This window comes from Melozone crissalis, unplaced genomic scaffold, assembly GCF_028551555.1.
Source record: "Melozone crissalis strain CALT ecotype California unplaced genomic scaffold, PUWL_Pcris_2 ptg000019l_1, whole genome shotgun sequence".
Lineage (NCBI taxonomy): Eukaryota > Metazoa > Chordata > Aves > Passeriformes > Passerellidae > Melozone > Melozone crissalis.
Window position 1 is genome coordinate 10189491 of NW_026535797.1, and position 121896 is coordinate 10311386.

Here is a 121896-nt window from a genome sequence, read left to right on the forward strand (position 1 = left end):
TGCTGGAAGAGAGCAGGACAGGATGCAGCAAGTGAAAGAAACCTACAAAATAATGCTGGTCATAGGCCCTTTGAACAAAATGTTGTGAATTACCAGTGGGAACTCTTCAGGAGAGAAATAAGTCACAGAGGGAGAACCTCATATCAGGCTACAGACATTCCTGAACTGTCAGGCAGGAAACAAATGCCCTTCATTGTGCAGTGCCGTGCAACCAACACATCTCCATCTGGGGACAAGCATCATGTCAGGAAAAGATGTCCAGAAGGGATGACTGGTGACAAGCAAAAAAACCCCGAGGTGCCTTTCAAGAACCTTCTTTAGAGGTCCTCTCCCATTTTGCATGGTTTATAGGGCCAGGAATGGATCATGTTGCTTCACATAATGCTGTCTGATGACGGAGACCAGCTCAAGCACTCAGAACCTGCATAGGGCCTCACTGAGTGGCTGAAACCATCATAGATAATCTGTGTAGGAGCTCAAACCAGATGTACTGGTACTTTCATCCGACACTGGAAGGTCACAAAAAACATATACAATCTTCTGGAACCCTCAGAACAGAGGTGAAGTCTTTTGTCTTCACAGTTAGTGCAGCTTTGTATAACTTCAGTTGACGAGAAAACCTTAAAAGTGCTCTTCTCATAAAAGCAACCACAGAAGAGATATTTCCCATTTCAGTTCTCAGTTTGCAAAAGTACAGAACTCAGGCTTTGCGTATGAGACAGCCTGGATATCAGGAATGAGGTAAGTTTACTAATTCCCCTAAATCATGCCTCCCAGCTCTTCAAAGAAAACAGCAGTGTCACTAAAGACATTTTACTCACACTACCTTTCTCATGCAGAAGAAAAGCAGAGCCATTCCCCACCAGGTGACCCTCTAAGGGACATTCTGTGCAGACTTGCTGACAGACCCCCACCCCACCTCCTCAGACACCTTGAATGATCCTGCACTTCTTCAGTGCCTTGTCCCAAATCTTGGGCTTGGAGGATACAACAAATAGCAGAGGTTGCCTTTCAACCCTGGATGGGATACTCATGAAGTCATGTCTGCACTGAAAAACAGTGTCGACTGTGGTTTTTTCACCCTTAAACAACGATTTGACTTGATCCTAAGCCAGCCCCATTCCTGCCGGACACAAGCGTGTCCCAGCGCCATCTAGCCAAAGTGCTTCAGAAACACACAGCAGCACCTGGAGAGCAAACCCCAGTGCCGAAATTATCCCTAAAAAACCAAACCCCTCACCACCGAACCCAACACCCACAGCTGCTCTGGGCCCAACCCACACCTTTGCTTGCTAAATTTGCTAAAGGCCTCTTGAATTAAGTTGAACACAATGTTCAGCACCATTCAGAGTCTGTTTCCATGCCTTTGCTACCAAAGACAAAAAGATAGCAAGGGAACTGTTGTGGCTTCAACGATTTTTTGTTTCAGGTTTTGTATTTCCTTTGAATGAAAGCATGAAGTGAAACCTTTGGGTGAGAGTGCAGTGTAAATCCCCAGACAGATCAAATCAGATGAAAACTGGAGTCTTTGTTTGGCTCCATAACATGGCCTGACCTGCCTCAAAACTGGACCTTACTAAGAGGGAAGAATTTGCAATGAACTCCAAGCAGGAAATCCAGAAAGAACTCAAAGGTAGGATGGTTGCAATAGAGGTGGAAGGAGAACCAGCACTAACACAAGTTAGCAGCTTTCACTACAGATTTGTTTCCATCATCAGTTTAAGCCACTCTGCTTTCTCCCTGCCATAGACTAACATCAGGTCTCTTGTGTGGGTACTGCCATCACAGGGTTAATTGCAGTGTCAAACTGGCCTGCTGATCCAGCTGAAAATCAAAATCCTGAAAAGGAAAAGTCTTGGGACAGTCAGAAACTAATCTTTCTCCACATTCCAAATGTGAGCACGAGGTGGCAGGAAGATGTACCCAGATGTTCAGGAGAGGGCAGGACTGCTGCTTTTGGCTACAATGCAAACCTAAAGCATAAATCCACACTCCAAGCACTCTAGAGAATCCATTATCATTTGGAACAGCTTGCTAGAGTACATGTTCAGCATCCCCACTGAGCATGCTCACCTCCAGGCTGAACTTTGGTGTGAAACTGAAGATGACTTAGAGGAAACCAGAAACTGAACTGCAGTAGCAACATAATAGCACCACCTGCAAGGGGACATGCTTAAATGCTGACCCTTTTTACTGAAAGTTCATTCTGCATCTGTCAGACATAATAATGGAAATAGATATTTGCTTCATCAGCTGCAAACCAACCTGCTTTGCGTGTACTGAGGGTCCTTAACATTGATAATACAATACAAATAAAAATAAATTCCAAGGTAGAGTGGTTTACTTATATTAACTGATCCAATAATATTTCAGAATTAATTACATACATAATTATACATTAAAATATGAGAATCGATACACTGCACAATTCCTTCTGGCCTCATGTGGGTACAGGCCATTAAATTTTAGTGGGGGAAGCTCTGTGACAGCAGATTTTTTCCTTTTTAGCAAACATTATGCTGGATATCCATGCATGCAGTTCTGTAAATCTGGGCTGATGTGAAGCATTGAACATCCCAGCAACGAGCTTCTGAGATTTGTGAATGCCTCATTTTAGAGAATGTGGGATTGGCAGCCCTATTTCACTCACTTGAGCAATGTCAAATAATCTCAAGAGTGTTCTGCACTTCTGAAAGTTGTTCCGCCCTTGGTTCAGTGGCCATGGAAGACTGTGGCCTAAATCTGCACATTGGAATGAGACATCCCTCCCAAATGAGAACTTTCCTTCTTTAGCAGGGAAAGCTGCAAGAGAAACAACACAAACCTTAAAGAAATACTGTAAACATCAATTTAGAGACTTGAGCTTGATGCCCTCTACCTGTGGGGCTCCCTGTGCAGCAGCAGAAACACCAGTTGAACGTAGGATGTTCTTTTAGCAGATATCTCAACCCTGAGGGGATGGTGGCTCCCAGCAGACTTAGGAGCCATTCAGACATTTCCCCCCAGTGCCCCGACACAGATGCCAGGCAGTGCAAAGGGCACAGGCAGTTCCTGGCAGTGTGGAAACAGCTCTCAGCTGCCAAGTCAGAGGAGGGTGACTTGAAATGTCCAGATTTGCTTGTCCCTGGGGCCACAATTTCCTCACTGCAGCATGTGGACAAGACTGATTTTTCCAAACCTCTCTCCAGAGAGACAAGGTAACAGTTCATCTCGCACCCGTTTGTCTGACTCACCCCATCTAGAAGATTCATTGGGCTGGCAAAAAGCAAAAGTATATTATTTACACGGGTTCGAACCCATCACACATTTAAGAATTTGGCCTTTTGATTTGTAAATGTACCTTATTTTAATTTGAAAGGATTTTAGTCCAAATTGGAATCTGTGCTTTCACAAACACTGGAAAAGCAAAAGGTTAAAACCTTCAGTCCAGGCCCACCTCCAGGTCAGAACTTGGTGAAGAAACCCCTGACAGCATCCAGTGTTTCCATCTTTTTTCAGATCTTAATGCTGATAAAAACCTTCCACAATGTTACCTGAACTTTGATACAACTGCTCGGTGGGCACAAAGGTGACAGCAAATTTGCTGAGATCTTTGTTTCACTCTTGCATCACCTGTGCCTGCATTAACCATGGCAGAGTTGGACTCTTCTGTGGATTTTCAAACAGAAGACAAGAATATATAGCTGAGGAATGTGCTTTAAAAAATCCCCAAACAAACCCACCAAAAGAAACAAACCCAGAAGTTACTGAGCTCAGCACCAGGATGAACTTCTCTAGAAAAACATGTTTCAAGTCTGAAGAGCAGAGTTAATTTCTGTGTTGTAAACCAGGGGAAAGGGAACACAAACGGGGTTGATTCTGAGAGCAATCAAAGTTCATGCCACTGGAGGAGAAGGAGATGTGCTATATCCCTGATTCTGCCATGAATATTGAGTCAATCTGGTCTGCAGCACCTGGAAATCTCTCCTGGTCACCCATTCAGTAATCAGGCTGCCCAAATCAACACTTCAGGTAGCAAAATGGCAAATGAAGGAGTGATTTGGTGTCACACCATGAGCCAGGTAGGAATTTATATAGGAAGCAGTTATTTACATGTTGGCTATATCAGAGCAAGTCTGTTAGGGCCAGTTATTCACAAGTTGCTAAGATCACTGAGTTGATGCAGAAAGGGGCTGATATTTGGGTAGATTCTCTCTGTTTATCAGAGATGCACAGAAGAGCTGGCCTGGCAGCAGCCTTTTCTATATAATAACATCACAGTGACAGGAAATGCATGCTGTTTTCCGGCATTGAATTTCTAATTCTGGCATCTTGCTTCCCTCAAACAATTTTTGTCCTGTATGTAGCTGCAGTAAAGCATTATTACCTTTTGAAAGCCTGGTTTGCAGCTTTTGTGCTGTAGTCAGAAAGGTTTTTTGGCTTTGTAAAGAGTAGCACATTATTATTTCATCAATGGGAAATACAAAGAATTTTCTTTTGAGGCAGAGAGGAGTTCTGGAGGGAGAGAGGGAAGAAATATATCTGTAGCTTGTTATGGGCTTGATGGACATACTCTGCTGTTTTCATCAGTAGCTGTACAGTCCTTATATAATATTTTTGGGCATTGGCCAGCTCAGCCCCACAGAACTGTTTTGATCAATGTTTTTGGAAAGCAGGAAATGAATTGAATATATCTGATCTGTGAGTAATGGAACAAAACCCAAAGATTATGCAAAGCTGCAGGCCACATAAATGGCTTCTAAACACAATCCTTGAGAAAGGGATTTTATCAGCAACTCTTACCTGGTTATGTGAGGCAAAAGTACAACTGAGTGCTGTGAAGACTAAGAATCCCAGAACTACCCAGGACACTCCTATACAGGGAGATTATATTATGCATTAGCCAGTCCCCCAGTGCTGCTGGTGGAGTCCCATCTGTATCTAGCAGAGAGGTGCAGTTTGCAGAGCAGGAAGGAAATAAGTTGTGTTATATAAAGAAATTCTTCTTAGAACAGCAGCATAGCCACAAGCACCTTTGTAACTCTCATGTGGAAAACAAAAGAGAAGTAACCACACACCTAATCAGCACAGTTACACCAGTACCATGTTCCCCTGACACCTACAACAGGACAGCAGGCTGGGTAAGATGAGCACCAGTGATCTGGCATGACAAATAAAGCATTTGGAAATTACTGGAGAGCAGGAATCCTGAGCTGGCCACCAGGGACAAAAGTATCCCTGCATTACATAATGCCTGGTTATAACATTATTATGGTGTACATATTTACCTGAGGGTAAAAGGGAATTAATTCTATTGTGAAATATATTTCCTGTTTCCAAATGACCACTGTTCCAGTAAATGCTGAAAAGCCTCTGGAGATGTCCCTGTTGATGCCCTACTCTATTAAAGCTGCTCTGGTGCAGTAATTGACTGTCACTGTGATTACTCCTCTTGCTTGTCCATTCAGGCAAACTAAGCACATGGCACTGTAATTTTGGGCTTGCTGAGCAGATGACTGGTTTGAATAGCCTGAAGTCAGTCTCAGAATTACAGTATCAATATCAAATTATGTTATTCCAATTATTCCAGGATACACCTAAAGCAACCAGCTACTTTCTTGGATAGTACCCTTCAACTGCACCTTCAACTCCCTCCAGTGCACTTGTGATTGTTCCAGCTCTCATTCTGGGACATATGTGCGCAGGGTGCAGCATCATCAGACACTCCTGAGGCCCCAGAAGTACCAGCTGACATCAGGAAGGTGAAAGGAAGTGGTGAAAAGTCATTACTCCTGATGGCATTAAACCATGAGATTGCATCATGTGAACAAGAATAGCCTCATAAACCCTCTGTGCCTGCCTGGGGATTTTTGATTTCAATATTTAACTATGAGCTGTGGCCAGATTTAGTTTCAACCTATGACATTCCTTTGTCATATTTGTTCCCGTCTATATTCTTGGTTCATCCTAAATTAGCCCATGGCCCAATGTAGACTGTAACAGTCAAGGACTCAATTACAACTTGTGTTGCAATCAGGTCTGGGAACAAATGATTTCCGTTTTGTGGTGTTGATGGGAACTGTGCCCATGAAAACTTGAACCCAGAGAAAGCCAGATGGTCACATCAACTCCCTTAATGGGGGAGAGGAGCAGTGCTGGCAGAGCTGCTTTTGCACTGTTGTGGTGGCCTATTATGAGAGCAAATTTCTTTCTCTGTCCTTTAACCCAATCTCACATCCCCTTTTTTGGTGGGTGGCACATCTGGCTCTCAAACTTATTGTTTCTCTGACTGACAGTTGGCAGAGGTTGGTGGCTGATTTTCATGACAAAGGGGCTTTTGTTTGCCATTCCTTTCCAGTGAGTAGATGAGAAGCAAAGACACAGAAATATTCAATGAACACAGCACTGCTTTCCAGGGATATTTTCTTTTTGAGCCTTTCCTGTAATAAAAATAGCTCCTCCACTGAAGTCTACACATTTCTGGAGAATTTTTATGTCTATCTATATATATAGATACATATACACTATTGGTGTTACTCCTCCAGAATAAACATAGATATTTTAGCCAATCTGCTGGGAAGATTTTTCAGTTTGAGCAGCCTCCCCAAGAGAATCTCAGAAATGCACTGAACAGATTGAACTCAAGTTTCAACCTCAGATTCCCCTAACCAGTCTAAGCAAATTCAGATCAGGTCTGAATCCTATAAATGTGAACCAACTTCCTCATACTGCTCTGAAATAGGGAATGACTGCCTGCATTATATAAGATTATTTCAGTCTTGCTCAAAAATCTGCTTGCCCAAGGTCACAAGAATATTCTGGCAGAGGCAAGAATAAGAACCTTGATATCTCGTCTCCCAATCTGCCCCTTAGGCAACTAAAACCAAACAAGTACCCTTGGGAAGGAGATATGCAAGCACCATGCCAAATTGGGAAGAGGAGGGGAAAAGAATTTGACATTGTGACAGGACAAATATTCTCTTCCTCATGGGAACTTGTATCTCTAAAACCCCTTCCAGCGGATGCTGGAGCTCAAAGAAGAGGCTGATCTTTGGTCTTGTACCTCAGAAACACTGGGAACCCATAGACAAGCAATAAAAACAGAGCACCAACTTTTCCCATCCCTTTCCTGACATCCCAGGAGAGTTCACATCCAACACCAATCATTCTCCTCACTCCAGGTGGTTTTCAAATACGCGTCACTAAATTTTTAAGGTGTGTTTTCCTTTTTAGTAAATGCTTTTCTGTATAGCTTAAAGAAATGCCCATGAATGAAAGAATAAGTGAGAAAATGAAGAGTCAGAGAAGTGTGCGATTGTTCTCCTGTACCTCACTTCCCAAATAATTTAAAGTCTTGAACTGTGAAACCATTCTTCAGCACATTAAAACACATTAAATTAAAGCTCAGTTCCATGCTTTAGGTGCCCAGTGGTGTTCCCTTTGGATCTTTCAGCCCACCAATGCTGGCAGCTGGCACCCTTCACCCCAGGTTCTCCCACCATCTCTGGCTGGTGGCATTGCACTGTCCCCTGTGCCACCTTCCTTTCACTAATATGCCCTGGCTGGTGCTAAAGAGCAGGAAGCCTTCATGACAAAGGCCAGACAAACAGAAGAGGAGAAGAGGGGCTTCTCAGCTTTGCCACCCTGGGAGGCACACTGTCCCCACAGCACGCCCACCTCTGCACATCTGTGCCCACCCAGCCATCCACCAGCCCATGAATCCCACTATGGGCTCTTGGGAGGCAGCAGGCTGACTCCACTGCCATGGCAGTTTGCAGTGTATACATTTTTCTACCTCCCTCTGAGAAAACCTCCACAAAATGACCATGTATGACCTGGCTGCTAAGAGGAAGAACATGAGGTGGTAAACCTTCATTATGCCATGGTTACTCAGAACCCTTTGAGAGAGAACTGATGAGCTCTGTTTTTTAAGTGTGAATTTAAAGGGAAGGGACTAAGGGAAGGAAACAAATGTCTAAATGTGGAAAAGGCAAATGAACTCTAAAACACCATGCTGTCAGGAATGTAATCAGGACTGGCTTGCCTGGATTACCACTGTTGCAGCAATGTCTAGGGACTGGTCCTGGGCTGAGCCCAGGCTCCTCCACATGGTGCAAACACAGAATAAAGTCCATCTTTATGCAAAGAATTCAGCACAGGATACACCAGCAGCAGAGAGCCACCTAAGCCACTCACCTCCAGCCACTGTCAGTACAATGAGTCCTTCAGGTGAGGGGAAAAAACAAAACTGTAAAAGCCTGTTGGGATCACTGGAAAAGGCTTAAAGTCCCTCCTACATGACATCTGTAAGAAAAAATAGGTGATATTGCATTGGCCTCTGAGGATAAGTCCTCATAATAAAGCCTGGGCCTGCTTAACTTAGCAGGCATTAATACTGACAAGAGTTCAGGGTTCATCAGTCAAGCTAATTTGTTCAACATTACCCTGCTGTTGCTTATCTGGGATAATCTTTCCTGCTGGAGGAGGGTAGCTGCAGGCTAATGTATTTGGTCCCCCTTTGCATGAACTAGTTTTATATTTCAGCCAGTGTTCCTGCTCTGCTATAGCATTTCTGTTTAAAAGTGACCAGAAAGAGGAAAAGAATACATATGGGTGTCATTTTTCTCTCTATTTCACCATGTGCCAAACAGACAAAGAAGGATTTTTCATTACTATCTTTACCGTTTCAGTGGCAGCACTAGAGGGCTGATAACATGAGGAGGTGAAAGAAAGGATTTAGGAACAAATCCATTTTGAAAAGCCTCTGTGAAACTTGTTTATGATAACCCTGACTTTAATTTATTTTCCCAATACACACTTGGGAGGAAAAGTTGCATAGGAGATATGCCTGACTCTTATCAGGAGCTGAGAGAACCTTTACTCATTGATTCACTTGTGAAATTCCCCGGCAATAAACAACTGCCTGAAACCTTGCAAAAACACAGAATGTGCAATACTAGAAGGAATCTGAAAATAACTCTTCTCTTCACAAAGATTTCAATGAAGGCAGAATAAATTGTGAGACCAGAGCACTTTAGCAGGGAAGCATCAATGGAATGAGGCAGGGGAAGGGCTGGGAGAGCATGTGTTCTCTGGAGCATATGGTTACCAATTTGCTGGACATATGCTGTGTTTCCCACAGGGCACAGGAGGGCTTTTGGATTAAAGGGTGTAAATCATTGGTTATCACCATAGAATTAAGTTCTATTCTAAATGTACAGAGGCTAAATATATACCTTTTTCTCCTCAGAGATTTCTTTCCCTAGTCACAGCTCAAAAAATCTACCAATCACACTGTGCAGGGCTTTTAAGAAAGAAAATGAAAATAGCAGTTCACACAGAATTTCTTCCCTTTATTATAATACTTTTGGGGGGCCAGGAGGGGCAGAAAAGGGCAGAGAGAAAGTAGAAAGACAGAAAAATGTCTTGGGACATTTTATCCCATAATTTCCAGAGGAAGCCATTGATCACAGATGTGCTTTCACACCACAGTAGCACTTAATTATTTTTCAGTACTGTTGCAATACATGTTGAGGATTCTCTGAATAATAGAACCATATGGTAACATTGTCAGAAGGAGAAAAAAAGAACCCAGTAGGCGGGGGGGAGGGAGAGGGCATTAAAATGTGCTGGCTGTAAATAGAAAACAATTTGTCAAACAAAGAATGAGGAAAAAGCAGGCGTGTGAATTGTTGGAGATAAAAATTTTCTTCACATTCTCTGGAGAAGATTCCAAGAGCCTCATTCTTTGTTGTTCCCAGAACATCTGTCCTGTGAGACTGGGTACAGAGCTGTCACAAGACTTTTGGAGGACTGCAGAGGAGCTTGGACAGTAGCTGTACAGCAAGGCAGGAGATGTGGACATGACCTGTAGTTCTGGATGTGCCATAAGGTATGTGAGGACAGGTGTTCCTCTGAAAGCTTCTCCTGGTGTCCTGAAAGGTGTTGAAGGAGCTACAGAAGTACAAGAGGCTTTGCCATGGAACTTTGTGCTTGGGACCATCTCCAGCTTTGCAACCATATGAACACAATTGAGGCACCACACTCTTTCCCAAAGAAGATAAGTCAGGAACCACTAAGGGTTTGGCTCTCACAGGCACACAGAAAGAGCTCCTTATAGGCCCAAGAATATCCCCGTTTTCACAGGGCACTCAGAGGGAAGTAGATATCTGAGTAAGGGATCACATGAGGAGTGGGTAGTCTGGTATGTCCATGTTGGTGTGAACTCCATTTTACACACACTGTAGTTACAGTTCACCCAGTGCCCTGGATATTCTTATGCTCTGCACTTGCAGATGGACTGGGAGATATCCTAAAATCCCAAGCCAGTATGCAAAATCCTCAAAATCCTCCTGGTCAAAATGCTCTCTTAGAAAGAAGAGAGCTGCCTGAGGAGTACCCATGCCCAGTAACTGGTAGGAGCATGCAGGAACATTACAGCAACTGAGCTCCTTTCCCCTGACTTAATCTACAGCCTCCTGCAGTGTGGGCAGCTCAGAGCTCACCTTCAAACACAGCCTGGGCTCTAATCTGCCTCACCAGGTGGACAAGAACACCCAGGCCAACAGTGTGTGTGCACTGGCACAAGGACTCCTGCCAAAGCTGTCTAGCACCTGGAGCTGGGGTGAGTCTCCAGGATAAACCCACAAGGCAGCCCTGGACACAGAAGGGATGTGCTCACACACAGGATGAGGCTTTTCCCAGCACACAGGTGGAGAGACTCCACATGCTGCTCATGGGGGTGGCAGTGCAGGAATCCCTTCCATCTGAAGTAAAGGCAGCACAAGGTGCCTGGGGCTGTGCACAGTGGTGGAAGGAGCCTCTCCTGAACAAAAGGATGTCACTGCAGTGATCACAACATCCCCACCATGAGGCAAGGGGAGCAGTAATTATGCAAAGTGCTTTTCATTCATTAATCTTCACTGAAGATGTGTTCTTACGTGAACCTTTCAAAAACACTTCAGGGCCATTTCTTTCTTGTCCTCAGCAAGGTACAATTTCCTTTCTCCTCCTGGAGAGTACATTTAATCATCCTGCAAGGGATCAACAGCTTTAATTGGCCCAATGAACAAATTTTAGATCTTCATTCCTGACTTCAGATTCACTTCAAATACACTTTAATAATGAGAAACAGAAATACTATCAATTTTGGAACCACATTTTTTCTAGGGCCCCAGAAATCTTCACTGCAGCTATAGTCTTGTGCATGTATAAATAACTAAAGTCACAAATGATAATTGTAAATTATCTGTCTAATGTGCAGAAAGCATCAGGTAGCCAGATCTCCTGAGGGCTTTCACTGCAACCACAGCTGATTGCAGGAACAAAATTGGAAACTGCTTCCCACGCACCGGCCCATAACATCACTGAAGGATTGTAAAGGGGTGGGAGATATGAAGGCTTATGTTCCTCCCCTCAAAAAACCACAAGAACCTGAAGGAAAGCCAAGTGAATTAACTACCTAGCCTTTGACAAACCAAAAATGACTACCAGTGTATTCAAAATAACTATAGATGATATTAAGATATGTTGCCATCATGCTTGCTTAAATAAGAGCTTCAAAGTAATAAGAATAAACTCTCCGTGCTATTTTTTTAAAATTTTTTTTGGCTAACAATAAAGGAGCTTGTCTGGGCACATATAATCTCCCTGCACACCAGGAAACTCTCTACAGGCTGGTTTATTCTGCTAAGATGCCATTTACTGCTGAAAAATAAAGCAATGTAATGTTTTTATTGACCTGCCATTAGTTTTGGCCCACATAAACCCTTCTGGGCTGCCACAGGTGCTGGCTAAGGAAGGTAGTGGCCATGTGTTAGTCAGGTCTTGACTCAACTGTTTCCCCTGATCAAGACCCAGACCTAACACTCTTCCAAACACTTTCCAATTTGACATTCTTGCTGCTTTTGCTTTATCTCCCTGTCCCTTCTGGCTTTTTTAAACCCTTATAATTTTCTAGATTTCTCTTTTGCACAATATGGATTTTGAATTATTTTCTTCTCAGAGTCAAAAGCCTGATAAAGCCTAAAGTCATTATTAATTCTGCCTAAATTTTTAATCCTCTAAAATCAATTTGTACTGTATTTGTCAATGGTAGTTGTCACAAAATCTCTCATATCTTGCCATGACTGGCTTTTAAGCATTTTGTTAACCTTTTTTGCTCCTAGTAGAGGAGGAATATTTTAAAGTTTCAGCTTGGCACTAGAAGCCCCTGGCACACTGCTCAGGGATCAAGGCATCACACAGGAAATATGTTCCCTATAGACATTCCTAGATGACAGAGTGGAAGTTGCCTGTGACAGACAAAACTGTTTTCTTAGTGATTCATACAAGATTTGCATGCACAACAGACACCCAACAAAACAATAATTACATGTCTAAATCCTTAACAAACTATACTGCTGGGGAAAGGCTTCACAGATGCACTTATCAGAAAAAGCTTCAAGTGATAGTTTCTTCTGCTGCTGTGCTTGTACCTCTGAACACAAACACTGCTTTCAGGCTAAGGGCAGAGTCTCAGTTTCCAAGTCTTGTGTCACCACTACTTAACATTTATTCTTTTATTAGTGAATCACAGCAAGTGCCAACAAATAGGGTATTTCTGTAGATGTCCATGGGAACAAGACCCAGAGCATCTTATAAAAGAAATTAAATACATGAAAAAAGGCTTGTTGCTCCAGACACAATGGGGCAAAACCCCAACAGTGTAGGCTGCAGGTAAGAAAATTCCTTGTGCACTTTGTCTTACTGTTCTCTGAATAGCCAATACACACAAAATTGCTGTAAACAAACATAGCACCTTAGATAAATCCTTGTTGGACAGCAGTCAGTCAGGGGAAGCTTTCTTAATGATTACATTAATTTGAAAGCACATATTTCTTAAAATCATGAAGATGACAATTGAATTCAATAATTCACCCTGTGGTCTACTGTTAGCTGTCCTTGGCCTACACCTGCTATCAAAATCTGGGCAAGAATAGGCTCCATGGAGCAAAGGTTGGAGGCTTGTACACACTCTGAGGATGCCAGTCTTGGAGCATAAACACACCTGGGCCCAGTCTTGTCCTGCTCCAAATTTTCCCAGGAAGAAAATTTGAGGCTCAACTCTTAAAAATGGCCACATAGAGGATGGATGTACTTTCAGACTGTGCTGTAACACAAATGAGCAGTGGGTATGCAGAAACAGATTCACATTTCCAGCTCATCAACTGAGCATCCTTTTACAGTTTCTTTTTTGCACCCTGACAGAGACTAACACAGCATGAAGCAAGGTAACATGATTGAAGAGCTTGAGAGATATTAAACCAAAAAATTGCAATGAAATTTGCATCATTCTAACTGCTTTATTTTCTTTTTCTTGAGAAGAGCACAGGTGGGGAGAAATGTGGTACTTAAAACCAGAAAAGGCCTTAAAATCAATTCATGGGAATCCTTTAGTGCAGTAACTTGAAAGCTTGCCTTTACTTAAGAAAGTTCCCAGCCATGTCTGTCACAGACATTTTTTATAGAAATTCTTTCTTTGAGACTTGTTCATCTTCTGAGAAGCTGAAGCCCCAGAAAGAGAATGTAAACAATGATTATCAGCTGCTGTAGAATGCAATAAGATGCACCTGTGACTGGTTCATGCTCCATGTGTACAATTAAGGGCCAATCACAGGGCAAACTCTCTAGAACAGAGTGACAGAGAACTCTCTTGTTTTTAGATTCTTTTCTATTCTATTCTTAGCTTAGCAGCTCCCTGCAACTTCTCTCCTTATTCTTTTTAGTATGGTTATAATGTATTATATATCATATATCAATAAATCCAGCCTTCTGATCATAAAACAAGATTCTCACCCTTCTCTTACCCTAGAGACCTCATCAAGTCACTGTAATAATGCCAGTAAGCAGGGAGGAGAACAGAGAGGACCTTGATGCTAACCAGGACAGGTCCTGTGCTGAGTGTGGCTCTGCCATGGTTCAGTGGAGAAATCCCCAGATGACTCAAGGAGACAAATAACATGTATTCATTGCAACCTTAATTTTCTGCCCTTTATCCCAAATCTGAACCCACTCTCTGTTTATGATATATTTCTGGTTTAAGTTACTTCAGTTTTCTTACTGGACCTTTTGCTGAGAAACTCCTAATTCCTTCAACTTTAGTATCATAATGACACAGTCTTCCTGAAAGAAAGAAACCAATGAAAGACAGAAAGGACAGAAAGAAGAAATAGAATAAAAACAACTTGCTTAGAAGTACTGCCAAGATGTTCTTCAAAACTACACAACTGTTCTTAAACCCTTGCACCAAAATCGAGCTATGATTAGCCAAAACAAAGCTTGTGTAGCATTATTAATGACAACAACTGGTAAAACTACAATCAAGTTTCCATTGATTCCACAGTACTGCAGTTCCATTACAAGGGGGTCTTATTAAAGAAACTTTTGGCATCTATTTAAAATTATTTTTCCACAGAAATACTCTTATGGGATGTCCATAAAATTATCAATAATTAACACAATGTGATATTACTACTCCTTTGCTTTCACCAAAAAAGGGCCTACAATGCCTGTTGACACATGGAAAACAAGATTTTGAAAGAAGCACGTCTACTCAATTTTGTCTCTTTATGAAGTGATTTTCTAACTTAAGCTAACTTAAAACCTTTCTACTTCTTACTTTTTAATGGGTTAAAATTTTTAATTCTTGACCGGACACGCCTTTTTTAAAAGTTTTATTTCAACCTACTTTTACAGCCCTGATATTTCCAGCTCTTTCCACAGAGTAAAAAATATATCTTTTTTTTGGTCATTCAGAGCATCTTCTGGTGCTCATATTGTTCATCCAGCTCTTTCAGCATTGACTCATCTCTGTGATGTCCACTATTATCTGTTCTGTCATTTCTAATTCATGCCTTACGGTATTATGACGCATTTTCCCTTTTACTCTGATGGACAGATATGGCTCAAAAGAGAGAAGTTATGGGAAAAAAAAAGGACTTTCCTGCTGATCTCACGTCAGCTGCTTACTCCACAGTGACACATTTTTCATTAGAATCCCAACCAGCACAGGAGGAAACCTCTATTCCCCCAAAGAAAAGCCTTTCTTGAGCTGGATGTCATTAATCACCATTTGTTAATTCACTACATTCCCACTCAGTGCTGTTCTATGCACATTTTTGCACTTGTATAACTAGAGGTTAAAGATGAGCCATTTCTCTAGGAAATGTGTATCAAACACAAGCTTTAAAAAGGTGCTTATATGTCAGGAATACGTATAGGGACTGACATAGGGATCTCTATTCTCATTTAACTGCTCCAGTTAGCAGACAGCTCATGCCATGCAGACATGCCCTCATTTACAGTCCCATCGGCACAGACCAGGCACAAAGGTGTGCACACACCACTTCTGGCCCTGGAGCCCCCTGTGACAGTCACCAAGGGTGGCTTAACCCCCTCAGGGATGGGGGATTTAAGGGTAATTGACCTATTCAAAGCACAACAAATAGCTACACTGACATATTTAACAGAACCTATTACGCACATCACTGTCCTTGGTAGGACCATTTTCATGGGTTTTGGCAGAAATCACATTAGTGTCCATACTTGTGTGGGTTACCACAAGCCAGACTGACCCAATAAGCTCTGCTTTAAGGAACAGGAATGCATTACAGAAGGTTTCCTCACATGAAAAAGATGGGTAGATAACAGGTGGTACTTAACAGCCCAAATGAGTAGTGAGAGAGTAGGATGTGATAAAAAGGCGTTATTTAGGGAGACAGAAAAGAGACAAATCAAATCATTGGCAACAGCAATCTGAGGACAGATAGCCTCCCCAGGAAATAGCAACAGGAAAACAGCATTTTATGTTGTCACCTCCTGTTATCCTGCAATCACCTTATGGCCTCATCTCTCTGCCATCAGCAGTGGCCCATGCAGCTATTAGCACTGCTCCCAGCTCAGCAGTCAGCTCCCTGACTTCCCACTTCAGTGCAACAAGTACTTCATGCTCCGATCACAACTCCTGTGTTGTTCCCACCAGCACTTCTGATGGAGAGGTCTCCACAGTTCTCCTGGAAGACACATCTGTGAAAGATGTCCTGAGTATTATACCCACAGGTGTAACATTAGAACAATTCCTGATAAAAACCAAGCTAATCATGGTGACCTACAAAGAAGGCTGGAGGTCGTCACCCTCACTTCTTGCAACACTGAGAAGGTAAATTATAGCACATTAACATCATATGTGGCTCTTCCTGTGAACTACAGCAGTAACAGGCACCCAAATCTAGGAACAGTGGACAGAAAAATCAGCACTATCTAGTCCACTCTCATGCAGGCTGCAGAGCCCTGTGAGATCAGGTCTGTGATGGGGGAAGTTTCTGGCCTGTCTCACACAGCTTGTGGTCAGCGAGCATCACCCCACAGCTGCACTCTCCTCAGCCTCAGCTGAGGTTTCAGCCACATGTTTGTGTTTTGCTCCAAGACTTGGGAACTGCTTGCTGTTTTGGAAATTTGAGGACAAGGAAACCAGCAGACTCTGCAGACTGGTCAGCAATACTGATTCACACCCCCAGACAACTGGACCGATCCAAGACAGACCATGTTTGGGAAGGGGAGCGCTGCAGGGAATCAGCTTTGCTCAGCAGCAGGTGATGTAATGTCTCTGGAAAGCAAGATGGGCACAGAGCTCGGAGGCATCGTCTCTCTGTCACAAGAACTGGGGATGGAGGATAGTCACACAAACGTGAGAAAAAGCAGAACAGAGGGAGGAAGGAACAAGCAGACGGGGAGGAGGAGGTGCTGAAAAGCGGCAGGGGAACAGCTCTTCCTGGGAGAGAGTAGAAAGGATTTTGCAATGAGGAAAGCTGTCGCCAGTTATTTTTGTACAGATTTAAAAGTTCACCGAACCCAGCTCTGGAAGTTGCATGTTGTGTTTTTGGCTGGCAGTATCAACATAGCATATGGAGAAGCCTCAGTGTGAGCTTTACAATATTGTTTGGATTTGATATTGACGTATTTTCATTACTGAACCTGCCTTGAACTGTATGTTCTTTTCTTCTGAGGTACTACAGATGAAACAAATGCATAAAACAAAGAAGCAAAAACTAAAAACAACAAAAGAAATGCACAGGGAAATACTTGTATTTTGAATTAGACCCGAAATTCATTAACTCCAATATCCTGTCTTTAACAGCATCTACCAGACATGGTAGACTCTAGACAAGAGGAACAGGCAAGAAACACTACACTACGGTAGATACCATGGATGCTGCTTCTCCATCTGTCTGTCTCGTTATATTGGAGTGCTTCCCTATTTTAGGGATTTGCTGAACTAGTGGTGTAAAGGAAGGGAACACTCTAAAGATATTCCTTACATTTACTAGAGTAATAAGAAATGGGCAAATGAAGGCAAACTCTCACCTTTTATGCTCCAAGAAGATCCCTAGCAGAAAATAATTGTGAAGAAAAAGTTGCAATGGCTGAAAGCATAGAGGCTGAAGAGACTGTATCATACAGGGTTGCTGAAGAACCAGAAATTCCAGAAATATGGGAGCTGCATCCTCTTCCTAGTTTCCTTCCCTGTAAAGATATTCCACTGCTGAAATTGTGCTTTCTGTACTTTGAAAAATCCAGGGCTTTTGTCACTCCTGACTACTGATGACAGCTGCCAAAGGAAAGATGGCCAGTAAATTAAATGCCATGCAGCTGCCCTGGTCACAACACTTGGCATTGAAGCCTGGGGACCCCCTAAGGTGAGGAGAGCCACCATGGCCTGTAAGGACAGCCCAGATAATGCCTTAATGGAGGTGCTGAGAAAGAGCAGGAAAAGTCCAAGGGTAGGCTGCGGGTCTCCACCCATGAGAATCACTGTGGAGAGGGGAGGATGGCTTACTCTGCACACCTGGCATCCTGTAAAGATATCAATTAATTACATGGGCCTTGGCCATGTGGAATAGGAGAACCACAAGAAGTGTCCTCTGAGGTGCACAGAAGTGCTGTAAGAATACAAGGGAATTCTAAGGGAGGCTGTCTTCCTGAGGCCAAACCCAGCATGTGGGTGCCTAAAACCTGCTTGTGACTTTTTGTTTGTTTTGATTTTGGTTTATTGGTTTTTTTGTTGTTTTGTTTTTAAAGAAATATTAAGATTGTAAACTTTTAAGAACATGAGCACTGATGACTACAACGTTGTTGTGCTTAACACCTTGTGTCTGTGTGCTGGATAGAGCTGCTTATTGCTACTGTAATAAGAAATCCAAAGGTATCCAGCAAACACCCTGGGCTAGATCTGAACCCAAGGGCTGTGCAGTGCAAGATTTTGCATTTTCCAAGTCTCTCTTCTGTGAGTCACAGGCCCTGGCTGATAAGTTTTGCTGCAATACACACATGTTAATAAAACTGTGTCTTCCTTTGCTAATTACCATCACCACCATGAAAGGAAGCAGTAGTAAAAAGCTTTCCCACACATCTGTTCCTCCTCCTTACAGCCCATACTGCTCCAAACCATGCATTTGCATTTTCAGAGACTGCTTGCCTGAAATGTAAATGAAGACATAGAACTTATCTGTTGACAGTAACACATCACAGTAATTTCAAAGAGGCTTTAATGCAATTTCACTGCTAACATGGTTATTTTTGATATGAAGTTAAAATAGAAGAAAGATGATGGTGAGATAGCCTGAAAATCTGCATTGGGTAAAAAAGAAACACTGCAGTATTCTTTGCTACACAAAAGATACATAAATATAAGAAAAGCTATACTGTAGAGAATCTCTCTTTTCCCTTCCTGGAACTCCAGATGAGTTCCAGCTATGTGACTGCAGCACTGTGTGATACCAATCTGCAGCCAGTGTGGGTTGTGCTGGGCAAGAGCTCTGCTAGACATGATCCTGCTCCAAAACCTCTCTTGAGCATCTCTCTGACAGAGACTTCTCTACTCCCTTCCCTTGGCATCTCTGTCTGACTTGTAGCTGTTTTTTCAGGCTACAGAGTATATCCATCTTCCAGGTAGCTGCAGGAGCCAGGCAACACAACTTCAGATTGCAGCTTGATTCAGCTCATGGGAGTTTCTACTACTGGTCATGGCTCTGGTTTGTATTTATTAAAATCTGGTGATGTGTGTTGCTCAGTGCTCTGCTGCAGAACCAGAGAGACAAGAATCTTCTTCAGTGGTCTCCTGTCACCACAACTTGCAGAAAATATTGTGTTCAAAAAGATTTAGAGAGAAACACAGATAACAAAGAGAGTTTTCCCATTAGGGTTAGACCCAAAGGCTCCTTGTAGAAACAGTTTGCTCATTACACCAAGCATTGGCAGAGAAACTCAAGAGACCAGTGGCCAATGTAGAACCAGGTCTCTGATCCCCCTGTAAATATTCAGTGGCTGAAAAAGCTGCACTGGATTAGATAGTTTCCTACACAAGTGGGAAAAAACAAAGGGAAAAGGCACAGACTTATTTTTAATATGTACTGAAGGTCACAATTAAAAACTGAAGCTACACGTTGGTGGGGGGAACAAGAGAAAAACCTTGATAATACCACTGATATTATTAACCTAAATAAGTTGGTGGGTCTGATATCCCACTGGCCTACCTACCTGCTACTCAGTTCCTGACATTCCACTAGAGCTTTCAAGACATTTTTCCACCTCTGCTTGTGCTGAGGTGAAGCTGGAACAGTGGGAAAAGAGAAAAAAACACCTCAGCACTACCACTGCACCCTCATTTCTATCATTGGTGCAACAGTAACCCAGCTCTGTCACCTCATAATCTTTAAGGTATTTATTAGCACAAGCACTGCTGAGGTAGGAAGCAGTCATATCACCCCCACCATGGGGCAGACTGAACATTTGAGGGATCAGGTAATTTTCCCAAAGACTCAAAACAACTTAGGCTTGGCAAACCAAAGCACAGAGCTATGCCACCTTCCAACTGGTTCAGCTGAACTCTGTTTCTCTTTTCTCCTATGCTGTCAGAACAGCCATCAGTCAACTTCCAGTTTTAAAAGACATTAAAAGAAACAATTATTTGAACAAAGAACAATTTTTATCCATCTGAAATCACAGCTGAGCACATTAAAAGTCATTCTGTAACCCATTTTCTCATTGAATTTCACGAAATGATTTGTTAAAGTTCTTAAAAATGGGCCATAGTCCAAGTCCTATTAACAGATTACTGCTGTTAGCAAAATTCTTTCATGTCATCGCATGAGGGAGATTATAAAGCACTGATGAAATGCTGTGGATTAATAGGTTACAGCAAACATTACTTAACTACTCTGACCCCATTGCAGTGGCTCAGTTGTTTTTTACAAAGATCTTACTCAAACAAAGACAGCTGGACAACATTGTTGACACTGAGCACATGTGCATAATTGTCAATTAACTTCAGACACTAAATGTACATGTAAAGTAGTATTTTTGGGAAATGGCTATGATGAACCCCAAAGAGTTTCAGTATAAAATAAACAGCAATCTGACAGGACAGAAAAGCCTGACCCATATCAAATAGGTACTATGGCCCATTTATTTCCTTTTCAAGGAAGAAGGGGAAGATATGTAAAGCAAACAAATAGAAAAATTCTACCCACAGCCTGGAGTTGTCCCATTTATAAGGCAGATGACTATTAAGAGAGTAAAGCAGCCTTGCAAAATTGACTTCATAATTTTTAGGTTGGTGGATTTGGGTTATATTTTTGAATTCTTTTCCCCATCTCTGACCTTCTGGTGAGAAATGAAATACTAATCTTCCAGAGAAACAGCCAGGTCACCCCTCCTGCACTTTTCCAAACCCACTCAACACATGGAAGGATGGTTCCATGGTTAAGTCAACTCAGAGTCAGATTCTGTTCCCAGCTTTCCCTGTGGCTGTGGGTGGCTACAAGCTATAAATCATGCCTCTGATAAAAGAGAGGCTGGAGAGGAATTCCATTCATCAGTGCATGCAAATACACTGGAAATGAGAGTATTAGCATATGACAAAGTCTCCACGTGCAAACTGTCTGCATGTTTTGCAGGTGTAATTACCACTGCATTAATCAGGTATGCTATTGCAAAGGCAGTCAGTGTGTGAATAGGATACAACTGAATTATTTGCCACAAAGTTTTTTTAAAGAATTTTACTTTAAAAAAGTTACTCATGTGAAAAGAGCAGCAAATGGAGGAACCAGCATAGCAGACAAATTTTCACTGCCTACAGCCTGCAAGGTCCATTACAAACACAGGAGGCCCGAGGCTGTGAAGCATAGATTGCTTCAGCTCTATTTTTACCTGTATTGCCTACAGGCATTTCAGCTTCCCATCTCTCACCTATTTACCTATTTATATTGTGTCCCAAAAACAAAGCCCCAAAGGAATATTTGAGCTGGTGTCAAGCTCTGCCAACCTGAAGTTGAAAATAGATCAGAGATTCTCCCAAAACAAATAAATTGAGATGGACAAAGCCTTAAGCCTAGCCAGCAGCTGACAGAGACAGAAAACTCTCCTTTCACTGTCTCTATTTCTGCAGCATGTCACTGAAGACACAGCTCTGCTCCAGTCCACCCCAGAGTTCATTAGGCAGACAGTGCATGAGGCATCACATGTAGGTGTGTGTGGGAAGCCAGCTTCATCATTTCACAAAGCATTTTGCAAATGCTTTTCTAAGCACACGTGGTATAGTTTACTTCAGCTGTTTAAACCTTTGCACTCAGGGCTCTGCTCACCCGAATACTTCAACATCTACAAAAAAATATTAATTACAGCTTCATAAGTATCTCTGTAAAGAAAGTCATGTGAATTCTGGGCAAGCAAAGGAGCCAAAACTGACTGACATCTCTATGACCTCAATTCTTTGGTTTACTTACAAAACAGTCCAAGAGCAAGGCAAATTTTACTCCTACTCAATACACACCAACCTGAGGAACTTTCCAGGAAGGACAGGAAAGAATGCACCCATTCATTCAATTCTCTCCTACAACTATCAGCTAATGTAATATAGCTGGGAAGGGAGAAGAAAAATAAAAACTCTATATGAGGCAGCCCCCTGCTTGTAACTTGAGTGATAAAGACCACTGAATTATTTTAGATTATCTTTATAAGAATAAACACAAACAAAAAAAAAAACCCCCAAAAAACAAACAAATGAAAAAAACCACCCCAAAACCAGGAGTCATCCAAACCCAAGCTTTCTAACAGGGGCAGGATAAACTCCTACCTACCCTCCCCTTAGATGATTCTTTCAAGAACAGAGATGAAAAACAGCCCAAAAAACCCCTTACAGTTGTGCTAGGACCATATGACCATTTCCATTATAGGAGTGCTTCAGCTTCCAGATACATTAAAAGAGAAGTGACATTTATAACCCTTTTGAAAGGAGAAATAAAGAAAAGCAATGAAGAGACCAGTTGTTTCCCCTGCCTTCCTTCCTCTCTTGCTTCTCCATAACTCATATACCCTCCAGGAAAAAAGATTTGACTCTTCTTTTACTTTTCAGAACAGTTGGTCTGTCTCTAACAAATGAGGCACCCAGAAGAGGAAGTTTTGGAGTGATTGAGCTGCTGAAAGACATCACTGACCTCAGGGCATCACCACCCCTCTACTGGAGAAACCCAACCCTTCCTAAATGCCAAAGTTGAGACATTTCCTCACAGCAATTCAGGGAAATCTTTGTGAGATGTATATTGCTAATACTTGTCATTGCTCAAATCCCACTCTCTCTTTCATTCAAGGAATGCAGGGACAACCCAGCCACTGCTGTTTTGACCATTACTGAAAACTGCTGTGAGCCTTACCCCAGGGAGCTATGATTTTAGGTAGAAATTTTAGAGCTGCTTCTAAACAAGCAGTGTCTTCTGACTTCTTTATAAATGTGTCATTTGTTAGTTAAGCAGTGTTAGGTTTCCCTTAGACAAAGAGAATCAATAATTTCAGGTCAGAAAAAGTGCTGGCGCATTTCAAACCAGATTAATAAAAAAAGTTTTCATGTCAAGTGTTGCAACGAGTGGGGAGAGTCCCAAGAACTCTGCCAAGAAAGAGTTTAATAGTGAGAGAGTAATACTGTTAGCAGGCTATCTGCACCATTGCTGCACATCAGCAATAGTGCAAACTGAGAGCTACAGTCAGGGCAAGCAGAGGGACATTGTGTTCATTAAGGGTCACAGATGGTATTTAAAACATCAGCAAAATGCTGCAAACATTCTTTAGGCACCTCAGTTCAAATAGCAAACTCCAAACACAACAGGAGTTGTACATTCCTCGAGTCATTTCCAAAGCACTCAGCAAAGACCGGGGGACCAAAAGCTGTCAATGAATGAGCAGATGGGTCTTTGAATGATGCTCCACATTCAGTGTCAAAGGTGGCACAGAGTCCACAGCAATGCCTGTCAAACGTTGTCCAGCAGACTGAATGACAAAGGGGAATGTTTTAATTATTATTGACAGCAAGGTCAATAATAATAAAACATTCCCCTTTGTCATTCAGTTGAATTCAGTTTTTTAAAAGCTTCTAAATGTCTTGAAATTGTACCCAGATGCCTATTGATTGTCCAGTGTTGTATTTCATACTGTTGTAATCATATTTCTAGAGTCCCATACCTTCTCAGTGTTTTTCTCACACACAGCTCTTCACAGCAATGTTGTTCCTGCTCCTTCGTCAGGGCTCCTCCAAGGCTCTCCCTGACCAGCCAGCCCACCCCCTTTTATCCCATTATCTTCATTAGCCACAGCTGCTGCCCAATTAAGGACATCACAGCTGCAGCCCATTTAGAACAACTAGGATTGGGGCAAGGCCACTTATACAATACATATATTTTACTAGGACTCCTACTATAGTCCAGAGCAGTCACTCTTAAATGCTTCATCTTGAAGCTCCCAACCACAAACCTGCCTCCACTAAACCTCCATGCACATGGACAACTTGGATAGCATTGCATCAATTTATTGAACTCTATATCCAGCTCCTATTAGAGATGGTTTGAAGTGGCAAATTTCTGCAAGTAGATCTTCATTCTGCTACAAACTGGCAGCAATTGAGAAGCAGGATCTGATCCCTGTCTCCTATTTCCAGCAGATGTGTGAAAAAGCTAGCTTGAGAGAGTCAAGCAGTGGTAATCTTTGGTTCAAGCATGTACTGCCATAACATACCATGAAATTATCATCTAGCAATGACTTAATCTGTGACCTGAGAAGAAACCCCCTGCCCAGGAGGGCAGAGCAAACTGTCCAATCAAAGGCTGTCACTCACAAACCAAGTGTAATTAGCCAGAGACATATTGCTACTGTTAATAACTATAATGAATCCCAAGCAGAGACACTTTCCCTGGCAGGCTGCTGTTTGGGCTTGAAAAAATGTTTCAGAATAAATAAAACAAAACCAGAAGCCATCACATTAGTTGCTGATTTTTCACCTCCTACTCAAGCACTCCACAGAGATGCACTCCAGGCTCTCAAAAGCAAGCAGTTACTCTCAATCAGAGATATCTGGCATGGAGGGAGTGACTTAGTACATTCCTACGGGTGGGTGGGTATTTTTATACTAATTCAGATAATGGAACTGGCTTGCTGAGTGGGAGAGAACTACTCATTTCCAAGACTACCTCCCAGCCCCCCTTCCACTCCATTTTTTGATTTTTAACATACTCCCACTGCTTTATGACTGGTGCATTACACATAACCAGCTCCTGAGGTGACTGCTGCTGGGTAATAGGAGAGAATTGTTCGCATTCCAATGTTGGGAGAGCTAATTTCCTTTTTCTTTCTTCTCTTCTCTTCTCTTCTCTTCTCTTCTCTTCTCTTCTCTTCTCTTCTCTTCTCTCTTCTCTCCTTCCCTTTTTGTACTGCATATAGCAACCTATAAAATGTATATTACACTGCACTGCAGCAAACTCACATTTTTCACCCCACCTGCCCTCAAAGCACATGATTTAGAAAACTGAGAATGTCAGGAACAAAGAAATCACAGGATGCTGTGCTGCAGAAGGAGCTGGCCGCAGCTTGTGCCTAGTTGGGCACAGCTGGTCTCAGAAGGTACCAGACTGGGGACCAGTTATCTCAGCCAAAAGCAGGATGGCAAAAGAACTGATGTCTGATTTCAGGATGACATTTCTCACCTCTCTGGCCAGGGCTTTGAGCCAATATCCTGGGCTGATGTACAAACGTCTGGGCATATACAAAATGCTCCCCGTTTTGCCAAGCCAGCATTTGTATTTTTGGTCCCTTTCCCTTGTTTTCAGAGGACAATGTGAGTCAAGAAAAAGCCTGCACAGGCAAGCCAGGACAGTCCCAGGCACATTTCAGGCATACTGCTGGTACAGGCAGCTAATTCCAAATGACAGCCAAGACCTAGGCACTCATTTTCCACTTCCAGTTACCTGAGACTCATTTACTCCTATCTTGAGCCCATTAAACTGTGTGCAAAATGAGGTTGTATCTCTACAGCCCTGCAAGACTTTGATGGTGTTTGTACACTATTCTTCACTTCTTTATAGCTTTTTACAAAGCCTCTTATTTATTGATACAATCTTTTTGTAATCTTGTCAGTACATTTCAGGAAAAGAAACACAAGGGAAATGTTAATGTCATTCCCTAACAAGGAATTCCCCTACTAAGCACAGTAGACCAATTATGCCATGTTATCAGTTATGCCATGTTATTACTGCCAGCTTCTCAGCACAGAGGTGCTTTCCTAAAAGACAATTTACTAGACCTACTTTTATTTAACCCAAAGGTTTATCTTCCTTCCACTTTTAAGCACACATTCTCCAGAGCAGAACTAGAGAGGTATTTACCCCAGATTGTTGGTGACAGAATTGGCTAAATCTCTTTCTAGCTTTATCTGTGCTAGACAGCTGCCAACTGTGGCTGTCTGTGTAATCAAGGAGAGACATTTTCAGGAGCTCTACTGGCAGCACGCTGCAGCAGGAGAGCCTGCAATGTAACAGGGCTGGGGTTTTTAGTATAGAGTACTTTTCTTGCAAAAAAGCACTTCCCTTGCCTGCAAAATGCTGCCTGATGTACGCCAACTGCATTAGGAGCAAATAAATTAGAGTGGTACATCCAAATCTCAGCATTCACTACAGGGAAAGCTTGTGAGCAAATGTTTTACCATGGGATGCATAATAAAGTCTTCAAATACATTTTCACTAGTAGTAGACAGCTGGAAGTCAAACAGGAGCTCTAAACCCCTTTGAGATATGACAGTGGTACCTTACAAATGAGTATTGTTCAACATTTTCTATCATTTCTACCACTTTATTTTCTCCTCCATTATGAATCATGCTGGTTTCCCTGATATAACGCACAGCCCAAGCAGGTGAGGTAGCTGGCCAAAGAAAGCAAATTGCTCTGTATGGTTCCACAATTAGTCATATGACTGTTCTTATCATTTAAAACAATTCAGAAGAAGGGATGTACTTGCCATTGAAAGTTTATTTAGATTAAAATAGATAAGATTTAAAGACAATAGTAATCTTTGAGCAATTTGGTGTTATTAACTAGAATAAAGGCAGGACTGCTATGGCATATCTTCTTCAAAGATTTGCCTTGCAAATAAAAGAAGTTAAGCTGAAGGAGGTACCATGTCTCCAGAATAATATATTATTATTAAATATTAAACCACTAAATTGAGTATTATGCAGATATTCTCAGAGTTTTTGAAAAATCACAACTCTTTACTATGAAGAAAGACAGGTAGCATGTCAAAACAAATATGCAAGAGCAGAAGAGGAGGGAAATATAAGGGAGAAGGAAAAAAGCTTTTAAATTGGATGATGCATATGAAAACAAATATCACTTCTCTCAACATAGCTATGCTGAGTTTTTAAGTTATAGAAATTTAGGCTTCAAATGCACACTCAGACCTGCATTAGTATCATAACAGAGTCACTCAGCTGACTGACACAGACACAGAACTCTCCAAATGAAGAACTTACACCTTTGCCTATTCAAAACAGACACAGTCTTCCTTTATTTCTTTTAACGTTTTTCTCTTAGAAATATCAAGAGTTTTAAAATGGCACAGTATAAGTGTCATAACACAAAAAAGAAATTATCTTTTTGGATAAGAGCCAACCTGCAACTGAAAGCAAAAGTTACCTTCCGTGACAGCCTGGTTAATCTAAAGTTTAAAACCTATTTTACCACTTTGTGTAACTTCCCATGAGTAAAGTTGAAGCCCATCCCATGAATTGTTGTCATGGGAAAAGCCACTGTTAAAGTGCTATGATATTTGACAACTGAACACTGGTTTTAGTATGAAAGATTTAGAAATAATCCCCATTACACAAGTATTCCTGGAACTCTTGAAGGCTGAAAGTTAGTTAGCTAGTTAGTTAGTTAGCTAGTTAGTTAGTTAGTTAGCGAGCTAGTTAGTTAGTTAGTTAGTTAGTTAGTTTAGGTAGGTAGGTTAGTTAGTTAGTTAGTTAGTTAGTCAGTTAGTTAGTTAGTTGTGAAAGGCTAATGAATATTGAATGCATTAACAAACCTGGTATTTTGTCACTCACTTCAAGAAGTTCTGACCACAGTGGTTACTACAATGATCTCATATTATTATGTATTTAAAAGGAAGGGGATTAAAATGAAAATTGCAACCCAATTGTGTATCTCACCACCGATTAACCAGCACGTTGTCTCTTAAACCGCTATTAATAAGCAAAGAGTAGCTCTTTGTCATCCTAGCAGATGAGAGCACTGTTCCATTAGAGACTCACTTGCCCATAAATCAGTTTATCAGGAGCAGCACTGGATGTGCGTAAGCAGAGGGCAGGAGAGGCGCTGGTGGAGCGAGCAGCCGGCAGAGCCAGCACCCGCAAATGTGCGCAGCGCAGACGTGCAGCACAGCTAATGACATCTTCTCTTGCCAGCCTCCAAGATCCCATTAGCTGGTGAATCATTCTACCATCTGCAAAAAGCAGGTCCTTCCTCCCCCATCCCCTCACTCAGGACAAGCAAAGGGGAAGCTTGAAAACAACGTTCAGCTCTCTTTGTTTGTCCTTGTGAGCAGTTTCATAGTCTCCCTCGGTGGTGTAACAGAGGACAGCTCCACTTCTCTCCCAATGGACTTTATTACAATGTGACATGCAGAGACCAACAGGTTTCCAAGCTGTACATACAGCAGCATTCAAAATGTCAACCAAAACTGGCACCTTTGATGGCAGCTGCACAGATAAATAGATTGTTTTGTGTTTACTGCCATTAAGCAAAGCAACATTCATTACAGAGCCAGGATTGAAGGAACACAAAATATTACAAGTTGGGAGACTAAATGATAAAATAGAATCTAGCTACCAGCTAAGACCGCAGTCATCTTGCAGTTTCCAGAGACCCCAGGAATCTCCTGGCAGGTCAGACACAAAGGCTTTACTTGGCGGTTTGGTGCTCAGATGTCATACAAAACCCAGACAGAGCTCAAAGAAGGAACTCACATCACCTGCCTATCTTGAGCTGCTGGTTGATAACCACATGCCAGGAACTGCTTTGCTTCCTTGTTCCAAGGAGACCAATTAGTCACTCATTGCGATGGCCAGACCAAGGACTGTTACAGTAGAGAGTTCCTGGTTCAAAAGTTACTGTGCTTGTGGTCTCTCCAAAATTTCCCTTGCAGCAGTCCAGTTCCCACATAATTCCCACTAGAGCTGGCATGGCAATTTGGACACCCACACTGGCAACCAGACTGGATGTATTGGATGGTTTTTGCTTCCAGATGTAAAAAAAAAAAAAAAGGTTTTTTTTGCTGTGCTAGTATCATTGGGAACTTGGCATGAAAGCTGGTGAACATGACTTCAGCAACTTCGCTGTAAAAAGCAAAACCACAGAAAAATAATCTGTTGTGTCTGGGAAGTTGTTTGATGATTTTATTTTTTTAAGGTAATTTTCAAAATATTGAAAGCTGCAATTCAAACTGCATTACACAGTATCTTCTCCCTCACAATTTTTTCTTTTTAACACTCATCTGGCTTTCAGATATAAAAAGGAGTGCCAATAATGGTCTTGAAATCAGACTGGGGAAAAAACCCCACCAACAAACCACTTGTTAGCCGAACTGATTCCATAGTCATTCAGAGAGATTCTTTCAGACTTAAAAACAGCAGCCCACAACACTAAAACCTGCTCCCTGCCCACACCTGGTCCAGAGCAAGGGTGGAGAGAGCCACTCCAAACACCCTCCCACCCTGATCTGTTATTCACATGCAGGCTCCAATACCTGTCATGGTAAAGATGATATAGGGGGTGGAATGGATGACTTCCAAACGTGCCTTTCAACCTGAACTGTTCAATTCTAAGAGAAGAGCAACCTAGTTCTTGGCAGCCTTTTTTCCTAGCCATTTCTATGAAGTTCCATATTTAAATAAACAAGAATGAAACAGAAGAAGGAGGAGGTTTGGGTTATAGTTGTGCCAGTTTCAAGGTCTTTATGCTGAACTGAATACAACACCTAAAATCATTCTTGAAGGATCATACCTATCTCAAGAATGACTTTTGCAAACCTTGTGGTTTTGGGACTTTGTTTTTCTGTGTACAGACAACAACTAATTTAGAAGTTGCAGATATTGTTCAGCTAATGTGCAAACACCCATGCTTCCTTATGGCATGAAGCATCTAATTTTTTCACTCTATATTATAAATAATGCATCCCTGGGTTTTTTGTTTTGGCTTTAAAGGGAGCATCATTGAGTGTTGTGCCAAGAAACCTGATTAAGACACTATTCTAACTTGTAAGTTCTTCTGAAACAAGCATTCATTTGACAGCCTTAAGCAGATGACAAATAAGTTTTTTAAAAGAACATTTTAAAATCAAAGAGGTAAACCAATTCTATCCTGCAAGAAGAAAAAATTATCAATTTGTTAGACTAGTTTGACACATACTCCATCAACAAAAGAATGCAGATTGTCACAACTGTCTTAAGCAGTGATCAGGAATGAGTTATTCAGATGTACTATCCCTTCCTTGATAAGAATGATACAAATTATTTTACTACCACTGAGTATGATTGCACTACACTGACAGTCTCCTGATGGTTCCCAACATCTGCAGCAGCTGGAAGTGGCAATTTTGCATCTTCCAAAAGAAAGCTCCTAAGCATGGGCAGTACAGGGCTACTGTGGGCTATGCTCAGAGAAAAATGACACACCAAAACTTTACTGAACTCTCCAGGAACCTAGGGGTTCCTGTTTTTTTTTTTTTTTTTCCTTCTTCTTTTTGTTTCCTTATTCTAAGATTCCACAAATGATCCACTAATAACTTAGTGGTTTAAGTTCCCTTTCTTAGTAATGACTTCTGTGCTTCATGGAAAGTGCAGGCAGCAGCAGCTGCTCAGGCAGCTCAGGTGATGCTGTTTGTGCTCTCTGATGGGATGAGCACCTCAGCACACCATGGCAGTCACCACTGAGGAAGCCTCAGTGCCTCTGGTGGGCCATGGACACCACTACCCCATGGGATTTCTCTTTCCTTCCCCTGCCACCTCCTCTGGTACCTCCAGCTTGGATGCTGGCCCTTTTAGCTTCCAAACAGTCCTCACTGAGACCATAGTGGCAGATGGAGGAATCTGGGGAGGGGAAACAGACATCTCACTGCTCTCTCTGCATGTTGGTGAAAAAACAAAACGCTATTTTATTACCTGCACAGCAGCTCAGGTAATGCCTCAGTATTAGACTCACAGGATACCAGAATTACAGAGGTGGAAAAGGATATGAGTAGCTGGAGGAAGTGTTAATATGACATGTTTAAAGCAGGTCTTTCTGTCATCTTGCATCACACAGCTGCCAGTAATCCCACAAATTAAACTTATAATTTAAAAAGAAAAAAAAAGAATTCATGCTTTTTTTTGGTAAAAAAATCTGTTAGAGTCACCACATATAGCAAATAACTTTCTGTGCAAGTGTAGGTGGTGACTCTCCCTCTGGGAAAAGTTTTATTTTTCCCTTCGTGATTTATCCACCACTCAAACCTTTACATCCACCCCAGCCTTCAGCTGCTGCCAGGTCACAAAATGTTCTGTGACATAATTTTCACAAAGCATTTTGTGACATGACTGTCACCAATGCATGTCATGAGGCTTTATAATGCCACCTCAACTTTCCCCTCTGACCAACCCTCTCCCCCCCATACTTCACACAGGGAAAGAATTTTAAAGAAACAAAAGAGGAGTCAGTCACCTAACCTCACAATGTGTGGCTGCAGCCTGAGTTGACTCAGAACCATTTGAAATTGAGTCATTTTGTCTAGTTTGCTCTAAAGTGATAAGCTAGATGGGATCGAAATTTTACATATTATTACCCAGAATTATTTCAAACATGGAGCTAAGATAAAAGCAGAGTCCAGGGAGGGCTAATCTGTGCCTGTCAGCCCACACTTTAATCACATGCCGATTACTTTGTTAGTCATCTCTTCATCAGTGCTCTCAACCCACTCCTGCTCCTCCTGCAGTAAACTTTAATTAACCAAAGAAACACTGGAGTTACTCACTGAGAATAGAGAAACAGAAAAATGGAGGAGCTGAATGCTAAATGCCTCTCTTCATAAGTGAGAGTGAATCAGTTTGGAGGTAGTGGAAAAGACAACTCTTTAAACCCAAGCAGCAGGAATTCCTGTCTGTAAGCAGGAATTTTGAAACAATCCAAAAGGAAAACTTCTGTACCATTGCACTTTGATGTTTCTTTCCCTGGCATATGTTTTGGGTTAGCAGCTGGTCTTTTACAATAAATTTAACTGAGAAAAAAAGCAAATAGAACAACACATGAATCACCTGCGTGGAGAATTCACTAAAATCACTGCTCTTCATCTGCAATGCATTATCCTCACTCTGATGGGACAACTGTTAGCTGAAAGTCAAAAACAAGCAAGTCACAGAATAGCAATGTTTGTACTTTGAGCTGAGCCATCAGTTCTTTCTAATTTTAGTGAGCTAGCACCACCCTTACATGGTAGGTAATCGTGCAGATCACCACAACAGTAACAGCATCTGTCATGCCACCAGCAAGTAACCTCTGAGGTGTTATGGTTCTGTTGTGCTCTGAGGGATAATAGTGATGGAAAGGAAACCACCACAGTAAAGCATGATCCCACTGTACAACAAGTTGAACAAGTTGCCATGAGTTGCTGAAGAGAATCCAAGACAGAACTAAGGTGCTCTTTTCCTGGGTCAGCATCCTTGCACTGGCACTGCACTCTTCCCCACCACATCAAAGCAGGCAGCATGAGATCTGGAAGGTGATGAGTATTCACTTGTGCACATTTCCATACCAGTTCCAGAGTGCCAAGAACCTATTACATGACCTTAGCTATCAGGTGGCATATTGGAGAAACAAAACAGACTGCTGGATATTCCAAGAGCAGCCAGGACTGTGAGTCACACAGAAGAGCTGTGCTTTGGACAAAAGCTGCCTATTAGTGTTGCATGCTCATGAGGGCTTCTGAGCAGCATCCTGCACCCAGCATGCACCTGGCACATTTGCATAATTTGCAGTATTAGAGTAGAAAGAGCATTATGAAAACAATTACTGAGGCAATATTCAGCTCCAAATGGATGTGCTGCTATTACCTTACCACAACAGACTGTTGACAGAGTGAGCTTCAGATAGATTTGTCACATCCTTTGCCTTGGTGTCCCTTCATTCTTCTATTAACCTTGCCATTACTCTTATGTTGATGACTCTCCCAGCTCTTCTTTCCTCCCTCTTTTCACCATGATCTACTCAGCCACTGCACCACTCTCTCCCACTCATGATGATGCCTCTCTTTCTGCCAGTGTCTCTGCTTCAGCCACAACAAACCCTGATCAACTACACCAGGATCCTCCTTTTGGCAGCAAGTACTGGCTCATCTATGAAAAGACAGTAAGAATCAATCTCTGTTTCCTCCATTTATGGAGCCATCCAAATTCTTCTGCCCCTCACCTTGCTGTCAGGCAGCCATTGCTCTCACGTCTGATCATGTGAAGATACAAAAGATCCTAACAACTAGGTCTGAGAGGAAAAAGAGCAAAGCTTTACAAGAGCTCACCATCTGGGCAGTCATTAGTATAGAGCCATCACTCAGAGCTAAATTCACATGCCAAGACAGCTCTATCATTTCAGAGATGCCTATGCACAGGGACCATATTCTCAGCTGAAGCAGGACAAATCTCTAAGAATTAATCTCAGTTTTCACACCTTTTCATCTCAGACAATGTTGTAGAAGCAGTGTCCCCGATCTAGTATTTCAGGATGTTATTGCTGCATCCTAAAGAGCAACACAAGCTGTAATTTACTCTGGTAAACCAAGAGTAGTGAGGTACTGCTCCTCTCAAGCATGGTGCAAAGGGCAGAAGGAATCTTTCCCTGTTACCCTTAAACAATCTCAATTTTGCTGCAGCAAACTGCCCTCTCTCTTCCCTAATCAACCCCCCAGAGTGGCAAGTGCACTTGGCCACCCCTGTGTTTGACAGTGTAGGAAAAGAGAATGCCTGTGGTGTTGGCACAGGAAGGAGGCGCAGGCAGCCACGCACAAACTTGCTGACCCGGCACAGCTTTCAGCTCCAACACACAACTGCTTTCCCAAGCAACTCATTGTTAGTATTTCATTGAGAATGCTGTGGAAGAGGCCAAGGGATTTGGATGGAGGTTATGGGAAGCAAAGCATGATATAGAATGCTTTGCTGGGTAGAGACAGCAGAGGCTGCCTGGGTAAATGGGGAAGGCTGGAACTAGCACCATGCAACAGCCTGTCTCCAAGGGCAAGTAAGGCTGGATTGCCACAGAAATCAATTTTCATACCTACTCTCACAGCCACTACAAAAAGCATATAAAACACATCAGTAACAACTCATGTAAGGATTGCATGATTGGATTTAGGGGTGGAGGGGGCAAAGAGAAAATTGATCTTTCCCATCATAGTCCTCTTCCTTTCATCTCTGATGGACTCTTCTTAAGTCCCTTCTGACACCCACTTCCTACCAGGAGCTATAATTTACCATGTCACCCAGCTGAAACCCTGCTTAGGATATTAAAAAGCAAAAATATATGCTCCTCAAGAGAAGTCTCCAGATTATCTAGCTGATTTTTAGAAATTAACAATAATAATGCTAAAACATCCAGCAGCCTAATTATCAGCCACTTCTCATTTATATTCCCATTAAATTCACAGCTGCTTTGCAAAGAGACAGGCTGATGTATGAAGACTGCCTTGTATGCTCTCACCCAAGCCTCTTCCATTTATTCCACTGAGAATGATGACACAAATAACTCAAATGCCTGCTTGGTATTTGGCAGGTGCTATTGGTGTATGACACACTATTCAAAAAGCAAACAGCAAGAATTACATGATGTTCTAAAGTGAAAAACCAGGGCATTTTATTCCTCTCACGGTAACCAAACTCTTCATTCTCAAGTATCCGCTGACCTTTTCACATCCAAAGGAATTTTACTGTGAGCTAAATCTGCCAGCTTACCTGTCCTGTAATGAACCATAGCTGAAAAGTGGGGAGCTGTGAGCACTGCAACTGCTATTGAGGGGTGGGGGGAAGAACTGACAAGCAAGGTGTCTGTGTGACAGGCACACTGCAGAGAGACCCCAAGGTGTCACTGTGCCATCTTCCAGATCTCACCCAGCTGGGCTCCTTGGCAGGAACACCACAAAAAGAAGAAGGAACCTGCAATTGCATTTTCTTGGCTTTGAAATATGCTAAATTGATTGAATACATGTCAGCTTCATGCAGTGAGATATTTCAGCATCTCTAAAATGGATTTGCAGGTGCATTTCTAATTTGCAAGGACATTCTCATGCCAAGTGTCATGTGTTACCGGATGACACAAATCTACAGCAAGAACAAGTCTAAGAAATGAAGTAGTTTTGCCAGACAGAACTAGGCTGATTTCAGGCAAGATGTTACAAGGAAACACAGAGAGGTGTATTATACCTAAGGATTACATTAAACATTGGTATAACTCCATCTACCAGCTTTAGCCCTGGAACTATTTGTTGCCTCTAAGGTGGTCTGACAAAACTAATGCAGTTTTTACACACAAATTCCTGCCCACTGATATGCAGGCTAGGATTCTCCCATCTGTTTCACATTTAGCAAAAGGCTCCCACTGTAAAATTTTACCTACTGCATATTCCAGCTGGAATATTCCAGATGACCTAAGGACAAATAGTCTGAATAATGAAGAGACACCCTGAGATGTTTTGTTTTCCAGGATCAACTAATCACACCCTGCCCAATAGCTTGATTCAGTGTCTCCAACAAAAGTGAGAAGCACAACTGAGAAGCATGACTGAGATATTTTCAAGTAATTACATTTTCACAGCAAGCAATTTTATCACCATGTAAATTGAAGTTGTTTCTATCCACTCATACTACCCATAACTTAAAAAACAGGAAAAATGCAGAACATGTGAAATACTGTTTTTATAGCAGCCCTCAAAGCTCAAACACAACTTTTGTACTCAGCTGCTGTTTGCCTATTCCTGATTTCAAACAGCTAGAAAATGGGTTATTTGGGACATATTTGATTTAAAGGTTCTCTTAAACAGACTCTTCAAAGCCAGCCATATGATAGTGAACAAAACATTTATCTAAAACATTGAAAACGCTCAGTTTCTGAAGACATTGATTGTATTCAAAGAAGAAAAGTTTGTCATGAAAGAATGAGTAAGAATGAGAATGAGTAAAAAAGATGCTGGACTCCAGCAGAATACAAAGTAATACAATAAACAGGTTTAGCAGTATTAGTTGACATGAAAGGTGACAATGCCACACTTTAGGGTTTTAAGAGTTGTAAAAAAAACATTCTTATTACAATCAGGGCTGCTGCACTGACAGCAATACTCCCAGTAAATGTACTGGGAGCAGAGGTTGCTACATTTTATGCACAAAGATCTTGGGGCAGGTGCAGTTTATAAACAACAAAACAACTCCAAAGTTCAAGATGTAGGCTTAAATAACAATTTGCAGTAAATGCTGCAACTGAGCTAAAATGAGAAAGAAAATTTGCACTTATGATTTGAGGGGTTGACTTAGTCAAAAAGTCAACAAAACCACAATGAAATATGGGAAAGTATAATAAGCCTAACAGCTTTGCAGGAATTTGTGATAAATCAGATGTCAAGTTTGGATTCAGCCTAGAATTTAGCAGGGTTTTTTTTTTGGTGGGGTAACCAAACTATGAATAATATACTTATTTTAAGTTCTGTTTCCATGTCCCTCAAAAAAACCTAAGTTTCACAGTCTCTTCTAAGTAACCTCAGCCAACATACACAGGTTACCAATAATATAAACTTGATGAATTACATCTGGTTTCATCACCATGCAGCTCATAAACCACAAAGCAGACCAAAAGCACGTTTTCACAAAATAATTTGGAGTCAGTCAGGTTCCAGAGCTTTAAGATTTTGAACCTGGAAATCAGGAGCTAAACACATGTGAATTTAAGGCAGTGTGTTTACTATCAATGATGTTTCCTCTCTTGCATGGCTATAAACATTTACAGTGGCTTATTTTTGGTGGAGTAAGGAAGAGGCGATGAAATTAGGTTCAATGATTCTGTTTGCTACAAGAAAACAAGATATTTTTATTTACAGACATATAGCTGAGTGCTCTGGGAGCTCTCCTGATAAATGCTTCACCAGCTGAGTCACAGTGCGCACAGGATTAGTCACGGCTGAGGAAGAGTCCCAAGGTTTCATTTACAGCCGCAGCTTTACCTGATGTATATTAATTTCTCCTGTGAGCAGCAGCTCTCTGAAGATGTGTGCTTCAGGAGCCTTGCTCTGTCACTGCCTCCACGTCACCACAGCCTGGAAGAGGAGGGCCAGAGTGCCAGCAGGCACTGGGGAAGGTCGGGTGGGGAAGAGGAACAGAGGAATGGAGGGCTCCCAGCCCGTACACCAACATATGTTCTGTGGGCCTGGGCAGAGCGCAGCGTGCGTCACGCTCGCTTGACGCTATTTCAGGCGACAATGGGTAAAGAAATGACTTAGCTGAGCGACCCAGCACACTCCTTTCATTATGTGCTCCAGCAGAGAAGCCTGAGCAACTGGCAGTGCTTCTGTGCCTGAGAGCTTCTACCCACTGTGTTCCCACTCTGCCCCTGGGGGGCAGGAACAAGAGGTAAATAACTTAGCCCAGGGTTTAACTGCAAATCCCTGACAGAATAAAACCCCTACCGATATCTCAGGCATCCAGGTTCCAAGTCACCCTCTGCATGTAATCCCTGAAAATCCTCTGCCTGAAGGATCTAACCTAGCAAAGCCTGGCTCTTCCATGAGAGCTGAGAGCTGTAAATAACTGCCTTCATTGGATCACCAAACAAATGCAGGGCATGTCTGCTACCTTTCCTCACAAGCTTGAGCAGAGTCTGAACGTGGGTGCATGCACAAGTTGGCTGCATGTCTTGTGTTTTGAGAGGCTCAGATGAAGCAAAAGGAAGATCAAACCTGCTCACTGGAGCAGCTGTATAAAACCAGAAATGCAGGATTCCTAAGTGGCTAAAGAGTGTAAGCAGCCTTTGAACCCTAAGACAGTTGTGTTTCTGCACCTTACCTCCAGTTTTCACACAAATGTTGAATTTAGACAGGGAGGGCCCTTGCACTGGTGCCCACATCCTCCTGCTGCCAGTGTGAATGGTGCTGCTTTCCAAACAGGCTGCTCACATTCTGCCCAGGGGATGTCTACATCTGTCTACATCTCAGAGAGTTGTCCCCAGCCAAGTGAACTACAGACACACTAGAAGTTTCTTCAAGTGAAAGTCTATCTTAATGAAAAAAACATTGAAAAAAATAGAATTGTAAAGTAAAAATTATAAAAACTGCACTTAAGGGCTATGTTATTACAGAATTAGCACCTAAATAAACTTAGAATCACTGCTGAATATATTTTTACACAGAAGCAAACCACAGAGAAGCTGCTCCATGCTGGCTTGCATTGTTTATACCTTTGAATACAAATATAGAGGTCAATTTGTCTAATGAAAATAAACAGCTCCATGAAACAGTTCTGTTTCTTTTGAGGTGAATATACATTTTATCTAGTTTAGCATGTCCATTGGGTGTGTGCTAAACATTGGGTCAGTTTTGCATTTCTTCCTGCAGCAGAACACAAATTGTTAACTTTCACCTGTAGGTTAAACCATGCCTAGTTTCCTTCCTTCTATTATTCTGCATATTCTGTATTCTCCTTCCTCTCTTCCTGTTTCTGTGCTAAGGAGACTGACATCTACTTATGACAAAATTTTCCTCCTTGCTTCCTACAATTTCTCCAATAGACAAATTGGAACTTTTCAAAAATTTCTCACATCAACACATTTTTATAGAAGCTTATTTGGGCCTTGACAGAGAGTTCTTTAATGCCCTGTAAATGTAAATATATTGCCTGAAAGCTTGACAAGTTCTGAAAAAGAAGTAAATCAATATCTACCAAACACTCTGTACTAAAATGACTTGTATTATTAATATAACTGATTACAGGACTACTTCACAGTGATTTAAAGTTTCAAAGCCAATAATGTTTCCTTGCTCAGATCTATACAGATGCCCCAAAGAAAAGGAAGATCATTTCCCAGGTGGTTTCACTGAAAAAAAAAAAAGGATTAACATAGCTGGTCTAATACTTCAACCAATTTGCACCACAGTTCCTGACAAGATCTCCCCCAAGGCTAGCCTTAAAATTATATGACAGCCTAATTTTGCCTTGTTTTACATTAGTCTGAAAAACCAAACCTAGATTTTATTGAACTTAGATTCTGTTATTTTACATATTATCCAGATTAAACTTTTGATATGGTTTCATGGTTTGAAAAGCATCATCATCTACTGGTAGGGAGTTTTTAATGCAGTGGGAAATGGAATTAGGAGAGATCCACTGACTTAATTGAAGATGCCACTAAAAGCTTTGCCAGCTGCAAATATCCTGCTTTACCGACTTCAGCAGTGATCCTGGGAGAGAATGTGGAGCAAACTGTGGTCCATGTACACAACAACTCTAGGGGTGCATTTACTGCCTTCAGATCACTAACATTATCAGTATGATTTCAGGATATGCAATAATTTGACATGGTAATTGTGCTGTGCCTGCCAAAGGAAACACCTCTACCTTCTCCACTGTTGCAATGCATATTCAAATCACCAAAGAATCTAAAAAAGGAGAAATGTACTATGAAAACTCATCTGAATTTATGCCAGTAGTATTTCTTATGGTCACCATTCTGATTTAACCAGGCAGCTACCATCTTCATGCTATTACAATAAAAGGGAGGTGGAGACTCCAAATAAATGCCCTAAGTCTAGAAATACTGACACCAGGAGTGCTAGTGAAATAAATCTGCCAGGAAATATCTCAAAAAATTAAAAAGGCATAAGAAAAAAATGCCCTTGTTTGAGTTTTGCACCGTTTTCTCTCTGTGTCTTAAGATACCAGTGTCATGACTCACCCTGGAGATTTGAATTGCTCCCTGGGCAACATGACCTTCTCATACCAGCTTCGTTCCTCATGCTAGCAAAAATTGGTCATCCATGAATACTGAATGAAGAAACTTCCTTATTAGTCATCCCTGGATCTATGAACTAATACCGGAAAATGGTGTTTCAACAAGCCCACTGCTGCTTCAGGTATGTGGCCTTCCAACATTGCAAGTCTAAATAGTTTCATCAGGTGTGGGAGGAAGGATGGAAAAGGGAAAAGAAGTTAGATACGCAAGTCATCTGTCTCTAGATAAAATCTATGGATCAGCACTACTTTCAGCAGTTTGGATCTATATTTAGGTTTTCATGTTTATATGCCTGACTGGCAAATCCCTTGGCAATTTTGAAACCAATGCCTAAAAAAATCCCAAACTTGAAAACCCACCAAACTCTCAAACTGAGAAGATTTCTGTTTCACTTTAGCTGGTTAGCTGTCCATCCTCATGTATGCTGTAAACCACTGTGACTTCTCATACTCATGTAAAAACTACAGATCAAATTCTCCTTCCAAACACAGGAAGAACAGGTATTTGTCTGCCCATAGTCTTGCCTGCACCTCTCCTGAAATAGTTCAGTACATCCCTGCCTGTGCATCAAACTAAAAATTCAGAGGAAAGCATATGCATCTCAATAATTCATGTTACAGGCACGTTGCCTCCTTCAAAAGATAGTGCAATAATATCAAGTCATACCCATTATAATGGTCACTGACAAAAAATGTCACCTTGTTCCCCTGGACATTGGTTCTTTTTTTGTTTAAGCTCTCTGCTGGTAACAGTACAGGCTCAAATTCCATTAGACAGCATATTACACCCTCTCACCAAATTATGTGAATAGGATTGACCAAGATGAGGACAAACATCCCCATAATTGCAGGGGACCTAATCCATTGTCTGTCCCTGAGTGAACAAAGCACGAGCAAAGTGCTAAGTGTTCCTGCAGATCTAAAACTTTGCAAAGACTTCAGATTGATAACTACACCAAAGAACTGAAACTTTCTCACGTAGGAAGCATAGCACAAGCAATCAAAATCCTCATGGAAATCCTCATTTCAGTGCATGAAACAGCACAACATATTAACTGCAGCTTTTCCTCTTTGTAACTAAAAGATGTAGACAGCATTGCACTTAGGCAGTGCAAGATGAAACTTGAAAGAAAATTTTTTTAAAGAATCCAACCAAACCCCTCCCATAGATTTTTAGCCAATATATAATGAGTAAAAATTATCCCAGAGCCCAAAGTTAGTGTTGACATCTCTGTGTAAAAAAGAATCCTTGCTATATCTCTAAATTGGTTATCTTACTATACCCTTGGCAACTTGTTATCTTGGTTTCCCATTAAGATGGATGCCACAATATGTTTTTATTAAGTTTAGCATTTAAAGAAATATCCACCAGTAGCTCCACTATTTTTGCTTTCAAATGACATATAAATAGGAACATTGATAAAAATAGTTCTAAATGCCCATCTGATATACTCTTCTTTTATCAGCAGCCTCTGCAAAGTGCCATTTGCTGGCCAAAGGGATCCAATCTGACTTCATCTGTAAATGGCTGTAATGACATGCAAGACAATTTCTGTAGGAGACATTTCAGTTTCATTTTCAAAGGAAACATCTTTAGAGGCATTTCCAGTTTCTCTAAGTGTTGGATCAGCTGTAGGATGTAAGACAGCACTCTCTGATTACCAAAAACTCTGATTACCAGGAACAGGATGCTAAACCACATGAAAGCAGTCTTGCTGCTCAAGTAGTGGCTAACATGCTGTAGAAGGAATGTTTAACAAGTTCCTTCATGCAATAGGATGGGTGAAAGCCATCTCTCACCACTATGTGCACGCTCCAGAAATCCTCTCACTTCAGGAAAATGTGTCTGAAAGTCTGTCAGTAGAATGAAGGATGGAAAAGTTTGGAACAGTGATGCACATATTTTGCATTTTATGTAAATTGTACATGTTGTTTATATTACATCAATGCATGTGAATTCTCTCTACAGCTACTGTGGCATAGTTAACCTTTTTAAAAGTTCATGTACACTACAGTTAGCAAAAATAAACTTATCACAGTTCAGAAACAAAAACGTTAACTGCTGGCAACTTCTAGGTTCACAGGATGGAAGTACAATGTGGCATGACAAAGCCAGACTACAGTAGTCCTTGACACTGCTCTGATATCAGCTAATCATAACCTGTTTCTGCATCAGTAGATCTCACTATTTGCCATGGACTCCTTGAATTCTATTTAAAAAGAGAATTCTTCATTTTCTCACTGGATTTCATATGGTTTTCATCAGTACTACGTGGCAGCATTTTTAATTGTTCATTTCTACAACATAAGGTATCTGTATTACCCCTTGTTCTAAAGGAGGGGAAAGAAACAAGAGGTACAGAGGTACAAAGGTGTCCATGTGACTAATTAATATTTTGATGTTAACTTCAGAAGAGGCAGAAAATAATCAAAATCCTCTTTATAAATAAGTAACACTTTTCCAAATCTCTTCCTATTTTTGACTACCCTCAAAACTACTCATATTGCCTAAGTAACACTGATCAGGAGTGGCAGCTCTTCCAAGCCAAGAAGCTATGAACTTTCAAAACCTAGGAATGTATGACAGTTCCTAAAAGCAATCTAACCATGCTCCTGTGGCAGCAAAGTTACCTCCAGATGAATCAGAGCTTTTGTGGTCAGTTCTCAACTTCAAGTCCCATGGGACAATCAGCTCTAAGTTACACTCTAAGGTTTTGTTTCATACACAGACCTACCTCACTCACAATATGTAGATACTCCTACACAGGAGAATAAACCCAGTTCTTGCAAGGCTCTCTTCCTCTTCCTTCAGCTCACTTTCCTTTAAAATTCAGCAAACAGTAACAGAGGTCCCACAAACATCTGCCTATTTTTAACTGCACATTTTGGTTACTGTAAATCCCCTGTTCTGAACAGTGCTCAGACCAGGCCTGTGCAGCTCCCATGGGGGTGGACCACCAAGGACTGACTGCTGGCAGGGAGCTGCAGCTGTGGGCCACAGCAGAGCAGCTCAGCAGCGCCCAAGGCCACACAGCTCGTGGTGGGAGGCTGCTGCCCAGCTGCCACAATCCCCAGGCAGAGCGTGGCACACAGCTGGCAGCAGCCCTGCCCTGGGGAGAACACACACAGTCATCACTGCTGCCAGCTGCCCCTCGTATCCCTTCCCTCTCCTTTCATGTGCTCTCTTGTGCATACAGAACCCTCCTGTTTCCTGCCCTCACTGGGCAGGGACTGGGTCTCCTCTCCCCTCAGCAGCCCCACACTCCATCCCAGCAGTCCATCTTGTTCCTTCCTTCCCTCGTCCTGCCCCACGCACCAACCAAAACACCCCCACGCTGTTCCCATGTTAACCTCAAGTTCCTGCTTCCCAAACCTCCCACACTGCTGGCTTGCTGCTTCAGCTCTTCTCCTAACTCAGCTCAGCTCCCAGGCTCCTCTACCCTCTGCCATGGCCCTTGCTCCCTACTTTCCAAACTTCCCTTATCTTCTCAGCATTCCTGCCACTCAAACACCTTCTGGATGTGAGGAGTCTCAGGAACACAATTCCTACACCCCAAGAAGAAGAACCAGCACATCCAGCTGCCTTCTCCTGCAGTGCCCAGGCCTCCAGGGCTGACCCTCCCTGACACAGATGGCAGAGCTGCCTCAGAGAAAGACTTGGAATATTGCTCCCTACCAAAGGCTCACACAAAGCTGCAGTTCCCATCTGGCAGTCTGTGTTGTGTAGGCCAGATCAGGACCCAGCAAAGGGGCCTGCTGCTTGTGCCAGTAAACGACCACACTGGCGGGCTGTCATTTCCCACCTAAGCTGGCATTCCCACAAGCTGTCAGTTGCAAGGGAATGGAAATCCAAGAGCCTCAAATCCCTCTGAAATGGACGACATCATGAAGGATGCAAGTTTTCAGTCCATTCTTTCTAATTCTGATATTTTCTTCTTATCCCCATGTTGTCCCACCCTGGATCTTATTCTTCATTGAGTTCTGATTCACCTCAGTTTAGTCACTGTGCCCTTTTCAGCAATGGGAATCATTTCTGCAGTAATTCAGAGGACAGAACATGTTTGAACTCTCGGTTTCTTTGCTTAGCACTACAGTTTGTACTGATTACCTGGGCTGCAAAGAGTCAAATTATCTCCAGGAATGCATACACTACCCGACTTCCCTTCCACACAAACTTCTGTGTAAGCAGGCACTGAAAAATCTGACCATTAGGCCAAATTTCAGGAGAGTAAAACGGCAAAAAATGGAGACTCAAAACACACAGAACTTCCCTGAGAAATGTTCAGCCCACGCTTTACAGCAAAGAGGCACTTGAACCTCTCACCAGTGTAAGTGTGTATTTTAATCAAGTGCCTGGGAAAGCAGAATTTCTTTCTATAACTTGGTTTTATAAGAGCCAAGCTTTGAACTGCTAAGTTCAGATAGACTCAAACAGCTGGTGCAGAAAAAAAACACAATCAAGTGGTAGAAATAAATTTTGCACAAGCAACCACAACAAAATGCCTCATAAAGGGAAATATTGCATAATTGCATCTATGGACAAAGTTGACAGTTCTGCTTATAATGACAAATAGTAATCCCTTCCCCCTAAAATTAAGCAATTTTTCCTTAGAGGCCCAGGACAACTGAAGAAAAAAACCTTCAGGAAAGCAGTCCTAAAAATTGAAATATTAATACAATATTTTCTTAATCCAAATTAATATACCAATAACTTTCAAGATTGGCATACTGCCCCACTGACAGAACAATGCCTGCCATGCAGGCAGCCTACCAGAAAAGCCTAAAAACTTTCAGTGTCTCCATTCTGGCCCAGACTTGGGATGCAATTTCTGTCATGAGGACAGACTGGTTTATTTGCAGATGCCAGTTTTTGGCTAGTGGCTAGGTCTCTGTGCTGAGCACAACAACACATCCATACAAAGCTGAAAAACAGGACATTAAATCATTTTGACATAATAACATCTTCAAAGCATTGGTTGCTGCTCAGCACTCAGATTTCTGATCCTTAAGTGCTTCAAGATTTAATGCAGAGTGTTGAGGATTTAAGTGTACGTATTTACCAAAGCACGTCCATGTTCCAAAAGACTGCATAGCCCAAGTTGCCTCCAAAATCAACTTCCCATATATGTTCCCATTATCTAGGCATAAAAATCACGTAGCAGTCTGTAAAAAGGAGGCGGAATTGTGGAGCAGAGCTGTTTCCCGAGCAGCCGGTTAAACACCACCACCTCCTGGCCGAGCCGAGCGGGGCTGTGCCAGCGCCTCTCCCAGCCGCGCACAGTTTGCCTTGATTCGCAGGTACCCCCTCCTTCCAAGGCACGCCCAGCCACCCCCGGCACCGCAAACCTCGCCTTCCCACCCGGCCGGGCCATTCTCTTTTGGTAAAAGGCAATTAAGTTGCCTTTTTTTTTTTTTTTTTGCTAAGTTGTATTTATTGGTATAAGTAATGGTAATGTGCTACTATGTATGTATCTGTCCAAGCAGCAAACATTTAATGAAGTATAAAACATATTTTAAAAGAGTGTAATCTGTAAGACAGCAGGAAGATGTTCTCCTTACACTGTTTTTTCTCAGTATAGTATAAAAGAACTTCTTTAGTCAAAGACAGGAAAAAGGTCTCTATTTTTAGGTGAAGATAAATCCAGTGCTAAGGATGCAATTAATGAGAATTTTCAATTAGTAGGAATTAAAGATCAGTCATTTCAAGATCTGGCTTGTTTTCCTATATATAGCATTATATAGTCTATATATATCTTATAATGTTGGTGCCTCTTTTTAGATATCTGCAGACCACATAAAACTCCATACTCTACTATAAAGTACATACTCTACTATATAACCATAGATCTACTTTAGTATTAACTCTCACGAAACGTTTTATAGAAATAAAATGCCTCTTTATGCTTGCTCCTGCTGCTGCAACCACAGAAGCGTTCTCCTTTTTGCTGTTGCTGCCTTTGGAGATAGCTGAACCATGGATGCCTTCTCAGTCCCTCTTGGTCCTACAGATGCAGCATAGATTTCTTGTCCTGAAATGTGAAGTTGAAACTGATTGTATCAATGCCTGTTCTAACTGATAGGTATGCTCACAAAGTCATTAGGATTGCTCTGTATCAAAAAATTTGTATGTATTTCAACAGCTGCTGATCTGTCTGCAAAGTCTTATCAGAAAATGTTTCCTTAATTATTTCTAGTTTATAATTGCATAAAAATGAAAGCACCAAAATGTTGCTGTTGCTATTTTCATTGTTACACTTGGTCTCATCAATAATCCCTGAACAGAGTCCAGTAATTTCTACATTTTAATTATCAAATCATACACCAAGATATAGAAATGCGTTTCATTCTGGGTCAGGATATCCTCAGAGGACATACACCAAGTGCCATAGAACACAGTAGATGTATTTTCCTCATAATACATAAACAACTCCAATGAGTGGAGTCAGCTTCCTGTGCGGCACCGTGTGCCTGTGACCATGAGGGGCAGGATGCTTGCAGGAGACACTGATCCTCCTGCTAATATGAAGAAAATTTTTGGGCATCTGCTTAATTGCCTGGCTCACAGCCAAATTAATCACTGGCTTTCCACCAGACATATATATTTTTTTTCCTGTGACAGGCTTGAAGAAGCCACTGAGCTTTTCTCCTCAGCAGGACGAATATTGAAACTTACTCTCTCCTAAGCTGCTTGACAGTAAGTTTTGCGCGGTTCTGATAATCATGTAAGCAGCCAGAGGGTGTTGCTACACTTGCTGTTGTCAGGAACAAAGATGTGAGGGAGCAAAGCCCCTGGGTCCAGGCAGGGTCAGGGACTCTGGTCCTGTGCAGCAGCGTGTGCTCGGACAGTACAAATCTGCCACGGTCCCTGGAGCCGAGACCCACAGAGCACAAATCTGCCATGGTTTCTGGAGCCGTGTACTCCTACAGGATAAATCTGCCACGGTTCCTGGAGCCGTGTACTCCTACAGCACAAATCTGCCACGGTTCCTGGAGCCGTGTGCTGCCACAGCACAGATCTGCCGTGGTTCCCGGAGCCGAGCTGCACAGAACACAAATTTGCCGTGGTTCCCGGAGCCGAGCCGCACAGAACACAAATTTGCCGTGGTTCCCGGAGCCGAGCCGCACAGAGCGCTAAAGGAGGAATTTTAAATTCCCGGCTCCGCCCACCTCCGGCTCCCAGCCGCCCCCTCAGCCGCGGCCCCGCCCCCTCATGGGGCTGCGGGCGGGGCGCCCCGAACACGTGACCCGCGGGCCGCGTGACGCGCTCGCGGGCCGGTGGCACACGTGACCGCTCTCGCGAGCTCCGGCGCGCGCCGGCCGAGGCCCCGCCCCTGCCCCCCCTCCCCAGGCCGGCTGCGGCGGCGGCGGAAGGAGCCGGAGCGCAGCGGCCGCGGCCCGACGGGACCCCGAGCGGAGCCCCCGGCCCGGGCACGGCCCGCACCCCGCACCGCCGAGGTGAGAGCGCCGGATGGGCCCTGCCGGCCCCGCGCGATGCGCCCCTGCCCGCTCTGAGCGGCCCGGGGCCTGGGCCGGGCCCGGCCTGGGCCTGGGCAGGGCCCGCGCCAGGGCAGGCCCAGGCCCGTCTGTTCTCCCGCGCCGCTCCGAGCCCCGTGAGCCGCGGCAGGGCCCTGTGCTCGGGGCCCGCGGGGGATTTCGGTGTGAGGCTCGCTGTGTGCGGCGCCCGCAGGGCACACACCGCCGTGCGCGGAGTTTGTTGGGACGTGCATTTATTTTCTAAGGGGCCGGGGCGGTGCGAGGCTTGCCCGAGGCCCCGCTGCTGTCACGCTGTGTGTGAGTCGTGCCTGTGCCCCGTGCACGGACACGTGTTTGTGCCCTCTGTTCCTCACAATTCTCTTGAGAGCAGCCGGAACTGCACAAAAATTAAATGAGCGGGGATCTATAGTCAAATTACTGAACAAATACTCACCATTGAAACTTAATGAGCTGTGTTTGTAACACGTTAGTAACAGCTTTTTTTGTTGTTGTCATTTCACCTCACTTGGACCACAAAAGCAGCAAAGCCGTTGTTTTGATGTGGGGTTTGTATGTGTGTGTGTTCCTTGTAGATGTCAGAAGACCTTGCTAAGCAGTTGGCCAGCTACAAAGCTCAGCTCCAGCAAGTCGAGGCTGCCTTATCTGGCAATGCAGACAATGAGGATTTACTGAAACTGAAGAAAGACTTACAGGTGAGAACTTGAGGGTAGGTGAAACATCAGGGTCTTTTGCTAGTGTTTTAACTTGCCTAAATACTTGTCCTGCAACAAAAACAGACACTTGGTGGCCTGGCTAGTTTCCTTCCACATAGCTTGATATAGTCATGGTAGGCTTAGTTTGGAAAAACCCAAAGTATGGCCTATTTTAATTTTTTTTTTATTATTAAAAAAGATGTACTAATTTATACAGCAAACTCATTTTCTATAAACTTTAGCCAGAGAGGTGAAAGATATGCCAGTGCTGTCTTTACTGTGTACTGGGTTTAAATTTTTTTTCCTGAAGCATTTCTCAAAGTCATTATTTTTTGTTGTTTTTACTAATGCTGAAGCCTCTTGGTTTAGCTTACCATGATGTTCTTAATGAGATCTCAACTTGATCCAGAACCTGCTTACTCATTAAATTCATTTGCAGTGTTTAAAGCTTTGGAGTGTAGTTCTGTATTCCTTGTGATCTGAGTCTTGATTGTGTTTCTATATAAGAAAGGAAAGGAGTTGTGTTTTTCATTTGTCACAAGAGCATAGTGTGTTCCTAACAGCTAAAACCAATTTCTGGTCCTTGGGATGTGGTTTAGTGACAGGAAGGCCACCTGCCTAATTTTAAGTATATGAGTGGTCTTTTAGATTCTTGTTCATGTAAAGACACATTGGCATATAGCAAATCCCAGCAGTGCTGTTAAAATCTGTCATGAGAGTGCAAGATGCTGCTTCATTTCTGTTGTGGATTGCTTTAGCCATCAGGTGTAAAAATATATAAAACTACCCAGTGCAAGGTTCAGTGACCACTGCTCTGTGTGGAAATAGCAGAAATAAATTGGGGCTTCAAAACCAAAACACAAGTAGTGCCTCCAAACAGTGATCTTTAGAATTCCTTTTAAACTGCAAAGGCTTTGTGCCCACAAGGCACTTTATAGATCATCTGAATGTGCTCTGTTGTACACTGTTAAAAGCATGTGTATATTTTTATATTTTTAAAATGCACAGCAAAACCCATATGGGATGATATTTCCGATACCAACACGACCTCGGCTTTGATATGCAGAGATCATTGATGTGAAAGGACAACTTGCAAACTTTTTAATAAAAGCTTTCTGCACAGAATGGGGAAGATCTTTACACTTTCGTCCCCAAAAGGTTTGCTATCCGTATGTTCCACCTTGAAAATGACATAATGTTTTGCAGACTTGATATATGCCAACTAAGCCAACAGCTGTAAGAGTGGGTTTGATGCATCAGTGTCCCAACTAAACAGCTTTTTGTCTGTTCAAAAAGATGGTTACTGTGTTACTGAAACATCTTTTTCCTATTATAACTACTGATGCATTTTGTATGCTTGGATTATTCAAGATTAAATTATTAGAAGAAATTGTTAGAAGTACTTAGCTTTTTGCTTTTTGGTTCACCAAAACGTTTCTAGGACAGTGTCTGTGCACCCAAAACCAAAGTTACCTTTTCTAGCCTTGATGGCAGCTGTCATCTTGTGTAATTGGAGATGAGCTCTGTGGGTGTTGTGCTCTGGAGTGTAGGGCTCTGTCTGCTTTGTGAAGACCAGTTGGCCAGGAAAAATCTTGGCAAACTAAGTAGTGTTCCCTGTGGGTCACACCTCCTTATCACGGGGATGTGGCACCAAGCCATGCTGTTCAACCCGTTTGGCTGCACTGAGCTGCTGTGGTAGTCCAAGTCCTGCTCAGAAATTTTCTTGGAATGATCTCTTCTCTTAAAGACTTGGGAGCTGTCTCATGGCTTGCCATAAAATTAATGTCTCTGTCTTGTGAGCCAAGCATTACGGTAGGGGGAGATCAGATGAAGATTTTTAACAAAAGTTTGGTAATTTTAATAGCCTTGTGTGTAAGGGGCTTTATTAAATTCAGAGGATTCTTGGTAGACTTGTCTGAAACTATTCACATCCAAGTTCTAGAATAAGCCATCTCTGAGGCAAGAATTAGTCAACAGTTTGGTGTTACTGGTAGTTGCAATACCTGAAACACTTGTTTTCAGGAGTGCCTTGTGCCTGATGTGATGTACTTGACCTGCTGAGAGAGATTCTTGTCTTAAGCCATGATGCCTTCTGGATTTGCAGAATACAGCTACCTGTATGTTAAGGAATAGTTTAGGATTTTGCACCTGGGAGGGAAAATTAGGTTAATGCTGTATGTTCTCAAATTAGGTAACTTGATGATGTTAATCTGTTATGCTTTAGGAAAATGGTCAGCTAAGTAGTAGAAGTAATTGTGTGTTCTGTGCTCACAGTTGCTTCTGATTGTGCTCACCAGAGTAGTTATTAACCAGCAGCTCCTCCAAAGCAGAGAGCAAAACTTACTAGCTGTTGGAAATTCTGACACCAACATGCTGCAACAGAAACAAACTGTTGGGCCTTTGATGTTAGTTGTATAGTTTGTCAGATAAAAGTGCTTGCAAGTTAATACATCATAAACTTACTTGGAAAGTGCTTACAAACCTTTAGGTTCTTAAGGGATGATGAACAGCTCCTTTACTGCATTTTCCTGAGTCTTTGTATGCTCATAGCTGAAATAAGATGTGAAATGGGGAGGGAAGTTCAGGCTTTGAACACTTTCTGTAACCCTCCCCTGACTTAGATGTCTACTGTTTTTAGCACAGTGACTGGTTTATGCTGAGGTACTCAAAGAATTGAAGAATTTTTCTTCTTTAGGGCCAGCAAAGTTTCTCTGCATTATATATAAAGTTCATATGGCCCTTTACATGCTGTCTCCTTTGATTTTTTAACCCTAGTGAAATCCAAGGGAGGTCTTCATTGCTTAGTTTTTGCTGTAACATTTACAGGAAATTGTAGAGGGTTTTGCAACCTCCTGCTTGCAAATGAATAATGTGTAAAGGAACTGGGAAATTTTGTCATCTTGAATTAGCAAGGGGAAGGCCTGATCTGAAATCTCAAAGTCAGGGAGCTTAGGAAAAAAACAAACACTTCAATCAGAATGAGCTAAGGAAGGCAGTTCTGTAGTGTGCACCTGGATGCTTTCTAGCAAAGTGAGACGGCTGCACAGCTTGGAGGGTGCTCTGCCACCCTGGCTCTGCATGCTGCAGTTCAGCCAATGAGAGAAATGCTATAAAAAATAATAGGCTGCTTTTTGAAACTTGGAGGAGGGCATGGGCAGCTTTACAGCAGTACAGTGAGGACCATACATATTTTTATCTACAAGTGCAATTAATGAGTTTAATTAAATTATTAAAAAACCACAGTGAGTGTAATTCACACATCAGCAATGAATATAATATAGTAACTTTAAAAAAATCAAACCAAAACCAGTAGGCTTGGGGTAAATATATGCTTGGTAAGAAGAATTTGAAAAATTATTCTTTGTGGGTTTTTTGTTTTTTATAGGAAGTCATAGAGTTAACCAAAGATCTCCTTTCAACACAACCTTCGGAAACCCTCGCGAGTTCCGACAGCTCCGCGTCCGCCCTGCCCAGTCACTCCTGGAAGGTTGGGGACAGGTGTATGGCCATATGGAGTGAGGATGGACAGTAAGTGTAGAAAGCTTCTCTAACAGTTACATGAAATAGTGCAATGGTAAGAGACTTTCATTCAGTTTGAATTGACATGGGTGACTAAAAGCAAAAAGAAATTGTGAAATAAATGTGGTATTAAGTGTTCTTGGACTGTTTATTAAAGGTCAGTATTTTGGGTAACAAAGAGATGGGGGCCCTTTTTTCACTAACCTTATAAAAGTAGGGTAGCTTTTATAAATTACCATTTGCTGGTGTCATAAATGGTAGATGGAAAGAATTGGTCAGTTAGGACAATCTTTTGTAAAGCTTTTGAGATGTGTAATTCATGATTTGTCATTGCATTCATATATGTGTGTCACTGATTGCTATGAAGAAAAATTCTTGCTGTATCTGTTTGGGCCTCTAATTGGAAATTAATTTTCAATCTTTAATTAAAAATGCTGGGTTTGGCTATAAAATAGCTATGTAATGTAACTTTAGAATTAATCAACCTTTTGGATTTGGTCTCATATATTATCCTGTGTAGTTCTGGGAACCCTAGCAAATCATTCTGACTCCATAAACTTCAAAATAAACATTTAGAAATTACTTTTCATACTGCAAATGTGTAACTGTTGCAGCTTTAAAAAATGCTTTTGCAGGACCAATATTGCAATTGTTACCACTTACAGAGAGGCTCTGTTATTGGATGAACCTGCTTCTCTTAACAATGTAATAGCCATGTAAAGATTTTGGTATAGCTCTTGTGATGTCTTAAGTAGAAAACTAGTCTAAAAGTGAACAGTTCTTCTGTTTATTAATGAGTAAAATGTTTTTGTGTTAGAACTTAAAAATTGAATCTTAGTCTTAGGTCACCACTGGATCATTGTTTTTGGTCTGATCCCTTGGTTACAGGATCAGAGCTTGGGGAAGAGTGTGTCAGTGTGTTCATGGAAGTGCATCTTATTGGACTTTATTGTTCTGCTTTTTTTAGAAAATCCTTCTTCTGTTGCAGCATTTCTTAAGAGCAGTGTTTCATAAAGAGCTAGCCAGAATTTTGGGTTTTCGTGTGTTTGCACCTAATGCAGCTCAAGGTGTAGGCCCACTGAAAAAACACAAGAAATTAATTAGTAAATGTTAATTGGAATACTGTCTAGGAAACATTTCATTTTTTTCCTCTGTTTGCTCTAGATATATCCTTTTGCCCTTAAGTTAGACACAGTTATTTTAAATATTTTTGGAAATGTAATTTTTTTTTTAAATTTTTCAAAATTTTTTCCCATATTTACGTGTATGAAACACAGTAGCGTTTCATACACGTAAATATGAAATGGACTGATCACTGTGAAAATTTCAAAATTTCTGTTTTAAATCAACATGAAAGCTTTTAAGCTTTAAACTGTTGAAGAGGGAATGTTTTGAAAGCTTCAGTTTTTCTTAGTTCTTTGTCTTACGGAGAAAAATGGAATGAAAACTTTGCACTTCTGAGCTGACATTTTCTAAAACTACTCAATGAATTCTGTGAATTCAGCTTTTTTTTTTCTATCCCATGACCTGCCAGAACTAAAACCAAATCAGGATAGCTGATTAGATTGGCCCCAGCATGAATCATTAGTTGTGATAGCTGTGAGGGCATTGCTTGTTGAAGCTAAAGGTCAAATGCAGCAGATTCCAGTCTTTGTACCTGTGTCCCTTGGACCTTAAGACAGTAATCTCTTGATTTGTGTATTACCCCTGAAAATGAAGGCTGGCATCTGCATATTTTTCACTTAGTGGCATTAGCTGGCTGATGTAGGTGTTGAAGGGCTGAGTATTAAAGCTTTACTCACATGCTTACAGCCATGATATCTTTACAGGTGTTACGAAGCTGAGATTGAAGAAATAGATGAGGAGAATGGAACAGCTGCAGTGACATTTGCTGGATATGGCAATGCTGAAGTCACACCTCTGTTCAACCTCAAGCCTGTGGAAGAGGGAAGGAAAGCAAAAGAGGACAGTGGCAACAAACCCATGTCCAAGTGAGTAATACACAGATGGAAGTCTGAATGCTGAGTTGTGGGTTGGTTTTGGGTTGGTTGTTTTTTCTTTTTCCTCCCTCAGCTATAAAAACTGGTTAATGAAATAGGTGTTTTTCTGGTTTGTTTTTGTTTTAAATTTACATTTACTTAGTATCCTGCCATGTCTAACACAGTAAGGTATTTGTAAGGGCTGAAAACTTTTTGTTTTTTTTTTTACTTTGGAAAAAACAAAAGGTACAGTTCTTCAGTTTGTTATAGCCAGTGATCCCTTCCCTAAAAGGTTGTTCTGAGGATGCTGCATTTGTGGTGGCATAGATTGACTCCTTCAACTTCCTTGTCTTCACTGAAGTAATCTCTGTCCTTTTCCTTCCACCCCTGTCCAATGATTGGTAGCAGACTCCTGCAGACCTCCAGAAAAGTTGGGGCTTTTCACTCCAATGGGTTATTCACACTTTCCAAACCCAAGATGTTCCTGAAATGTAGAAGTGCTGACAGGTCCCATTTCCCCCAGAAATGAACTGCACCCAATCCCATGGGTTGCTGTTTGGCTTGGGCTCCTCAGGTGTGCTTGGTGCTTGTTGTTATGCCAAATGCATCAATTAGTAAGGTGATGCTTATTTATGGAAAGATTAGGTTTGGAATTTTAGGTTTTTGGGATTTTTTTTTTACCTCCTAGAAATGATGAATATTTACAAGCTTTATTTCTGTAAATTCTGTAAACTTCTGGAAAATTAATGTGCATGTCTGTTTTACAGTCAGATTGTAGTTTGTTACAGGAAGAGGCACAAACATGAAATGTGGGGTTTGTTTTTGTTGTTTTTCCTTTTCTCCAGAAAAGAGATGATAGCCCAGCAACGAGAGTATAAAAAGAAGAAAGCTTTGAAAAAAGCTCAGAGAATTAAAGAACTTGAACAGGAACGAGAGGACCAGAAAGTCAAGTGGCAACAGTTTAACAACAGAGCCTATTCTAAAAACAAAAAAGGCCAGGTTTGTTTACTTTTGTCAGTATGTGAGTAGCAACAGGGCATAGACTTCTGTGCAATAACTTGGGAGAAAGGAGGTGGTTTTTAAAGGGATGTATCATGGGGATTTGGGTGTCTTTGGGATTCTGAAGTGTGCATTTTTGTATTTTGTGCACTTCAAATGCCTGTTTTTTTACTGGATTGTTTTGGAGGAGTGCTGCTCCTAAGAGGGTGAGCTTTCCCTTGGCTGGGAGAACGAGGCTTGCATCAGGTGCCAGCTGGTGTTTGTTGGAGCCAAGAACCTGAGGGCCCCTCTGAACCTCCAAGTCTGGCTTCTTGCTGTGTTTGTGACCCAGGAGGCACAGTGCTGAGGATGTGCCCTGGAACAGCAAGTGTGGGGCAGAAAAGGTAGCAAGGACATTAAGTCTTATTCCATTTCTGTCATGGCTTGCCCAAGAGCTGCCAGACATAGCGGTAAAACTTTAATCTTCCTTTTGAGCAATTATTAGAGATGCCCTTATGAGAGGTGATTTTATTCCTTCTTGGCCTGACCTGAGATCCTCAGTACCCCAATCACATCCAGTATTGAGGTGCCAGAAGTTCCCAGCCCCATTGCTTCACTCAGTGACAACACATCACAGCTGGGCTGGCTGTTAAAAAGTGTCCCCATCTGTAGGGCAAAAGTTGGGAATGCTGAAGCACCTCAGGTGGTAATGATTGTTTGTTTGGTTTGATTTTTTTTTTTTGTAAAATGCAGCTGGTGATTATTCAGACATGGTGTTTTCTGATTTATTTGCAGGTGAAAAGGAGTATTTTTGCTTCCCCTGAGAGCGTAACTGGCAAGGTTGGCGTTGGAACATGTGGAATTGCAGACAAACCTATGACACAGTATCAAGATACCTCTAAATATAATGTCAGGCATCTGATGCCTCAGTAACAGGTGGAAAAGGTGGAACTTCATCTCTGCAGGGCTTTACACTTACCTTTTTATCATTATATTTTTCTAAAAGTAAATTATTTGTTGGCACATAGTGAGTAGTCCATTTTGTCACCATCACTTTGGCTTCAGCTGATTTGAGCCTTAAATCTCCAGCTCTTGATTTGAACACCCCCAACCATTAAACTTTCTGTAGCAGGTAAACATTAATGAATTCATGAACTGCTGTTGCCTGTTACTTTCAAAGCAGTATTTGTCTTCAGCTTTGAATCTTTCATTCATACCAGTCATGAAGGTTTTTTTTTTCCTTCAAAAAAAGTGGTGGTATAAAAATGGCACCTTAAGAGCCTCCCTGGTTTCTGTAGTCACGGTGCTGCCTGTGACATGCTCAAAATTACAGAGCTGCTGCAGCTCTGGGAGAGAGCTGACATGTCACATGGAATTGCTAAGGAAGTTTAAATAACTCCCTTTACAAATCCACTGTGGATCAGTTTGTACAGCTGTAAATGAGGGCAGAACAGGGCTGATAGGATCTTTATTACTAATGATCACTTACATTCTAGAAACAATAAATTTGACTTAATTCCAGTCCAAATTTCTTGCACTTGAATTTCAGCAGAGGAGATGCTGTTTCTTGTTGGTTGTTTTTCTTTCTTTATTTGTTTTATAAATACTCATCAAATTATAATAGGAAGTTAATGAAATGTAACCAGAAAACCATAGGACAAGGAACTGTACTTAAGAGTCCCCACCCATCCCCAGGGGTCAGAGCTGGTGCTGTGGAAAGGAGCTGTCCTGTCCTCCCTTGTAGATCTTGTAGGTGTGTTGGTGCAGTCACAGCAGTGACAGCCTGGGCCCCATCCAGACATGGAGAAGCACAGCACAGCAGATGTGAATGCCTGGATCCCACTTAGTTAGCTGTGAGTGAGTAAAGGTTAGCTGGGAATTTCTGTCCTTACAGAACTGACTGGCCCTAGAGTCCATTGTACCTTCAGCTGTATTACAGTGCTGCTGAGCCCCTTCAGTTTTCTTCAGGAACCCACGTGTAAAAGCTCTTGCATTTTTGTACTCTCTGTGATTTGCTTTCCTCTGTTCCTTGTCTCGCACTTGCGGTAGCGACGCCACCTCTGGACCCGTCATGTGTTTCAAGAAGTTAATGGGTAGCCCTGTATACAATGTAGATATTATTTTTGTAAAATCTAGGGCTGAGTTAATGGACAAGAGTACATCAGCTATTTCCCCCATTAAATAAAACGTGTGTCTTGTCCATTAACCCTGACCATTATTTCCCTGTATATTATGTTAATGTAGCTCATTTTGTAATTTGTTAACTAGATCAGGTCACGTCAGCAATTGTTGATGCACTGATTGGTGGAAATGTCCATCAGTTACCTGAGTCACAACTCAAGCTAAACTCTACAAGCAGTAGTTTAGAATCCATACATAGAAAAAGGTTCTCCCTGTAATGGGAGATGGTGATTTTTATGAATACAAAGTGTGTTAATTTCAGTTTTGTATGTTTAACTTTTATTAAATAAAGTGTTTAAAATCTGCTGGATATATTTGTTGAAGTGGAATTATTCATGGGGGGAAGATAATGGTAAATCAGGACAGGGGTGAGTACAGCAGAATCTGTTGGGACAGAATGTCATACTCAAAAGTGGCTCTGAAGTACAGCACACTCACTGCAAGATAAAGTATGTGCTACTTAATTCCTTATCTTCAGTGGTAGCAGAGGGGTTAAATTTTCTTTTGCATAGAAAACACCTCAAGAGTAAAATAATCTGCTTTTGAGGAAGGGAATTTGTAGTGCAGCCTGCAGCTACAAGCACATGTCCCAGCAGTGACATTAACTAGGTGACAGTTGTGCCACCCTGACAGCCCAGTGCTGAGGCAGGTCACCTGTTGTCTTTCACAGGTGGCTGTGATACAGTGTCCCTTTCACTGATCCAAAAGGAGCATCTTGAAGTCAGAACTGACACATGCTAAAGCAGGCAGAACTGGAGTTTTCAGGAAGCCTATTCTGAACTCCACCTGTTCTTTTAACAGAAAACAGTCTTTGGAAAAGAAGGCTCAATCCACATCTGACATGAGCTACATCTGCTTGTCTTTAATGTAACAAATACAATCAATAGACCATCCCAGGGCTATTTATTTGTTCACTAGCTCTGGAGAGCAATAGAGTGAGTCATCAGAACACAATGGGTGCTGTGAGCCTCCCCTGCAAGGGACAGTTCAGCCCAAGTTGTTTTAGCTAAACCTTTTAAAAAAATTTAGCAAAACTTGTACCTTTCCACTGAGTAATTTACTGTCACCTCTTGTAATGGGGCTGCCTCATGGACTTTGGTGCAACTCTTCTGTTGGGCACTGCAAAGAAGTGCTGAAAGAAAGTTTTGATTGGCTTTTTCCTGAAACACCTTACCTGGAGTAAGTGAAACAATGTGCCTGGGGTGGTCCCATCTATGAAGAGAATACATCTTGAGAACAACTTTTATAAACAAAAAAAGCTGCCCAACCAAAACTGTGTTGGCCACACAGCCTTTCCTTATAGCACATCAAGATTTTTTTATGCTCTTGCCTCATCTGCAGGATGGGCCAGTTAATTGTAATCTGGCTTTGGAACACAGCCTTAGTAAAGTGGCTTGAGAAATTCATGTAATAAAAATAAATCTTGCGTGAAGCAATGCTGGTAATTGCCAAAACACAAAAGTCTCTTACATTACAAATTCTGAGTTGACCTGAAATGTGGCTGATGGTGTTTTGGTTGGTTGGGGTTCTTTTACAATTTATTTTCCAGTTTTAATAACTGGTCTAGACAGAAAGAAGCCTGGGAACTCATGCTCTAGGCCTTTGCACACAAATTACCTACCCCAGTGCCAGCAAATCCTGCTATGGCCAGAGACTACTTAAAAACACTGAAATGACAGGGAAAGTTACTGTAAAAGTAAAGAGTGCAAACCCCCCTAAGCTATGGAGATGGAAGAGATATTTGTCAGAGAATTGTGTCAGAGATTTGTGCCTGTCAGATAAGGGTACTGTGCAAAATGACCAGTATGGGCTGCATGTTTCCTCTTCAACCATTTCCTGTAAGGCCTTACTTTTATCTAGCCCAGCCTCAGTCCTGTGCAAACTGAAACCCATTGTGGAAATCAAACCAGTATAAACCTGACTCAGATCTAGGATTGCCCCAGTCAGTTTAAGTATTTAGAAGTCTCAACAGTAGCAAATTGAAATTCTCATGGTCATGGCAATCCATTTCTCCTTTGCCTTCCCTAAAGCCAGTGAGTGCTGTGTCACTTATTTATGTAGCTGCTCGGTCTCACAGGTTTGTAAATACAAAAAGGGACTTTACCTGAGAGGACTGCAATTCAAGAGTGGAGATCTTTAGAAGGCAAAACCTACAGCAAACTTCTGTGCTTCCCCTTGAGGTTCTGCTCACCTGCAGCAGCTGTGGCAGGGTCTTGGGAACACTCTCTTTGCAACAGTTCTGTGAAGAGTGAGGTTGCTGAAAACATTCCTGGGTCAGGCCCAAGAGAAGGATTGCTGCCTGGGAGCTGGTGCTGCTCTTTGCACTGTGATTTGTCCAATCTTCATCTGGGCTCTAAGAACTTTCACTTAGACAGTAAAATAAGGAGGGACATTTGCATGGGGATGATGGTGCCACCCACCCAAGCCAGCTCTGGTCTTGAGCTAAAGGCTCTGCTACATAAAAGCACTTGCATTGCTTCCTTCTGCAAAGCAATTCCCTTTCTACACTGAACTCACCTCACAACGACTCCTTGGTCTGTACAGAAGTGCAAAGCCTTCTCACAGTGGGTGCTGATTGAAAAAGGTTTGCTCTCACTTAGACTGAAAGGTGCTGTTACTTCCCAAAGAGACTTTATCATTAAGGAATATGAGTGAGCTGCATTCTACATCTTACCTGACTGACCTGCTGAAACTGGGATTTCCTGGGGTGATGGATACTATTTTGTACAGTTATCCAGCACTCTGGGATAGGAAAGAGCTTTTGTATTTCCTCATCAAGCCTTCCAGGAGGAGATCCAAAACAATTAATTGAGATATATTTTTGAAAGGGAATTAAATGGAAAGAATTTCCTAACCTTAGCTGAATGGAGCATTAACAAGAGCACTGGTAGCCCAAGTCATGGCCTAGGCCTGTGCACATTTTAACTAGAAACCTCAATATTAAACCCACCATAAAATACTTTAAATTCTTTCATGGCTTATTCTGCTTTGCTGCAACATCCCTCAAGATCAAAATTAATCCTTGCTGAAGCTGTATCCTTGCTGTATTAAAATAAAGCTTCATCACATGTCTGCAGCACAGCAGTCTGCAAGCCAAGATGTTGGATGACTTGCTAAAGGCCAAACTACCCAGCTCACCCCACCACTTGCTCCAGGCCTCACTGGGGTACTACAAACCAAGGCGCTGATTTTTCCCAGTGTGATAAAAATAAATTGCTACCCACAGCTTTTACAGCATGGCTAATGTAGAAGATCTTTCCCGAAATAAATTACATTTCACACCTTTGACCTGCATCAGCCAGGCCAGCAGCACCAGTGACTGAACTGTTCAGCTCTGTATGAGCCCACACCTCAGAGGACACTTCCACCCTTCCCAGAGGCTGCTCAGCAATCCCCGATCCTTGACACTTTTGAAGGGATCTCGACACATGCATGTTGTGAGATAACTCCACAAACAGAACCCCTCCATAGAAGGTATTTAGCACCACAGCCACAACACCAGTACCCACAGACTCCCTGTTCCTGCCTCTGCCTACCAACTACATGTTCAGCCCTCTTGGCAGGAGGAAATGAGCAGAGAAGCAGAGACCAGTGCTGGTGCATTATTCCCAGTTAACCCATCTTTCAGTAAAAGGGAAACTTTGCCTGTGCAGACACCACTCTCCTGCATTCATCCTCCCAAATGTCACTCAGATGTGTTGGCACATTTCAAGAAGATGTGACAGCACATCAGTTTTCTCTAGGTATTCTGTGCAAACTGGGGAACAGAGGAGCAGAAGGACACACTCCTCTTCCCCGAGGGTCCCACAGGACAATTCAGAGATCACACTGCTGATGCAGAGGCGTTTCAGTCACTATCCAGTCACGGAATTTCTCACTCACTGGACAATGTGTCCATGGGAGAAAGCTCCAGGAAAAAAAATAGGATTTTATTCTGCTTTTATATAGCTTTTCATTTTTATCACCTCCCTAGCCTCAGAATGAAGCCCTGCTTTTTACCATTCTCTTGCAGGAAGCGACCTTGATTTCAACCTCCAATGATGCATGTTTGGTGTCGGAAAAAATGCCACAAGAAAAGCTTATGATCCTGGGCGGGGAGGAAAGAGAACAACTATCTCCAGTTAGGGCACCCAATGGATCCCACTTCCTCTGAAGCCAAATGTTTCACCCATTCCAACAAGGCAACACAACAAACAGGGAACAGCAAGTGCAAGAGAACAAAGCAGAAAAGCAGGAGGCCGGAGCTCACAAACAGATGGCAGCAAACAAACAGATAAAAGGAAAACACAATCACCCACCCCAGAAAATGTTAAGTCTGTCTAGTTAGCCCCCTTTCTATTGACCTACAGATTTCTTGAGACAGACAGATGTGAGACCACCTTCGTCACTGACATGCTGCTAATGGAACGGACGTTAAAATGACCTTCAAGTGACAACTCGCCACAGGATAACCGTGACAAATGCAGCCAGATAGTCATCTCCACCTTGTCTGCAGACACGAGGTGACATTCCATAATACACTCGTGTCAAAAGAAGGAAAATGCTGGATGGTCTTTTTAATGGGTTTGTCTGTAGCAAAGAGACCCACTGGGGATCTAATTTACAGAGGGAGGACTTGACAGAATGAGCTTATGAGGGAGCTGTGCGTGCGTGTGCATGTCTGCCTGCTGCATGGGAAGGCTGCCTCAGGAAACTGCATCCAATTCTGCTTTTACAGGAAAAGTCACCATAGTCTTGTAAAATTATAGCAACATCTCTAAAAATTGGTTATCTTGAACACTGCAATGCAAGATGCCAGAACAGTGAAGGGAGATTTGAGGAGGATGGCAGCTGTGTGAGGTGAGAAAAGGCAGAGTCCACAAAGCAGAAATAAACCAGGGCAGGACAACTTTGAAAGGCCAGAGACATATTTCATCACATAAATTATCAAAACTCTAGCTGAAATCTGCTAGGATCTGCTACAAAGAACCCACCAGCACCAGAGCAACCAATCCCAGGTCTTTGGAGCTATTAGAAAGGTTTTTAGTTATGTTTTCTTCCTTGACCTCCCCCTGGCTGGAGCACTGCTGCTGGCTGAGCAGTCAGGCAGGTGGCTGGTGATGGAAGTTCATCTCCTGTGACATTTTCCCCATTTACTTGCACTTGAGATCAGGACCCCTTTGAGACCACAACACTAGAAAAGGTAGGAGATACCAAACTGCCCTGGAGCATTACAAACAAACATTTCAAATGCATTTATTCCAACAATAGACATGTCACTGTTTTATACCAACTAGGAGAGCAGGGCCATTCTCCATCCCTTGAACTTGAGTGCTTCTCAGCTGTTGTATTGCTTTCCCAAGTGGACATTTAACACAAACAGGAATAACAGGAAAGAGGAGGTGCTGTGACAGCTACGGAAAATGGCTCATAAATAAATAAATCCAACTGGTATCCAACTGCTCAGCACCAGCACTGCCAGTTGTCAACACTTCCAAGGAGAATAATAATGAATAAATAAATAAGACCTTGCTAGAGCTGAAGTTTCCTATCTTTCACCACTCTACAGACTGTTTCAAGCCTTGTGTCATCCAGATATCATATAGACCCCAAAAGCAAATTCAAGCAGCATTTCTTCTTTCAAAGCCCTTGGCCTGCATTTGCAACCTGGAGCTCAATTCACTCTGTGGCAGACTCCTGTCCCTGCCAGGTAACCTCCCAGAAAGAAGAACAGATGGACTGAGACACTGGATTACATGCACACAAGTGAAAACACGTTTAACAACTGCAACCAGATGCAAACTTAGTAAGCAAATTAATTTAAATAAACCCAGACTGGAGAGAAATCATTCATTACAGCCATAGAGAGATTATTTCTCTACTCAAGCATGTGTGTTGTGCCTCTTACAGGGAATGACACATTTTGGAGAGTGGGGGAAACATCGGAGTATTTAAACACAGGCAACTTATCACAGTGCACAAGTCTGCATGAGACTTGCTCAGGGTGTCACCGCAGGACCGAAGGGCACAAGAAGAACAGCAGCTGGCTGAAGTGACAGCAATGACCAAGATGGAAGAACACAACTCATTTCAGATACAGAAATGTTTAATGGCGTTAAAGTGCTACTTTAATGGGGACCATATGCTAACATTTAAACACAATTCCACTGCACTGCTAAATATGGTTGTCTTTATTTTTTTTTTACTTTATTTTACCTCTTTTTACCCAACCCTATCTAAAACAATAAAATAAAATCTAAAGGACTGAAATTAACAACCCATTCAAATCAGCAATAAGTTATGAATTTTATAAAGCATTTTTTCTTCTTTTTTCCTTAGTAATGAGGGGTAATTAAATTACTTAAGGATATACAAAGTTTCAAACAATGCCATAGGTGAAGACTCTATTAAGTTTTTTAAAACTTGGAAAACAAAATAATCCTGGCCATTAAAAAGACAAAAATAAAAAAAGCAAAGCCCTCAAAGTGCAGGTTAGAATGCTTGTCTTGGAGAAAATTAGAAAACATTTGCTATAACAGCTCTTAACAGCACCTGCACAGATAAGGTGGCAAGGCCCTTGGGAACAGGACGTGCAGTCAAAACGTTACATTAACATGAGAGACGTGCTGAGCTTAACTAGGTTAACTACTGGACTGGAACTTCAAAAGTCAGCAAAGGGAATGATTCTAAAAAGAAAACTGAAGAAACCCCCACCAAACCTGGCCTCTTCCAGCTTAGCACAACCTTCATTTTTGTGTGCATGGCAAAAAAAGGATCTTTGCATTTCATTGGGTCAAGTGCTTCATCAAAACAGAGATCTTTTCATGGCATAAATTCATATAAAAGACATCTAAGGTTTCATATGGACAAGCTCTAAAAAGATGCATCAGACTTGGGGTGTTTTCCCTCCCAACACATTTACAAATGTTTATCAAAAAATCACTTCAAATAAAAAGGTCATAGTGGCTCAGTATCTGGGCATGACTGTCTGGTGCGTCAGCTCTCGAGCGCTGGTTTCGTTCTGCCCTCAGCTGGCCGTGTGCCTGCGAGGGGCACACATCTACCGGGGACCTGCTGGCGCTGGCACAGCCCCAGGCCTGACAGCCCACCCTGTGCTGGTACAGGTTACAGGTGTGTACCTCTCGCTTTAGCCACGCTCCTGAGGTACTCACTGTTCAAATGATGTCCAACAGAAAGCTGAGTTGAATGGTGTTCTCCCCTGAACATCGCTGCCCCTCTCCCTCCGGGCACAGAATGAGACCTTCATCATTATCGGCACTGTTACTCCTAGGCTATGTAAGCCTTCTTAGATTTCCTAGTACATTATGACAGCATTCGATTGTGGTAAACTGTAGGATACAGTCCTTTCAGGACCACAAAAGCTCTTCAGAAGGGCCTAAATTAGGTTGTTCAATCTGAATGCGGTGTAAGAAATTTTGACATTTCTCAGATCTCATGACAGAAAGAGAGGGATGAGTTTCTAGTATCCTCTTTCAAACAATTTCAAATAAATTCAAAACAAAGTGTTTCATCACTAAGGTCTAGATCCAGGTCCCACAGAAACAAACGGATTTCACTGACTGCAAAGGGACTAGTATTTGGCCTAACTTTTTGCCAGCAGAAATTGGGATTGGTAACATGACCAAATGAACAAATATGGGTTTCTGGGGAGGCTTCCTTTACCCAAAAAGCTTTATATACAGGTCTCTCCAGGCCTAGCTGTCAATATGTCAATTCTGAAAGAGGATACTGGCATCTAGGACCCAGTTTGATCATCCCAGTGAAATCATTCACCCTGCACTGTTGTCTCACTTGGTTCTAGGAAGCAAACGAGAGCTTGACACTGGCGCTGGAGTAACCCTCATCACTCCCAATACTCTGCAAGCTGCTGTGATCATCAATGTCACTGATGCTGGTTGTGCTGATATTGTCCACTTCTCCATGGGAGAACTCTGTGCTTTCAACGTCCACTTCAATCTCTTCTAGAAAGAGAAATGAGAGAAATGCACACAGGTTAGCACTCCACACCCAACCGCCCCCCCAATTCCAGTGAGCTCCTGGGACTCCCCCAACACAGGGAATGAAGCAGGTTCTCCCTGGAATGGGATGGGCTGTGGTCATTGTTTATAAAAAGACTAATACCAGCTTGGAGGTTTTTGTAGGGATTTGGCAAAGGGATTTCACTCCTCCACACACCAGCCACACTGTCAGCGTACTTGAGCCACCCCACACACTGAGCTTGTCCCACCACCTCTTCCTTAGGACCTCTAATACCCCAGTGTTAGAAAAAAAGAAGAAACAAATAAAATTGAGTGCAAGAGAGAAAATGGAGCATGAAGTCAACCCTAAACAAGCTAGCTGCTTGACTTTATATTGCCAAAGCCAGGACCACACACAATTACAATGCATAACCATGGGAATCTGGGTTACTCTCACACGTGCTCAGTGGATTTTGGAACAGACATCTTGTTTTTAAGAAAGACTTAAAAAGCAAAGATCTAATTAACCAGGTATCTTGGCTTCCATATTGTTCAGGAATTTTCCAAAGGATTTTTGTTTTAAACTACAGACTCACACCCAAACTATCTATCATCTTCTGGTCTGTCAGTAAATATCAAACCATCTATTGTGCCTAATGTTCTGTCCACTGCAGGGATATTTTTAAAAAGGAAGTTATCTTAATTCAGTTAGCCATTCAGATATATCTAGCCAGTTTTAATTGAAGAGGTGAGCTCAATGGGAAGTTTGGTAGGGGGACTGGGGGGTAGGTGTGTGAAACATTGGTTCCACTTTTATTGATATCTTACATTTTCCTCTTTTTGTTGCCAAGAGATTCAGCAGACCAAAAATCACAATGAGCATCTCAACTTTACCATCTCTTTCAATGCCAAGGAAATCAGATCAAGTTGACAGCAACAACAATTCTTCCAGACTTGGAACTCATGCAAAATACTGAACTCTCCATATGTATGTGTGTGTATGTGCCTGTGTGTGAGCAGAATCAGCAACCTAAACGCCAAAGGCCACGAGAAGGGGAAGCTGAGAGATAAGAAATGGATGAATCTCATTCTCCCACTTCAGAGTCCTGGCAATTCCATGCTGGCTCAGCAACACCCACCTCGCTCCGAGTCCGAGTGATCCGAGGAAATGGTAGATCCAATGCTGTCCATTCGTATTCGCTCTATCTCCTGAGGACCCTGTAGCTGTTCCAGTCTTCTCTTTAGGAATCTTTGTTCTCGTTCCAGGTTCTCAAGCTGGTGTTGGCTTCTCCTCTCAGTCTCTTCAAGTTTCTGACATGATCAAATAATTTTTTTATTTTATTATTTAACTCAGTAATTGCTTCTGTCCTTTTCTCCTTCCCTCCCACCTCCACTGCCCTGCCACCTGCCTTGCTCAGACCTTCCCAGTCCCAGAAGGATTCAAGTTCAAGTGCCCTGAACCAAGCTGCCTCGCAGTCTCCAAGCACAATGCCTTCTCCCCACATCTTCCCACCTCTCAGCTCCTGATAAATCATACCCATTAGTACAAAGAGTCTCTGAGGACTGAGGCTCTCCAGGGGACACGCTGTGAACTGCAGCAGTCTGTGTGTGGGTCATTCCACCCGGGATCAGACACCTGCATTACCGCCTGTGCCCACGGAGGGGCCCCAAGACAATCCATTCCAGGGTTTGTTTCGAGCTGCTCCAACATAAAAACGCGGCCCGGCAGTTCTGTGCTCCTTACTGCATGGTTTAGAAGGATTTCTCAGAAACAGTTTTCTATTCAGTGAGTGATTTACATAACCTACTACAGATTTCTTTGATCACAGCTGGGAAATCTACCAGGGCACTGTTCTTTGTTTCCTACGACAAGCACATTGCATAAGGAGGAGTCATTTCAGGCTAACTCTGTCCCTTTGGCAGCACTTTCCCTCCCTCATCACCCAATCTTCCCTCTCTATATCCTGACCTGCAACGAAGTATTTCAGCCTCTCCCAGATACTGACAATGCTGCATTTTCTTTTCACATCTCTCTTTGCCAAAAGTGGAGCTGGAAGAGCTAGGTTAGCTGGAAGGTTCACACATGGAACTCCAGCAAGCCAAACCTGTCTTGCACTCTTGTGGTTTGTGCTAATGCTTCAGCAGTGGAAACTCAGTAGCACACCAGAAAAGAAGCTGCATTTCCCATCAAAATGCAGTCACTCAGCAGTAGGTATGTTTTTCTTTAAAGAGATACAGCTGTCAACAATACAGAACAAGATCTTCGCTCTTCAAATCTATCATTTTTATACTTAAGGAGTTCATTATGGACTCTTCCAACAATTTGGCTTGTGGCAATGATAAATGGCTAATCAAGGGGGCAAGGCTTGCTTGCTCTTTTTATTTATTTATTTATTAACAGTGTCACGTTTCCTTCAACAGAGTTAGCTCTAGGCAGCAAGGATGACAATTGCATTGCACTTGCCAAGATCCCACACTGAAAGCAGCAGGGAAAGGCAGCTCTTACCTTGATATGTGCTTTGGCTTTGTTGAGCAGCCCAAGCGTGGTGTGCCGGGTGCAGTCTGGTCCGAGCGGTATCAGAACTTTTAAGCGTTCTAGACACAGGCGGAGGTGAGCTCGGCTGCAAGGGGAGAACAGGAGGGTCAGAGCCATGCTTTCTGCAAGGGAATGGCACTGCTTTCACTGCTGCCCCCCTACGAGGCAGTTTTCAGGCTTCCCTGTTTCCAAGCATGACAAGATTCCCCTCAGGTACCAGCACACACTGCCACTGAACTATTTACGCTTCAAACATCAGCTGCTCACCAATACTTTCATTATTGCTAACCTCTGACAGACGCTGTTTATTTTCTTGCTGTCTGAACGGATAATCTGACCCATCTGCATGAACTTTGTGCAGGGGCAAAGGCACAGAAGAAAATGGTACAAGTATCTCATGGATTTCCACTCTCTCTGAGTTATTTGCTGTTTTGCTGAGAACTTTTGTGAAAGCAGTTTTGAATGACTGCTACCCCCTGTGTGCTTGTTCATTGCCAGCTCAGGGACATTTGCTATGAACTGACCTGAACACCTTCTTTTTGCATGAAATTAAGATCATCAATGAAGAAATGGTCAATTCAAAACACTGAAACAATCCCTGGCAATTCAAGGAGCGAGAGGGACAGTACTTCCCAAGAACTGCACTCTTACTCCTTCCTGGGCCCAGGTCTGAAATGCTGCTGGGGGTGCAAGGTCTGTGGGAATGAGGAACCCAAGACCTTCCCCCGGGCAGACTTCTGACCTTGGCTACAAAGACAGGCTCCAGCACAACAGCACTGCTGGTGATATGATCCATTTTCTGCAGAACATGGCAACATGTTCTGGGGTGAATGGTTCAGGCAGCAGTGACAACACACATCGTCCTCAGGCTGCAGAGGAAAACTGTTCCCACTGTCTCCTCCTCTGGATCACATCTGCAGGGATGAACAGCAGATTTATGGAAAACTATCGAGTGTGTGTCGCCTTTTTCCCCTCCCTCTCTCTTTCCCAGACATTAATGATTTATGTCCAAAGTTGTCATCCCAATCAATAACACAATGACATCAGCTTTACCATTCACATGCCAGAAACACCAGTGCAAAAGACTCCTGAAAGCCTATCCCAGCCCCTGCTCATGCACAAAGAAACTGAATCTTAGCCTGATCCATCTCAATGCAGGGGAAGAAAAAAAAAAAAAGAAAGAAAAAAAGAGCATGGACAGTTCATTTCCATTTGTTTTTCAAATGCACTATTGCACCCAGTTTGAAAGGGGTGGGGGAGAGGAGTCTGTAATCAGGCAATTATGTCAGTGACAAGCAAGGATGATTAAGGGTGGAAGGGTCAGGGGTTTTGCTGATGAACTGTCAGCACAGGGGAGTGTTCACTGGCCGTGCTGTAGAAGTGAGCTCCTCACAGTTTCTACCATAAATCTCTTTACGAAGGGTTCATCATTCTGTTTCAATAACAGTCACAGGACTGCATATTACCAGCAAGAGCCTTGAAGAAAGCATGTTTTCCATTAAACATTAACAACTACAGGGGTGGGGAAAGGGAAATAAAAATCCAAAAATCAAACTGAAAGAACAGTAATCACATCAATCTCATCTCCTACTTCTCAAGTTGCTCTAGGGCAAACCCCACTGTCATAAACTCATATGGTTGACATAGGGGGATTTTTTTCTACCTGGAAGCCAGTTTTCAACACAGACCTTGATCAGGAGTGTGCTCCCACTACAGGTGTTTGCCCTGTGTCCCATGATGACTGAAAGGGTAAGCAATGAAAAAGTATTGCTGGTTCACAGTGGCACTACAGTTGGGACACTGGACACTGACTTCTTGCACAGAAATGAAGAGGAGCAGGATCTTGTGGTCAAAGACATTCTGGGGTTTGAAACCTATTTTTGGATATGGCACAGACTTCCTGAATGGCCACACAGGCAAGTCACTGAGTCAGAGCTGTCAGAGTACAGCCACTAAGCTGCAGCATGGAGCAGCATGTGTCTCCTCACAACACAAGCATCAGCTCCAGCCACACACTTCACCTACAGATCAGCCCAAGTTAAAAACACTGATCAAGCAGAGCTCAGATCTGGGGGCTCTACCTAACAGCAGACTGCTACACAGCATCTGCTCCAGGCAGGTACCACAGGCCTGGAGGCGGCTCCCAGGCCATGGTGAAAATCAAATTATTTGTGTAATAAATAAAAAAAAGTTTGGGGAATCAACATCCAACCAGTCACAAAGACATCACAGTCCACTCTTGAATGCAGAGAGAAATGGATAACACATCTACAAGCCTGAGCTTTGGGCTGATTCTCAGCACTGTGTTTTACCAGGAACTGGGAAGGTGCTGCACCAGGAACTGCAGTTCCTGGAACCAGAGATCAGCTTCAGGCAGGAGCAAGCACTGGCTGGATTGCTGAGACAGCGATCAAGGGTGGCACTGATGTGCCACGTCAAAAGCTGGGCTGTGTGCAGACTGAACAAGATCAACCCTGTTAAGCACCTGAAGGCTACAGGCAAAGGTCCAGCCATGTAATAAAACCCCAGACACTTGAAAACCTTCCCATTGTGCCCCAGGACCATGGTGGAGTGAAGAAGGTTACTGCTTGTCCCAGGCCCATGCAGACCATTTTCAGAGAAGCCACTCCTGCCCCTGGCTCTGCTGGCTGCTGGCCAAAGGCTGTGGCCTGCAGCAGGGGTGATGGCTGTGCCAGCACAGCCCCCATCAGGAGGGGCCACCTGCCTGGGACACGAGCGTGGTGGGAGCTGATAAGCTGCACACAGCACAGCTCGGGCTGCAAGCACACTGCAGGGGCAGGTGGTGCTGCCTAAGCTAAGGCAGGTTTCAAACAGGTCTGACCAAAGCTGGTACTTCTGTGCTGCCACTGCATTTTCCCCCTATTTCGCACTCCAAGCTGAGCCACACTGGGAGGGGAAGGAGCAACCAAGCCTGCAAACTGTCCTGGCATGTGAGCACGATGCTTTCCTTCAGAGAGACCCAACTAAACAACTTCCCCACCTGCTACCCCTCTGCAGCATCCAATACCTTCCTTATTTTTTTACTTTTAAAATCTAACCCAATCACTGTCCCTGACCTCAGCTGCCAACAGCCCCAGTGGACCATGATTTGTTCTTAAACTGCAGGGCATACACTGCAGGTCTGACAGACTGGTGGGTGCATCAGAAATAAAACTCCAGAGCCTTGGGAGCAGATGGAGCCACTGCTCACTGAACTAGATGCTGCACAGAGGGCTATGGTCTAGCTGACAAAATGGTGATCGGTCAAAGGTTGAATTCAATGGTCTTGAAAGTCTTTTCCAAATGAAATGACTTTGTGATTCTTTGAAAACCATCACAGAAGACTTAGCTAAAAGACCATTTCAGAGAGAAAGCAATTGCAAAGCCATTAATCTTTTTTATCAAGTCCTGGAGCTGCCCCTGGGCAGCTGTAATTCCCCAGGTCAGCCATGATGTGAGTGCCTTTTCCCCTTGTTTACCTGGACTCTGCTGCAACGTGGCTTTGACAATGCTGCAGGCTCTTGTTTTCAATGAAAATAGCAGCATTGTGCAGCCTCCAGACAGAGCCAGACGGCTTTCCATGTAAACCACTGGATTATGCCAATATTTGACGCATCTGCCAATATCTAGAAAAACAAGTCTAAAAGCCCATATTGTTATATAACAGAGATACAAGGCAGGCTTGGTGCAAAGGGCTGCTGCCTCTCGCTCTCTTCATCCTGAGGAAGACAGAGGATGACAGAAGGAGAATTCCAGTTTCAGCAGAGGCCGAAGCTTTTGCATGCTAGCTGCAGGGGAGATGGGAAAAGCTGCAGCCCTTCCTCCTGCCAAAGTGGGAAAAAATCAGGCTCTCACAGCAGCATACTGAGCACATTGTAGATGCTTGATGTGTTGAAAGAGAAGTCTGTGAAAGATTTGAAAGAAAGGAGCTCTCCACTTTCCCAAGGGATGAGCCTGGTCCCCTCTTCCTGCTCAGCTTGATAAGAGGGAAAACTTTGAGATTCCCATTTTGGGGGGCATCAGGATGGCCAAAAAGGAGTAAAACACCTGAGAGGTTTCAGAAACCCAGAGCCAAACATAAGCCCTGTCCCAAAGAGCTGAGGACCATCCTTTATCTTGTTACACTCTGGCTAAGACAGAGCCCCTATGTTGCTTGTGCTTCCTCCCCGGTGTGGGGCCAGGAAGAGACTGGAAGCAAGTTCCTCTGGGATGTGGAGGGCAAGCAGGGCAAGGATGCCCTCTCTTCTCTGCCAGGAGCTGCAATGGGCCAGGACACTGAAGCAGAAGAAGGATGAAAAAGCCCAGCAGCCCCACAGCCCCTCCAGCAGATCCATAAGCTGTAAAAGGCTGCACATGGAGGAAGGGAGTGCTGGCCCTAGAAATGGCAGCCCCAGTGCTGCTCACTGGGCACCTGCTGTTCTCCCTGCTTTCCCTTTGTGCCTGTGCAAGAGCTTCTGACTGTATTTGGATTATCTGACTGTATTAGGATTATCTACTTCTACCCCCAGCTCCCCTCCAATGTCCTCTGTCCTGAGCCTGTATCAGAGGGGAGCCTGGCTCTTGCTCTGTGCAGCCCCCCCCTTGCACTTGGCTCTGTCTGGCTGCAGAGGGCTGTAATTTCACAGCCTGCTCTCCTCTCCAGCTCCCAATGACATCACCCACTCTGATTATATAAAGCACAGGGAGGAAGCCTTTATTTATGCGTGCTTTTTGCTCACAGCTTCAGCTGTCTCAGTGTACAACACACATGCAAATCCCACTGCAGGAACTGGGCTCTCTTTTGCCTGAATCAAAACTGCACTGCAGAAAAAGGTGTGGGTGCAAAAAAAAAAAGCCTGTTTCCTTCCCCCCCCACATCTGAATACATTTTTGAGGAGTTTGGGTAGGAATCAACCTAGCACAACACTCTGCACCATAGCAAGCTGGGCACAAAGCCACCAGCTTCCTCCCTGCTGGGAAATCCCCAGAGAGCTGAGGACCTGTGCTGGCAGCTCCAAGCTCTGTGTGCCTGCTGGTCACAAAGTGGCTACACAGGAGCTGGAAACCTAACCCCCTAACAATGCCCAACAGGGTCCCTACAAGGGCCAGCCCAGGGCTGTAAGACCACTGGCAATTTCCCTTCCTGACCCCTGGTGGGCTCAGCCAAGCCCCTCTGCAGCCCCTGACAACGGGTGACCCCCACTGCCTGCTCCATCCTCCTCTGGTCCATGCTGCAGAAACGCTGCAGACACGAGCCATCCCTGAATGTTAACACTGCCAGAGAGACAGCAGCTTCTTTGCCAGAGGTGGTTTGGGATTTGTGCAGGGGTCCTTGCCAACTTCCACCATGAGCAGAAGCGATGGAAACTGAGAAAATAAACTTTCTCTGCTGAGGAGTCAGGCAAACGCGCGCACACTCAGCTCTGGAGCAGCAGGTTCACCAGACTCAGCACCATCCCCCCGTCAGACACTGCTGAGAGACTTTGCTAAATCAAGGCCTGAACATCTGCAAAACACACACACAGACACACACACACAAACTCTCTTCCCATCTTTAAAAGATCAAGCCTCCCTCCCAGCAGGAAATGACCAACTCGCCTCCAGCAGCAGTTCAAAATGCTGAATTCTTAATTTTGTATGTTGAAAGAAGGGAGCATCTGAGGGAAAAGAAAAGCATTTCCCAGATATTTTTGTACTTATGCCTCCAGGTCTATAAGGCTTGAATTCAACAGTGGATTTAAGCATGTGCTCAACATTAGGAATATGCTCAAGTTCCACTGAGGCTAAATCAGACACTTGATCTTTGTGAGATGTTAAAAAAAATAGAAGCAAACCAAAAGAAGCACCAAAAGAACCAGAAGAAGGAGGATTCTAACATGGAGAAGGACATTATCATATGTCTCCTCTTCCCTCAAAGCCTTTCAAAGTCGAATCTAATTTAACCCTGAAATTAGAAACCACCAACTTTGTTTGGATTTCAGAGCCTAACAGATTGTCTAAAAAATTCAGGAGTGATCGCTGGTTAAAGAAAGCAATTCCTGGAGAAACACATGTGACCCAACATCAATAATTCAATGTACGGGAATGATTTTGAGATAAAAGTAATGAGAAACACATGCAAAAACCACAGGGCAGGGAAAATACGCTTTCCTTCTAAAAGCAGTTCACAGGTCAGAGGCTGCTTATCTCCAGCAGCCATCGTACAACGTGATGCTTTTTCCTTACTCTTGTCCCTGACCCCCAGCCCAGCCCTCTCAGCGAGGTATCCGCTCCCTGCTTTACCCACGCTTGTCTCCAGAGGTTTTTGCAGGCAGTGGCTGCGGGCTGGAGGAGGCAGAGCGGGCAGAGCCCGCTGTGTGTCGGTGCTTTACCCACGCTTGTCTCCAGAGGTTTTTGCAGGCAGTGGCTGCGGGCTGGAGGAGGCAGAGCGGGCAGAGCCCGCTGTGTGTCGGCCGCGCTGCAGCGCGTTATGCAATGCTGCGAGCCCTCGGGCCGGAGCAGCGCTGCGGCGAGAGCCCGGCCCCGCTCAGGGCACCACGGCCTTCAGCAGGAAATCTGACTCACAAATGCACCGCCGAAAGTTCATGTTCTCCACCTGAGCTGTGAAAGCGCTCGCAACAAGCCCTGCTTTCGGATTTTAAATCGGGTCTCTCCTCATGATTGTTTTTATGCCTTTGCTCCCAGCTGGAAGAGGACACTTGCTCATCTGACCCTGTTTCCAGTCAATTTCTACCGATGGCTCCCTGGTATGTAGGAGTATCTGTATTCCAAAAGCTAATAACATCTGCCATGAAAATTAACTGAAAAAAATCCTTCGTATTTTTAAATTTTTAGATGTAAAGATCTACCAAAAACATCTGCCATAAAAATTAACTGAAAAAAATCCTTCATATTTTTAAATTTTTAGATGTAAAGTTCTACCGTTTAAAATAAAGAAATGAAAATTTAAGCCCGACAATAAAAAGACCTGACAACATACTATAAATAAGAATTTAAAGGAACAAAAAAGTTCTACAAGCAACATTTTCAACCTTATCTTAACCATGTCAGGTCTGTCTGCAAAAGTCAGAGATGAACATGCACCCAACTGTGTTCTCAAATCAAGGCCAAAGGAAAAACAAACTGCAAATGATGAGATCTGTGACCTAACAATGGTAAAACAATAATAGAAATAATTTAAAAATCCAACCCCAAAGCAATGCAGTTTTTCCAAGTCACAAAATTAATGTACCTCTGCCTGGTCACAAGCCATGCACCAGGCAAATAAGGGGTGGCACAGTGCATAAGAAAGCAGAGTTGTGGTTCAAGGCCATAAGTGGAAACAAAATACAAACAGCAATGTACTGATGTACTCCACAACTGCAGAGCTCTGTCCAAAGGCCACCTCAGAGACAAAACCAAAACCAGGTACCCTGGGAAAGGGAGCATCTTACCAAGCAACTGAAATACTCAGGAAGAAATGGCTGATTTTGGGGCACAGAAACCCTCCTCCCCATCTGCAACAGAAGCTACAAGCCTTACGGTAAGCACAAAGCAAGGTTTTACCTGAAAATGTACCGCCCACACTCTCCACTGTACACTTTGAAAGTGTCCATGCTACAAACCCTGACTGTCCCTGAGCCCTGGGTGGCCTTGCACTGCAGTGGGAGTGTGTGGCCACCTTACACAGAAATTACTTCAAGATGGGAAGACTCATCACTGATGTCAGCTTTGGAAGAGTTTCAGGTTCTTGGCAAACAGAAGCTGCAAGACCAACAAACCTTGTGCCAAGTGATGTCTTGCCACCACTGGTCCATTCCAACATGGATCTTTCTAGCCTACTACTGCAGTCTGGAGAAAGACATGCTCCTCCACCTTCCTCTGCATCACACAGCTGTCAAAATCTCTGCATTTCCTGAGATCCTTCTGGGTACAAAACTGAATATTGTTGAGAGGGCTTTCCTAATTATGTTATGATTTTGAAGGCAAATTCCTAAATCAAGCAGATCCCAAAAAATTATACTAAAGCAACACTATGATTCTGAAGCTGAAGTGATATATCCAGGACTAATTTTATTCTCAGCATAACTTCTGGGCCTTTGGGTCCTATTTGTTGCACATCCTGAGGCTTCCTGCTTTGAACTATAGGGCTAGAAGACAGAACTTCATTTAAATGAATAAAACAATTTCTAAAAAAGAGAGACTACCTGTAATCTCATGACTTCCAAACTAGAAAAGGCAGTGTCAAAAACTTTTGAATACTGATGCTCACAGTAATAAAAATTATGCCATTTTGGAAGGTTCCTCCTCCAGAATGAACTCACAGTCGCTTGGGAACACAACTGCTCATCCTTTCATAACCCCTTTGATCTTCAGAGGCACTGATGAGACAGGGCTGCTTCAACTCCGTAGAAAAAGACCAAATGCAATAACCTGGGCTTCACAATGAGAAGGTGATGAGAGCAGCATAGGTGGCCATCTGCCCAGCAAAGGAATGGAATCAATCAATGCCTGGCATTTTCTCTCACCCCTTCATTTTCATACAGATCTCACACTGACCTCAACGCCCATCCATCACTTTCTCTTCCCAACTCCCAGCTCCTCTTTGTCATTCCTTGCAAGAAATTTGGACACTTTTTAAGAGATGTCAAATAGCAACAGATGCTCTGGAGCAGATTTTCCCCTAAATTTATATATTATATTATATTTTAGTATAAATAAAATAAAATATATAATATTTATTTAAATTATATATATATATATATATATATATATATATAAAATATATATATAAAATATTATATTTTAGTGTAGCACAGAAGACAATGTTACCAGCTAAACCCCTTTTAGGCTGAGCTGTGCTCACAACGTTCTAAACCCAACAGCCACCACAGGCCACAAATGCTTTACATCATGTTCTCCTTCTGACATGAAAACATAGCCCAGGTGCTGCCTGTATGGGCACATGTAGGTTAAGATCATTTGCCACCAACTTTTCAATGTGCTGCTAAACATGCAGGTATTGCAATTTCCTACCCTGGCCATAAGATATGGTTACAATTCTGCATTTGACTATCAGGGAACATGCAAAGAAAGCTGTAAACATCAACAGACAACCCAGGCTGGTTAATTATAAAGCCCAGTCTAATAAAAACTCCATCTTTGTTAAAAGGTGGTTAAAAATAGGCCTGCTCTTTAAATAGCCAGCGGTGTCCTGTGCCCTGGTTCTCACTAATGCCATTGTAATTATCCTTCTAGGGATACACAGTGTGCTCAAAGCCAAGTCAGTGCAGAGTCCTCCTGCAAACTGCCAACATGCCTGCAAAGCAGCTGTGCCATTCATCAGGAACCTGCCTCCTTGCAGAGGAGGCACTAACCTGCTTTGCTGCAATCTATGGATTTTCAGCTTTACTGCTAGAATTAGGTCACCAGCAAAGATAGCCAAGATTTCCCAAACTCTCCAGCTATTCTTGATTATTCTGTTCAGAGGTTTCCTGGCTAAGCACAATGCCTTTGAAATGAAGAGGTGTTTTGGGCTCCTGCAAGGCTTCTGCAGTCAAACACTGAGAAGCAGAGATGCTTTCACTCCATAATCCTTAATGGCCTCTGAAACTGCCAGGCAATGGGAAAGTTCTCCAGCTCAGATCTACTGCCACCAGGTCCTTCCAGCCTCTCCAGAAGAAATCAAAGATGGTGCACACCAGAAAATAGATGAATTAGAAAGGATCTGCAGGGACCCTTGAAGAGCCATGCCTGCACTTGAGCCTGGCAGAACCCAAGGCAGCAGAGAGCTTCCCTGCAGGCAGCTGGAGAGTAGCCAGGGACTGATCTGCTTCATAAGAAAGACATTTGTACATCACTGAAAGAGTAAAGGATTCTATTAACTTGTTATTTGGGAAAACATATTTCCTGTTTTTAAAATCATGAATAGGCAATTTGTCAATATCAAGAACAAATTCTTATCTGGTATTAGAAGTTCTTTTTGTCATTAACATAATTTTTAAAATTACACAGGTAAGTTATAGCCACTAAGAATTTTTCCATCACATGCATCTATTTTCTGAAGCTGACCTCATGGAAGAAAACTAATGAAAGTATATTCTAAGAACGTGACCATTTGACATACTTGTTTACACAAAATCCTTTATGGCAGAAGGAAAGCATGTGCTCTTCATCTAATATCTCTTTACACTGTCAGAAATATTTAAGGAGTCATCAAATATCTACTGTACCTTTCAGGTATAGAGGGCATACATCTGGAACAAGGGAAGCAGTGCATGCAATTTCACCTTGTAAAATTATTTTAAATTTAACCTCAAACTTCCCAGGGAAAATGAATTACCAGCCAAGGTCATTCTTTGATGTATGTTTGGAAAAAAAGCAGTAGGAAGGAGAACTTAACACATCCTAACAGTACTTTTCCTACTGGATATAAGGATTTTTGCACAGAAAAACCAGCAATAGTGTATTTCAAGAGGCTAGGAGCTGGCTAACATTAAGTGACAAATGGTTTTAACTCATGTCACCTATGCTTGTTACTCAGGAGGGGAGTCTGAACAGAGCATAGCTCCCAGCACACTGGCAGCAGGTGAGCCATGTCCTGAACTCACACATACAGAGGTACCAGGAATAAAAAAGAGTTTTTGAAAGCAGGCACCACAGAGTGTGAAAACACACCTTGCCTCTGTGTAGCTGGTGTGATGTGCTCATACAAACTCTCTCAACACAGTTCTTCCAAAGAGAGGCCAAGTTTATTGTCTAGAAAATTAAAACAATATGAACCTCAGGGGGAAAGAACAACACAAACTCCCTGCCTTGCTCTTTCCCTTTAACTGGGCACCTTCCTTATATTTTCTTTCTCTCCTGTAGGAGTGTGTGAAGGCCAAGAGATGCAAGATGGCTCAAACGTCAAACAAGGAAAAAGCATGGAGCTGGCTGCTTGGAAACAACTTTCTCTGGGCTGGAAGCAAGAAAAAATATATCTGTAAGACATGCAAATTGCTCCATTTGTTTCAGCTCAACTACAAAACTTCTAGTGCTTTCAATAGGGCTCAAAAATCATTATATTAAGCACAGGATGCTCTACCTAGTGAACTTTTGATCAGCTAAAGAAGACTATTATGACCCCTGTCTGGGTCTTCAATGCCACAAATGGATATAAATTTGATTCTCCAAACCAAGAACAGCTGTAGTTGAGTAAACTAACATTTGTAGGAGGATTAGCTGCCTTATGCTAGCTGACCCTGTATTTTCCCAGCAGGAAAAGGGTTAGGACCCCACTTGGAATAAAGCAGACGCTGAAAGGTTTGTGGCTTGTTTTGGAAAGAAAAATTATTTAAAAAGACAAGAAAAAGAGAGAGGAGCTGGAACACCTACTCCTCTGGTTTAGTGGAAACTGGCTTCCATTTGCTCTGCTATCAGAGCAGTATTAAGAAAATAACCACATGACCTTACAGAAATACCTGCAGCAGCACCACTTTATAATCACAGTCACCCCCTCCTTCCTTGCTCTTTTGTAGTGCTTATGTCACCCTCAGGGCCTCATGAACTTAGGCAATACTACTGTTTCACCAATCAGATATTTTATTTTCTATGTTGCATCCCATCCTGGGATGACTCCCTGTTGGTTTCAAAAAACACTGCTGTTAAAATCATAGCTACAAAACAACAAAAAAGGTCATTTTCTCCAAACACAATTCACCTGGAGAGAGCCTGTGGTGGGTTTCCTCAGCATGAGAGCCAAACTACAAACCAGAAGGAGGAACTTTTTGACTTTCCCAGTGCTGTGCTAGGCAGGAGCTGGCAGAGCTTGCAGGCACTTTCAGGAAGGGCAAAGCAGCAAACCGGAGATGACATTTCCACAGCAGGAAAGGGCGATGCTGCAGCAGGACCTTGGAGTGACAATCAGACCTGGCCACAGACAGCTTGCACGACCCCAGGGAAATCCTGCAGGAACTGAAGCACACCCCACTCATCCACAAAATGGAGCTAATCCTGATTCCTTCATACAGTGCTGCACAGCTACAGCTACTCCTGGTTTTCATGTGGCTCAGCAATGACAAAGGTGTGGGAAGAGCCAAGAGTCTGGGATTCTCTGGAAGCCAATTCATCCAACTTCCTCTGGTAGTTAATGAGGCTCAGAGTACAACATGGCCACACTTCCCAAAATGGATCAGTAATTCCTCACTACTCCATACATGCAACAAAAATCTGTCTGAGGTCTTCTGTTATCTCTGTCCCAAGAAATTCTCAACATGGAATTTCAAAGGAGTTTAGTCATAATCAGGAAGACAAGATGAAGGCTGTCATAAAGTTTTTTACTTCTTAAAACCCTTTAGTTCTGATGTCCTACTGTTAATCCCATTATGGTTTAGGCCCCATTAAAAAAATATACATCACAGTAGCTCAGACATCATACTATTCTAAAAAACAAACACCTACATAGGGTGTTTCCTCTTCTTTCTGTTTTTTAAATACAAAGGTTACATTGGCTCATTGGTTTTGTGTGGGGGATAGGAAACACTTAACTCTGGGTGCTGGGTTGCCCCAAGCACCACCAGAATTGTAGGGAAGATTACAAGAGTTGGCAAGATTAACAATATTTTTCACGTTAAATAACAGAACAATTTAAAAAAAAAGCTCAGTTGAAATGAAAAAATAAAAAATTCTTTAAGAATCTCATGCAATTTGCCTTTCCTGGACGGCTGAGGGAAAGCACAAGCCAGTGCTGTCTGCACAGACCTGGGAGCCAGCCTGAAGGGCTTACAGGAGTCCCTGCTTGTGTAGCACAGCTTTCCACTCTGACAGCTGCTGAACACTTCCAGTGTGCCCAACACACAGTACAAACCCCTTCCCATTCTGCTCTTTCCCCACCACGTGTGCTCTGTGCAGAGATCACCACAACACACAACTCAGAGAAACTCCAAGAGACACTCATGACTCCAGAGAGCCTTCACATATTTCCCTGAAGTATAATGACACTAGACATAAGATTTTGCTTCTCCTCTCCTTTTGCAATCCCTTCACTGAAATGTATCCCTATATGTGCTTTTTCCAGTGAATACCAAGCCTGTAAGCTGCTCTTCCAAGCCAAGAAAAGTTTAAAAGAGGTCACACCACAGAGAACAGGCTCTGCACATTTCCTAAGAGGGTCATATTACATAGAATATCCACGGGAGATGAAGTGTTCCCATCCAGTTTCCCACTTTTTTTGGCATCAACATTGCTCTTTGGGTTAGGTGAAGTGGGAAATGCATACATTGGAAAAAGAAAAGATCTGTTTTATTTTTTCCACACATTGCCTATCTCAGCCAGAACTCCTCAACATACTTTGAGGGTCTAACAGAGTGATTCTTGCTAGGAAAGTTGAACTGCTATATTCAGCATTTGAGACTCTTCACATTCACAGAGGCACTCAGCTTTGGACAGATTTTTTTCTTCCCTTGAACAATGCTGAAATAATTTTCTTCTTAGTCAGACATTAGACAAAACTTTCTAGCAGTAACCACAGTTAATGAGGGCAATAGGCTGCACTGTTTCCCTGTGCAATCCTGCTGTCAAATGCTTTAAAGGCCATGCTAGACTGGCACCTGCCAGAAAAGCTTTAGATGGAGCTTATCCTGCCTTGGGATGAGGGCACCAAATGAGAGCTGTAGGCCCCTCTCAGCTCCATCCCTCACAGCTTCAAGAAAACTTCAGAAACCACAGAAATCTGAAGAACACAATTTCTTACTCTCCTTTAGATACAGAGCCTGAGCCAGCTGCAGGGGCAGCATGCTGACTCTCCAGAAACCTCTTTGAGAGCAGAAGATCTGCTCCAGAGTAGCAGTTGCAGCTGGCAAAGGGCATTAATGCCACGCATGTAGGAGCAAGCAGGCAAAGCAAAAGGGAGGATCTTGAGGCCTCAGCAAAGCACTGTTTCCATTAGCAGAATGAGACAGCTCCCTGCAGTGCAGGTTGGCAAGGAAAGACCAGGAGCAAAGCAAACAACAGGAGGGATTGCAGGGAAGAGGAACCCCCCACCCAAACTGCCTGCACCCCAGCAAGCTCTGCAGTTACACAGCTGCAAACTTGGAAAAGGGCAGAGAGCTCTGAGGAGCGCCAGGATCCACTCTATGAGAAACAAACACAGATCAAAGGGAAACACCAAGCTGTATACACAGCTGGGGCTGCCTTCCCCTGTTAGAAAGAGAAGGGCACGTAGCTTTAACTGCAAGCTCTTTGTGAGTGCTCGCACGTAACCGTGCATCTGGCACAGGCGCGCACTCGCCCCACGCTCCAACTCCTGGCATCACCGGGGTGTAGCTCATGAATGGCATTCTCCAAGCTCCATGGAAGATTCCCACACAGCTGGGCAAAACCTGACTGGGCAACCCACAACTCAACCCACCCCAGGGAACAAGGCCAAATAGGTGGAAATAAAAGACATGGGAGATGCAAAGCAACCTCTGTTTTAGCCTCTGATTTCTACAATCAGCCTGCTGCATTGCTCCTCTATTTAGAATGATTCATTTGAACAATTTCATTGAGTTTCCAGAAGGAGCACAACAATTCCCATCTAAGGGCTGTGCCTTGACCATGTGGAATTGGAATTAATTACCCAACTCTTCAGCAGGTTGTGTCTTTATGTAGCACTGTACTCTCTCCTGAGAGGAAAATGTGGAGGACACACTGCCCAGAACTTCCTGGGAGAGCCAAAGCAATCCCTCCTACACAATCCAGCTCTGAGAGAAAGAGGAGATTACCTACACTGCAGCAGCACATGGAAAGGCTGGTGGCTTCCTGTTGTCAGGTCCTGGAACACTCTTGGCTGACCAGGCTCTTCTTCAAGGCTAGTGACAGTCACAGTGGGCTCCTCAGGGCTGAACCTTCCTGTTCTGTTCCTTTTCTTTCCTGGGATGCTCACAGGGAGATCTTCCCGTATGCAAATAAGCAGCAAAATCAAGTCTGGCATCAACTACCTTTCCACATACCCCTCCTGCTGGTTGTATGGCTTTGCCAGCCCTCACCCATGTGGAAGGGTCCTTGCCCTTTTTATTACAAACACGAGAAGAGCAGTGTCTATCAATGTTCTCCTTTTGTTTCTGCATTATTCACTGTCCTGGACAGTAAGGAACCCTTGGCACTGCTCCCCAAATGACTCAGCACAACTACAGCGCTGTGGAGACAACCAGAGAGGAGCAACAACTGCCCAAGTGAAGGAGCAGCATTCACCAGAGAGCCATTAAGAGCTGTGCTTCTAAATGATTCAGATGCTTTTAGATATTCCACCCTGGCTCAGCAACCAGACAACTCAGAGAGAGCAGCCTGCACTTGACTTTGCAAGCATGACTAAATTTGTGCAGCTGTTTACTACCTACCATGATAAAAACCACACCCTTACCATAGGAGCTGCTATCAGTCTGGGCCATGTGTGAACCCATTGATACCATGCACAGAGTCTGCTTCTATAAAAGTAATGCTGCATTTCAAACTCATGTCCTGTTTCCACTGGTGGCTTCATGAATAAGCTTTTCTGTACCAATCCTCCTTTCCCTCAGCCCCTCCTGTGCAGAAACCCTTGTACAGACAGTTACAAGATCATTCTGTAACTGCTACATCCCCTTTCCTGCCTCACCTTTTGTGAGCTGAACATGCTCATTTGCAAAATCTACCATTCACAGCAATCTGTTCTTCATCCTGAGCCTTATAAGCACTGAATTCCCAGGAAAAAAAAAAAAAAAAAGAGAGAAAAGGCATCCATGCTTTGCAAGAGCTTTTCATTTTTCCCCTAAATAAGTCATGTTGCTTTATGAATGTACTCTCAAAGGTAAATAATTAACAGGCAAGAGGGACAGAAAATCTTATTACATGGCTAATGGGAAGTGATGCTCAGGCAGCAGTGTACCCATAAAGTATAGCTTCAAAAGACAGCCCCTAGGCCTTCTTAATGGAACATTGGGCTGAAAATCTGACTCATGCAGGGATTCCTCTGCATTCCTTCAGACTCAGACAAATCCAAAGTCTTTATCTGAGATTCAGCCTACATCTAATACACAGTCTGCTTCACCTCTGAAAAACAGGATACTCCAATTTTGCACAGGCACTGTAAGGAACAACCACAAAGAGCACTAGGCAGAGATGATGTGTACTTCCATACAAATTCAAACTCCCAAGGACAGAAGGGGACACTGGTAGGTTACACCATCTACTGCTATGTTCTGCCATGCCCCTCACATAGCCCTGTCCATGTTATCCACTTGTTCCATGTGAGTAGAATTCCTGACCCTTGGTTCCACATTGCTTATTTAATTGTTTTATGGTTTTCTCATGCACTGTTTGGGAGGAAACCTGTGAGGTCTGTTTGCCCACAGTTATGCAAACTACTCAGGGTAATCAGCACCATTTGCAGCCAGACAAGAACCACAGCAATTGCAAGATGAAGCCCTTCCCTCCTTTCCCAGACAAAGTTGTGAACACCTGTCACACACTTGCATTTAACATCACAGCATCCAAAACTAGGGGTTAGACCATACTGCTGCCTCCAAAGCAGCAAATGTGCCTACACTCTGTGTCCCTCTTCTCTTGCCTTAGGGGAGAAGGTGTCAAGCAGCACCTCCTGGCCCTGGCCAACACTGAGGGGACAGAAGGACATTGAGAGGGACACAAGCAGTGAGCATGAAGTTTTGAAGGAAGGTGGAAGAGGGGAAACTTGTGTGAAGGAGAGAAAAGGCAAGCAACCAGCCAGAGATGTGGCTCAATGAAGCTGTGGATCAAAGGACTGGGTCAATGCAACCTTGTCCCTGCTCCTTTTCTCCATCAGACACCAGTTCTGTGCATGTGTCTGCTTCTCACCTGGCACAGGCCACACCAGGAGACACGTGGGGCATCCCATTCTTCCCATGTTCCCTTGCAGTATAAGGTTACAGGTGATCCAAGCTGTCATACTTGGGTAAAAATGGGCCACATACAGAAAAGAGAACAAAAGCATGTTTCCTTCACTTCCTACCCCACTTCCTTTGGTTATTACAAGCCTGCATGGGCTACATTATTACATGTACCAGATGTAGATCAACACATACAACTCCAACTTCTGCCCCAAGAGTACAAGGTCCTGAAATTTGTCGTTAACAGGTGATCTGTCTCAAAATTATGTTCCTATTACCTCATCTTTCCTACAGCAGAAATTCCCAACTGGCTTTTAGCTAGCAATCCTTTCAGGCCCATGAGCAATGTTAGTCATTTGAACAAGAAAAGTTGTTGCATCAGGACTGCTGGCTCTCAGCACCTCAAAGAGCACCCTGGAAAAAAAATAGCAAGCCTGCAAAGTCTCCAGAGATGCCTTTAGGAGAGAGATGGTAAGTACAGAGCCATGACATGACTGAAAATGGAGCCAGGAAAGCTGAATGCTTGACTTCCTACTTGAGACCAGAGGTCCAAGCTCACCGATTAGAGAGGGCATTTGCCCAGTCTTTATAATTTTTTGAGGACAGCCATAAATATACAGAACTGGAGAGGGTTCAGCCTGAAACAAAACAATGGCAATGCACCCAAGTAGAAATCTGAGGATGCAAGTTTGGGAAGAGATTCAGGAACCACAGCTGGCAATGATGCACTCCAAATCAGACTGGTGACCTCTGATTTGGTGCAGAGACCTGACTGCAGAGAATATTTCTTTAGAAGATGGGAGTTTCCTCTCAGGTCTCCCTTCTGGAAGGCAGGATGATGAAAGGATTCTCAGCATCAGACCATTATGACAAGGCCAAACAGATTGTGCTGACAGTTCTTTCTACACCATGGGAGAAAAACATATCAGAAAGTGCCCCAAACACGTCTTAGTTAAGAAGGGCTTTGTGATAAATATCTATTTCTGAAAAATGGCTTATAACAGTGATTTTATTGTGCAACATTGTTGAAATAAAAACATTTTTCTTTGTGACAGTTTATCCAAAATAGTAGTATTCATTTTTTCCTCTTCTTTCTTCACCAGCTATTGGATTCCTAAGGGAGGTGCAGAGATCTGGGAGCAGAGAGGATGACAGGCATGCATACATTCTTCACTGCATCACTTTGAATAAAAAATAAATCATATTGAAACTAGAAATTCCTATATGAGCAGTACTAAAGGACTTGAAATGAAATGTGGATCATTTTGTTTCCTTCAAATCTTGGCATGGAGACTAACTGTCCCTTTGCAGCAGCTGTACTCAGAGTTCAGAATGTTCAGCAACCCAGCCAGTGTGAAACAAAGCCTTTGCAGACTTTCAGTTGTAACTGAATCAAACTGCTGCTTCTGCCCAAGGAGGCACTTTGCATGAGCAAGTGTGCTGGTCAGCCTTCCCCAGTGTTACACCAGTGACTGGCGAGTTCTCAGAGCAGTGCAAAGAAACAGCAAAAGGCAGATTGACACTAAATAATGCTGGCTGAGCCTGAACAAACCCAGAAAGAACAGCTCTCTGACAGCCTTACTCCAAAAGCCACCAGCTTCACTCCCTCCAGGTTAAGCAAAAACAGCAACAGCACTGTAATAAGTTATCCAGATCTCCTAAAACAGAGAAACATGCTGCAGCTCTGTTGAAAATTGTTAGTCCCAGCTGAAAACAGAGGCATCTGTCATCCAAACAACAGAGCTGAAGACAGCTAACTACCTCCAGCTCTTGTTCCACACTGGCCTTGGAGACAGGAGAGTTTAGCTACAGTTCCCACAAGGAGCAAGTTGGATCAGTGCATGCTCTGACCTTTGGATGTGTCAAAGAAAGATGCATGCTCAGCTGTGTTGGATACGGTTTGACTGCTGCAAGGAACATCACAGGTTCCAAGTTTTATTAATGAGGAAAACAATATGTACTGTCAACATTTGCTACATGAAGTTAGCATGAAAACAAAGCTCACTCCAGAGAACAAATGAAATTTACTGGATTAGTTTCTTGTTCCAGCTCTCCTGATAAATAGCACTGAATTCAACACCACATTGATTAGCTGGATCAAGACAAACACTGATCAGATTGCCTTGGCAAGTACATATAACACCACAAAAGCACAATCATCCTTGTCTATTCAGAGTAGCAAGGATTCACCATACTTTCATTTCCCTTCCTTCTATCTTTCCCAGCCTAGACAGCTTGTCTGCACTATTTAAAAGCTCTACCTTAAAAGCTTTTCCTAAGACACTCTCAAAGCCCTTATTCTAAAGAAACAGAACCAAACAGTGCAAATGCTGCAGAGCCTCAGAAGGCCCCCATGTTTCAGTGCAAACTGACCCAGGTCACTGTTCTCTCCTCAACTTTCAGTAGGGGTATTTTTTATCTTATCCACTACCTCAGATAGGCAACTGAGCACAACAGTCAGCTCTGGGTGAGAAACCGCCTTGGAAAACCACTCTGCAATAAACAGTCTCTCACGTCAAAGAAAGAATGGGTGAGGAGCCACAAGATGGGGAATTCTGGTAAGAGTCAGGCTAAAAACCACAGTACTTGATCCTTGCTATGTGTTTGTCTTCTTTGCTTCTGATCATGTCAAAAGATATGAGAGAGAAAGGATGTTACACCGCTTCACTCTGTGCTTTTACACGAAACAAACTTTTAGCAGCTTGGTTTAGAAGTTGGTCTCCTTTAGACTTTTTCCTTTTTCTTTCTAAATTATGTACTTTTGCAAAACCACAAATTATGCAAGATCTTCAGAAAATTCTATTTTCAGTGATCCTGAGGCCTCTTTACCTCCTTGATCTATCTTTTGTTTGAACTGAATTATTGTTACCATAAGAAAAATATGCTCTCATAACTCATTCTTTACCCAATTACTCAGCTTTGTTTTCCTTCCTTCTGCTGCATTACAAAGCAATCATCATCAAAACTTAATAGAACAATGTATGATCTACAGAAAAATGCTGGGTGTTTTTTTTTATTTTTATTTTTTAAATCTGATCAACAGCATTACAAAACTCTTTCTTGCTCTGTCAGGAGATGTAACTTTTCTGACAGACATCACTGCTGTGTTGGTCTACCAGAACTGCCACTTCACAGAGCAGCAGGATGTCACCTCAGAGCTGCGTGTCTGCCCCGAATACCACACTGACCACATCCTCCTAACACTGGCATGTGTCTAAAATGTTCACAGACAACAGCTAACACCACCATCTGTATAACACACAACATTTACCTTTAACCTGGATTTCAGTTGTTATCCTTTTTGAGAAAATATTACACTTGCAAATTTCATCTTTCAGTCACACACTTTATCTTGTTTTTTTTCAGAAAACAATGAAGAGTGTTGCTTACACATCAGGTTTTTTGGTAGGCATGTTAAAGGACTAAAAAATATAATTTTAGTTACATATTGCAGCAGATGAGAAGAATGCTGGTTTCTTGTTTAAATGCAAGCTATGACTCATCCTGAGCAGAGATAAACTGAAACACATACCCATTAAATAAAATTTTTCAGTGTGAGGATTAATGACAGATAATAAGTATAAATTAACTTTAATCTTTTACAACAAACTAAGTCCCTTATATAAATGTCACTGCAATCTTTTCAAATTAAAAAACCCAAATCAAAGCCAGAAGAGGAATCATTTAAATATTACAGCAAATGTTTGGTACCAAATCAAACAGCTTCTTAGCAGAACCAGTGGAGTGTTCTGGAGCAAAAGATTTTCTAGCAGTAAACCTTAAAAAATTCTTTTAATTTTTTTAAAACACATTTTTAGAAGGTTTTCTACATTAAAGTGGTACACACTAAAACATCATCAGCTCTGCAATACTGAGTCCAAGTTAAATCTCATATTCAGAAAGGAGAAGAGCATTTTGTTTTACTAATATTCTCTTGCTACTGCTTAAAACAAACTCTGTGTAATTGTTGAATGGGTTAAGCCAAAATTTAACTGAACATAAGAAGACTGCTGTTCACAGACAAGAAGAGAAAAAAACAGAGTCAGAGACCTAATAGTGGACAATTTTGAAAATTATAGTGTGTGTCAATAATAGAGATAACAGTGAGATTCAGAAGGAATAATCTCAAATAATAGGGAAAATGAGCACCTGTCAGCCACAAAGCCATTAGTATCAGGGCTTTTATATCTGCAACAGTTAAGTCTGGAGACACTGACAAACTCAACAACACAGCAAATAAAAAAAGGAGCTGGGGAACACAGGAAGCAATCCCCCTCACTCAGAAAACACTGCTGTGGAGTTTGAAAATAAATGCTTCCAGTATGCAACTCGCTGCCCAAATCACTGGTAATGAACACTGCAAACACAGCAAGGGCACCACAGCATCTAGCTGGGTTTGCAGATGGGAGTAGCTGATCAAGCCACAGCATCTGCATCAAGGGACAGAATCCCAAGCCAGGAACATCAGACTCCTGAGCAAAGTTCCCAGATACAGGAGTTTGCCTGTACAGAGCACCCAACACGATCAAATGTGTGCCCTTCCCAGAAGGATGAAAACCAAAGGCTTGTAAAACCATGTCTGAGACAGACCTGGAATACAGTGCCCCGGCATGGGAAGCCCTGGAGGAAAGACCTTGCTGAGAAGGCTGATGGTTATGAATCTTCAGCCTGGAGCAGCTGGGGACTAAGGAGAATAACAGACAAAAGGAGAGCAAGAGAGAGATATTACACCGACTGAAAATGGAAGGACAAATTCTGCAACAAGCAAACACCTTGTCAATATTGAGGAAAAGGAGGCATGAGGGGAAGCTCAAGTAATAACACCCCTCTCACAAGTAACATGCTAGTCAATAGTTAATCCTTCTGGTATCCCCACCTCAGAGAATGGAACTGTCCTCAGTTAAAGACAGGGAATCAAGGCAGGAACTTCCTCAACTCACACAGACAACTGGCACCCAGCACATCCCAATCCCATCAGTTGAGAGAGTCCTTAGCTGGACAGTCAGTATGTAACACTGGCTACTAAGAATTTGAAGTTTTGCTGCCTGCCCTCAGGCTAGAAGAAGATGATCACATATCCATGCAAACTTGGCCAATGGGATAGGACCAGGCTGGTCCAGGGAAAGATGGAAACAATTCTGCTCTAAAGCTGCACTGAGTAAAAGCAGCATTTGCAGTAACAATTAGATATGCAAATAAGCACATTGAAGATTAGTGACGGTTTACTGTTGTCATGGAGAAAAAAGCACCTTCAGTTCTGGGTCAGACCCAAGGACTGCATTTTCTTTCCCTCACTGGTAAATAGAACCAGAGAGAGCACTGGAAAACCCAGGAGCCAACACTCCTCAACACAGCTCAGCTTGGCACTGGAAAGGCTGAAGCTCAGGGAGCAACACAACCCAAATAAAAAACCTTCCCTGCATCAACCCAGAGGGATAAGACCACGGCAATTCTGTAGATACTCAAAAATACCAGGAGGGAGAAGCACAGGCTGAAAGAAAACACCCACACCATGCAAAGGCCAAGCTGCTTCCCAGCATTGCTGCTGCTAGGGGGAGGCAGATGTGGGGGAAACTGAGGCAACACAATTTATGAGGTACTCAGCTCCAATTCCCTTGAAGGGGAAGACCTTGTCTGAATGAAAATACACACTTGGCTCAAAGCTCTGTGTGTCTTTGGCCATCCTCACAGAACTCCCATCCCTTGTTACATGATGGCTGCTAAGAGAGAAGAGGAGGCAATCAACCTATTTAGACTCAGCTTTCCTTCCCACCCTGGGGGTTTCTTCATAGGAGCAGCTGGCCAAAGCACTGCCTTTGTTACAGCGGCCACAGAAAACACAGACACCCACCCTCAGCCCCCCTAAAATCCCACAGAAGAGCCAAGATAAGTCTATAATGGAAACCCTGACACAACCTTAACTATAGCATCCTGAATGGAAGGCGATAATCTGATCTGTGTGTGAACTGGCTCCCCTTGTCTCAACGGTATTTATCTTACTTTAACTCCTGTTACAAAAGGGTTGAGTCATTTAGAAGAGCCAGCCAAGTAACAAAACTGCAGGGCTTGCTAAAACATCAGATTCAAGGATAAACAGGCCCAACCCTAGAACAGGTTAGGAGAGTCTCTGCAGGAGCACAGGTAGCCAGAGCTCCAAGCCTCTGGACAATGGTGTTTTCTTCTGTGCTACAGAGACTGTGACAGCCCAGTGCAGGCTGGGGGGAGAGGGTGCAGAGCACAGGGCTCTGCCCTTCGGTTCATGGTAACACATAGTACCCAGCGCCCAAGAAACCTGATCCCGTAGCAACCTCATGTATGGAAAGTGCCCCAATCAGATTTCACTGTGTCAGGAGAAGAACAGTATTTACTCTGCATACAGATTAGTCACAAAACTGGGTCACTTCTCGCCTTTTCAGAGAGAGAGAAAAAAACCCAACCAAAAACAAAGCTTCTTTTTCAGATCTTTTTGTGTCTTCCCCCCAACTTTTAAAACTACATGATGCAGTGTGGTCACTCACAGCTGTCTAAGCTGATCAAACAGCACCTGCATGAGTAAGGTCAAAGCACATTACACTCACCAGGCTTACATTTTTTGGAATTCAGCTCATTAGCTACTTACCGGTTCTTTTCTAGTTCGTTGTGCGTAGACCTGGAAAATAAAAAAAAAAATGGATTAGCCACCTTTGACCTCTGAGCACTGAAGTTCAGCTGCTGCAAGCTGTACACATCCCCACTGGCACATCATACTGCAAAGCCAACCAACTACATACATTAAAATCTATAACCTTGCTGACAAGACGTTCCTTCCCTCCAGTGCAAATGCTGGTACCCCTGCTGCTAAAGAAAGTGTTCCCTAGAGACTTAAATGCACACAAAATCTTCAAGAGAGGCAATGATTAGAACAAGGGACCAGAGCCTGTCACTTCCAGACTCCTGGCACTGCCACCAACTCAGTACAGGACTGAAGTTGTTTCTTTGTGCTTTAATTTCTTCTTTCACGCTATAAAAATATCAGTATCATCTTCTAATGCAGGAGATCATAGAGAATTAATTTGTGCATCAAATACATGGGAACCTTCCTTCCAGCAGAACTGGCCCTGCAGGGACAGCCCCTGGAGCCCTTCAGCCATCACATGCCAGATTTAGCCAATTCAGCAGAAGCAGACATGGCCAGCATTTGGGCACAAAATGGGATAGCCAGTAGTGCCCTGTTTGCAAACATCTCTGGCACTGCACAGCACATTTAGGATGCCTGGAAACCCCTTGGGGATGGGAACAGCACTGCCACAACACCAGCATGCAGTGAAGTGACCCATAAAGTGACACTGTGACGCTGCACAAAGGAGGGGGCTTTGTCTTTATACCTGCCCACCACGCCAAGCACACTGCCAGTATTCCTTAATTTGGAGCTTTGCAGCTTGGAAATGAAACAGCTAGAAACAAAAGGGAAACAGGCAAGTTCATTCTCCTTGCCTCTGTGATGATAGAATGAGTGGCAAAAAAAGTTTAAATCCATCCAGGATTTCTAATCTAACCCAGGTAAGGTTGTTGAGGATTATTTAAAAGGATAGCCATTTGTCCAACATTTCTCTTTAACAGAAGGTCACCTTAAAATAAGAGTAAAAAGAACCCAAGAGCTTAATAAAAAGGATCTATTTTCTTTAATTTGGCATCACATTTCTTCCGGAGCTCTGAGAAGATTATCCTCTATCCCCCATCTGGAGAATCCCACAGAGAATTCTACAATTAGGGAACTGAATGGAGGATGTGCTCCAAGGGAAACCCTGTCATAATTAAATGCTTCTCCAAAAAAAGGAAGGAGGAGTGCCTAACAGGTGTTAGAACTGCATTGAAAATGATTACTAAACTGTGGATGTCTGCAAAAAACAAGGTAAATGAGCCTTAGCTGACCATGGCTGAGAGCAGAGGAAAAACAAAATGTTAGCATACACCTGTGCAAGCCACCCTGCTCAGCAGGACATGGGATACCCTAAAGGCAAGGCACACTATAGTCAAACTCTTCATCTTGAGAAAACTCCTGAATTCCCTCCCTAAAGCAGTGGATGCCTTCATTCTGGTTCCCAGGAATCAGAAACATGAACATAATATTTAGTCCAGAAAGTCTCCCAAATCAACCCCCCCTACCCCCCACCCCAACCTCTCTGAGTCTAAACCAGCAAAATCCTTTGTCTGGGCAACTTGGACCCAAATGAACCCATCAGGACTGAGCTGAGGCCCTTTAGAACCACTGCCCATACATAGTTTGAAACATGCTTATTGTTCTTTTTTACTGTATGCTCCTGCAGGAGACTGTGCACTCTTCTTGGCTATGACATTAGCAGTTATAAGGCCAAAGATATGCAATGGCTTGAATTCCTGTATTATATCGAGCCAATTACCAAGGCCAGCACTGAAAGAACAAAGTTTGGCCCACTGCTGCGAACAAAATTAAAACAGCAGGTTCTCCTTACTCCTCTCACACAGGAGACTCTTTATTACCTATCTGCCTTCTGATGAACAAGACAACTGAGAGAGGTCACAGGCTTTTCACCAAGTCAGGAAATATTCGCTGTGACTTTTAACCACGGCTGCAGCAAGGAAAAAAACCAATTCCCCCCCTCAACACCTTCCACTGAAGCTGAATGGAAACGAAAGGATCTCAGCAGTATTGAATCAATCCTACAGGGAGGCTTCTTCTCTTACCTGCCTATGTTTTGCTTGGTCTCACTGGGACCACCTGGAAAAGTTTTAATTTTTTATTTCACCCAAATTGAAGAAAAAAGTCCAGCACTGCTCCCCACAATCACCACTCACTAATTTAAATTTTCTGTGACAGTTTCCTTTTGCTTGGACAACACAAAAAGGGAAACAATCCTCTCTCTTCTGTTCATTACTCATTTGATTTTCTATAGCTCCTAATCTAAAGATTAGTTTTTACCCCTCATCTTTGGGCTGCACGTGTTACTAAGATTTATTTGGAGTTAAACAAGGACAGTGCTGTCAGTGAAGTGGAAAAAAGTGGAGGAGCCTCTACTGATACAAGTCAGAAAAATAAGTGTCTTAAATAGGTACAGAAACAAATGTAACCGGATCTCTTGAACTGAGCTGGTGTTATCCCTTAACTGAGAACTTAGAGACTATCAGCAGACTCAAATCAAGGCCTCATCCTGGTGCTCTATCACCAGCTTTTTGATGGGTACAGGATGAACACCACAGCTGAAAACTATTGCCAAAACTCAGGGAACACTGTGGCTGTAGGGCAGCAAGTAACCAGCGTGCTCAGTGTGCCACTGCCGTGCTGCTGTGACAGTCAGCCACTGCCTGTGCCACCCAGGGAACAAGGACACAAACCAGGGGAATTCACATCCCTGCTGGCAGGAGGGCAGGGCAGGCAGAACCTGCAAAGCTGAAACCAGAGCAGGGGGGTATGGACACATTCAGAGGGGAAAACAAAAGACCAAGCACATGTACTGGCACTGCTCAAAACGGCAGCTGCAATTTAAAAGTAGCTCCAGCACAAACTGTCTGCAGGGTCCTCATTTGAAAGTCAGGTTTCTATAGCAGTCATTCTTTAGCAGTCAATTTAAAACATCCAAACTGATAACTACTCCTAAAAACTGAAGAAATGTTATTAAGGAGGAGGATCCTGCTCACTACATTTTGAAAACAGCTTGGAAAAAGATCAAGAATGAGTTTCAGAAGCTTAAGATAAAGGGGCCAAGCAAACGACAACAAAAATAGCAGAGCAGTCCCTGTCTATGCAACAAAAAGTTGAAAGAGGACAAAGTCAAGTTATCCCAATTTACCCCAGATACCTGAAACTGCATACAGAACAGGAAGGAAGAGGGAAGCAGAAATTGTCAGTCATTCGAATTTAAGGTCAAATGCAACAACCTTTTTGTGCCAGTTACAGTGATATTGCCTGCAACCTTGCTATCCAACACAGTAACAAGGTGTTATTGAAACATTAAGCTCCACTGAAGTCCCCCAGTACATGAGAATCTGCAAGTAATTTGCACTTTACTCCATTTTTCTTTATTTAAATAAAATTTCTTCTACCATGGCAGAGGCAGCCCAACTTTGCCCAGGCACAGGTAAGGAAACACAACTAACTGCAGCAGAAAGGAACAAGCTCTAAAGAGCATTGAATTCATTTGTCATTGGGGTTTTTATTGTAATTAAAATCACAAAGCTGCCACATGACATTAAACACAGCTGACCTTTCTGGTTTACACATTTATTATTGAAAAATGGGCAAATACATGCATTTGCAGAACATCTGCATTTTGGTTTGGGTTCTCAGTGAGGTAACTATTTTCTACTGAGGAGAACACAGTCCTTGAGAGCCCTTGTCCTGTGCAATACACAGATGGCATTTAGACCCCACGATCTGTCATCTCTCCTGAACCTGGTCATCTTCCTGCCTGAATCTGGCATCAGCTCCTGGCTCCAGAGGAGTCCAGGACTCCAAGAGCTCCATCTGCACCACAATAGATAGATTGTTGTCTCAGAGGGTGCTGCTGGCCACAAGTAAGGGGCTTCTCCAGTACATCCTTAATGTCTACACAGACCCAATGCTTCTCCTCCAAATTCACTCACCCCACTCAGCTTTATCAAGAGTTTAATAATGAAAGAAATATTCCACAGCTTGTGAAAATTAGGGTACCTGAATCATGTTTAGCAAAACAAGAACATTCATGTGCACACCAGGCCAACTGCTTTCTGTCTTGCTTCACTCAGGTTCACCTATGTCTCCTGCTTATGCATCATCACACTATATACAATCTCATTCTTCCTCATTTTACAGACCCTTCCCACCTTCTGGCTCAGCTGACATCCATTCACTGGGCCACTAAATTCCCCTGCAGGAAAGGCCTTCTTCCATTCCCCAAGCCAAGAATAACCAACCCTTCTGAAACCAGTGAACTACATTACTGCTCTCTTTTATGCAAGTTCTTCCTCAAAAATGACAAAATCATGGAAAAGAAGGGTTTTTTACATTTTAAACAGCTTTTTTACATTTTAAACCCACCTGTGTCCACAAAGCAGAACTTACTGGTTGAAGTGTTTTGCCAGTGCTTTGCCAGGGTTCCAAGTGGATCAACACCACAGGAGCCTATGAAGCCAGGGCAGAAGCCAGCCTGGGAAACCCACAAAGAACCTTCAGCAGCAGCAGCACATGAGGATTCCAGCCCAATGGCAAGACAAATGAAGGCTGCACAAGAGTTAACTCTTCCTGCCCAGAGATGCTCAAGGGCCCTTTCTAAGGGAGCTGTGAACCCTCCTCACCTGTGAGAGGTCCAGAAGTTTGGTCCTCAGAGAGCTGCAGGGGAGCCTTGGGAACACAGTAACTTACTGTACTCAGCACTGGCATGAGCTCCTACAGTGAGGAGGAGCAAAATGCAGCTGAACAGAAGATGGCACAGCCACGGCAGGAGTCCTTCTGCTGCCATCCTTATGCCCTCTGCAAGTAGCAGCCTCAAGTCTAACAAGAACATCACCTCAGTCCTGCATATCAGCAAATCTAACAAAATGTTTCCTTACAAGCAGTACCAGAGACAAAAATTATCTTAAGCCATTTCTACCTCATGATCCCCTACACTGTCTGGCCTTGAGGTCCAGGGTAAATTCTTCTCCACGAGGAGCTGAGGTGAGGGGATGGAACAGACTGTTTCACCTCCTCACTGACGTCAGTGGAGATGCACCAGATTACCCTGGCCCCACACTCTGGCCAGCTTTTCTGTGGCTCTCAGACGGACACAGTATCAGATTCCTCCTAAGGCTCTGATCAAAGCTGTTTTCCCAGGATCAAGCCAGACCTTTCCAAAGTTCACATTCTCCGTCTCCAACAGAGAAGGGAACGCAGCCGTACTGGCATCTGTTCATGTTTGTTCATCTTTGGAAAAGGAGAAATGGCCCCACAGTCTGCTTTCAGCTCAAAGAGCAGAAGGGAGCACTTCCACGTGGTTCACGGCTATAGAAAGCCACCAACCCCTGGGTTTCTACACAGTATTGGGAAAGTGTCCTGCAAGACCCAGTCAAAACAACTTTTAAAAGTATACTGCATGCTTCCCTTCAAGAAGTAAATATATTCAAAGTCACCTACAGTATTTATACAGCCTCTCTCAATTTGGTACCTGCTCCCCATAACCATTATTTCTGTTTGCAACATTTCTAAATTAAGTCTTCCGTAATACTTTTTATGCAGGGGAACAACACCAATACACAGAAATTAGAAATAATTTTCCCAAGGTCATACAAGAAACTTGTGGCAGAGCAGGGTACTTAATTTGGGTTCCCTGAACCCCAGGATAAGGTAGCTGTTCTCAGGCATCCCAGAGACAGCTGGCATGAACACTCATGCCATCTGACTCTTGGGTCAAATACCCCCAAAAAATCACATAACCACTGTGAAGTGTAAGTGGGAAACTGAGAAAAAAGCCCACAACCAACAACAACCCAAACCTAAACCAGCCTTGATGTCTTGCCCACTGTCTGCCAAATGAGCTAACCCGACTCTCAAACACCACTGGACAAAGTGCCAGAGAACAATCTAAAATGGGAGCCAATAACAAAGCACTATTAATTTACTGATAAAACTCAACCAAAAGCTGCATCAGACATAACTCTCATCTGAGGAAGCAACATTGTTCTGACAGTGCATGTTCTGCTTTTTCAGCACACAGGAGAAAAGAGCAGGAAGACAGCTCCTCCTTGCTGAGCACCACGAGTTTATCCCAGCTCCAGAGCTGAGCTCCCCCAAACCAGACTAACATCCTAATAAGCAGCACAAGGTGGCACTCTGCTGGGAAAGGTTTTCCAGGCCAGGCAACATAACAGCAGGAATGTTGTTTGCATTCAGTGCTGCAGTCTGGGGCCAGCACAGAAGTCCCCAGCTGGCTTCCCTCCCCACTGTGCAGGCTGGGAGCAAGTGTGCTGGTGTGGGCTTTTTCCTGCACCACCTGAGACCCTACATGCTCCTCCTAGCCCCAAATGCTAGAGGAAAACTGTCCTCATGCAGGGCCCTGTACAGCCAAGAGGAACTGGGTTTGCTGAACAAGCAGCTATTCAATATTTTGTTTTCTCTTCATTGTTCAACGTGTGGCCTCAAGCCAAGCCCTGCTCTGAATACAGAACTGGAGCTTTCCTTCCAGGCTTTTTGACAGGCTCACTGAGAGCAGTGGCTGGGCAGCTCACAAGCACATTTATCCTCATGCATCCTCACTTTCCAAACTGAAAGCTAAGAAACAGAAAAATCAGAATTGCATCTTCATGTCCCTCTGAGCACTTCCATGAAGACCCCCAAGGACTTGGTTTTCTAGGCCACTTTGCATGATCTAAGCACAAGCCCTGCTGGTGCCCCCCTGGCTGTGCACCACCAGCACCTCCACAGTCCAGATCCCAGGTTCATTTCTTGGAAAAGATCAGTGTGAGGAACAGACAGTTTGGGGTCTCTCCATAACAAGCTGGCCTGAAAGGGGCTTGCTGACTGGGCAGCTGACAGCAGCCAAGAGTGAAGCAAGTTCTCCAAAGTGTATTCATTGCTCCATTTGTCTGCCTTCTAACTCCTGTCACAAGTCCTACAGAAACCACTTCCTTCTCTTCCCAGCCCACAGTTAACCACGTCAAAGGGGGCTGGTACACACAGATCAGACACAAAGGCTGATGTATGTTCACTTGGTGAAGTACCTCAGCCATTTCAGTAGAGAAACCCCAGTCCATCCTCCTTGGACATGCAGCAGACATCTTCCCTAACAATTTAGAACTCAGACAATTCAGGTAGATTCTCACATGTCAGGAAGAAGAATATTTTTGCCTTCACCAAGGCAAGACTCTTGTCTGTGATTCATGATGCACGGGAGTTTGAGCTTCTTGTAAACAGTTTCTTGCCTTTTTTTAATATATTGACAAAACTGTGCATTTCATGATCTGCTGAAGAAAAATGTCACCATGCACTTCTAAGCTCTCCCATGCACAAGGAAGAGCATGACAAAGAATGAGGACAGGAAAATACAAGCACTTTTCTATGTTGTCCCTGTCCTGCTGACTTCCAGCAGGATATGTGAGTCTCACTACATGGTCAGGGACTTGGCCCCTTCCAAGGCCACATCAGAACCAGCATCCCAGCTGCTGGTACCTGCATTGCAGTGGCTCACAGAAAAAGAATAAAGACACAGGAGGCAATTTTCAAATCTACCTAGAAAACTCAGGAGCTTAAGTCTCATCTTCTTTAAAACAGTTACAAGCTCCAAAACATCTATAGCTTCTAGAAACAGGATTAGAAAAGTGTGTGCATTACCCCGATGTACAGATGGTGGGAACCACACAATGTGCAGATGGCAGGAGCCATGTAGGTCATCTGACGTGCCCAGACCGTGCAGCCTTTCTGCAGCATACTCAGGAAATGGTCCAAGGCCCAGCATGCCAGGCCCTGCCCTGTAACGTGCTTCTTCCCACACATAACATTACCCTTTTGAGGAAGATGGTCACTTCCAGAAATAGCCCAGGCAGTGCCCTCTGCAGTGCAGCAGTCTGTTTGGGGAACATGTGCTTCTCTGCAAACACACATCATCTGCCCTCAAGAAACTGCCTTCAGATGCACTGGGGAAAGTGAGGCTTTTTGAGTAAACACCACCTGACTGAACTGCACTTTGTTTGAAAAGAAACTGATGGCATTTATATGGCTGTGGGCCAGGCCAGACTTCCTTCACTTCTATTTAGGCTTGTTAGTTATGTCTCATGTTACAACCATACTGCTGCAATACTGTGCCTGGAGATGAAGGCAGGGGGAAACATACTTTAAATCAAGAAAATACATTGACAATACTGTTAGCTGCATGCTGTACTAGGGAAACTGAGGCACAAAGACTCCACAGGCTGTAAGAAAATCAGGAAGAGACCTCAGATGTCCTTATGTCTGGGACTGCATTCTGTCAACAGGGACACACTCATCCAGCATTTGGGAGCTCCATGGAAAAGAAAGGCTGAGAAAAATGGAAGAGCTTCGATTTCTTCTGTTCTAACAGTTCTGGCTCACAAGCAGCACCAACCATGAAGGCTGCAAGGTGGCTACCTCCCACAGCTCCCAGATGGCCAGGCTGCTTGTAAAGCAGTTCATGAACTGCTGCACTTTGTAGTCTCACTGTCAAAGGCAAATCAGAAGCTGTGCCATGTTACCTTACCATGCCTATATGCTGCTTTAGGGCTGCCCAGGCACCTGGGCAATGACCCCTGGAGCAGCAGCCCCAACAGCAATCCCAATGTCATCTGTCCTTTCTCACAACTTCTCCCTTCTTGATGGTGTAACAGATGGTAGGAGATAAATGAGAAGCTTTCAGAAAATAATCGACTATTTTATGGAGAGGAGCTTTAATCAAAACTGAGGCAAAAGAATTGCTCTCAGTCCACATGCCTGCTTGTCACAGAGCAAGCAGCAAAGCATAAACAAGTAATTAAGATAATATTGGAAATCATCTAAGGCTACTTCAAACTGGATTCATAAAGCAACAGAACTGAAGTGAAATCACTTTCATATCAGAGAATGAAAGGACTGAAAGTACAGTAGGGAACACAGAAAAGAGAGATGGGAATATATCCAGCAAGATGGAAAAAGCAGGCCTGTTCTCTCTGAGCTGATCAACAAGGCAGTGTCTCATAGAGAAGAGATCCAGGCAAAGGCCAGCCAAGTGCACAGCCCCAGAGACCCACAACCTCTGATCAAGAGAGCCCAAAATAAGTCAACAAAAACAAATCCTATCTTTGTTGGTTCAAAGAAGGTAGGGAGTAAGAGCCAACACTCTCAGGAGGAGAACAAATAGCAGCCAGTCTTTGAATTTGGGCAGAAGTTTGTCAGGAGGGATCAGGAGATGATGAACAGCAGGAACTCCAACAAGCAAGACAATTAACTCAGCAGCAGGACATTGACCAGTCTGTTTGGGTCAGAAATAGAAATGGTTTGAAAGCTCCATCAGGAGCAGGAAAGGAAAAAGTCAGTCTTACCTACAAACAGGAGAACAGATGGAAACAACACTACAGGTGACAACCAATCCACTGCCGAGCACAGCACCAGGTCAGGTTAAACAAAAGCATGAAGGATAAATCCCTGCACGTGTTGTGGATGAAACATTACACAGAGAAGATATAAAAAGGGGACAAATGTGCTGAGGTGGGAAGAAAACCAAAACAACTGACAAAGAAGGAATATGACTTAAACCAGAGAATTGTCTATACAGTGAATATAATGGAAAAACAAGAGAATTGTGGGAACAGTTGACCAGGTTTGGCCCAAATATCCTCCCCACCATCCCAGGACACAAAATTTCTCTAGGGGCTGGGTCTAACAAGCTTCATATTTCAAAAGACCCTGAGAACATAAGAAAATGTGAAGTTTCCTGCCATCACAGCAGCACTGTGATCAGTGATGCAGATCAGCCCAGGGCAGCTGCAGCACAGCTCTAACTGGGCAGTGCTGCAACACCATCAGCACGAGCCCTGACTGACTCCCTGCTGTAAAACAACACTCCTGCAGAGGATTCCCCCAAACCTGGGAGGACAAAGGGATCAGGAGCCTTCAGCCACACACAGCGACACTTCACAGCAGACAGATGCTGCAGCAGAGAATTACAGCTTGGTTGCAGATAACATCAACAACTGGGCCTACTTCTAGTTTACACAAAGGCCTCTTTGCACAACTTGGATAGCCTAAAGAGAACACAAATTACATTTTACAACTACTGAAAGTACCAAGTATAAACTGAGCCTAGAATTGTGGGTTTCTGCATAGACTCCCTGCCACCCAGATATCCCCATACATGGCTTCAGTGCTAATACACAAAGGAAAACAGGAACTGCAGCTCTGCAGGATCTTCTTCTTGGGAGGCTTAAAAAGTAAACAGGGTGACAAAGAGGAACACAGTGGGTTCCCCCATGGAAATTGCTACATCAGCTCTTGCACTTCTGGAGGCCTCATTCCTCACCAGGGAGTGGGGTTTATGCTTCTCATGCCATTTGCTGGGTTCACCCCACTTTCTGTGTTTTCCCTGGTAACCTGCCAGCTGCACTGCAAAGCCAAGCACCACTGAGAAGACACTGCATACAAAACCTCACCTACATGGGGTACTGCTTTGTTTTCCAAATCATGTCAGGATCTCACACCATGGCAGGTTCAGAAACTCCAGCATCACTGGGAGTTGCTTGATCTACATTTGCAGATTGCACTGGGGCAGATGGGCAGAGGGGATGTGCTGAGGCTGAACAGAGTTCAGTGCAGTCCTGTCAGCCTTCTCTGAGCACCTGTGTGCAGGTACAAACCCACAAAGACACTGGGATTTGAATATGGGGTGAATATTTGCCTCTTGTGCATGGACCACTAACACAGCTTCCCAGCCCAACATTTATACTGTCATTATCCTTTCTCAAAAAGAAGTCCTGCACATATCTCACTATACTCAATACTGCTGGCCAGTCTCCCTCAATCTTTCTAAGAGAAAAGCAATCCTTAACAGCTTCATTCAGCTTCCCTTTCTTGGAAAATTAACCAGCACATTCAGGTATACCCTCTACTGGGAGGCAAGATCCTGACTCCAAGTATGCCCATACAAAGTTTCAAGAGCAAGATGAAGCTTCCAGATACTAATCACACTGCTTGTGCATGATCAAAATGAAGCATAACTCAAAACATGGCACAGCAGATCTCACACATTCTCTGTTTTACATGTGTGGATTTGTACTCTATAAAGCAAAGCCAGGTCCTGAGCCATGAATAGAGCTTCACTACAAGGCACTACAAGGTTTGAGGCAGAAAGCATCCCCCCCATATTACACAAGGGCCAGATTCTAACCCACCTACACACAGCGAGTCAAAACTCAACTCCCACTAGCTGCGGAGTGAGGCGTGATCCAGTGCAAGAGGACTAAAAAAAACCAAAAAACTCACAAGCAAATAAACAAAGTATCATCCAGAAACAAGTAACAACTATAGAGCCTAGGAAGCAGGAAAGCTGTGGACAGAAAGTCTCAGACACCAGGTCTCTGGGACATGAAGATAGGGGTGGGGGCTTTGTGCAGAAAAATAGATCAACAAGAGCTGACACAGCAATTTGCTCTTTCAGGAATTCCTTACACAAGACAGGCAAACCACTCAGCCACCTGCACACCCTCTCTCCCAATAAAATCATAATTACAGCACTGTCCTAACTCCAGAGGCTCCAGGAAGGACTGAAAATTGCCAGGTACTCAGCAGCACGATGTGGGGGGAGGAGGGTGGAAACCTCCTTTGACAGAAAAGATAAAACATATTGAAACTGTGCAATGTTCACCAATCCCCCTACTCCTCCCCTGCACAGTGAGGTACAGCTGCTCAGCACTGCTGCTGTGGTAAATCAGCTTTCTTGTGCACCAGACACCCAAGGCTGACTTGCAGATTCACCTGCAGCCACACACTTTGAGCTTCTGCACCCGTGTTTGTGAACCTGTGCCACATTAAGCCATCACACAGAGTACCTAATGCACAGCTACACACCCACCCCACAGTCCTTGCTCTGGGACACTGTGAGCAAAGCAAGCTCAGAGCCAAGCATACCTGAGGGTTTCAGCAGTACAGTCCCCACGTGGACTCCCAGGAGAGAATTTCAAAGGATATGAGACTGAAGGCCTACAGAGAAGTTCAGCACAAAACCAAGTGATGGGATTTAGAAGTGGAAAAAAAGTTTTATATGGGTAGATGAGAGTGCAACAACAGAGAAAATGAGAAGCTGCACCAGCAGAACAGCCAGAAGGGCAAAGAAACCCAGACACCCAGATTTCCAAGATAACATGCCCAAAATGCCTCACCACACTCATCACAGCTGCTGACTCCAAGCTCTGCAGGCAACCTGCTACCAGACTGTAGGTGTATGAAAGGCCCTTGGGAGGCAGTGCCAGACACAAGGGAGGATAATGGGAAGAGAGGAAAATGAAACGAAAAAGAAACTGGACAGAGATCAAACCCTCCCCCATGGAACTGAGCAATAGATTATTTGAGAGCCCTTAACAACATGGGCCTCCTGGGACAGCTGAGGGCTCCCAGTGCTGCTGGGAGGATGCTTGGTCTTTCCCCAGGATTAGACCAAAAAACAACAGGCTTTCTACATGCCTGAGAGCCTAAATAACAACAAAACACAAATGACAATCTAATATTGTAACGCAATTTCAGATTTCCTTATAAATCTTAACTTCATTAAATTGACGGCATTATTGGGGGAAAATAATTTAGCAACCCTACTGTTTATTTTATTTCCTGCTGACACAATGATTTAATTGATTAAAAAGTCTTCTCAATTATTTTCCAAAATGTAGAAATATCAAGCCACGCTAATCCCAAGTAAACATAATGAACCTTTCAAATAATTGACTCTATTAGAACTGCACATGTAGGGTCCATGGCAGCAGTTTTCAGTGACATTGAGTGCAAGTTAATGTACCCACAGAACTTCACCCCCAGCACAGACTACTTCACTTCTCTAGCAATGTTTTAGAAACTCAGGTTCTGCCCCAGAAACCCCTTCTGAAAAAAGTAATGTTAAATAAGTGATACTACATGCTGTAACAAACTGTGTTCATTTTCCAACCCCTCCCAAAAATCAGAAGATAATTTTGTCAAGAGCAAATTTAAGGAGGCAATATTCAATTCAAATGTAACACATGTTGGCTAACTTCAGTTTTTAATTTGCTTGGGTTTTTGCTTTTATTTATGTGTTAAGTTGGATTTGTTAAAAAAAAAAGTTTCCCTTGTCTATTATAAACACCAGGTAGCAATGACTGTGATTCTCCAATTATTTTCTGCAGGTGGGTAATTTCCCATACCAAAATATCTCCAACTAAAGCAAAATTGTATTTTTAAATATGTTCATGTTTTAACTCAAACTCATTATATCCTTAAAACATGTGCACAAAACACTGCACATTCATGTAGATAATGATTGCAGAGGGAAGCCCTCTGCAGCAATCTCCATGCTGTTGGTTGCACAACAGAGACAAGCAAAGGAAAAGAGAACCTGAGCCTCAACATCCTTCCTTAAAATTGCATCACAAGAATTAGAAACTATGAAGCAATTTTTTTCCTCTTATCTGCACACCCCTGTTTGGGGTAGAAAAGAATTATTTTGCTGAGACTGTGAGATCACCATAGTTCTGTAAGAATAAGAATTGCTCCACCACTGCCATCCAGAACTGGGCTGTCTGCTCCTCAGAACTTTCTGGGTGTTTGTGCAATGACAGCACAGAGCCTGTTGGGAGGAAATAGCTGTCATGTCTGGGCTGCAAATGCTGAAGGGAAATACTTGGAATTAAAATATTAATCAAACAAGCAGCCAGGCTTCATAAATACCCTGCACCACGAAATCATGGATTATTTGGTTCAATAAAGACCACCAACAATGTACATGTGCCAACTTGTAAAATAAATTGTAAAAGTGTATAAATAAAAAAAAAAAAAAAAAAAGGAAAACACTGCTTTCCCAAGGTTGCCTGACAGACATTTTTACAGGAGGCTGTTTTATTACAAGATCTGCATGAGATCTAAATGCATTATTCCTCTACACTAATGAACCATTTTGAGACAAAAGCAATCTAAGAAAATCTCTTGTCCACACATGAAATGTAAGTTTTGTTCGTCATCAAGGACTTGATATTTAATTCAAAGTCCATTCCAACTCCACCAGACAGAACTTACTGAATTGCCCCTTTGATTTTAACAGGAAGAGATGATACAGAGCCTTCCTTAAACAAGGCTGATGCTATACTCAGCATCACACAAAAGACACTGCAGTGAATTTGGAGGCACCCTAAACTTCACAGTTGTCACTTCCCAGCACTTCAGCCATCTGGAAGGCCTGCCATCTCCTACAGCAAGTGCAAGCTGCTACGACTTGTGCTAAAAGAAACTTCCATTTCCAACTGTGCATGTAAGGTCTGAGCTCCCCAAAAGACCCACTCTGGTCCCTGCCTGGAGCAGACCTGACACTGGTCACTCCCTGAGGCTGGAACAAGCACAGGAGGAAATGCTCTGGCTAACAACGCTCTCACTCCTAAGATTCAATCTGGCCTCAGTATTCTTTGTATAAAGAAGGTTTAAGAAAGACTAGAATGTACCTCTTCTGCTTCTCTGCTGCCTTTCCCCCCACAGGAACATATTCAGCCTGTCAGGCTCCAGGGCCCAGCGGGCTGGTGTCAGCACAGAGCTGCCCCAGGAGAGCTGTGCCTGGAGCTCTGTGCTGGCAGGGCCTGCTGAGCACCCTGGCCCCAGGGACTGGGAGTGCTCTGCATCCCCCTCCAGCCTACAGGCTGCTGGGTTCAGTGCTAAGGAGTTCCTGAGGGGGATGTGCTTCCAGCCCTCCTCTGGAGAAGGGCAGGTTGCCATGACAAAGGCCTTTGAGACAAAGAGGTGTGGGATGGAAAAATAGTATGTGGGAAACCTAGAGAGGAAAATACCGACCTCAATTCAGCATTTGCCACCATTTTCCAACATAAAGTCACAGGACTGGGGGCTTTGGTTCACGATAAACAGCAAAGAGCTACAAATGCCCTCAAATTAGGAGAGGCTGGATGAAGTAGAGAAGCAAATACAAACATTGAGCAGACAAAGAGCTCAAGATATGCTGATCCTGATGAAGAAAACTTCCCCACAGCAAGGTGTCCTAACATTGCTTCAAACAACCTTTATTATCAAATGCTGCCGAAGCAGAATCACTGCAAGCAAAGGCACCTTCCCCTTAGGCCTTTACAGGTCCTTCCCAATGGCCTTAAGAAAGCCTTAATCACCTGAGCCACCTGCCACCATTTTATGGATTGCACAGGCCTTGCTGCAGTAAAAGCAAGCTTGCAAATGCCTTTTCAAAGGCATACTTTATGTTTCTAAAGTTTCTCTATCCCAGAAGGTCTCAACAAGGTCTGAACAAACCTACAGAAGGTAGCAAACAAAAATAAAAAGAACAGGAATGAGAGGGAAGAGGCAAATGCAACCACAGCATCAGGCAATAGGTTTAATCCCATTGTCTCTTCTAGTTTTAAGAAACCAAAAAACATGCCATTGTATAATAAGAAAAGTGTCAAAACCATGGAGTTCTACAATTACCAAGCTATCAAAAACTGGGAAATCCCACTGCCCTGAAAGGCAGACTGAAACACAGCTTTGTTTTCCTGAACTGAATTTTTAACATGTTGTACATTACAGTCAGTCATCTCCCTCTCTCCCATTTGTTGTAGGGGATCCATTTCAAAACATTTCCTTGCTTCAAATCATGCCTGTCATTACAATCCCAAAGCACCCAGGCTGCACATGCACTATCCCTTAAAAGCAGTGATTTCTGGGTTGGAAAGATATCAGCTGTATATAATGGGAATAGCTATTGCCTACCTTCTCCCTAAACCTTATGAACAGATCTCCCTATTCCCCTTCCCTCTGCAGCATCTGAGACTTGGCATGGTGTCAGCTGGCAGTGCCACTTCAGATCCAGCTCCCCTGTGTCCCCCCCTACTTCCAGTGCTATAGATCCAGAATGGACACTGCACTTGTGTGCCCCAGCTCTGAATCCCTCTAGCTGTTCACATTCTCTTCCCATTTTTCCAAGAGAGCAAGTTTCTCTCCACTGCCTCCAGCTTTGTTCTGCAGCTGTGAGCCCCAGGCAGCCCTGCCCACACTGTACCTGGTGGCAATGCTGGCAATGCTGCCACTGCCGCTGTATTTCCGTGCCCGGCTCAGCCTCCGCGTAGGCTTTGGGTCCTGTAGTCCAGGGCTTGGGACTGAGGGGAAGGTCGAGGCATAGCCGTGCTCACACTCTGCAAGAGAATCAACAGGCAAGGCATTAATAACAAAAACCAACAACCCAAAAAAAAAAAGAAAAATAAAAAGGAGAGAAAAAAATAAAAATAAAAAAGGAAAAAATAAAGAAGTCAGCAGGCAGGCCTCACCACTAACCTGCTGGCCTAGCTGGGGAGGCCCTTAATCACAACAGCTCAGGGAAATGACTGAGGATATATATTCATTTCACAGGGAAGTGGACTGGGGCTGGAGAAAAGGGAGGAAGGGAAGTATAAAGTCTCTGCCAACCCTGGAGGAAGGTCACCACCACTCAAACATTGAAAATACAAAAAAAACCCAACATGACAGTCTAGTGAGTGCCTCATCTTCCTCCTCCTGCTCAACCTATCTGAACCAGGCAAACCAGATATATTTCACCGTGATACTGACGTGTCTGCTGAGCCAGAGCCACCCATCACCATCCCTCCTGCCCAGTGGAAAACTTTCACACCAAATACCCCCTTTTCCTCCTAGAAACCACATCCACGAGAACCTCCCCCACTCGGCAAAAACATTCCACCTCATCCACCACCTTCAGGAGGGCTCATCAGCCCTATCCTTCATTCAGCTGGGGATTCACCACCACCCCGCCAGCAAACACCGGCTCTGATCCCTCCTCGGGGTCACTCTCGCCCCTCGGTGGGGCTCTGACCCCAGCCCCGTTCCCCTCACGGAGGGCACCCATCCTCCCCCCATTACCTCTCTCCCTTCGCTCCAGATACTCGGCCGCCTCCAGCAGCCGCTGGATGTTGATCATCTGGACCTGCTCCATGGCCGGGGGGCTCCGCAGCCCCGGGCCGCCCTCCGCCCCCACGCTCCCGGCTCCCCCGCTGGACACGGGGGCGGCTGCGGCGGGGAGGCGCCGGGGATCGCCGTCTCTGCCCAGTGCCCGGGCCTCGTCACACCGTGCCGGGGGCGGCTCTCCTGGGAGGGCGAGGGGCGGCAAGGGAACACGCCGGAGGAAATGCCGGAGGAAGGAGCCGCTCCGGGATGCTCCCGCCGGGGAGCGGCGAGCGCTTATTCCTACCCCAGCCCCGTCCCCAGCGCCCGGCCGAACGCTGCCCCCGCGGCCAGCCCCGATGCGCCGCCGCGCCGGGCCCTGCCAGGATCCAGCCCCGGCCCCCTCGGCCCGGCAGCCCCGCGGCGGGACCGGCCCCTCCGGCCGCCGCCCCGCCCGCCGCCTCGCAGCACTTTGTTTACCTCTGCCCGGCGCTCACGGGCGGGCGGAGCGGAGCGGAGCGGGGCGGGCTGGGAAATGCAGTTCCCGGGAGCACCGAGGCACGGCCGGAGCGTGTGGGGGCAGCTCCCGGGGCAATGGCTGCGTGTCCCCGCGCCTGAGGGGATGGCTCCGGGCCCACCCAGACCCTGAGGTGCTGGTGGTGGTGGTGGTCAGGTCACAGAATCACAGAGTGGGTCGCGCTGGGAGGGACCACGGTGGGTCAGCTGCCAGCTAAGGAGGGTCACTCCAGAGCACAGTGTGCAGGATTGCATCCAGATGGCTCTGGAATATCTCCAGTGACAGAGACTCCACAGCCTCTCTGGGCAACCTGTGCCAGTCTCAGTTACCTGCACAGCTCCTCATATTCAGGTGGGACTGCTGTGTATCAGCATCTGCCCCTTGCCACTTGTCCCATTGCTGGGCACCACCACAGAGAACCTGGTCCAACCTCTCACACCTCCCTTCCAACAGACAGACATTAATAAAATCCCCTCTCGGACATCTCTTCTTGAGGCCAAGGCAGGCCCAGCTCCCTCAGCCTTTTAAGAGAGATGCTCCAGTCCCTGGATCAACTCTGCAGCCCTCCAGTGCACCTGCTCGAGGAGCTCCGTGTCTCCCTTGAACTGAGAAGCCCAGGACTGGACACAGCAGCCGCCTCAGGTGAGGGCTCCGTGCCCACCCACATGGAACTGGCAGGGCTGTGGCAAGGACAAAGCAGAGAGGCTACAAAAGACAAAGCTACAGCCACAATGTGGGAACTTTCCACATCTCACCTGTGGAGATGGAACTCCACAGGTTCCAGGTGCCTGGAATTCCCACCTGGAGTGACTGATAGATTATTTTTTATAGGAGGTTAAGGAGCAAGGCCCATTTCTCAATGTGCACAGATTATTTAAGAGCATAGACAAGAGATACCATAGACAGCAAATTCACTATACTTGAAGTGCCACATTAACAAGGCACAACAGTGATCATCTCAACATTTTAACAAATGCTTTCAGTATGATCACTCTTTTCAGAATTTTAATAATGTACATCCTTATTTTTAATTTACATCCTTATTTTCATGTAGGTACAAACCCTTGGATCACTTCTATCACCCTGAATTTTACCAAACTCAGCATTAGCTGGAATGGAGCTCAAAAACCTGGTAACATAGAATTGTATTACACCAATCTCTAAAATATTTGACTTACTTGAAAAGGATGCACCCAGAAAACATTCAAGATCAGAATCAGAACATTCATAGTAAATATCAGAATCTCCAACTGATTCTGACTTAGAATCCCCCAAAGACTGTTTTGTAGTTCTGACTGGGATATTTTCTGATCCTTTAGGCCATGACTGGTTACATTTGCAAACATTCCTCCATCACAACAGGAGACAGAAAAGTACCTTGAAAAAAATCCCAAAAAAGCAGAAATTCTCAATCAATGGCTTATGTCTGGTAGCAAAGGCTTTAGGCAGAGCACAAAGTATCAGGAGACTTGTGATGGAGTTGCAAGAGTCGGCAGCACTCAACTAGAGAAGAGCTGAAAAAAGTGGATTCAGGGTAGCTAACTTTTTTCTACACACAATTTGCTGATCTACCATTTCTGAGGTTTCCTCAGAAAACTGCAGGCTTGCAGCTGATGGAGGTAAAAATAATACCACTATTCAGTTCTTACACAGACCTTTTCATCTCCAAATCTCTAGGGGTTGATTTGTTTTGTTTCTCTTAAGGTGGGACAGCTGAAAAATAAAGGAAGCTGGGACACCTCCAGGGACATCCCTCCCTCATTCTGGGAAGGACAGTCCCAGCCCTTGCTCAGACAGGAGAGTCTCCACTCATTCACCTACATCCATCCAGCATGTGCAAAGACTGGATTTTGGCTGGGGTAGAGCTCAGGGAATGAAGCATTCTCTCTCCCCACCTCATATTTCTACATTGGAAGCTGCCCATAGAGGAGACTGTTAAAAGCACAGAAGGAAAATTCCAAATTTGGGCAGTCTCAAGGACTACTCATAAGATCCTGGATTAAGGAAAAGGACACAGGTGCACAGACATCTCCACACCAGTGAGGTTAACACAAGAGCATTTCTGGGCTCTTACTGAGCTTCCTTTAACCTACTTCCAAAACCAGAGAGCCATTTGCTTCTCAGGATTAGCAACACTAAACACTAAAAAACCCAAACCCTGCAACTCCAACCCCCCAAACTCACTGCAAAACAGGCCCTTAGCAGACCCACTGCCATTAGCTTTTCTGATGGCACACTGGGAGATATGTGGTGCCACTCTAGGAGTTAAATGGGAAACCCATGGCTGGAAAATGAAGGGGTAGGTTAGGAGCATATCAGAGAATCAGCCTCATGAAAGTGAAGTTCAAGATACAAAACAAGAAAGGATGAAGGAGTGGAATCCTGATGCACATGGTGAATTAAATCAGCCTAGAAATAAGTAACAGCAGGATCAGTTCTGTGTGAAGTGATGTAGGACAAGCTCTTGCATTTACACTTCAGCTCAGCTTCCAAGTCTTTGTTTCTGAAGTAAACAATGTAAATTAGAAGAAAAAAAAATCTGTGTGAAACAAAGACAAATTTGGGAATAAACTGTGGGACATTTCCCCAAAGAAGGAGCCCTAGAGAAGAGGCAAGTAACTATGGAGCCCCAGCAGATCTGTAAAATCTTGCAATTGCCATCCCAAGTGCTCGTGTGGGCAGGTCAGCCTGCAAAATGCCAGAGTGTGACAGAAACAAAAGTGGGTGGAAAGTAAATAGCACGAAGAGGCCCAATGCCGCTCAACGGCTGGCCAAAAAGCCCCCAAAGTCAGATTTTAAATGTGGTTGAGCAATCCACAGGCAACACTGGGGAGGGGCTAAGGGAAGAGTATTTTAGGGGAGAATGAGATCATTTAATTTAGTGGCTCCGAATGATCTGTAAGTACAGTTTTCTGATTATAAGTGCTTGCTGCTGGCATCCCTTCTGGCAGCTGTGATTCACTTTCATTGTGTGTTCTGCTGCTTCGCCCTTTAGAAAGGGGCTTTTTACATTTTATTAAATGGCACTTCGGCAACCCTCCATTTCCAGCCTTAATAATGGATTTGTTAATCTCCCTGATAGCCTTTCCCTCCTCCTTAGCAATAATTTAAATATCCAAGAAGAAATCTGCAGTGCAGAAATCAATTAATATTTACATCTGAAATGCTGCTGTACTATTTTCATCAAGTATAACAGATGTGATCTGTTTTTTATCAACATCGCCATCACTTACATTAAACTAGCAACTTCCATCAGGGAAATTTTCTAAGAGCTTTCCAAAAGTAATGCTTTAAGCTTCTCAAACCCAAAATTACTTCAGCTATTTTCTTTCCACTCGACAGGAAGGGAAACTGAGGTGTAAGCAGCATAATTACTCACAAGAAGACACACCCTAAGTCAGAGGTGGAACAGGAACACGTCTCACAAATCAAGATGCCCAGCCCTCTGCTTTGAACACAAACCTTAGAAATAGCACAATGCTTTGCAACGTGGAAGTTATTTTCAATAAGGGCAATCCCTTTGGCTAAGCTGCCTTGTTTTTCATTCTGTATTTGGCTTTTGCTAAAATCCTCCTGTTCCCAACCATTTGCATTTTCTGGGAGGAACATTAAGATGGCAACAGCCATAAGTGCTTCCTTTGCCCACCTTCACACAAACCCTCCAAACTCTTAATATTGTTTTCAAATCCTTGAAATCTAACACTTGTGTAATCAAAGCATGAACAGAGATCCCTGGTGGGAACCATTTTTTGGCACTCTCAAAAGATTCAGTGATTCCCCAAACTTCTGGGAACAGCAGATCCATACCACTCCTGTTTCTCTAGCGAGGGGAACAACATCTGAACAACATAATCAGCGCACACTGTAACAAACAGGTCTCTGTTCTTGTGGTCACGACTGTAATAGCTCAGAATTGCAGGACTTGCAGCAGCAGACTGGAGCACAACCCAAGTCCCACCTACTCAGCTCCTTCCAAGCCTTGCAATACCTTCACCAAGGGACCCACAAGTGCCTACAGGATATGGCCTCATTTCTCATCCAAAAGGTTCACTCTTTTGCAAGGCACCAGATAATCCATTTCAGCACTCCCACTGGTACCTGGAACCCATCCACCACTGAGGACAGACATTCCTCAGAACCAAACCTCTGGGATATCCAAGAGTTTGAACAGGAATCAAGTGCAAGTGCAAATCAAGCTTTGATTCAAAGACTAAGCTCTGCCAAACAATAAGATAAAAGCCACAGATCTATTGGCTCTTTGGGTCACTTGTTCCTTCTCTCCAGGAGATGTGCTCTGTTTTCAGCCCTGTGCTGTGCCCAAATTTATACTGAGTCAGTGACTTACTCTGTAACTTTGATTAAGTCACTTAACTGATCCAGCTGCAAAATTAAGAGGAATTTCCACAAGAAAAAATATACAGAGTCCTTCAGCTAAATAACAAGAAAGTAGGGTTCTTCAGCCAGTGGCAGAATGTGTTTCTTTCCTGGCTCTCAGGATGCTCTGCTGACAAGGGATGTGATCGGCTCTCAGCAGTGCTTCCCAGCGCAGTTCCATGGTTCTACCTCTGCCCTATCATTTCTCCTGCTGTGGCTTCCTTCTGAATTCTATGCTGAGGTCCAAACAGCATGAGTCAAAACACCCCAACCTGGAAGTGGCTAACACATGAATCACTGTGGCCAGGTCATGAACCAGGAGGAATGAAAGGGGTTTACTGTGAGTTGGATGAAAAATATATAAATAAAGGGGTCCCACACTGCTCTATATATCACATCACCATGAGATCCAAGGCCATCTACACTGACCTTGAACCACTTGGTCAGCTCTCATTGATACAATAGGAGCTCTACATGCAGACCAAAGGCAGTCTCAGCTCCTTCTGCCCTCAGCTAATTACAGGTTTCTGACATTTCTTTGGTTTGTCAGAAAAAGACCCTAAACAGCACACAAACAATGGGAAGAGCCACATAATGAAGATACTGTTAATTCATCCCCAAGGCTCAGTTGTCTTCTCCCTCAGAGAGAATTATTCAGGAGCAAAGGACAAATCTAAGATCGTCCATTTGTTATTCCTGGTCAGAAGATCAATAAACAGCCAGCACTTGAAGAAGACCTAGCTGTCTCCTGTGAGGGGCAAGGCCCACTGTCCTATGCACGCACACCTCTATTAGACTGATGAACTTGTCACCCCTGTTACAGAGACTTGATTGCCTTCATGCTTTTGGAAGAGGATATGGCAACACAGGTCTGTATCTGTAGTGAGATCAGAATGTATTACACACCAGGCCTATTACAGATAAGTCATCGTATCCGAAGGATTCATCACGTGTTTGTGCAACTCCTACTGACAAAAACATGAGTCCACACACACAAAGGGGATGCGTGTCACAATACTAAACCTCAGCTGAGTTTACTCCAGGTCCCTTTAAAAACATCTTCCAAATCCCAGCATTCCAGCTGCTACAGATTTTCAGCCCTGTTTATTCATGAAGTGGCATTTGCAGAGGTTACAGATGTATCAACAGAGCTGCCCTCAGCACAACTTTCCTGTCTGAAAACAGCCACTGTAACTTTCTTCGTGCCACGTTTCTATTCCTTGGATACCAAGCTTAAATTTCTAGAAACAGGTCATTTGGAAACCTGTACATGTCAGTTAGCAAGGTGTGTTGGGATTGGGTTTTGTGGTCTCACCATGAGAACTGCAGCAAACAGGCAGGCAGCACTGTTATTCACTCCCAGAGGCTCAACTGGAAAAATATATAATATAATTCAGTTATATTTCAGCAGCTAAAATACTCCAGCTTACCCAAGGAGTCTGATAAGAGGATTCTAACCTTCCCTGTCACCATACTGTAACACAGGTCATTTTTATTCTAATATTTTAAAATATAAGTGAATAAAGGTGTTGCTGAGAGGCCACTCCTGACCACTGCCTCCCCCTGCCATAGCCCTGACAGTATATCCTGCCCTGCTCCATGGCTCTCTGCCCTGTGGTTGTGTTTCCACACCACCCAGCCAACCCACGGCCCCTCAGCTATTATTCATGGCCACAATGATAGGATGTGGGACCTATAAATGTAAATCATCATCATCTCCATATTTCTGCCTGGGCTTCAGGCAGGTAGGAAACTCCTGCCTTATCTCAAAGTCCTGCCCTAGACCTGGAAGGCTCTGCTGTCTGCCTTGTACCACTGACCTGCAGACAAGGGTAGGTGTGTTTTGGAGGCTGAAAACTTCCTTGTAGCTGCTCCTCCATCACCAGAAGGTGTGACATGCACATCTGGGATATCCAAGCATTTGGACCCACAAGAGAAGAGGTTGTGTCCACCTCTAAGGGGGGCCCTCTACCAAACAGCATCTGCTCCTGCTGAGGACACTGTTTTGAGAAGGTGAGTAACATGGCACAGCCACCAAAGGCTTGGAAGAATGAATGAGGGCACTGAGTGTTGTTTATCAGAAACCATAAAACTATGAGGAAAAACCACTTGAGCTCTCAGAGCCTTAACAGCCCTTCCTTAAATTCCTTCCTACGGTTACTGAAGCTCTTCAGTTTCCATACCACTGTGATGCTGATCCCAACCAGCTTTACCCAGCTCTGTCCCTGTCACCCATCCTGGCCAGGAAGAGACAAACATCCACCTGTCACCTCTGTTTTTTTAAGACTGTTTCCTTGGGGCAGGGCACTGTCACTCCCCTGCATGTACAGCACCTGGCACAACAGGGCTGTGACTCAGCCACCTTCCTGATGGGAGTAACACCAAAATAGCTCATTACACCCTTTGTAACACCATGGTCAAGTGACCTGGGCATCCTGCAGGAAGCAGGCAAGCACCAAGTCTGACTGCAACCGAGTCTGGCAGTCTCCATCACCAAACTTTTTTGAGCTGCCCCCCTCTATTATTGTGAATTGTGAGTTCAGAGACTGTAATGAGGAGTGATCATTAGGAACATCTCTGCCAGGCTGCCAGCACTGGGTGCACTGAGGAATCACCCCTGCCCTGGCAGATGAAAGGGCACAGCATTCTCTTGGTGCAATAACCTGAGCTCTGCATGCAAATCCCTTCCCAGAAAGGAGATGTATATACATTAGGGTACAACGCTCCCGCTTCTGCAGCTGTTCCTTAGTTTAGATAGGGCCAGTAAGGCTCAGAGATTGTTTTCCAATCCCAACAGCATTTTTCTTTGTTTGGGAGCAACACGTAAAAGCTGCCTGGTTTATGAGAGTCACGTTCTGAACAGCACGTTCACCAGCTGAACCTTTGGTTAAATGGGACTTTTCACCCTAAAATGTCCTGATTGCACATTAAAATACTGAAAGGTTTTGCAGAATTTCCTAATAAAAGTGATGATTTTCAACATTATGACCTCAACAATTACTAGTGAAAGCTTCCATGAAAACAAGTGCTCAGGAATGGAGTTGTTTAGATGCAAACACCTCTTTTAAAAACCTAGCAATAAAAAATCCTGTATCCTGCAGTCCTACTCATTTTCCAGTTCCAAACAAGGAACCATGTAAAATGATGCATTTTTAAATGGAGCATGTAAAAGATCAGATACTATCCATCTCAACGGCAAGGAAAATTCTATCTCCCCCACCCCGAAAAAAAGCCATGATTTTGACAGTTCCCCTTCACAATAAGAGCACTCCTTGTGAAAAAACCAGACCTAAAGCAGCGGTCTGACACTCAGTTTCCAAACCAGGGATGCTGCTGTTTTCACACGCAAACCCAGTTCTCGCTGGTGTCTCCTGTCATTTCCCTGCTCGCAGCTGCTGCTCACGGCTCAGCTCAGCTCCTCAGACGCTTGGCTTTGCAGATTCATTACGAAACAACAATTAGCACGTGAGGAAAAAAAAAAAATCCCACCCCAATATTAACTCAACTTTCCAAAACAGAAGAGCAGGCTGGATTTGTTCTGGGCGAGCAAAGAACAAGGGCTGCTGGCTGCAGCTTTAGCGGCAGAGCGGCTCCTCCGCAGTGGGATCCCTTTCCCTGGGAGCCTGCGTGCACGCAGCTTTTCCCGCAGAACAAGGGCACCCTGTACCGGCACCTGCTCGGGACCTGCAGCTGCCACGGGGGCGAACGGCGAGGAGAGGGCGATGGAGACGCGTGGCGAGGCACTGCCGATGCCTTTGTAAAGTTAAACGGAAAACAAAACGCAGCACATGCTCCGCGGAGGAAAAAAAGGGGAGGGGGGAGGGGGGGGGGGGGAGGGAAACACCAAACATGAAAGCGAGGACAGAAAAATTAAAAAAAAAAAAAAGGTAGAATAATTAAAAAAAAAAGGTAGAAAATAAAAAAAAAAAATTAAAAGGCTATAACAAAGAGTAACTAGAGAAACCCGAGGAAAACAAGGGCAAAGCGCCGGTGGCGGAGCGGAGCCCGGGGCTCCCGGCGAGGTGTCCGTGTGACACCCCCGGGCCCGCAGGTCCCGGAGCCCCCGGGCCGAACCCCCCGGCCGAGCCCCCCCAGCCCCGCGCCCCCCCCTGGCCCGCTCGGCAACGCGTGACGTCACACGGGGGACCCCGGCGCCGCGCATTGGCGGAGCGGAAGGCGAGGCCCCGCCCCCGGGAGGCGGCGGCCAATGAGCGCGGCGCGCTGGCTCCATGTGCGAACCATGTGTCCGCCCGCGGGGCGGGGCGCGCCGGGCGCAGCGCCGCTGGAGCGCGCTCCGCCACCGCGCGGGGTCCGCGGCCGCGCTCCGCCGCGGGCCACGGCCGCCCCTTTGTTCCCGAAGCGCTTCTGCCTCGCGGTGCCGCCGTCCCTCGCGGCTCGCCTGCCCGCTCGGGACACCGCTCCGCGGGGCAAAGCCGCGGGCTACGCGCACCCTCCGCGCCCGCGGAGCAGGAGGCTAGCGGCGCTGCTGGCCACCGCCCCGCACCGGACGCTTGCCCTGCCCTGCACTGCACTGCTCTGCCCTGCCCTCTCCTCCCCGCCGGCTACCTGGCGAGCGCTGCCACTTGCCTACGTGACTCTACCCATGCCCCGGCGGGGGGAGCGGGGACGTGTCATCGCCTCCTCCCCCGCCGCTCCGGCTCCGCCACCGGCTCTGGCTCCGCGCGGGGCCCCTCGCCCCCCCGGCCCCTCTCGGTGCCGCTCCGAGCCCGCTCTCCCCGAGAACCAGAGATGCGCCCCCCCTCCCCGCGCCGTCCCGCTCCGCTCTCCATCCCAAACTTTCCCCCGGGCCCGGTCTCCCCAGTGGCGGCGGGGGTCGCACGCACGGCTCTGCCGCGGGGGGTGCAGGCCGGCCCCGGCGCCCTTTGTCACTGCGTCGCCGGCCCCTGCAGGCAGCCGAAAGTTTGGGTTATTTTCCTTACTCCCCTTGACCGCCCCGCAGTCACGCACACGCGCAGCCACGGCCGCCAGCCCGCACTTACTTTTATTCTCCTTCTCGATCCGCTCCAGGTAGCTGGCGGCCTCCAGGAGCACCTGCACATTGTAGAGGAAGGTGTCCATGCCCGCCGCGGGGCTCGTGTTGCAGATGTCCCCGAGGGGGCACCGGGCCCCGCCGGCCGCCCCTGCGCTCCGCGGCTCGCTCCGCGGCTCCCTCCGCGGCCGGCCGCGCTTCCCCATGCCCCGCCGCCTCTCCGTGCTGCGCTGCCTCCGTCCGTCCGTCCGTCCGTCTGCCGGCGAGCCCGGCGGCCGCCGCGGTCCCAGCGCTGCCGCCGCCCGCTCCGCCGCTGTGTCGCCCCACGGGCCGCCGCCGTCCCGCCCCCCCCGCGCCCCGGCGGGGCGGCCCGGCCCGGCCGCGCCTGCGGAGTGCGAGCGCCGGCGGCTGCGCGGCGCCCGGCGCGGGGGGGCGGCCGACGGGGCAGGGCCGGGCCGGTCCCGGGGCGGCGGGGACCGGCGGGTCAGCAGCGCCGGGATGTGTCACAGCGCCGCGGGGGGAACGACCCCTCGGAAAGGGGCGCCGGCGACCGTGGCACCGCGCCCCGGGGATGGTGGCACTGGTGGGGGCCCAGCTGCACCCGCCCCCAGGACGCGGAGGCGCAGCCAAGCCTGCCCTGCCTCTTGTCACCCCGTGTCACCTCCCGCCACTGCCCCAGGGTCTGTCCCTGGTCAGGGACCCAGCGTGACAGGCGGACTGGGGAGCCCATGCTGCGCCCAGCGCTGGGGGCGATGGGGCCAGCACTGCCCCGAACTCCAAAGGGGCCCCTCGGCATGAAGCACTAGCGGTTTAATGTCACGTTACTCCTCCTCTGTTATGCAGTGCCCCCAGAAAACTCTCTCTGGGTGCAGACTCTAAAAGCAATTAATAAATTATTTTTGTTCCAAAGTAAATCGAAGGCGGAGAGCAGGCAAGGGATGCACCAGCCTCCCTCACCCCCTCCATATCCATCCCTGCAGACCTGGGTCAGGGCCGGGCACACTACAGCTTGTTTTGCCCTTGTTTTGCAGTGAGGGAGGTGAGAAAGAGCAGCTGCGCCCGCAGGAGAGAGCACAGGACCTGACCCAGACTGAGGAGAAGGGCAAGGATTTGCACTACCAGAAGTCATTTGCAATCTCGGGTCCAGGAATTTTGAGGGGGTAGGCGGAGTGGACTCCACGAGCACCAGGCTGGCCGCAAGTGACCTCCAGCACCCTCCTGGCTCCCCTTGTGTCCGTGACAGCGGCACCGAAGCACGGCGCTGCGTTTGCAGCACAAAGCCCCGCTCCGGCCCGGCCGGTCGGGTTGGTCTGGCTCCTCTGAGGAGCCCTGTGGGAGCGGCTGGGGAGCAGCATCGCCCCGGAGTTGTGCTGGGGCGTGGGCACCTGCTCACACCCGGCTGCCGTGAGTCTCGCCGGGCTCACTGGCCTCGCAGGGTCCGGAACGGGCCGGAGAGCGGAGCAGAGCGGTCGTGGCGGCGTTTAGGAGGGCTGTGTTAGTAATGCCAATGGTACCTGGAGCCCGCAGCATCACGGGGACCTGACTCACCTGAGAGGGGACACTGCAGCCCTGCAATGAAACCCCCGCGGCACCCAATTGCTGGGGGCCAGCGGGCTATTCTTGGGAAGCACGGCTGCAGGATTTGGTCGGCCACACGCCCTTCCCACGGCACAAGCCGGGGCCGGGCCAGCTGCCCGCGCAGGGCGGCTCAGCACAGCCCCTCCCGCGGGCAGATGGCACCTCCTCCGTGCCCGCAGCACCGCACGGCTGCTGCCACATCCACAGAGCCACGGCTCGTCCCATCGCTGCGCTCGGCAGCCCAGAGCGGGATGGTGCCGGGGGGAGGGCACACAGCATCATCCGGGGTTAGCCGTGGCCTGAAGGAGAGTGCAGAAGCAGAGCCTGGTGTGCCGGGAGCGGGGTGGGACAGAGCACAGTGCCAGGCTCGGGTGGGCTCAGCCCCCGCAGGGACTGGCCATCCCTAAGAGCAGGATTCCAGCTGGGAAAGCAGGGGCTGAGCAGAGGTGGGAGCCAGGCTGAGCCACAGGGCACATCCAGGCAGGCGAAGGACTCAGAATGTACTTGGATTTTATTAACTCCACTGACTGGCTGAGATAAGACACGGTTCCTGCTTTACAAGCCTGCATGGGCAAACACTCCCATTAAAACATCCCTGGCTTTCTAATTGTGCAGGGGTTGAGCTGGCGGTGGGATTGCTCTAATCAACCCCAGATGCAGCCACTGGACACAAACAGCTGTCCAGCCTGGCTGGACACTGACGGCTCCTCTCTGCTGGCTCACCATCGGGCAGGAGGCTCTCCATGACCTCACCTTAAAGTACAAGAGGTCATTGCTGAAAGCACACTGAAGGCACCAGAGGCAGCCAGCATCAGATTGCTTAAAATCAGATGATTTTAAAATCTCAGGTGCTCTCCCAGAGGATGAGGATGTGTTTGGCCATCCAGAGTCCATACTGTAGATCTTGTTGGTGCCTAGTGGCAGCATTCTCTGTTACCTACTGCATTTCTTGGTCCTCCTTGTGCACCTGCACAACACTTCTCTAGTGATTTTTGAATGCTTTGTATGAATTGGTCTGGATCAGCAGGTACCAATTTTCCCAGCGACTTCCCAGGTTTGAAGCCAGAATAGTCATAATTTTCATCTTTTTCCCTTCTAGCTTAGTTCCAGGATAATTTCTCTTTAAAGGCACTTCCACAGAGAAGAGTATTCCCAAGGGAATGGTCCAAGGGCAGGTATTCAAAGGGAACTGGCTCAAGAGGAATGGAGGCTTTAGGGCATGTGGGCTGTGGGGTACAAAAAGAAAAGGGTGGGCAGTGGAAAGCACCCAGAATCAGAGAGGCAACACAGGAGTGATAAGGGAAGAAGTTTTGCAGCACTGCCAGCTCAGCACATCCAGCAGCCATGGTCCAGCACCCTCACCCACTGCAGCCTTCTAAATACAGCCATTTAAGGGCATGCTCTCTTTATTTCCCTTCTCTTGTGCTTTGTTCAACCTTTGAGCTCATCCTGAAGTCTCACTGTCAGTTTTTTCTCTGCAAGGCGATGGGGAAGCTGCTTCTCAGGCAGAAGTGGAAGATCTGAGTGCAGCCCCATGGGCCCAAGGCAGTGGGAGTTGGGGTGAGCTGGGGAGCCACTGGCTCAGCCCCACGGCCCATCCCATCCCACCACTGCCTCCAGGCACAGGGCCAAGGCAGCTGTCACATCATGGGACATCCCTGCACCTTTTATCAGCAGCCTGGTGTGGCAGGCTGCCCTCAGTTCAGTGTGGCACAGCAAGGGCAGCATGGCCCAGGGTGCAGAGGTTGGGTGCCCACAGGGATGTTGCCAAATTCACACCTTTAAAAATGGGGAAAATATCCACGTCATCATTGGGGATTGGATTAGATAAGAGGTAAGGTTGCTGGAGTGCTTTATTTTGTAGTGCTGCATAACATAGCAAGGTGTGGGTTTAGGTACAAAGCTGTCTGGTGATGTGAGGTGCCATGAGAAACCCCTGGGGTAGAGTGAGCATCCCTTCCCCTTTGCCATGGGAATCACCTCATGTGTGTGTGGCTGGTGCCCATGTCGGGCTGAACAGAGGAAAACAGAGCCACTGCTCTGAGCACAAATGCTCAGTCCCCTTTGGTGGGTGTGTTGTGACCTTGTTCTGCGGGTGTCACACACAGCAGCTGTTTCCCCACAGTGCAGGTGTTATCCATCCAGTTTGTTCCAGTGGCAGCACCAGTGTAAATCAGCCCCTGGACAGACCTGGCAGGGTTCAGAGAGGGGTTTAAAGGGTGGGAGTCAAGACAACCCTGGATTTTGGTCTGCAAAAGCTCCTGGAAGCACCTGCTCTCTTTCCTTTCAGGCTAATCCCAATGTAATCCCTTTAAAATTTCACCTGCCTTTAAAAGTCTGCTGCAGTCCTTTTGGAAGGACTAGCTAATTTTCCAGGTGATAGTTGTGCTGCCTGACTGCCATGGGCAGGCATTTCTTGCTGCACAAGAGTGATACAAAGGTATTGAAAAATTGTTTGGAGGCTATCACGTGTCTTCTTTTTCTTTTTTAATGGACACAGTTGCTGTGGTGGGGATGGGCTAGAGCTGGTCTGGAGGAGCTGTACCCTGGAAGGAGAGGAGATCTCTCACGAAACTTGGGTGACTCCTAAACCTTGATTTTGCTGTCGGATCCAGGAAGTTTTTAGTGTTACTGGCATCACTCCTTGTGGCCCCAGCCCAGTGGTGAGTGCAGGTATCACCCCTCTCCTTGCCCAAGCATGATTTAATTGGGGTGCAGAGATCTGCCTGCACAGAGAGATACACAGAGGTCAGTGAAATCTCATATCTCTTCTTTCACTAGTCAATAATTAATACATGGAGCTCTCCCCAGGAGCACTGGCTCCAGGCTGTCCTGCAGGCCCTGGCTGCCACCTGCTATTGCTGCCTGCTGTCCCTTGTCCCAGGGCGTGACATGGGACTGTGATTTACAGCAGGGCCACACATCCTTCTGTGGGGCTGCTAGATGTTTGCATCCCTAAGGGCTCCATGTCCTTAGGGACGCTGTCAGAGCCTGTCCCTTGGCCAGGCCCAGAGTGGGGGCTGCTTCCAGCCCTCTTATGAAGCCACCATTACAATGGCCTTTCACTTCCTTGCTAAATGGAACAAGGATAACTCAGGGGTGCTCCAGGAGAAAGGCCCTTGTCAGGGTTTCAGGTGCCTGCTCCAGCAGCTGTCCTGCAGGCTGGGTCCTCAGGCTTTTGAGCCCTCCTGATCCTCTGCTGGGGCTCAGGAAGCTCCGTGGTTTCACTGGGTGTCTCTGCCTGCCCACGCTGCCGCATGGCCTCTGCGATCTGTCCTTGGTGCTCTCTGTTGGTGTGTGCTGCAAATAACCGAGCTACAAATAGTGG

General features: G+C 44.5%; 2 protein-coding genes across 3 annotated transcripts; one reads left to right on the plus strand and one right to left on the minus strand.

Annotated features, from left to right (window-relative positions):
- The first annotated feature begins 46753 nt into the window (after positions 1-46753).
- SMNDC1 (survival motor neuron domain containing 1) lies at positions 46754-56545 on the plus strand. The gene is made up of 6 exons (XM_054277390.1): positions 46754-46847; positions 47459-47578; positions 50964-51106; positions 52927-53088; positions 53922-54075; positions 54850-56545. The coding sequence occupies exons 2-6, from the start codon at positions 47459-47461 to the stop codon at positions 54985-54987; spliced, it is 717 nt and encodes a 238-aa protein (XP_054133365.1). The 5' UTR covers positions 46754-46847; the 3' UTR covers positions 54988-56545.
- Positions 56546-61445: 4900 nt separating this feature from the next.
- Positions 61446-117196, minus strand: MXI1 (MAX interactor 1, dimerization protein). Of its 2 annotated transcripts, none has more exons than XM_054277394.1 (6): positions 117001-117196; positions 106235-106367; positions 90172-90201; positions 66700-66814; positions 65333-65504; positions 61446-64196 (listed from the first exon to the last, which is right to left on the minus strand). In XM_054277394.1, exons 1-6 carry the CDS (start codon positions 117194-117196, stop codon positions 64033-64035), a joined length of 810 nt encoding a protein of 269 aa, XP_054133369.1. In that variant the 3' UTR covers positions 61446-64032. The 2 variants fall into 2 exon arrangements, with proteins under 2 accessions (XP_054133369.1, XP_054133370.1); XM_054277395.1 differs by lacking the exon at positions 117001-117196 and adding an exon at positions 107089-107428.
- Between the last annotated feature and the right edge of the window lie 4700 nt (positions 117197-121896).

Excerpts from the sequence above, each read along its gene's own strand:
- SMNDC1 (XM_054277390.1), top strand. The coding sequence starts at position 47,459 with ATGTCAGAAGACCTTGCTAAGCAGTTGGCCAGCTACAAAGCTCAGCTC. Across the intron at positions 51,107-52,926 it reads ATATGGAGTGAGGATGGACA|GTGTTACGAAGCTGAGATTG; the intron begins GTAAGTGTAGAA and ends ATATCTTTACAG. Across the intron at positions 54,076-54,849 it reads CTAAAAACAAAAAAGGCCAG|GTGAAAAGGAGTATTTTTGC; the intron begins GTTTGTTTACTT and ends ATTTATTTGCAG.
- MXI1 (XM_054277394.1), bottom strand. The coding sequence starts at position 117,196 with ATGGGGAAGCGCGGCCGGCCGCGGAGGGAGCCGCGGAGCGAGCCGCGG. Across the intron at positions 90,202-106,234 it reads ATTGCCAGCATTGCCACCAG|GTCTACGCACAACGAACTAG; the intron begins GTACAGTGTGGG and ends TTTATTTTCCAG. Across the intron at positions 65,505-66,699 it reads AAGCCAAAGCACATATCAAG|AAACTTGAAGAGACTGAGAG; the intron begins GTAAGAGCTGCC and ends TGATCATGTCAG.